This window comes from Acromyrmex echinatior, chromosome 12 (assembly GCF_024713525.1).
Source record: "Acromyrmex echinatior isolate Ae372 chromosome 12, ASM2471352v2, whole genome shotgun sequence".
Taxonomy (NCBI): Eukaryota; Metazoa; Arthropoda; class Insecta; order Hymenoptera; family Formicidae; genus Acromyrmex; species Acromyrmex echinatior.
In genome coordinates, this window is record NC_141863.1 from 10,132,891 (window position 1) to 10,277,069 (window position 144,179).

General features: G+C 37.8%; 2 protein-coding genes, 1 long non-coding RNA gene and 3 pseudogenes across 5 annotated transcripts; all 6 read right to left on the minus strand.

The window, feature by feature from the left end:
* Positions 1–31,485: 31,485 nt before the first annotated feature.
* On the minus strand, positions 31,486–32,985 carry LOC147907859 (uncharacterized; annotated as a pseudogene).
* LOC147907860 (uncharacterized) lies at positions 32,719–118,545 on the minus strand. 2 transcript variants are annotated; one of them, XR_015546989.1, is made up of 3 exons: positions 118,462–118,544; positions 66,966–67,005; positions 66,320–66,885 (listed from the first exon to the last, which is right to left on the minus strand). It is a non-coding gene; the product is annotated as an uncharacterized LOC147907860 (long non-coding RNA). The 2 variants fall into 2 exon arrangements; XR_015546988.1 differs by lacking the exons at positions 66,320–66,885; positions 66,966–67,005 and adding an exon at positions 32,719–33,223 and having other exon boundaries at positions 118,462–118,545.
* Positions 33,230–36,450, minus strand: LOC147907861 (uncharacterized; annotated as a pseudogene).
* LOC147907862 (uncharacterized) lies at positions 67,024–74,862 on the minus strand (annotated as a pseudogene).
* Positions 105,701–106,931, minus strand: LOC147907863 (histone-lysine N-methyltransferase SETMAR-like). Its single transcript, XM_087412042.1, has one exon. The coding sequence runs from the start codon at positions 106,780–106,782 to the stop codon at positions 105,727–105,729; it is 1,056 nt and encodes a 351-aa protein (XP_087268168.1). The 5' UTR covers positions 106,783–106,931; the 3' UTR covers positions 105,701–105,726.
* LOC147907864 (uncharacterized) lies at positions 110,651–119,253 on the minus strand. Of its 2 annotated transcripts, none has more exons than XM_087412045.1 (3): positions 119,145–119,253; positions 118,902–119,064; positions 110,651–118,699 (listed from the first exon to the last, which is right to left on the minus strand). In XM_087412045.1, the coding sequence occupies exons 1-3, from the start codon at positions 119,176–119,178 to the stop codon at positions 118,612–118,614; spliced, it is 285 nt and encodes a 94-aa protein (XP_087268171.1). In that variant the 5' UTR covers positions 119,179–119,253; the 3' UTR covers positions 110,651–118,611. The 2 variants fall into 2 exon arrangements, with proteins under 2 accessions (XP_087268171.1, XP_087268169.1); XM_087412043.1 differs by having other exon boundaries at positions 118,869–119,064.
* Positions 119,254–144,179: the final 24,926 nt, after the last annotated feature.

The window sequence follows — 144,179 nt, forward strand, 5'->3', positions numbered from 1 at the left end:
AGACGAGGCTACAGCCGGAAAAAAGGAACTCCATCGTAGGTGACGTTCCACAGGAGCGGATCAAGAACTAATTCCCTGTGAAATCCCACAGGTGAGTGGCTTGCTTTCTGCCTGCCCAAGTCGGTCATTGTATATGACCGTCCTGTCCCGAAAGAGACAGGATAATCCCTTCTGCAGATAGTCGGGAAGACCGTGGGATTCTCCTGATCATATCCCGGGATGAAGTTGAATGCGTTGGTGTCCAAGAATATCGCCATAGCCATACTATCCCTTTCAATTATCTGCTTCGTGAGGGACCTAACGCGAACCCTGATGTAAATGCAAAGTTTGTCGAAGCGTCAAAGAAGTGTGAACAAAGAATTTTAACGCTTCTTAAACACTTCATTGATTTTCCATTGACTCTTAGTGGTTTTGAATATTCATACACGCTCCACGAACTCTCCATTCTCAAACTTTCCGTAAAGTATGCCCAAAACACATCTGTCACATTTCCCACAAGTTTAAAATTTATTTTTCATTAACGTTTCTCATACGCTCCTCAACACTCCGCAAAGAATACATGGAGTGTACTGATACACTTTCTATACACTTCATTCATTAGTATTGGGTCATCTAAAAAGTATCCGCGTATTTTTGTCACTAGATGTGTGTTGATGGTCATATATCTAGTGACAAAGTACCGCAGATACTTTTTAGATGACACAATACTTCGTCTACGCTTCCTAAATGTTCGACAAAAAGTACACGGAGCATTCAAATTTACTTTATGTACGCTTTCAGGATATAAAGATAAAAAAATTTATTTTAAAACGGAGCGTGTGTCATTGAGCTGTACAAGGAACGTAAACGAAACGTCATTGAGTAGTACGCGGTACCATCATCAGAGGGACTTAGCGAGAACTAACTTGTGGCGTTGCAAACGTTAGTTGCGGCGCTCGAGTTAGTTCTTTTTTTCGGCTTTCCTTTCTCTCTCTCTCTCTCTCTCTCTCTCTCTCTCTCTCTCTCTCTCTCTCTCTCTCTCTCTCTCTCTCTCTCTCTCTCTCTCTCTCTCTCTGGTGTTATGGCGTTCTGCGTGCTTTTGTAAGCCTCAGCGATAGATTATAAGTTAATGCTAGGTAAGATTAATGATCATCCTATGTTCACTGCGAGATCGACATCGGTTGCTCATGTCATTACGTAATTGCTAGCGTCGTCAGATAAATGCTTATATTGTAGATTTTCTTAATTTTTCGTATTCTAATCTAGCAATGCGATACCGATATCCGAGTCGTCATACGCACGTAATCATGTCTCTACTTATGTAATCTCTACGTTCTAAACAATCATTTAAGTTTGTATTAAATCGCCTTATGACATATGAGTCAGAATCAATAAGTAACATTTATTTACAAACTTAACGATTTCCCGCCAATTGTCCTTCGTCGTCAGTTAGTCATCGCTGGCACCCAGACACGCTCGGTGCCACATTAGGCACAGCAGCCACAACGTAGCAACAAACTTTTCGAATTTAAAAAACCGCACATACTAGGATAAAAGACGTAGCATTGAAAGATTTTTCAGTGTGTTCTAATGAAATAATTTTTTGAAGTGAGTCCTTAAGGCTCCAAGAAGAAAGCATAGCTTTTTTTTAGATATTTGCCAAATAAATGAAATATATTTTAAAATATCATTTGTTTACCAAGGACCTCGATTACATTTCATTCATGTTCGTTTAAGAATTCGATGATGCTCCGTTTACATTCAATGAACATTCTACTAATGAAGAACTTACTGAAGAACTTATTTATACTTTTATTTATGTTTCTTTAATTTTAGTTGACGCTTCCTTTATGTTCCATGTTCCAATTTTCGCTTCTTACGGGTTTCATTTCTGTTTCTCCTTCCTTACACTTCCTTTACACTCCACTTAACGTTTTATTGACACTCGCTTTACGTTTTATTTTCATCAGGGAAATATCGCGTCTATCGTCGATCGTCCCCACGGAAGTCAAACTGGTCCTTCTGGAGATCAGGCCCTATCTGGGATAGGTGCCGATTCGGGAAGTGATAATCCTCTCAAAGAGCTTCCTCACTTCATCCAGTAAACAAATCGATCGGTAAGTCGACGGGGAATCCACCGGTTTCTCTCTCTGTGCAAGAGGACCAATGATGCCTTCTTCCATTTCAAGGAGAAACAGCCCTCCCTGAAGAAGTACATAAAGAGGGTCTGGAGTAGCAAACCAATCTCCTCTATGGCCAATCTCCAGACTCATCCTGAGATTTTCCATCAGGCCCGGGGACTTTGGCAATGCCCCCGAGCCTTCTCGACTTTCAATGGCCGTTACCCTGTACTTCTCACTCTAGCCAGTGAGAGCCGCCTGCATATTCCGGGACTCGAAATGGAACGCGCCTATATTCAGTTGAGAAATGAGATAGCGGTAGAATTAATACTAGCATAGAGCTGTTTAAATAAATTTCGTTTAAAATTTTTATTGGTCAAAATGGGCGACGGTACCCATATAAAGTTTATATGAGTTACGTTAATTGCAGATGATAGATATTTTCTCGTTATTATAAATATTTCTTTGTTTAGCACTAATATAAATAGCGTACTAGTATAAAGCGTAATAATGGCATATAATGGCAAGCGGTATCCTAATCTTGCTAATTGCGCGAGAATTAGCATTAACATCCAAATATATGTGCATTGGCGGGGGTACCAGGAGCATAGCGAGGATTACGGGGACCATCGTAATAATAAGAATAAGCGCACCGGTAATCGAAATTGTAGGCGAACGGAGGATCCGATCGGGGATTCGCCACCGTAAATCTCCATGGAGAGTCGCGGGAAACTATGGAGCCAAATTTTGGGGTTTCCATGCCAACTACCGAGAACACTGTTTCGGGCAAAAGGGAGCGTGATTTTTCAGAAATTCTACCGTACCTCTAGACAAGGAGAACTTTGGAAAATAACTGATTCCGAAAACTCCGCCATACTCCGAAAACATTGTTTCGCATATAAGGGAGCGCAATATTTCGAATGTGCCATCATAATACAGGGCAACCAATACCCGAAGCAACAACGGAGGCCAATTCCGGATATCCTTCAGCAGGACCAGAAACGCGTTTCCACATGGAAGAAATAGAGTAGGCACGAAATCTCCGACGCTGGTCTTAATAAAGGGAGTTGCCTAAAGGAATATTGGAAAGTTTTTTCTTTTTCATAAAATTTTTCTCTCTAACATCGGATGCATCTAAGGGTCACCATAGCACACATCCGATAAGTCGAATTATGATCGATAAACTTATCTAAATCTACTGGAGGAGTAGATCCATAGAGAGACCACAGCGACTCCGAGAATATATGGCGGGACCTGATAAAGAAAGGATGCACTAGTTAGTAAATTAACTATAGGGACGAATGTTGGTTGCAAGTATATGCGGCGAAGTAAGCGCATCGAGCGCTAAAGGCGAAACGAGCGCTCAGAGCACGGATTCTGAGTGGGGAGCGTGACGAGAGTGGGAAGCACGATGTGATGGTAGCGTAGCGGCGAGCGGACACAAGAGGAGTAAGAAAGTCTTGATTCGACCGTAAAAGTGAATAGACGTAAAAAGGAATTATAGGCCTCCCGATAGGCGATATATGTCGAGAGATAGAATAATATAACCACGGGCGCGAAGCGCGAGAAAGTTAGCGCGAAATGTAAAAAAGCTATCGTAACTTGATAATCTGAGACTGTATGCAAGACCAAGTGCGAAGGTTGATGTGAGATGAACGAGGCGTAACGAAACTCTCGTTGTAAAGAGCACCGCAAGCCGAACGTACTTTGTTAACCGACAGTGCAACTAATACATGTACTTGTTTTACGAGATACAGTTGTTGTGTTGAATATAAATCGAGTGAGATAATTATTGCGACATCTTTCCCTTAATGCTAATGCGGCGAATGAATAAGCAGCCAACAGCGAGGACAACGGAAAGCGCTGAGTCAACATAAGATGAAAGGGGAAGCGAGTACTTTCGTCTTTGGAGGTCAAAAGACGTGGCGACCATAGATCAATGATAAGGAATCGATTTCCGGGCAAACGGAGAAAAATTCGATCACAGACATAAGAAGCCATACACGGGTTACTTTGACCGACCACGGGGAGTCGCACGCTCCTGCATGCCGTGGACACCTCGACTGAATTCTGGAAATTCAGTTTGTCACGTTAAAACTTAGGGTGTAACGGAAATTTTGGAGGAGCACGGCCATGAATCAACTATACCCCGAAATCTCTAGAATGGCGATCGTGACAGGACACCACGCTAACGAAGAGCTTCGACGAAAAGCATAAGCACCGGAGGCTAGCGAAGGAATGCAGCATAGATGTGACGGCACGAACATGGAACCAAAGTAGGAAAAGATTTACTTTTGCGCGGAAGCATTAAACGAGTCATCGAGACCGAAGGCGTATTACAAACTCGCGAAAAGTTCGCGGAGTGAACATAAGTGTAGAGACAAGCCGGATACGAGTCGCAGATGATCCGATCGGTTCGATACAGATTTTACGAAACATTAACGGTTGGAAATAGAAAATACATTTATATACGTTGTCAATTTTTTTCGAAATAATGGTAATAAGAGTGTTCGAGATGCATCTCAAAAATCAGTTTTTCTAGATTCAGCGTACGTGTGAGATTGTACAGGCGGATTAGAAACTTCTAGAAAACTTTCAAATGTTTCTAGAAGCTTCCAAAAAAAAACACATAAATTTGACAATCACCTTATCAATAAAGGCAAAAAATGTAATCAACCCGCATATCATACGTACACAAATCCCAACCGTCAAAACGGCAATCGAAGTCAGATTAGTCACAGCGCACGCGCGCTTGCGTGACGCGAAACGTGTAAAACACCGACACCCCAATCAAGATTCCTGATTTGGCGGGCGCGCATGGCAATAACGTACCGCTTGGCCGTCGCGGCGGAGAATTGCCAATCGCGACCCGAATCACCTCGAGTTTTATAATTTTCTGAAATCTCATAGGCGATTAAAAAAGAAAGTTTTTTTGTTCTACCAAAGGAATAAAAGGCCGATTCGATCTGCGATCACTTCTTCTTCGCCTTTTTTCGGACAAGTAAACGCTTCTTCGCTTTTTCCGATTAAAGTGAAAAAAGTGAAATCGCCTGTGAGACGCTCCGCCGCCAGAAACCGCCGCGTTCGATTCGTGATCAAGAATTCGCGTAAGTCGAACTGTAATTCAAACGCCTTTTCGCTCAAATTTTTCTCGCTGTCATTCTCGCTTTGACTCGCTCTCGAACTTGCTGGTCCTTCGAGCCATATTCGCCTTCGCCGATTTTATTGCTCGTTCGGGAGCCATCGCGTTCAATGCGTTCAATGCGCGTTATATCTAAAAAAATAAAGAGAAAACGTGAGTAAGTAATATCATGAGTAAATAAATACCTTGCTGATCGCTCAGAGTGACATCCACAGTCGCATAGCCAGATTAATGACCAATTTAAAGAAGATAGGGATGGCCAACATCACTCTCCACGCCGTCGAAACTCGCTTAACACTTCTCGATCAACTGTGAACGAAGTTCGAAAAACAGCATGAGCATTTCATAAGGAAGCCTACGATAGAAGTGAGTACAGTACGTCTCAATTCGCCGATTCCGCTGAAAACACGTATGTGCAGCAGCCTGTTGAACGATTATCTTACAAAGCTCAAGGCTGAGAAGTCAAATACCGCTCCTCCGGAATGAATCGGGAAACGATTTTTCCACCAAATCAGCGTTGCCGCGTCTGAAAATCCGATCATTTTCGGGCGCGTTTGAAGACTGGCCATCGTTTCGAGACATATTCTTGTCTATTGTCAGTAATAATCCGTCTATCTCAAACGTAGAGAAGTTCTATAACTTAAAGCATTGCTTAGAAGGATCCGACAAAGCATTGATACGTCCGTTAGCCGTAACCGGAGATAATTATTCTCATGCGTGGGCGCTGTTATGCAAGCATTACGAGAACAAAAAAGAGTTGTCGCGCTCCAATTTTTGCACGTTCATCGCAGTGCAGAAAATGAAAAGCGATACCGCCGAGGAATTTAGCCGCATTTATAATGCCGCGATCAGTGCCGTGAACGGTCAAGAAAGCATCGGAAGATTAATTCGCATGGCTTCGACTTTTTCAATCATTTCATCATCGAGCTTTTCGACCCGAAGACTCGCCTTGAGTGGGAATCTCACACGAGCTATTCCAAGGATTTGTCAGATCACGATACCTTGATGGATTTTATTACCAAGCGAACTCTGACTCTCAGGCCGCAAAAGCAAAGATCACCAAGGTCTTCCAAGGAGATCCACCACGAATCGCGAAATCGTCGCTAAACGTGTAGCCGACATAGCGCGTTGACTGCTGTACGCCAAGACGAAGAATGCAAGGCCATTCTATTCGCTACCGCAAGAATTACTGTCGATGATCGCCATGGGGATTCACACCAGGTTAGAGTCTTAATCGATCAAGGATCAGAAGTGTCCTTCTCCGAGGAGCTAGTCCAGTGCGCCTGCCGCGATCCAGCGCGGCAATCTCAATTTTCGAAATCGGTGGCCCTCAAGTTCCTGTCGCAGAAAAGTGTCTCTCAGTCTCACCTCCAAGATTAATGGAACTCGAGTTATCGCTGTTGCTTTCATTCTGCCACGTCTTTCGTTGTATCAAGTAGCAGCTACGACGTGCAAGACTACATGGCCTCACATTGAAGGTTTCCAGCTGGCTGATACCCAATTCTCGGTCGCCGATCGAGCTGTTACGCGGTGCGGAAGTGTACTCTATCATTTTACAAGAAGGTCTTTGAAAGGGCGATCCGCACACTCCCGTCGCTCAGTGCACTCTGCTTAGATGGATTCTCTCGGGAGACTGCGGCGAGAATCTCTCAGTGGCTCCACACCGCTCCTTCCAGTGCACCGTCGACTTCGAGCTGATCTCGCAATGTTTTTGGGAGCAAGAAAAGAAATCTTCTGCCTCAGTGTCTATCATGCCAGATGAGCAACGATGCAAGGAAATCTTTGTTCGAACTCACAGTCGCACAGCTACAGGAAGGTACGTTGCGACTGCCATTTGCCGCGCCGCCAGCAGCACTCAGTGACACCCGCCAATCAGCCGAGCGATTGCTGCCGCCATGGAGCGACGGTGCGAACGTGACGTTCGATTCGGACACCTATACCACGCCTTTCTAAAAAAATAGAACTGAATCACATGGAGTTAATGCCAAAGTCATCGGAGTCACAAACAAAATGCTACCTATCTCACGGAGTGCTCCGAGAATCGAGCGCGTTGACCAAACTCAGAGTGGTATTCAACAGATCTCAGAGTACAAGGTCCGGTAAGTCACTAAACTCCCAGCTGTTGGTCGGCGCTAACTTGTTGACATCGCTCGCCGATGTGCTAACCCGATGGCGATGGCACCGATACGCGATCGTGACAGACATTGAGAAAATATATCGCTAAATTCTTGTAACGCCCGAGGACAGAGAGTTATCAACCGCATTCTCCGGTTCGCGAGTATAGATTGAACACAGTACGGTCTGTCGTGCGCGCCATTTCTCGCTATCCGCACACTTCGTCAGTTCGCCGACGAGAACGCAAGATTTCCACGAGGCCCGCCGTATTGAGACACGACTGTTACGTCAACGACATCGTGACCAGAGCACACACTAAAGACGAGGCAATCGCGATACAATCCGAGCTCCGTCTGCGCTGTGCATGGCGGGCGGGTTCCCGCTGAAAAAATGGGCCGCCAACCATCCTGAAATTCTCGTCGGCATTCCTGCGGATCACTGTCTCGCGGATTCACAGTCGTGGGAACACGAGAGTCACGCAACGTTGGGCTTGCAGTGGCACTTGGTCGACGACACATTCACCTTTTCAATTCGAAGCCGTATCGTTAAAAATTTCAGAGGAAAGTTCTTTCAGAGACCGTGAGTTTATTTGTCAGCCATCCGCTCGGTGATCCACGCAAAAATCCTGCTTCAATCAGCGTGATTACAGAAGCTGAACTGGGACGCCCCGCTCCCTCAAGCAGACATTGGAGTCGTTTCCTAGAGGCTAGAGTCCCAAGGCTTGAACAGCTTCAAATCAACCGCTGGTTGAACACGGGCGCCAAGGACGCGAGAGTAGAGCTGTATGGATTCGCCGACGCGTCCGAACGAGGGTGGTGTATCTTCGCGTCATCAGTGCTTTAATAGTGTTAACGTTATCTTGCTAGCGGCAAAGAGCAAGGTCGCTCCAATCAAGCCGGTGTCCTTGCCTCGATTGGAATTGTGCGCCGCCGCCTTGCTTTCAAAATTAGTCGCACACACACACGTACTGTTTTAAGCCTGTCCTCAGCTCCAGTCACTCTCTGGGCCGACTCCAAGGTCACTCTGTACTAGATTTAGGATTATGTGGCCAACCGCGTGTCCATGATTCAGGAGGCATTTCCAGAAGGACAATGGCGTCACGTTCCCGGAAAGGACAACCCAACTAACTGCGCCTCTCGGGGGATAACACTAGCTCATTGACCATCCACTCTGGTAATCAGACCTCTCTTGGCTTAGCGGACAATCTGAAGCTCCGGAGAAATTGCTCGAACAACGCGTTCACTCTCGCACCATAATGTCAAAGGTTGTCACGAAACCGGAGCTCATCCTCCGATTCTCCTCATTTCACCAGCTCCTGAAGGTCACGTGGTGCCTACGTTGGCTGCATCCAGGAAAATGCCAACGACGGAAGGAAGTCCGGAGTCGACCTTGACAGCCGACGAATTCGACGCCGCACTTGGGCGATGGATCCGAACAGTTCAGGCACTGCACTATGCGTACGAGGTCACTGCCGCAAAGGCCGTCAGCGCCCGATGCCACTTCGCAGTCAGTTACAGATCTTGAACCCCTTCATCGATGAACAAGGAGTGCTGAGAGTCGGAGGTCGTCTGAAGCATGCAGTTCTCTCTCCAGACGAGTGACATCCGATGATCATTTCGCCGCACTCACACCTCACACGCCTCTTGTTATCATCGTATCACCGCCGAACGCTCCATGGAGGAGTGCAGTTGACTCTGGATCTGTTGCGACTAAGATACTGGATTCCTCGAGGACGAGCTATAACGAAATATTAGCTGCATCGGTGCGTTACGTGCACCAGATGGAGAGAAGTCACGCCACAACCGCTAATGAGCAACCTTCCTCAAGGACGCGTAATTCCTGCACGTCCATTCCTCAAAACCGGCATCGACTATGCCAGGCCGATACTCATTCGCACGAATCGAGGACGTGGGCACCAGTCCCACAAGGCATTCATTGCAATTTTTGTGTGTCTCTGCTCTAAAGCGATACATCTTGAAATCATTTCCGATTATACAACGGACGCATTCCTTGCCGAACTTCGTCGATTCACATCAGAGGACTATGCTCGGACATCTACTCCGACTGTGGCACGAATTTCATTGGCGCCGACCGACAGCTACGAGAGCATCTTCCATCAACGGTAGCTGCATCACGCATACTGCTGTCACAGAAGGAATCCGTTGGCACTTTAACCCACTTTCCGCACCTCGGAGGCCTTTAGGAAGCAGCAGTAAAATCGATAAAGTACCATTTTTGAAGAGTAATCGGCGACACTCTCACTTACGAGGAGATGAGCAGGTAGAGGCTTGCCTGAATTCTCGGCCCTTACTGGCGTTATCTGACGATCCCGATGACCTCTCCGCGCTCACTCCGGGACATCGGAGCTCCGCTGCTAGCCAATCCAGAACCATCGCTCACAGAGAAGGCAACGAGCTCTCTCTCTCTCGTTGGCAGCATCTCCAAAGAATACGTGATCATTTTTGGGAAAAGTGGTCACGCGAGTACCTGCATTCTTTGACCTCACACTCGAAGTGATGCAAGGTAAGTACTGCTCCTCAGCTTGGCTTATTGTGCCTCATACTTTCAAAGACATCACCACCAAGTAAATGACCTCTAGCTCACATCACAAAACTGCATCCAGGAGAGGACGGTGTGACCCGAGTAGTAACAGTCTCATCCGACTTCTAGTCAAATTGGTGATGCTGCCTGGACTCACTGCCTCGACCACTCTACACACGGACTCGCAAGAGCAGTAAAACCGCACATTATAAAAGACCGCGCAATCTTATTCAATGTACTCGCCTCAGTCAAAGTCGCATGTAATCGCGGTAATTTTATTTATTTTTCGCAATTTTCAATGATACTAATTTTACAATTTCTTGATAATAATATATTTTCCGCTTAATGCAATGTACTATATTATATTTCGAGCTTTCATTTTGAAATTATTCTAATTATGTTCTCAAATATTGCGCAATCATGACTTTGTAATCACGATTGTCCGCTAATGCTTTCAATTTATATCATAGCTAGATTACATGACCGTGTCTGCGTCATTATATTTCTTAAATACTTTCTTATTAGTTTAAACTTAAACATCTCCGATCATGTGTAAGCACAGGCTTCCGCGATATCGTGCGCCGCACGCGCAAGCATCAGTCTGCGTCACCTGAAGCGCCGCAATCTTCCGAATAATCAACCGAACGCGCGACATCTGTACGCTTACCGAGCATGAACATTACTTTCATCACTGCGTGACAAGGCGGGCGGGATATTCAAGATGCATCTCAAAAATCAATTTTTGTAGATTCGGTACGTACAACAGGCGGATTGAAAGCTTCTAGAAAACTTTCAAACGTTTCCAAAAAAAAAAAACAAACTTGACAATCACCTCGTCAATAAAGGCAAAAAATGTAATCAACCCGCATATCGTACGTACACAAATCCCAACCGCCAAAACGGCAATCGAAGTCAGATTAGTCACAGCGCACGCGCGATCGCGTGACGCGTAACACACCGACACCCCAATCAGGATTCCCGATTTGGCGGGCGCACATGGCAATAACGTATCACTTAACCGTCGCGACCCGAATCATGGGGGGGGGGGGTCATCTCGAGTTTTATAATTTTTTAGAATCTCATAGGCAATTAAAATAGAAAGGCTTTGTTCTATCAAAGGAATAAAAGGCCGAATCGATTTGCAACCACCTCTTCTTCGTCTTTTTTCAGTCAAGTAAACGCTTCTTCGTTTTTTCCGATTAAAGTGAATACTCTGAAAAAAGTACAATCGCCTGTGAGACGCTCCGCCCCAGAAATCGCCGCGTTCGATTCGTGATCAAGAATTCGCGTAAGTCGAACTGTAATTCAAATGTCTTTTTGTTCAAATTTTTTCGTTGTCGATCTCGCTTTGACTCGCTCTTGAACAAAGAGCAAGGATCGATAAAAAAGTAATCCTAGGAAAGACCGCTCTATACAATAAATTTATGGTTCGCAAAACGAGATTAGAGATATTTAAGAAGCATTAACGCTCATAAAAGTACGGTAATCGAGGACAGTAATTTGAAGTTTAGCCGTTGACGGATCATTGCAACGGAAATCGAAGCAATAGTACTGAATAATAAAATTACGGAAAGGTTGCGTGATCGGAGTTTGGCACGGCAAAACAAGCCCGATAACGGAGCAAGGTCCGCGAAACAAGGTTGCGAACCAACCGATCGACGCATGATCGAGTCGTGAAATAATAACGGACTTTTCTATTCAAAACCGGGAGCGAAATTGAACATTAAATGAAGTAAAAGACAATTAACCGGTAAATTAGCCGATTTAACGGAGCAAGATCGATAGTGCAATCAATCCTTCGAAAGATAGCGGTAAATTAAGATTAACGGAGTGAAATCGACAGTGCAATCGATTAACAGTCAAACAACGGCGAGTTAGTCAAATTGACGGAGCGAAATCACGATTGCGATAGTTTAACGGGTAGTGAACGGCGAATTAGCCGAAATTTACGGTTCAGAAAATCGCAAGTGCGCGAGTGATATTGGAATAGATACGGAGTGGTGCAAAAATAATGGGTCTGCACAATTCTCCCAAAAGGAAGGGAGAGATGTGGAGCGGTAAAGTCAGAGAAGTGGCTTCCGACCTGAACATTTCGAGACCGGTGACGACTATTAGTGCGGGAGTGTCGGAATCGTAGACGACGCGAATGAGTGTGTCGGATACATCGCTGGAGCGGATCGACGCGGAACAATCGACCTATCCGGGAGAAATAACGATGGTTGGAGACAGTACAATGAGCATGGATAAAGCATTAATCACGGTTATAAGCAGAATGGAGCAATTCGAGCGGATGATAGATAAATGCAAGAGGCGAGCCGAAAATGAGAGGTCACGATAAGAGGCACCACATGTTAGCAAGTGCGAGAATAATCTCTCGACAAAAGCCGTTGACGCGATTATGGAATGTTTGTCCGCTATGGAAGCGAGATTACGCCGTCAAGAGGCGTGTAACGAAATGACGAATCTACGATGGAAAATCCACGAATTTAATCAGAGAGAGGGAAGGAGACACTTGTCAATGTAGACAGCGATGAGAAAGAGAATCGCGAAATTGAAAGGCATCAGGAGTGAGTCCAGGAGGACAAGAAGTCGAGCGACGAAGATAGATTGTTGAAGATCAAACTTCCGAGAGGAGGATGGTTAAAAAACCCGTTTAAAGATTTGAGCTTTGTTGGACGACGGAATAATCAAAACTTAATGAGATTCGTCAACCGATTCGAAAGGATAGCCGATTACGAGGGAGTGGAGGAGCGAGACAGACTCCACTATTTCGAACGAGCGTTGAGGGATAACGTAGCAGTATAGTTTGAACTGAACGAGCCAGAAACATATGAAGAAGCATGTTCCTAGAGTATTTCTAGAACGAAGAAGAGCAAGCAAGGTTTAGACAGAAGATATATATGAGGAGATACAGACTCGAAAGAGGAGTTAGTATGGCTGACTATGTGCTGGAGTACGCGCGACAGGCTAAGTTATTCCCGCCGATGAGTGAACACGAGATCAGGGCGATAAAGGGACATTATCAAGTAGAGGTTTCACGCGAGATAAGGGCGACGGTGAGCAACCTCAAGGATTTAGTAAAGGATTTAGAAGCTTCTGAATAGCATCGAGAGTGGAAGAAGTCAGGCGCGTAAGATACAAAGAGGCTAAACGAAGCGATAATGAGATGAAAAAAGGAAGCACGAGTTTAAGTCGAGCGGAGTTAAGGATCCAAACAAGCGTTATGACTATTCCAGATATGAAGATAACATATGACAGACAAGTGGAGAGATATGGAATCCACGAAGTTACGAAGCGAATTACGGTGCCAGATGGAGGCAGGTGGAACGCGGGATGAGACTCTATCTGACGATAGATACAGGAGAAGAAGCGAATCGAGCGAAAAGAAGCAAGAGGCGCAGGCAAGGACACGTCTCAGAATCGATATTACAAGGCGACAAACAAACCACAAGAAGTAAATAGCGAGATGCAGCAAAGGAGATTTCAGGATCAAAATGCGCCTGATAGGATGGTGCGTAATGAAAATCGTCATATCAAAGAGAATAAAACACGAATTTTAATGATCTATAAGATGGAGAATAAGGAAAATGATGGTAATATAGTAAACATGGACGCAAAGGAACAAAATGGCGGAAGCAGATTGCCGAAATTCGCAAAAATGGCGAACAAAATGGCGAACACAGAATCAAATTGTAGGCAGCTGGAAACTATAGCAAAAGAGAAGAAGAATGACGTTGGAACTGACTTGATATCTCTAAAGATGGCGGAGATATCGCAAATTGAAAAAAGTAAACAAATGACCAAAATAGCGGAAACACATCTCAGAGGCAGATTAAAGCGAATGGCCGAAGCGGAATTTCTTGGAATTATATCTCAAGCGGTTCAGGAGATACGAGCAATTTCGAAAATCCAATATGGTGGACCAAACTTGGGGTGAGGAACCGGATTGAATGCTCAAGACCAAATTGTGATAGCACAACCGTTCAGGAAATATAGGAAAAGGCGCAAACCACTGTAATGGAAACGTCTAAAGGAGGAAAAATTAACCTCCAATCGAAAGCTGAGGAAAGCCCGGAGATGGAGTGACCAATGAGAAAAGTTAATCAAAACTCGAAAATTACTAAGACGACGAAGGATCGCGAAGCGTAATTACGTAATCGATAGCAATACTGACAGCAATGAAAATGGAGGCGAATCCAAAATGGAGGTTGATAATGAAACGACCTGTAGCGGCGAGAATAATATTCCCACAGGCACAACAGGAAGATTGTTCTGGAACGAATTCATTCGAGACATACAAGAGGAAAAGTGAAACGGATCCAAGAGAAGAGAACCCAAGTTCGATTCGGAAGAAACTATCAATCAAAAGTAGAGGCGAAATGTCCAGTTGAAAGTATGGAACGATGGAGATGGCTGGATTTTGTAAACTCCATGAATTCAAATGACGCGCGACTTCGCAGTAATTTAACTGCATGTTGCCGTGGTGAGACCATAATGAGAGCGAGGGGGCGCAGCGAAGGGAGAAAGAGCTCGCGAAACAATGCCACCAAGTTTAGTGAGGGGAAAACTCACCTGCGATGAGCAGCGACGGCAAGAGAGAAGATTAGTATCGACCAGATATCATTACGGAGCAGAGTACTAGTGTGAAGCGAGTACAACAAATACTGTACGATACAAATAGCAGCAATTGGCGGCGTGATAGAGCAATAGAGCGAGGAAAAGGAAACGGGATACATAGTGCGCGAGAAGAGAGCAGTGAAAAACAAACCATCCGTTACGGACGAAATCAATGCGAAACGAACGCGGAGTATCGCGATCAAGAACAATAACCGGTGACATGGAGTCAATCGCGGACCGAGAGGCGCAGATTGCGGCCGAAATTGAGAGAGGTGAAAGAAAGCCAGCAATATTGGACGCGAGTGCGGTGTTTGCAGCAGGCCGAGGCGATTTTGGAGAATCTCCAAAGGAGGAAGGCGAACAGGAGCCGAAGAAGGTCGATGGAGGAGTCGACGATCTCGACGGAACGGTTGCGGAGAGCAGTCGCGAGCGTACAGGAGTACACTCAGGAGAGGCCGGCGGGATTGACCACGGATTGTACCAATAATTGTGGAAGATACCGATCAAATACTGGAACAAGTAATTGGGAGCGTATAATGAGGAAGTGCGCGAGCACAGAGGACTGCAAATTGAATTACAGTACACCGGCGGGCGCGTAGTGCAAAGCCGAACGCGTGTAATAGAGGAGAGTGTGCAATGCCGAGACGTGGGTCAGTGATGAGTGCCACGAGATCGCAAACAGATCTGTGATGCGGGAATCGGCGGATCCAATGATCTCAGGGGAGTCACGCCAGGGCGCCCCTGAGTGACACGCCAATAACACTCCGCGATAGCTCGCAAGACCAATTAGGGGAGGCGGCGTCGGAATTGTGTGACGAAGAGCTATCCAATAGAAACGAGCTTGTTCCCACGGAGATATTGATCCTAATGGACGAGATGGATGAGGAGGAGACAACTCAGGCGAGCAGCTCAATGGAGGCAGTCGCAGGTCCGGGCTCGGAGGCGAGATACGAGGACAGGATCCTCTAGACATGATTCAAGAGGGCATAGAGTTCGAGATAGATTCCGATAACTCGCTGAGTAGGGCGATTGTTCGAAAGTCCAATAGGAGGCGAACATATAAAGAAGCAAAATTAATGGATCCGAAACAGATCCAAGCCAGGTTTGAATGGGAAAGATCACTTGAGGGCACAGCTAGGGAGAATCCATGGGATAGCCCACTATCGATGTCGGAGGCAGTTGTTAAGAGACGCACTAATTTTGTTAGCGTGTCATCCGAGAAGGAGAACGGCACCGGAGAGAGAGAGAGAGAGAGAGAGAGAGAGAGAGAGAGAGAGAGAGAGAGAGAGAGAGAGAGAGAGAGAGAGAGAGAGAGAGAGACGGCCCCTGACCGTTTATACTATGGTGTTGGAGGACATGTAGAAGGCCAGAAAACGAGGAGCAGAAAAAGCGCCAGAAGCAGGCTCAGAGGCGAAAACGCGATGGGCCCAGGAGCCGTAAGAAGCAATTACGAAGCAAGAAAGGACGCTTCGCAACCAGGGAATAGCGGGAACTCCCTGCAGGGACTATGAAGCCGGAGCAAAGGGAGTAGTCCCACAGCATCTTTCAGATTCTGTAGGACTTAGGGAGGCGAATGCTAAGAGTCGGAAGCTAAGAGCCGCCTGCATGCTCTGGGATTTGAAGTGGAACGCCTGTATCCAGCTGAGGAACGAGGCGATAGAATTAATACTAGCATAGAGTTTTAAAGAAATTTCGTTTAAAGTTTCTATTGGTCGAAATGGCCAACGGTACTCATATAAAGTTTATATGAGTTGCGTTAATTACGTTAGATGGTAGATATTTCTTTATTTTCTCGTTATTGTAAATATTTCTTTATTTGGCACTAGTATAGATAGCGTAATTGCGTATAATGGCAAACGGTATCCTAACCTTACTAATCGCGCGAGAATTAGTATTAACATACAAATGAATGTATGTGCATTGGCACAAACGGGGGCACTAGGAGCGTAGCGAGAAATACGGGGATCACCGTAATAATAATAAGAGTAAGTGCACCGGTAACTAAAAAACCGATATTGTAGGCGAACGAAGGATCTGATCGGAGATCCGCCATCGTAAATCTCCATGATATGGAGAGTCGCAGGAAACTATGGAGCCGAATTTTGGGATTTCCCATGCCAACTATCGAAAATACTATTTCGGGCAGAAGGGGGCGCGGTTTTTCGGGAATTCCACCGTAATGTCTCTAGACCAGAGGAACTTTGGAAAATAATGGAGCCGGATTCCGAAAACTCCCGCGCCATACCCCGAAAAAATTGTTTCGTGTATAAGGGAGTATTTCGAATGTGCCACGATAATACGTCAAGCAACCAATACCCGAAGCAACAACGGAGGCCAATTCTGAATATCCTTCAGCGGGACCAGAAACGCGTTTCCACATGGAAAGAATAGCGTAGGCACGAAATATCCGACGCAGGGCTTAATAAGAGGAGTTGCTTAAAGGAATATCGGAGAGTTTTTTCTTTTTCATAAAGTTTTTCTCTCTAACATCGGGGTGCACTTAAGGGTCACCATAGCTGTCAAAGCACACATCCGATAGATCGAATTACGATCAATATACTTACCTAAATCCATTGGAGGAGTAAAACCACAGCGACTCCGAGAATATGTGGCGGGACGTACCTGATAAAGAAAGGATGCACTAGTTAGTATAAATATATAAATTAATTATAGGGACGAATGTTAGTTGCAAGTATGTGCGGCGAAGTAAGCGCATCGAGCGCTGAAGGCGAAACGAGCGCTCAGAGCACGGACTCTGAGTGAGGAGCGTGACGAGAGTGGGGAGCGCGCTGATGGTAGCATAGCGGCGAGCGAGCACAAAAAGAGTCTCCGTCGAAACATAGAAGAGTAAGGAAGTCTTGATTCGACCGTAGAAGCGAATAGACGTAAAGAGGAATCACCTTCTGATAGGCGATATATGTCGAGAGATAGGATAATATAGTCACGGGCGCGAAGCGCGAGAAAGTTAATGCGAAACGTGAAGAAGCTATCGTAATTCAATAATCTGAGACCGTATGCGAGACCAAGCGAGACGAAGCTTGATGTGAGATGAACTGTAGAAATAAGCGAGGCGTAACGAAACTCTCATTGTAAAGAGCATCGCAAGCCGAACGTACTTCGTTAACCGACTGATAGTGCGAGACTAATACATGTACTTGTTTTACGAGATACAGTTGTTGTGTTGAATATAAATCGAGTGACTTAATTATTGCGGCACCTTTCCCTTAATGCTAATGCGGTGAGTGAACAAGTAGCCAACGGCGAGGACAACGAAAGACGCTGCGTCAGCACGAGACGAAAGGGGAAGCGAGCACCTTCGTCTTTGGAGGTCAAAAGACGTGGCGACCGTAGACATCAATGATAAGGGACCGATTTTCGGACAAAGAACTGAGAAAGATTCGGTCACATCAGAAGATGGGCCTATATAGGGAGGGACACATTCCTCCTTAGTTGAGAACAGGTTATCCACCACCTCCTGCAGGAATATTGGATCGAAGGATTCAATAATAGGGTACCCCCGCTTGCCGAAGTTTCCTTAGCATCCTGGGTATCGATTGTCTAATTTAGGTGAGATGGTTCACTTCTCACATTTTCATCTCACGTGAAAATATTCACCCAATTGTGTAACTATCAAGTGAAAATGCGACATCACTAAATAAAAAATGTGGGGAAAATAGTTTTGTCCGAGACTGTACCCTAATTAATCTATCCTTTCGACGAATTATACATGACGGATTGTGTTAGATTATTTGCTTTGGTGCTTGTAAGAAAAAATATAAATAAAAATTATGAACGTATCAGACAAACAAAAAAAAAATTATTTTAGAATTCATGAGATCAAATCCAGATTTAGGCTGAGAACGAATACAATCGAAGGGAGAAAGTAGAAATCATGTAATAAGTAAGGATGCACCGAGTATCCGGAAAGTATCCGATATTATCCAGCACTTTTTTACTATCCGACCGGATATTAGTATTCGGGAATACATCCGGTTGAATTTGATATCATTAAATTATTTTTTCTTATATAAATGTTCTAGAAATAAATATCCATATTTATGATGTTGTAATGTTATAAATTGTTGCAAAATTACTAACTTTTTCTTTATAAGTTTTTTTTAGAGAACACTTTCTCCGAATCCGGTCGAAAATCTGACTCGAAAAAATCTTGTCAGATATCCGAGCGGGTACCGGATATCCGATGTTACATTCTATCCGGATATCCGGTAATTTTATGATCCGGTGTATCCCTAGTAGTAAGTTCTATAAAATTTATTTAATCAATTTATGTTCCTTTAAATAATACAATAGAAGAAAATAATTTGCTATAACTTGATTTATCAATAATATTCTTGAGATTTTCACGAATGCCATTTATATAAAAATTATGCGTTTCGCGAGTTTTCTCCGTGTTCAGATCTATTTTTGGAATACTAATGTTTCGTAAACCTTGCAGTATCAGACTGCTTCTCGGCCTAATGAAGTGGATTGCAAAGTTTACGAAACGTTGGCATTCCAAGAATGGATCTGGACACATAGAAAATCCGCGAAACGCATAATCTTTATATTGATTTATCAATATTAGTTTATTGCTTTTAAGGAACAATTATGGACACAGTTAACTGAAAAAGTGAATTCTGCAGGTTGTAGACCATAAAGGAATGATGAAAGTAAATATTCCACAGAGTTGACTATCTCAGGATATTTTTTCAACACAGTGTAACACAATAAATCATTTCATCCTTGTTGTTTGTTAATGTTAAACAAGGATGAAACAATTTACTGTGTTACATTGTATTTTTCTATGTCTCTTGCTGGAAAACACAGTTTTTATTATGTTTATTAAATATAGAATTGTTTAGATTAAATTTCTTATATTAAAGTTGTATACTTGTTCAAGACTTGGAGGGATTGAAAAAGTAATGTCTTTAAAAAAATAGTAGGCAAAAGTTACGTAAGTAGCACAGAATTTCAAAAAAAGTTGCAAACTATTCGTCTAGAAGACGATTTGTTAGAATTCATGTCTCCAGATGCCACTGGATTGGGAAGACCCGAGGAAGGTTTCGGAGATAACTTTGAACCACTGGAAAAAAGTAATCATAATAACACGAGTAACCATAATCGCTAACGAAAAGTTAAAATAATATTGTTAAAGGGAAAATTGTTTCAAATCAGTAATAAAAAGGAGGAAATCTTTATAATAAAATTGTTAAAAGTAATGAAGTGTGTTTTACTCGTCGTCTTTCATGTGCTTTCCTCAGCGCTTCTTGTGGGTTCTAATCCTTAAGGCAAATCGAATAAATTCTCATTGTTGCGCCAAAAAGCATAACAAAATTGGTTTTTTATTGTACTGTATAAATATTCAGTCGTTTACAAATTCGAGACATGAAGTGTCGAGGAAATTGATTGTATAAGTAATTTGCTGTCCCAAACGCACATTACTAAAAATCTGATTAATTATTATTTATACATTGACTAATTACTCAATATTTTAATGCAAGAAATCCGAAAATATTGCTGAAGGATTAATGATAAGTTCTTATTACAATGCTTCAATTGATGGATTAGAAGTAGGCGTAAGTGAAGATATTTTATGTATATCTTCTAATTATGAATCGCAATAGTTGGACCTTCGCGTGCACTTTTAGCAAACTATTTAATTTTTAAACTATTTGTATTTAATTGTAAATTTAAACTTTTGCTCGTTCAGGAATGTTCTACACCAAAGAAGAGAATTACTGTGTCTAATCGTATACAGAAGTAGATTCAACAAAGCGCCACATTAGTACAATCATAAGTACGTAATTTTCGTTTATTACATCATGTTGAATAAGTAGCTGCGATCCGTACATATAGCTTTATATAATATTTTAGGAAAGCCTTCTAAAGGAAAAACCCATTCTGGAAAAAATAGCAACTAATCAGGCAATGATTTCACTATTAGAAAAGAAAACTTGTACTTCCGAAGATTTCAAAATAAGAGCTCTGGCACTAAAAGAAGAGAAATTATTAGGTGTACAAATAAGTTTTCGCCGTTTGACGGCGCCACTAGCAACTATGGTTAAAATTGTCTGATGTAAAACATTATATCGTAAGGTTGGACATCTGTCAACAACATAACCTTGAAATACTAGCGATTTTGTATCAGCATCATATATTTTTTTTGTGCAAAAATGCCGAGTTTTGAGCCGAATAAGCGTCATTTGCGGAAACTTTTGATTTTCTTTAATTTGAAGAAATCTGCAGCTGAGGCTCATCGATTGTTTGTAGAAGCATATGGTAAGGCTGCCTTAAGTGAGAGAAGTTGTGAATGGTTTCAAAAATTTAAGAACAGTGAATTTGATGTCGAAGACAAAGAACGTAGCGGAAGGCCGAAAGTATACGAAGACACGGAATTGGAAGCATTATTGAATGAAGATTCGTGCCAAACGCAAAAAGAACTTGCACTTACATTAGGAGCGATTCAACAAGCAATTTCACATCGTTTGAAATCATTGGGAATGATTCAAAAGCAAGGGAATTGGGTTCCATATGAACTGAAATCGAGAAACGTTGAACGCCGATTTTCCATATGTAAAATGCTGCTTGTCAGGCATAAACGAAAAGGTTTTTTACATCGTATAGTCACTGGTGAAAAATGGATCCACTACAATAATCCAAAGAAGAGGAAATCATGGGGATCACCTGGCCATGCTTCAACATCGACAGCCAAGCCGAATATTCATGGAAAAAAACTCATGTTTTGTATTTGGTGAGATCAGCTTGGTGTCGTGTATTATGAGTTGCTCAAACCGAACGAAACCATTACTGGGGCTCTCTACCGAACACAATTGATGAGATTGAGTCGAGCACTCAAGGAAAAATGCGCTCACTACTACTCCAGGCATAACAAAATTATTCTCCTGCATGATAATGCTCGATCACATGTTGCGGCGCCGATCAAAATCTACATGGAAACATTCAATTGGGAAGTTCTACCCCATCCGCCGTATTCATCAGACATTGTCCCTACCATCTATTTCGATCGATGGCGCATGGCCTGTCTGAGCAGCACTTCACATCATATGAAGATATTAAAAATTGGATCGATAATTGGATAGCCTCAAAAGATGAAGCGTTCTTCCGATGCAGTATCCGTATGCTATCAGAAAGGTGGGAAAAAGTAGTGGCTAGCGATGGACAATACTTTCAATAAAACAATATGTATCGTTCTTTCACAATAAATGCTTAATTTTTGATAAAAAACGGCGGAAACTTATTTGTACACCTAATAGAATTATACAAAGAGGAAATAGCTGCAAGAAATCAACATCACTAGGAAGTTATAAAACTCTTGGGCGAATTAAAATCCATTGATAAATTTCTAAATAAGATGAACATCTTCGATATTCAATACCTGGAATCCGAGTAATTTCACATAATTTCACTGTTTGAGATCGTTAATTCGGGAAAGGCAGGAATTCTTTCGGTTGACCGACAGTGATTGTCGTTGAACGCATAAAGTGAGCTCGTGATTTCATCTCGAGCATGATCTTAATCCTCGTTAAAATCAGCGATTTGGCGTTCTTTGTTCTTTTTAAAACAATTCGGTACACGCAAACAGGCACCGGTAACGGACACTCGAAAGTTCTAGAACAATTCAATTCGCGCACGCGAGCGCCGCGCTCCGACGAATACGTCACGCGCTGTCACCAATCCCACGTACGGATTTTCTGTCGCGCATGACTGTTACGTTGAACGTCGTTAGAAAAGAATCCAAAGCGCCAATCAATTTTGTACACCTAATGCCACGTAATACGATTGTGGCAAAATTTTATTGGATTTTTCCCAAGAAGAAAGCCCAGGCCGAAAGCAATAAATGCTTCGATCTCGCCGTCCTCCTTCTCAGTGTTCTTAGAGTCAGAAAAGTTCTCAGTGTTCTTAGAGTCATAGTCTCGCTACTATATCGCTTCGTAAAACCGCCGTGCTAACCGCTTAGTGAAACCGCTACAACGAATCTTTTCGAGAAGAGCCGAGAAATCGCCGAGATTTTCCATCACCGCGATTCCAAATTGTATTTGGAAAAGGTGACCGCATTTAATTTCTGTTAATCTAATATTTAATTATTTATATTTTATGAATTTGTAACTGTGCATATTAAAGAAAATTCTTTGTTAAAATTACAAAGAAACGGAGTTCTCTTGACTGTCGTGTATCATATGAACCGTGTGCCGTTCTCTCACTCGAATCTTTCCGCGCGGTGCATTCCCGCACAATTACTCTTCTTTTATTACATAGCTTAAGTTTCGACGGCTAAAGATTTAAGACTGTAATGTACAATTATTTATGAACATAAAAGAAAAATATACAATAATAAAAAAAGTTGCGTTACACAAATTCTTTACCTTTATTTTTCCAGTTTTATTAGATTTTACATGTCTTTTTTTTATATTTGCAAATATAATACAAGGTAAATATATAATTTTTGGTAATGAATGAATTAAATATAAATAACATTCCAATGAATTATTCATTTTTATGAATTTATTACGTAAGATGGTAGGAAAAATGCTTTTTAATTTTAAAAATACCATTGAATAATTTGATTCTTTTGTCGTTCACTTTCAATCCATTGTATTCCAATGGTACAATATCTTCGTCGTCAAGATATATGTCATCTACAAGTAATCTCCATTTAATTGCCACGTTATGCAATACGCATTGACGATGAAAGCTGTAAAAGAATTAAATCGACAGTTATTTAACTATACGTAGGGAAAGCCCGAACAAAATGGACACCTTGGGTAAAGCGAATATCTATTATTTTCGCTCATCTATCTGAGATAGCTATGAATCTCTAGTTGAAGGAATAACCGACCAGTAACGCTATGAAAGTACGAAATGACATATGATTGCATTCGTTGCAGACTTATCTCTTATTTTTGTATAACAAAATCTTTGGTGAGGGTATATATTCCTGGAATTTTAACTAGTAGTCTTCATCCCAAAACCGAGAGGAAGGAGATATCAACCTATCTCACTCATTTCTTGTTTCCTGAAGATATGGTAGCTTTGCGGTAAATAAAACTATGCGCTTTCTTTGACATTACAGGTACCTTCGATAATATTATCCTGTTTATATTGCTTGATGATTTAAAAAGGCTTGGCGTTTTAGCCCAAACAAGGAGATTCGTCAATAATCTGATTTCAGAAAGATATATTTTTGTTGTAAAAGAAAGGATTCTGACCGGCCCCTTCTGTTATTCAAAGGCACTCCCTAAGGCTCTATTTTAAGTCCGCTACTGTTTAGCATCTACACCCGTGACATCCATTTATTTAAGAGAAAGCTCATATTTTACAATACGAAGACGATCTTCTTGTTTTCTCTATTAACAAGGATTCAGATAAAATTAGACTTGCAGTCCAAGCGTTAAATAAGTTATAACTCTTCCTGTGCAATAGAGGTTTGGACCTGTCACCGGACAAATCCAAATTCATAGTCTTTAATAAGAAACTATCTATAGTCAAACCACTACATGTCAATCGCTAGGATTTACAAATGGTAAACTCTATTAGATTTTTATATATTATCCTAGACGCAAAACTTAAAGGTAAAGAGCACCTTGCATCTCATCAAAAAGTACTTGAATTTTCAGCTACATATTATCTCTAGCAGGTATTTGGTGGAGATCTCATCCAAAGCAACTTATTATGCTCTACCTATTATGTATTATCTTCCGCAGCTTTATTAAATACGAATGTCAACTTAGAAGTAATCAAGGCATCTTTTTAAAGCTACAAAGGCTGCAGTACAAGTGCATTCGAGCAGCAGGAGGCTACAAGATGTCCACCCCCATCAACGTTATGCTCGCCGAAATAAAGGAAACGCCGCTTAAAATTCGCTTTAATTTCCCAACAACAAAATTCTTATACAAAAACTTAGCTATCACTAATAATCCTGTCCTAAGTTAGTCTTCATCTTCTTCCAAACATATAACATCAGTATGACATTGGCGGACAAATCTAACCCGCCTGACGCAATCCAATTCGAATTCTAGCTTAGAGTGTCAAACTATATTGCTAATTTTGCCATCTTCTACACGGACGGATATCCAATTGGATAAGAATTCTGCCGCTGGCGATGGCATCTTTTCTCCGTTCCTCGATCTTCGTCTAATGCAACGGCTATTACCCGAAACATCTATATTCTCTGCTGAAACCTGAACCATTCTACAAGCTACATACATTGTTAAGAAAAATAACTGTTCAAAAGTGATTACCTTTTACCTTTTTACTGACTCAAAAAGTGTCTTGGAGGCTGTTGGCCATCCAAAATTTAATCATAACAACTACTTGATCAGTCTGTTGAACATAGCCTGTGGTCGAACAGTCAGGACTCTTTTGAGTGCCATCACATAAAGGCATCCCCGGAAATGAAATAACCGACCAATTGGATAAAGAAGCCTGCAACTTCTGTATTCGCCTGGCACTATAAAATACCTTACTCCGACTATCAAATTAAATCCCGAACTGACAATCACCGACAATCGCTTCTCAACCTGTTCAACACATCAAGCACTCATTAAAAGTTAGTTTACAACGAATATTACTCGAGTTCTTTCACCAAATCATGGTTCCATCGGAGCCTCTCAGTCGAGAGAAAATCATGATAAACTGGATCCAATCAAATCATTATAATCTTAACTGTAGCTTTTATCATAAAAACAGCGAACTCAGCGACCTGTCCATGCAGGGACCCATGCCAAGACATTAATTACCTTATATTTCATTGTCAAATAACGCGCTCCAAAGCCAACAAACTTGTTAGTTAACGTAACCGCTTTCCTGACTTTCTAAACAATAATATTTTCCTTGTCTTAAAAATCCTACTCCGAAAATGTATCGGCTCTTAATAGCATTCATTCGCTCCATAAATACTCTGATTTGATTCGCTGCCTCTCCCTCTGGCGCCATGTGAAGGTGTGTGCAGATCACTCACACAAGAACTCGCTTCCCCCACCTTTAATTACGTCATTATATGGGATATCGCCATATCGCAGGCGGTCCAGCTTGTAAGAGTCATAAAAAGGAAGAAAAAGAAGAAGATTGCGTTCGTTTGTATTTAATAAAGACACATAGAAAATTTAGTGTTTTCTTGCGATTTTCACTAAGGTACGTAGCTTAATTATTATCTATAATTGTTTCTTAACCAATGTGAATGATTTTTTATAAGAATTCTGTGTCTTTAACGTGCATTCGAGGTTAAAATTTTTCACTTGATGCTTCAACTTATTCAAATCTTTCCAAATTCGTACCAGGTAGAGTCTTTGGGCAAAGCGGATGAGGGCAAAGCGGATGATCCATCCACCTCAGTATATGATTACAATGAAAATACTGGGAATACGGAGGGACAGACGACCTTTCAGATGTACGCGTCACGTGTTTGTTCTCATTTTTGTTTATTTTTTGCCACAATGCAATATAATGATCTGTTTATGACTGATTCAGTGCAGTCAGTGCACCAAATGGGTCCATAAAGGCTGCATTGCATATAGAGAATTTGATAACTACTTTTGTAATGATTGCTAAAATTCTAATTCTTTTTAAATTTCATTTGTATTGCTCAAGTGATCTATTCGCTTTGCCCAGGGGGATCGGGATGCAAAGCGGATGGTTTCTCTTTTTTTATGTTTTAACTAAAATGACATATATATATAATGTTCAAGTTTTTATATTTTTAAAATTTTATTTTAAAGTTAAGTCTTTTAATAGATTTATGAGAATAAAAATGGTTTCTGATGTTAATTTTAATTATGTAATTTTTTCCTTTCAACCTTAATACGTCCGCATGCCTCGGGCGTCTCCTAAGTGTCTCAAAATTATTTTTTGAAAATTTTGCAATTAATCCAAAACATTGTTACATCAGAGTGAAAAAAATAAGATTTACCAGCAAATTCCAGCATAATGCATTGCTCGTTCTTTTCATAGGTAACATCAACAGCCTTTTAGAATGCCAAAGCATCACTCTATAGCTACTCTCGAGCTGGAATATGATACTCGCATTTGAAGTTTCTTCTGGTTGATTTAATAATGGTGTCAACAAGAAAAGTGTCACGAAATGTTAAGAGTTAAAAGTTAAAAAAATTCTCTATTTGTTATTTATTTCATTAATAATATAATTGGACACATCTAAAAGCCAACAGTTCCTCCTACCCTCTTTATATTTTTCTATTAAATGAGAAAAAACTGAAAGATCGGAATACGCGCGAATCATGTGTTCTTTCACCACATGCGCTATTTACAGCTAGAATTTCATTGTTATCACAAATCTGAAATCATTTAATAATGATGATATGAATTTATGATATTTTGTAGTTTCTATAAATAAATCTATACTCTCAATCAAAACATTTAATGAATGATAATTTTTTTTATTTATAAATAAATGTTTTCTTTCCATTTTTGGTGGGAAAATAGCAACGTGTGTGCAATCGATAGCACCCATTACTCCAGGGAAACGAGATTTCTCGAAAAATCTTTAAACATTAATTTAAAACATTATTATTAAATATATGAAAAAATAATAAATAAGAGAGTTTTTATGCTTGTTTTATTATAAAATTGTTTTGTCACTTGTTTATGTAAAAAAAACCATTGCTATAGGTAATAAACTTACTCGTTTTTTATTCTTTCAATTCTTTCAGGAGAGTTTGGGAAATGAATCTAATTCTTCATATGATTTAAGACATTTACAGTGACATGAAGATCACTTATCTGCTTATCGCTGTTTGTGACATACACATCATAAAATCTTGGCCAATTCTCCTTTAATATGATCCTGATGCAATATAAAACTGAGCGAAGCGAATACCTAAGAACAAAACAATAAAAAAGTTTATCGATCATATAATGCAGTGTATATAATTGTTGACAATTACATTATATTAGTAGAGTATATTAATAAATTTGTTTTAAAAAAGGGTTTATCTCGTTATCTGTGTTTTCACGATTAAATTTCATGGTATGTTTTATTTAAAATGGAATGGTGTAAAATATAAAAAAATATTTACCTGCAATTCACGAGTTATACTTTCTTTTCCTTTCAGGCATAAAGGGAGTTAATTCTGCAATTACCTCTCATCACGCTTCTCTGAATAATCTGCAACATATTAATTGGTTAATGAAGTTACAGTTGCTGCATAACTTTTTCTATTAATGTATAATCTCATCTATATTACGAAATTGATTTTCAGTACTACAAACTGATCAGATACACCCTCAATCTTCTTCTTATAATTCTCATGCAGATTCTTCCCGCTCTTCATTTTTTTCGAGGAATAATAAAACTATCACCGCGATGTTCGCCATTGTTTGTTTGACGCTTCGTGAGTGTGAAGCGTTCGTCTCTCTCATGTGTTCATGTATAGCATTATCTTTCTCTTTTCAAATTTATCATTTACCAAAAATAATTTTGTCGAGCAAACTCATGTGAAATAGTTCTGTTACGTCCTACAGATGCCACGATTCTTTTCTTCAGCTCCACGTCGCGACTATGGTTGGTGTCTGCGAGACTCGAGCGGAGCCTTCTGATAACGGTCTGAAACAGAATTGAAAAGAGATACCGGACAGGCTCCGCGAAAACTCGTATACGCCAATCAACCCGGAAGGAATAACAACCTTAATGCAGGCCCGAAAAGAGACAAGATTATAAAAAACATTATAAATGCACTGAAGTCACGCAATAGTAAAAATCTAGGCTTTGTCGTCCGAGACTGACCAACAATTTCACCTTAGGAAAACAGGTCGCACTTAAAGAATGATAAAAATGGATGGGATAACTTCCCACGATAGCGTTATCTAAGATTAGACTCGCGACTGACAATGGTTGCCCTGGACGCAAAACTAGTTGTGCACGATGACCATTTGTTTACGTAGCCATATTTTCCGCGAGAATAACAGAATTCGTCATCCGTCTGAAGCAATCTCTTTAAAGAAAAACGTAAATCATTTCTTTTCTTCACGAAACTCCTTTAATGATGTACTTTAGATTAACAATGATAGGACGCTATAAAAATCGTAAATTTTGCGTGACATTGTAACTAACTTTTGCACCCTAGACAAAAGGCACAACGCCTTTTCTTCAGGGTATAAATAGAGGTCTCGCGGAAGCGTAAAGCGTCAGTACGGAATTCTAAACCACCCGATTTACGTCAATGCAGTGCACGAATTAAACTATTGTCGCAGGCAGTGCGGAAATTACTTGAACTCGCGATAATCACCCTAGTTCGCGGTTTCATACGAGTGCAAAATTGTGGGTAACTGGAATCAGGCATACTCCACTGCGACTGCCCTTCTGACGCTCTCTGTGGTCGACAGACCTCCTCGATCACCTACCGGAACCTACCTGGGACCGAAAAGGTGCGTACGACTCACAGATGTTCGCTTCTGCGCGTATACCTGTGAGATTGAGTCTAACCGTCCTTCTATATCTTCTCCATTCTCTCTCATTGTCTCCTTGACCAAATTTCCAAGGGTTTGGACGTAACAGTTCGCATTTTCATCATGGTGAAAGTTACACAATCGCGTGAACTGTTCGTTTTTCACATTTTCACCATATTCATATCAGTTACACAATCGATATCCTATATGGACGCCTCCAGGGGATCCCAGATTAGGTCCTGGATAAGTTCTTCCCAGCATCTGAACTTTAACCTCTCGATGACGGCGTGCAGTTGTCGGCACAGAGCGCCTGTCGCGCTTCCTTCATCTCCAGGGCGTCCCCTCTTCTGCGGGAACGCTAAAGGCACCGCTTGACTTAAACGGAGGATTGCCTAAGTTCTGCGATCTCTTTCGTCTATCAGTAAGCGGCCCTCGGAGGGTCGTCCCTTGGTTTTGGGCATGGAGATATTGTATGCTTTCTTTATAGTGTTGCCCAGGCGCTCTGCCTCCTCGCCACCGAGACTTGATATTTTACCCAGATCTTGGCGAATAATGTCCATTAAGAAGTCTAACTTCCTCAGAGCCCATCTCGGGCCGCTTTCGGGCCTCTCCCAAGAGGGTCGTCCAGAGACTAGATATGATAGTGTTATGATCGGAAGTAGTTTCTGTATCGACGATCCTCCAGTCCCGCACAAGTCTGGGGGAAACCCACATTAGATTCACGATGGACTTCTCCGTTGAGCGAAGATACAGATGCTTGTACTCCTCCTATTAAAGAGAGGGAGCCCGAGTCCGGCGGTTTATCTTTTGATTTAGGGACCGCGATGGTTGGCGGATTTGGAGCTCCCCATTGGGACTAGGCATTAAAATCCCTCGCTAAGATGACAAGACGGGGAAGAAACTCTCTAACAAGAGTCCGTCCATCGTAGCCTCAAAATCCGTGCAGGACAGGCTTGGAAGGAGATATATCCCCACCGTGATTACTCGACCGATTTTAACAACCGCCTATCTCTCATCACTTCTGAAAGGAACACTGCAGGATCTTCTCCACATAATCGCCCGTCATATTCCTCACCCAGTGCAGTGATGCGCTGTGTGGGAATAAAGTGACGCATGCGCACTATGCAAACGCTATAGTTGCTCAGTAATGTATATATCTTGGTAAGATCTGAGGTATCGTTAGACCCCTAGCAAGGAAGGAAATATGAAAGGAGTTACAAAGAGAAGAAAGTTAATAAAATTTAACTTAACCTTTAAATAAATAGAATAAATAGTTAATACAAATAATAATAAAGAAATGTATTTGTTTGTTATTTTTTACGTCTGCAGCCGATTTATTACAAGAATACTAACATTCGTTGCAAGGGTAAGGAAAAAAACTACAGAAAACCTTACCAGTATTCCAACAAAAACATCGTACATAAAATATATAAAACATGTGAACATATAATACTTAAATATTAGGACAATATACTTATATACGTAAATATTAATATAATATGCTTACAATTTACTTAAATAGTTACAAGAAATACACTTATAAATAACATTTTTTTCTTAATATAAAACATACAATTACAAAATATTATATATTAATACATTTAAAAAAATATAACGTATATAAATATAAAATATAAAAAAAATAAAATTATTATATATGTATATATATAACGGAGAGAAATTTGTTTACATTGCCGCAATCTGATGAAATGGAGGCATTTCCAGGAAGTTACTAAAACAAAATAATTTACTGGTCAATAATAGACACATATGACAAGTTTGCCTCCACAAATAAAAAATAAAAATTCTGATGCAATTAGCAATAAATAAAAATATTTTTAAAAACATGAAAATAAACATTCAAATATGAAAATAAACATAAAATATAAAAATTGCACTCGGATGCATGTACATGTGTCATATCACAAAAAAAAATAAAGAAAAGAAAGAAATATGTCTAAGCGAAAGAAAGGATTATTGCACTGCATTAATGCATTAATATTGTCGCATTAAAATAAAATCAATAATGTAAAAGTATCATTAGTTAATATTGGAATAAAAAGAGGAAGTGCATGTCAAATAATATCATATGGTAAAATACATGTATTACGGAAACAAAGAAAAGATTTTCAGAAATGTTGTTAAATTAATATATGTGAATATTAATAAAATATTAAAAAATGAAGTTAAATTGTTAGTCTTTAACAATTTAAACTAACAATACAAACGAAAGTTATAATAAAAACATAAATTTTTAAATATTCTATTGTTCTTTATGTTGACTGGTGTCAGAATTAAGAGAAAATAAATTCTTATAATTGTGCAGTTCTAAATGTGTAGAATCTATTATACTTGGAAAGTCCGACAATCAACGTTATGAGCTTGAAAACTCGATCGTACTTTGCATATTGCGTCTAAACTGATTACATCTATTCCTTTTTTTATTCTTCACATCTGTAACAATAGAAAATATTCTCTTTGCTTCGACATTAGAATGTGGAAGTGACAAAACTGCATTTACTAAATTCTCTAAATTTGGAAAAAATGATTCTTTATTGAGTTTCTTTTTTTGAAAAATAGTCCAATTTCCATATTTCATCAATTTCTAAATTAAAAGAGTTTTATACGCGTCATCAAATACAATAGGCAACATTCTCCATTCATAAGCTAAAGCCGTAATATCAGAAATTTGAAAATGTCTTGCTGTATTTTTCAAGTCTGGAAAGGTGAGTCTACTTTCTTGTTGTAAAGCTACAGTAGGATCTAAAAATTTGAATTCTCGAAAAATGTGGTCATTATAAGGCAATCGTTGTATCATTCCTTCTAATGCAGTTATATAAAAAGATAAGCAGGTGATTTTTACAAATTCTAAAGATTTTGATTGCAACAAAGATTCACATTCTGGACCAACATAAATTGAATGTAAAAGTAAAAAATTTTGAGGATTAATAATGTCCACAGAAATGTTTTGTAATGCTGTAGACAGCAAGAAATTGTATCCCATCTGCTTTATCAAATGCTCACTAGTTTCAGCTAATTTAGGAATTAAAATTTGTCTTCCTTGAAACAAAGCATTAAATTCATTAAAAGATTTCAAGGTATATTTTAAAAATAACATATAAGCTCTAATTTTATTATCATTTAAAGTATTAAAGATAGTTATTGTCGAGTTATTTTTATTTTCAATTGTTTCCAGGTAGAAATAATGTTGAAAACATCCCAGTTATCGAGAAGTCTAGTAACATATTTCTGCAAACATTGTTGTATGTATAATTTCAAGATTTTACGTGATTTGACTCCAAAAAAGTTCTGGAATTCAGGATAGCCGGGGTCTTTTTGCACTTATCGAAAAATAAATGTTACAACTGCGTGTAAAATGTTTTCACATGCAATTTCGAACAAGCTTTGCTCGCAATAAGAGCTGAGGAATGGCAAATACAATTTAATACAACGAGGGCCGGTATCGGCCCTTTTTTTAATCTAGTTACTTTGTTTTTTAATCTAGTAGTTAAGAATCTTGAACACCCATCATTACTGAAGCATTATCACATGCCATTCCTATAATGTTTGATAGAGGTATTCCTTTACTTTTTACAATTTTCAAATATAGAATATAATTTATCTGCAGTACAATCTTTTGCATCTAAGGGAACTAATTCTAATAATTGTGTTATACATTTTTTAGTCTCTAATGATACATACTTTATTAAAATACAAAGTAACTTATCATTACAGATAGTTGTGCTTTCATCAATTAAAATGGAAAATTTCTGACTTTTTAAATTTATAATTAGTTTCTCTGTTTCACTAAAACATTTTTTTTTCCTAAAACATTTTTTATTATTTGTGTGCATTTTTTTCTTGATAATTTGAGATCGTTACCTGTGGATCAGAACAAGTTTTTTTTAATAAAGGGACCATGTGATCTACAATCTGGAAAGCTATATTATGTTCCGCGTAAAAAGCTGCTATTTGTATCTCGGCTGTTTTAACTTTTTTAACATGGTCCTTATGTGATGAAGCAGATGGTGTGATATTACGGTTTGTATTCATATTCTTTATATGTCATTTAGTTTTGAATGTTTTATTAGATCTAATTTGCCACATAAAAGAGCTTTATTGCAAACCGAGCAGAGAACTTTTTTATTAGTTTCATGTGGCATTAACCAATCCTTAAAAATATCTATTCGTAACCAAGAGTCCTGGAAAACTTTCAGTCTTGATCTTCTTTTCCTTTCTTCGATGCCACTTGTTGATGGCTGATCTGGTAGATCCATCTCTCTCTCCATTGCTAAATATTAATTATACAAATATCTAAAATAATAAAATAATTGTAACTTTATTTGTAAATATAACGCATTGATTAAAAATTCCAAATTGTAATATTCTCAACAATTAAAAATAAAAAGCAAAAATGGGAAAGCTAATGGGAATCAATGCGATAAACAATGCACAATAGAAATTCAGACAGCATACAATATTTATAAAATATTTATAAAATATTTATAAATATTTATAACATTTATTTTAAATATTTATTTTAAATATTTTGTATTTTAAATACTTTTGTGGTTTGTCTTAGGTTGTTTGTCACAGATCATAAACATTTATTTTAAATATTATGAAATATTTATTGTAAATGTCATAGTAAATGCTATGAAGATACTTAATGAGACATTATAATCCAAGTAAAAAATACTTATTAGAAATGTTTATTTATATTTATCATAAATATTACCATTATCATAAATAAAATATTTAGTCTATATTTTAATAATATTTTGAATAAAACTGTATATAAAATATGTATATTTTATTGTATATAAAATATCTATATTTTATTTATTTTTTTTATTAATTTTTTAATCTTTGCCTTAACATGGCTTCCAGTATACATTTATTTTATATTCGTTCTTAATTTAATAATATCTGACCCCTATCCCCCTTCTGTATACATTCTTCATATCTTCCTCATACACAGCTCTATTCTCGCTTTATATAATATATATACATATAAATACTTATAAAAGCTTGAAATACTTGAAATACATATAAAGCTATTCATTCAAAACAAAAAAGTGTATATAGCACATTTCAAACTTTCCTACATATATAGCGTACTTACATATAATTACTTGTGACTTTGGTACTTTATAATTGTCTATACATATTGCTTGGAACTGCCCTTAGAATATTATACTTATATAAAACTTTGCTTTCTAATCTACTTGATGTAGGAATCTGGGATAAGTTCTCACTTTTGTTTCTTTTCCCTCCCTTCTGCTTCTTTTCTTGTCTTATCTATCCTCTTCATTATCTCTATCCCCTTTACCTTCTACTTCTATGAATTCTTCCATCTCACTCTTTGTCTCCTTGCACTTCTTGAGTATATGGCTATTCTCTTCTGCAGCATGACAAATTCTACATCTCTTTTCTTCGTCCTCTCTCCAGTACTGGCCTCCTTTTGTCTCATTCCCACATCTGAATCTTGCTATTGAATTTCTATCTTTCATCCTTTTTTTGCCTTCCAAGTATTTTGGTAACTTTTCTGGCCATATATTTTTATAATTTCTATTATATCTTGACTTATTTATCTTTACTTGTCTTTCTTTTTTCCTTTTCCTTTCTAGTCTCTTCATGAGATCTTCTGTCTTGATCTCCTACCTCTCTTATTCTTCTTATTTATTCCTTACTCTTACTTTATTCCTTACTATTCCTGCTCTTTCCAGCACTTCTCGTCTCTTCTTTCCCCAGTCATCTTCTTTTCCTCTATTGTCTCCTTTTCCTCTACTCCTTTTCCAACTCTTTTATACATTCTTTTATTAACTTTTTCCTCGAATTCCCTATTCTTTCCTCATACTTTACTGCTCTTCTGATTGCTTTAATTTTGATTTCATTTATCTTTTTTTTATTTTGATTTCATTTTTCTTCTACCAGTATATAATTAGGTGTTTTCCGGTCCAGTTTTAGAATCTATTTACTTCCTTTTTATCCCGTCTAGTCTATTGTCATCTTGCCAGCCCCACACCTCCGCTCCATATAAGGCTATACTCTCCATCAAAGAATTGAATATCTTCATTCTCTTTTCGAAGTTGTCTTTAAATATTTTTTCTCCAATATTCCATGTTCTCTTTATTGCCTCTGTTGACTTCTTTATCCTTTCTTTTATATGTTTCTCCGTTTTTTTGTGTATCCTAGATACTTGATTTTTTTGACTTCTTCTATTTCCTCTTCTCTCCATTTCCACTCTCTCTTTTTTGTCCTACCTCTTTCTTTCTCAAATACCATTATTTTCAACTTCTCAGTTTCAGTCCTTTTTTTTATATAAATCTCTCTCTTCAGCATCTCTCTCATATCAGCTTCTCTATCTGCCAGTAGAATCACATCATCCGCATACATTATTGTCCAGCATTTCTCTTTTTCTATTACTACTCCTATCTGACTTTGCCATCTCTTCCTCCAAGCTGACACACACACACACACACACACACATATATATATATATATATATATATATACGAGGGGTATCCAGAAAATAAGTTCCGTTTGTATTATACGTTTAGTAAGGTCGATGTATGAGCGAGCTGGCAACACAGCATTGAAGAGGGGAAGCTACCGAATAGAATGAGCGGTGTTCGGCGTCAGTAGCTCGTGAAACACGGTCAGGAGAGGTTATCAAAATGGAGTCCTCCACTTCGCGTCCCGCCACCTCCATTCCGATTCCTTCTCGAGTTGTTTTGCGCGGCATCATTCAGTTTCTTTTTGCTCAAGATTTTAAATCGGTTGATATTCACAAACAGCTTGTTTCTGTATATGGAGAGAGTGTGATGAGTGAATCTATGGTGCGGAGATGGGTCCGAGAATTTAAGGCAGGAAGACATTCGCTTGAAGACGAAAGTGGGAGAGGCAGACCCTCCCTTATCACGGATGAGTTGACGACAAAAATTGAAAATGCGATTCGCAATGATCGTCGTTTAACTTTAGATGAACTCCACAACCTTTTTCCAGAGATATCCCGAAGTCTTATCCATGAGATCGTTTCAGAAAAACTCGAATTTCGCAAGGTTTGCGCCCCTGGGATGTTTTGACCCACCCACCGTATAGCCCGGATCTAGCACCATCGGACTACCATCTTTTTACGAAACTGAAGGAGTCCTTGGCCGGAAAACGCTTCCAAAGCGACGAGGAAGTTCAGACAGCTGTAACTAACTGGACTAAAGAACTGGCGGGAAGTTTCTATGCAGAAGGGATTTCGAAGCTTGTTTCCAGATATACAAAATGTATTGAGATTGACGGGAATTATGTAGAAAAAGACTAGAAGTTGTCAAGTATTATCCATGTAAATTTTAGATTTTTTCAATAAAAACTTTATTTGTAAAAAAAAAGCGGAACTTATTTTCTGGATACCCCTCGTAGAATGGACTCCTGAGCTCAAACAATTCTTTTAACGAGTTAAGGAACATCTCGTTCAAGCCACCTCGCTCGCATTTCCAGCAGGGCAACACTCTCGTTGCAAATAGACAAAATCGGTGCGGCATTGCAACAGTACAGCAACGGATTTTTACAGCCACTCAGTTTCTTTTCAAGGAAGCTCATGCAAACAAAGTATAGCGCATATGATAGAGAATTATTAGCTATCAAACATTTTCGATATATGCTAGAGGGATGAAATTTTCACGTTATCACGAATCATAAACACCTCGTGTACGCATTTAAGAGGAAATCAGATCAAATGTCGCTAAGACAAATCCGTCAACTACTCTTCATTTTGGAGTTCACAACTGATGTACGTCACGTTTCAGGCGCCGAAAACATTGCAGCAGATGCATTATCTCGCGTCGACACTATCGTGATGCCAACTAGTCTTGATATGCAAGAGATTGCAGAAGCTTAAACCTCGGATGATGAATTGCAACAACTGAAGCAATCTACGTCAACGTCTTTGAAGCTCAACAAGTTCACCTTATCGGAAACAGCATCTAACATTTACTGTGACACTTCAGAAGAAGAGATCAGACCTTACATTCCTGGACCATTACGAAGACGAGTTTTTGACATGATGACATGAGACATCAAATGTCTCATCCAAGCGGCAGAGCAACTCATCGGCAAATTGTGCAAAAATTTGTGTGGCCCTCCATGGCTAAAGACATTAAAGAGTGAGCCTGCACTTGTCTAGCATGCCAACAATCTAAAATTCATCGACATAATCATACCTCGCCTACCAAAATACCAGTACCAGATATTCGTTTCAAGCACGTATATATCGATATCGTCGGTCCTTTATTTCCATCCAAAAGTTTCAGATATTTATTAATAATGATTAACCGATTTATTCATTGGCCGGAAACTATTCCATTACAGGATCATACAGCAAACACAGTGGCGAAAATGTTTTTCACTCACTGGGTAGCCAGATTCGAAGCTCCACGCTTAATCAGGGCTCGCAATTTAGCGCAAAGCGCAGCTGTTCGACACATTAACCAAACTCGTCGGTTCTAAACGTTGTCGGACAACTGCATACCATCTAATGGTGGTCATCGAATGATGGCATCGCTCTTTAAAAACTATATTAATGTGCCACGGTGAAACTCAATGGCCAGTAGTATTACTCGGACTGAGAATTTATTTCAAAGAGGATCTAAGCACTTCTGTAGCGGAATTAGTTTACGACACTATGCTCAAAGAACCGGGTGAGTTTTTCTCCTCCGAAGAAATGCCGAGCGATCCATGAATTTTCGTCGAAGATTTCCGCGTCATTATGCAAAAGTTACGGCCTAGACCAACCTTTCATCACATTAGACCTAAGTTATTTTTCCATAAAGATTTGTATAGCTCTCATGTCATCTTCAAAATAGACGTCTCCTGGACCAACCATACACCGGACCGCATAAAGTATTAGAGCGCATTTCGGACAAAATCTTTGCTATAGAAGTCAACGGCAAATGTATCAACGCCAATGTCGATAGACTTAAGCCCGCTTATTTAATAATTCAAGATTCAAAAACTACTCCGTCCCCGCGTTCAACTAATATTTCAGTGCAATGTGAACCAAAGACATATCTTGATCCAGCAACCAAGCGAAAGATTGTTAGAATTTAAGAATTAATTCGCGCAATATTACATTAAGCCATCAACAAACATAAATTTCTGTTTGTTTCATTTAATTTTATTTTCTGTTATTTTCATTCTAGCGATAATGTAATCAGTATTTCTTTCCTTAACATTTACACTAGGAGGGGAGTACTGTGGCATTGCGAGCGTTAGTTGCGGCGCTGCAAACGTTAGTCGCGGCACTCGAGTTGGTTCTTCTTTCCGGTTGCTTCCTTTATTTTCTCTCTCTCTCTCTCTGCTGTCATGGCGTTCTGCGGACCTCGTGTAAGTCTCTGCGATAAATAATAGGTTAAGATTCGGTAAGATTAAGAATCGCCTTGTGTTCACTGCAAGATCGACATCGATTACTCATGTCTTTCGGTAATTGTTAGCGTCGTCAGATAAATACTCATAGTGTATTTTCTTAGTTTCCCGTATTCTAACCTAGCAACGCTATACCGATATCCGAGCCGGACTTCCTAAATATTCCACAACGTAGCCACAGTATTGTGGCTATTGGGGCGGCTGCTGTGCCCAATATGGCGCCGAGAGTGTCTAGGCGCTGGCGATTATCAACTAACGGCGAAGGACAATTGGCGGGAAATCGTTAGGTTGAGAATGAGTGCTACTCGCTGATTCTGACTTTTATGCCATAAGGCGATTTAATACAAACTTGACTAATTATTTAACACAAATATAGATAACAAAATAGAGACGTGATTGCGTGCATAAGACGGCTCGGATACCGACATTGCGTCGCGGGGTTACAATACAAGAAATTAAGAAAATATACTCTGAGTAATTATCCGACGACGCTAACAATTATCACAAGACATGAACGGTGTCGGTATCGATCTCGCAGTATACACAAAGTAATTCGGAACCTTAACTTCCGAGTTTTAACTTACTGACTATCGCAGAGACTTACACGAGGTCCGCACGCGGCACCCCATGACACCAGAGAGAGCGAAAGGAAGAAGAAACGGAAAGAAGGACCAACTTCAGCGTCGCGACGGACGTACGCAGCGCCGCAACCAACGCTTGCAGCGCCGCAACCAACGCTCGCAACGCCACAGTATCCTAGCATTAGTTGCCATCTATAAGAATGCCATGAACTTCTTAATTAAAATTTAACATAGTGTCAAACATGGCGTCAAATTTAACATGGCGATAAACATGATTGTGCTGTGTAATCCAATGTAATCGTAAATGATCGTAAACAATTGTAAACAAGAAAAATCTCTCCGTTGAGGGAAGATTTTGTACCTGGTTCAACCATCATATACGCATATCTCAGCAAACGAGAATGAATTGAAATAGATTAAAATGGATTCAGATTTTCAGAAATATGGATTCATGTGATGAATATTAAAATGAATCTTTTTCAATCCTGAATGCATTTTTATTCATTTATAGAAATTGCATAGAGCATATCTCTATGCCTTTCAATCTAAAAATAATATTAGTATTTTCTGCATCATGAATACTACTCGATTCAGAATTGTGAATAGAAAGTACAGTTTTTTAAATTCAGTTAAATTCAAAAATAATATCAGCAATTTCTGTGCAACGTGAACTACTCAATTCAATATTCTGAATATGAAATGCAGTTTTTCAATCCAATTGCATTCAATTGAATCTAATTGAATTCAATTGAATCCAATTAAATCCAAAAAAGTATTCGCTATTTAAAATACGCATTCGAATAGAAAACAATTTTAATCCATTTTAATCCGTTCTCGTTTGCTAGGTATTAATTTTAGAACTTGCAATTGCGTTTTTCAATTCTTCTCCTATATTTGTATGAATTATATATATAATGTTTGTATCATCAAATCATTTACATATATGTTTACGTTGCATCTGTTCTTTATATGCTTTTTGTATCTTCCTATTTCCATTTAAATAAAAAATTTTTGATAAATATATCATTTATAATTAATGTTTGGTTTTATTGTAATAATTATTTAATAATGTTATTTTCTGCTCAGAGAATTAAGTAAAATTTGTGATTTTATTTATATTATGGTTGAATCTATTCAGTACCATCAGTTTAGCAATCACTTTTTGTAAGTTTTTTTTTAATTCCTTAGACTTTTGTGTTATTGTACAATATAATATCTTCCCTGTACCTTTCCGTGCCTTTTTTGACTTGTTTACATTCATGTTTAGTACATGTGTGTGTGTGTGTGTGTGCGCGCGCGTGTGTGTGTGTGTATTTACATATATATTGGATTGAAGAATAAGTTTGTGCCGTTTTGTATTTTATTATCTCGCAGATATCTCATTTATCCATAAGATAATATCTCATAAATTAAATAATCTAGATAAAATTATCTAGAGATGAAGAAATTAGCCATTAGGCTTTAAATGACGCTTTAATGAAATGTTAATTTTACTTATATGACATATATGACATACTAACTTCTATTTTAATCTCATTTTATACACATAATTAATTAAAAAACAATATTTTAAAGAAGATAAAAAGACGAGACGAGCTTATTGTGTTTCTGGTTGCACTTTTATAGTTAAACAATCATTGCATAAATTTTCTAAAAATCCATACAGATGTGCTGAATGGACAAAAAGTTTGAATTTAAATCACTTAAGAAATTATAATAGCAACAAATTGCAAAACCTAAAAGTTTGTCGTAAACATTTCCGCAAGACAGATTATTTCTGTCCTAAATTTCATCGTGTTTTGAAAGATACAGCAATTCCATTTATAGAAGAATATGAAATTCTTCAGAACATAGAAGTGGAAGAAATACAGGAAACAAATCAATTGCAAAAATCGAGCAAAATGTTAAACATATTGATCATAATCTATTGGTTGAACAAACGTATAGTGAAGAACAATACGATACTCATGACATACAAATCGAAGAAATACACGAATAAAACCAATTACAACAGATCGTGCAAATTGTTGATAAATATACAGATCAATTAGAAAATCACGTAAATCGACTACAACTATTAGAAAATCGAGCACATCGACTACAACTGTTAAAAAAAAAAGTTTGCTTTTTTTTGCAAAGTATATCAAAAGTATGATCAGACTTACAATAAATAATACATAAAGCTAATCTTTTTCCTACAGCCCAAAGATTGTATAAGATAAAATTAAAACACGAAAAAAAACATTTAAAGCGTCTTCTGCATTCAACAAATAGAAAAATTAAAGAACGGACGAAAACATCTCTGAAAAAAGCAGCAACAAAAATTTAAATAATTCGATAAAGGTCCGAAAACGGTTTATCAATATTATTTTCAGAAATAACGTTCTTTTTTTTTTATAACGGAGGGAAAATGCCTAACGCATACCCCGGGCCTCGGGGGAGAGCCCGCGGTTATGTGGGGCTTGCACCCACTAAAATCCCTCCGGGTGTCCGGGTGGGCCATAGCTGAGGGACTCCCAGGAACGCGTGCAGCATACTTCTGGGAGCCCCTCTGGCCAGTCGGCTTGTGTGCCGATATCCTTTCTCGCCCGGGGATTTTAAGACGTCGAAAAGACGATCCCGGGCGGTGCAGGGCACCGACTGCCCACGTTCGGGCGCTGGAGTGGACACCACCCCCGCGCCCGCCCCCCCCGGCTGGTGTTGGGGGGCGGGAGTTGGGGATACCGGCCTCCGCCGGGATCCCCAGCCCTCCAAGGGACGCCAATCGAAAGTTTGGCATCCCTCATCATCGGCGTGTTTTAAACGTCCTCGTTCCCTACACGCGCGCGGTGGTACAGGGCCCCCGGCCCGGGCACGCATTCGTCGCGGCCGGGGGATGATGAGCCACTACACCACGCGTGGGGGGTCAGCCTTTGTCCGGCGGCAGAGACCCTAGGGTCGGCAATCCGTCGTCGCTTCACAGCGCCCCGCGTCCAAGACGCCGTCGTTGATGACGGAGGAGGAGGAGGGACCACCGGTCCCGCCCCCCTCATATACACCCCCGTCGTCCTCCTCTTCGGTTACTTCCTGTATAAGGGGAGAAGGTCGCCGCCGTTCTCGCCCCGTCTCGGCGGCGCGGATGCGCGAGCGGTGGCCCGGGGCGCGAGCGACCCGGCTGGAGCCGGTGCCCGCGTTGTCCCCCAACGTCACCATCCCGCGCATCTCCTCCCGCTTCTTCGCCTCCACTGCCCGGCGGCGGCGGGAGAGGGCCATGACCTCCTACTCCCTCTGCCTTTTAGCCTCCTCCTTCTGCGACATCACACGATCGCAGAAGGAGGAGAAGGCCTTCCAAGCTCTCTCCCCGCCGATTATTGCCCTCACAACAGCCGGCAGGGAGAGATCATCCCCAATCTCCCGGACCAGGACATCGCGCTCGCCCGCCCAGGCCGGGCAGGCCTCCTGCGCGGTGTCCCGGTCCTCGTCGCAGTGGCGACAACGCGCGGTCGGTTCCTTACCTATGCGACACAGGTACTCCCCGAAACATCCGTGTCCGGTGAGCACCTGCGTCGTGTGGAACGACAATCCGCCCCATCCCCTGCCTACCCATTCCTCGAGGCAGGGGAGGATGGCCTCCACGGTCCGGGCGCCCGTTGTCGGCGGGTTGTTTTCGAAAGTGGCGCGTCACTCACTGAAGATCCGCCGACGGGCGTTCCCCCTTAGTCGGTCAACGCTGGTCAACGTCGGTCCCCGGGGTTACGACCCCCCTCCCCCGAAGCCGAAGGCCTTCACCCCGGCGAATGTCTCCGCCAGGGCGTCGGCCGTACTCGGCAGGGGGGATCCCCGCGAGAACCATGACGGCCGCATACGACATCGTCCTGTAGGCCCTACAGATACGAAGGGCCAGCCGCCGTTGCACGCTGTGCAACCGTTCTTGCATACAGCGACTGGCCAGGGCCTTCCCACACCATACCGGGGCCCCGGACAGGACGACGTGCATATACGCCCGCCTGACCGACTCGTTAGGACCGCGAAGGTTGGGCATGAGGCCGAGCAGAGCGTCTGCTCGGCGGCCCAATCGCGGGGCTAGCTCGTCGAAGTGTTCGACGAAGCCCCAGCGACCATCCACGGTGAAGCCCAGGTACTTGATAGTGGGCCTCACCGGGACACGGACATCGTCCACCACGATATGTGCCTGAGGGGGCACCCCGCTCTTCCCGTCGTGGAAGAACAGAGCTTCCATTTTAGCGGGGGCCACCCTCAGGCCCAACTCCCTTACGGAGCCGACCACACACGCCACTGCGACGTTCGCCGTTCCCACGGCTTTCTTCCAAGTCGTGCCCCCGGCCACCACCAGCATGTCGTCTGCGTAGCAGACGACGTGGCAGTCGGGGGGTAGGGTCGCGCGGAACATAGTCGTATGCGACGTTCCAAAGTAGGGGGCCCAACACCCCTGTGGAACGCCGCACGACATATCCCTCCGCTGCTGGAGTCTCCGTTTATCGTGGAACTTCAGCTGCCTGTCCCGGAAATAGTCCTCAACTGCGGCGACCAGGTAGGGGGGCAAGAGATGGTGTTCTCTCATAGCCCCACTACCCGGCCCCACGGGACGCTGTTGAAGACGTTGGCGATGTGCAGGGACACCGCCAACGCCACCTCCCCACCCGCGGTCATCTGCTCCGAGAGGGCTCTGACCTGCCTGACGGCAGCGATCGTCGACAGGTCCTCTCGGAAGCCGTACTGACCGCGGGATAGATTGGGACCATCCCGGAACAGGTGCCGAACGATGCGGGCAGCGATGACTCGCTCCAGCAGTTTTCCCGCATCGTCCAGGCAAATTGGCCTATAAGCGGAGGGACTCTCCGCCGGCTTACCCTCTTTACGTAGGAGGACAAGCCTGGCCCTCTTCCACGACCTGGGAAAGATACCTTCTCTGAGGCAGCTCGTGAAGAGTTACCTCAGTCGATCGCCCACGATGGGGGCCGCGGCAAGCCAGACTCTGCCGTGAATGCCGGAGGGTCCGGGCGCCCGCGGCCTCCCCTTCAGGGGGGCGAAGGCCTTCGTCATCTTCTCTCCGGTGACGCTCAGTTCCTGCGTCCATCCGGAAGGGGGCCGGCCCTCTCGGGAATGTCTCTTTTCCTTGCGGGAAAGAGGACAGCCACCACGTTCTCCAGCAACCGAGCGTCCAGGGTTTCCGTTATCGGGGGAGACCCACGGACGAAGTTTCTTCGTCACTATTCGATAGGGCCTCCCCCACGGATCCCTGTCCAGGGAGGAGATCAACTCACGCCAGGCGTCGCCTTCGCCTTCCTAATGGCGCTCCTTGCGTCACGGAGCGCCCCGGCGGCCACCTCCGCGTCGGTGCCCCGCCGTCTGCGGCGAGTGTACTTCCTCATGGCATGGTGGCCCGTCGTAGCTCAGCTAGCTCCTCGGACCACTAGTAGGCTGCGCTTCTCGCCAGGACGGCAGCGGGGTATCGACGCGCGACATGGCGTCCCCGAGCCAGTCGACCTCCTCCTCCACCGAGCGGGCCGGGTTACGTTCCGGCCAGGTGGAGGAGAGGAGGCTCACCTCAAGGGCGTCGGGGTCCAGCTTGCGCAGGGCCCATTGACGTTCCATCTCTCGTCGGCGGCATCTTAGTGACACCTCCGCGGGGGTGGACACCAGCTCCATCCGGATCAGACGATGATCCGTCATCTTGCCCAAGGAGATGGCGTCCACGTGCCATCCTCGAATCTTGATGGCCACCGCGGGGGTCGCCCACGTCAGGTCGACGATGGACTCCCCCCGGGCCCCCACGAAGGTGCTGGCACGGCCCCTATTCAGTAGAACTAGGCCATGCCTCGCCGCCCACAGCAGAGTGCCCCTGGAATCGATGGATGGGGAACCCCACTCCAACGCGTTGAAGTCCCCACCCACCAGTATCGGTCTGAGGGAGCGTCGTCGAATGTGCTCCCCCAGAGATTCTAGGGCGTCCTCATATTCCCTCCTGCTTACGTGAGGAGGGAAATAGCACCCTGCTACGTCGATGGGCCCCGACTCTACCAGAGTGAACCCCTCCCCCGCCGATATGGGAATCATCGGCGGGGTGTCGCGCGCGTGCCGGCTGACCACCGCCACCCGTCCCAGAGAGTCCCCCGCCCAGTTGGGCTGACTCTCCGGGATTCGGTATAGGTCTGTGGCGATGGCCAGCCCCCCCCCCACTCGAGGAGGCACTGCATGAGCATGCTTTGTGCCCCTGCCGAGTGGCTGAGGTTCAACTGGGCGAGGGCGAAGGACATTATTTGGTCTCTCGCTCCTCGCCCTCACCGACGTTGCCTTTGTCGGCCACTTCGTCGGCCGCCGCGGTGGATGTCTCCGCCACGACGGCCATTTCAACGTCGGCCACGTCTGTGGCCGACGGTGCTTCCGCGGTAGTCACCGTCGCCGCGGGTCTGCCCCGTGACGGCGGTGAGGGGGCCACTGGGCTTTTGACCCCCCCCCCCTCTTTCCCTTCGCTTTGGCGGCGGCACATTCACCGCCGCCGATGCCCCGAGGGACGGCCGAGCCCACGGCACGCGGGGCAATCGATCTTGGCGCGGCATTCGCGCGCCGCGTGTCCGATGCTCCCGCACCGATAACACGACCCGGAGCGATCCACGGTGCTTGTACATTTCGCCTGGACATGGCCAGCTTCCAAGCACCGGAAGCATTGGAGGCTCCGGGCCGGCAGCAGAGCTACTCTGCAGCTCGACCACCCCACTTTTACGGCCACGAGCTGTTTGGCCGCCTCTACAGGGCATCTCACCCAACAGATGGCGAGCCCATTGGGGCCCTGCTAATCCCCCCCATCTTAAATTATGGTGGGAGGCACCCGCCAGCTCCTCGGCCATCTCTGTGGGGGTCGAGTCGTCCAGTCCGGAGACCCGGATCTTGGCCGTCTTCGACGGACGGGACACCTTCACATCGTTCCTGTCCGCAAAGACGGCCGATAGCCTCTCGGTCAACGAATCGGCCTTCGATCGGCTCTCCGAGCCCCGGACTTCCCAAATGAGGGCCCTCATGATGGCCCTCCTCGATCCTAACGTCTTTGAGGGAGATCGAGGATCGCGTCTTGGACATCACTTCCTGGTAGGTGCCAGGGTCGGTACAAGTAAGCGTTATTCCAGCGCTATTGGGCGACCTCAGTTTAGAAAGGGGAGCCTTCATGTCGGAGGCTTGAGGGCCTGCGGAAGTACTCCCCTTCCTCGCCACCCCACCTTTTTTTCCACCGCTCCCCTTTTTTAGTGGGAGCGGGGGCCGCGGGCGCTTTGGCGCTCTTGGGCGGCGGCCGGGGCGGCTCCATCTCCGCCTTCTTAGCCTTGACGGCCGCTCTTTTGGCCGCCCTCGAGACAACCTGCGCCCAGGTTGCCTCGTTGGCGTCCACAGCACGACCCTCGTCCCCAGTTGTTGATGGGGATGGCGGGGGGCAACGGGTCCCTCCTCGTGGCGGGAGGAGTCACGTCAGGTGCCTTCCCTCCAGCCTTGGGAGCGATCTTAGTTCCCTTCTTGGCGGGGGGCTGGCCGCCCTGCTTAGCGGGGGACTGGCCGCCCTGCTTAGCGGGTGGTCCCTTTTGGGGCGGCGCCGTCGCCGGGACTACCCCCTCAGGAGGCAGGGGAGGAGCCTCTCGAAGACTTGTTCGATACGGCCATCCTCACCGTCCCGTCCGTCGGTCTTCCCCTTCCTTTTTGGAGGGGATTTCTTACCGGCAGACGCGACCCTGTCCGCGGCGGTCGCCAGAGGGTTCATTTGTTTTGAAATCCCCTGCAGAGGAGTATGAAGTCTTCAGGTCCTCCTTCGTGTCAGTCACACGAGACCGCGGCTCCTCCCCCTCCGCGGGAGCGGTTCGTCCTCCCCGTGTTCGAACGGGACTGCTGCCGCCGGTCGAGCTGTCGAGACCCGACCACTCCATTGCCGAGTCCCATTCGAGTCCCCCGGTGCCCTGTCCCTCCCCGACGTACAGCGGGAAGTAGACCTCCTCCTGTCTCTGTCGTGCTCCAGGACCGCGACCTTAGAGCGGAGGAGCACCAGCTCTTGGTTGAGCCGCCGTTTCTTCTCCGCCCTGGAGCTCTCATCAAGCCGGCCGCCTTCGGCCGCCAGGTCACCATCGCCCGACCTCGCCATCACCGAGCTCAGGACTGCGGACAGCTTTGAGTAAGCTGCGCACAGATCCTTGATGATATCTGCTTTGATATTTTTATTCTTCTCAACAGCCTTTGCGATGATTGCTAATTCGCGAGTTGCTACCGCGGCAATCGAGCGCAAAGGCTGCCGATCGAACTCGATGGCGAGGTCGATGGAATCCGTGGAGGAGACCACAAATTCGACCGTCCGTTTCCGGTTCTCTCCTCCGAGGGACCCCAGCGAGGCCGTGGATCCAGCCCTCGACAGGGTACCCTCAGAGGCGGCAGCCTCGGCGCGCGCCCCGACCTTGTTGCAGGCAGGGCCGCGATTTTCGAGGATTGCTTCCCTCAGTTTCGCCCTTAGTTGGGCGAGCCTCCTGCTCGACGCTCTTTGCAGAGCGTGTCTCGTCCGCGTTTTGTATTGATATTAAGCTTGACATTTCTATTTATGCCCACGGCTCGCAGCGGCTCCGCCAACTAGGGTGTACCCTCACCCCTCCCTCGAAACCAGGAGAGGGGGGCCCCGAGTTCCCCCGGGGAGCTGGCATATGGCACGGGTCCCCAGAATGTCTCATCGAGGACGCTGGCCTCCAGCCCCTTACTCCCCGTGAGTGGATGTGGTGCAAGTCCACTCACGAGTTTCGGGGGTCCCTCGCCTCCGACCTCGAGGGTACCGCTGCGGGTGGCGCCACCCAGGGCGGCCCCACGGACGGTTCAGGTCACGGAAGCGGCGCCCCTTCCGGACCCTAGCCGCCGTGGCGAGCAGCGTGATGTGTGCCGCCCGGTGTCCCGCTTCGGAAGGGACGCTGTCGCGGAAACACCGGGCACAATTACTCGACGCCCCCCTCCGGCCCCGACCGTTTTTTAGTAAAAAAAAATCCATTATTTTTCTAATAGATGGCTTTAGAAATCTGTATCTCGTCTACGGGTGATACAGATTACTAAAGCCATCTATTAGAAAAATCTATACCTAATATCTCTACTATATCTAATATACATTGTAAAAGAATTTAAAAATAAAAATAAAAATAATTAAGCTTAAACAAGTATTAGCAAAACTAAGCAAGCATTATTAATTTTCTGAATTGTAATTAATTAAAATATTTGATTTAAATGGATCATGTTATATACATATTATACAATATATATCTATAATACATATACATAATATTACATATATATATAAAATATATAAAATATAAGTGGAGCCGTATATTCATGACACCCTGTGTATATATATATATATATATATATATATATATATATATTAGGTGTTGGAATTAATTCGTAGCGTTTTTTAATGAAAGAATGTTATTTATTTCACATGAGCATTAAAAAATACATTAATGAAAGTACTTCCCATCACTTGTAAAACGCTACGAATTAATTCCAACACCTAATATATATATATGTATATACAATATATATATTGTTTTATATATATATTAGGTGTTGGAATTAATTCGTAGCGTTTTACAAGTGATGGGAAGTACTTTCATTAATGTATTTTTTAATGCTCATGTGAAATAAATAACATTCTTTCATTAAAAAACGCTACGAATTAATTCCAACACCTAATATATATATTGTATAAATAAATATATTGCATATAACAATGGCATCTCTTTATATCATGTTATACATTGTATTTTATTATCTTACTATACCATATATTTTTTCAAATAATATTTTTTATTTAGTATGTTTTTAATTATTGATTTCTTTGTATTACTTTATAGGGTAAACGCTATAGTATTAAAGATATGACATTTTGCCTTTGTTTGTATAAAAAATCTCCTACGTATTATAAATTTTTATATACCCATTCTGTCTATCCATAACAATATTAAATTCTCTACTTTCCAATATCCCAATACAAACTGGATGCACTGGATTAATAAAACAATATTTGCAACATATAACAAAAGATTTTAGTGATGAAAGAAACAAATATGTTGCGTTAGTCTGGGATAAAATGTCTATGAATCCTTTTTATCATATAATAATAAGTACGATAAGGTAATTAGTTTCGCAGACTAGAATACAAAGAAGAGAAAAATCGCGAATTATATCGTAGTATTTTTTTAAAGAAATTTGACAACAGGCGGTCCCAGCAAACGAGAATGGATTAAAGTGGATTGAAATTTTTTCATGCGTATTTTATATAAATAGCGAATACTTTTTTTGGATTTAATTGGATGCAATTGGATTAAAAAACTGCATTTCCTATTCAAAATTTTGAATTGAACAGTATTGCAACACAATGTGTTGTGCGTGCACAGAAAAAGCTAATATTATTTTTAGATTGAATGGCATAGAGATATGCTCCATGTAATTCCTATAAATGAATGAAAATGCATTCAGGATTGAAAAGCATTCATTTTAACATTTGTGAATCAATATTTCTGAAAATCTGAATCCATTTCAATTCATTTCAATCCATTCTCGTTTGTTAGGAAGATGCCATTAAGATACGGTTATTGCAGAAATACACCTACTCATCAACTAGTACAATGCGTAAAAAAGTCAAAAAATGACTAAATATTATTAGAACTGGTTTAATACCTGTTGCTACAATATGCGACCAAGGTAGGATTAATATTGCTGCTAAAATATTTAATAAATGAAAGCAATCAGATGCGCATAACAAAGTTTACGTCCAAGTAGCACTAAATATATATAGCTAAATATATATAAAATTTTTTTCATTATAAATGTACGTGTTGTACTTGTTATATCATAAAAATTTATTTTTTAATTTTATAAAAAATAAATACAATTTTTTCAGTGTTAGATTCTCATTAGTTTTGTCTGAATTCTTATTTATTGTATAAAATTTTTTGTGTTACAGAAAATAGTTTTTTAATAGAAAGTAGAGAAATTATACCGATTTACGATTAATCTGTTCATCTGTTAAAAGAAGTTTGAAATAACTTTTGTTTTTGTTAACCAAAGATTTGGATACAGACATTACCAACAAAAGTATAAATGAAATTAAATATGCCTTGTAGGATCACGTTATCTTAACATATGAAATTGACAAACTATGCTTGATGAAACAACGTCAACTTCCTAAGATAATAAAAAAACATGTTGATTCTTAACTCATATTTAAGATGAAAGATAAATGCGCAGCCAAGGTTTTCAGCAATACTGTTGCAAATTTTATGGATGTTGTCTTAAAATTATGTGGAGGCAAAGCAAGAAAAATTTGAAATTATTTACAAAGTGCGTCACCAAAATCCGGACAAATTTCAATTTAAATTTTTCGCTATATTGTGCTTTCACCAGAGGTTGTTGTTGGCATCCGAGAAAGCCTGATGTTTCTAAAGTATCAGATACTATGATCAGACTGTGTATTGAAGATTAAGATTGAGATTAAGATTGAATTGCTCAATCACACTATAAATTATATCCAAAAGCAGTTAACATTAAGTCAAACAATGCCGCAGTTAATAAATAATGTGCTTTTAAATATGAAGGAAAAGAAAATAATTGTTTCTTTTACTCCTTTTAATAATTACTGAAGCTGAACAAAAGAAGTATGTTCGTTCTCACTGGGAAAATCCATATTAGTTAAAACGAAAAGAAAGAGGCATCATAACTTTTTTTTAGAATTAGCTTTCGAAGATCCACTAAGGTTCCGCCGGTAAGAATTTATCAATATAATTTTTTTATTTATATACTCTGCTTTAATTTATTTTATTATTTCTTATTAAATAATTGTTGAATACTTATTTTAGATGTCTTCGTATGAATTCCGAAATGTTTGAAAATCTTTTAATGAAAGTAACTCCTTTCATATAAAAGAAAGATATTATATTAAGAGATAGTATTCCTCCAACTAAAAAGCTCCAACTGTGAGCTTTCGCTCACATTACGACATTTTGCAACAGATATCATTTATAATTTTATAATAATTATATTAAAGTTGATAATCAAGATTAAAAACGACTAAAATTGCGTCGTTTATTTTCTTTTTATTTTTTTTTCTTTCTTCATTTCCATCTATTCTCGCTTCCTTGCTTCCTTCTCCCCTCCCCCCTCCTCTCCTGAAAAAGGTATCACGAAACCTAGCACTCCGCGTCCTTAGGATCGTGACAATTGTTTTAATACTGTCTTATATTGTTTTTTATATTTCAGGAGAATCTCAAGAGTCATTATGTTTAGATTACAGAATTGGTCAAAGTATCATTTCTGATATTATTAAAGAAGTGACAGATGGTATTATAAAAGTACTAAAAGACGAATATCTTCGAATGCCACCATCTGAAGATGAATGGAGAATTGTGGCAAAAGAATTTGGCGATCGTTGAAATTTTGCTAATTATATTGGAACTGCAGACAGCAAGCATTTTTAAATTGAGCTACCGATACGATCAAGATCTTTATATCATAATTACAAAGACAACTTTTCTGTAGTGCTACTAGCTGTTGTAGATGCAAATCGAATTATATATGCTGATGTTGAAACAAATGGAAGAATTAGCGATGCTAGAATGTGGAAAAAATCTGTTGTTAAAGCTTGTCTTCAAAATAATAGTTTAAAAATTCCTACTTCAGCATCTTTGCTCGACACAGAAAAAGAATTTTCTTTTGTTTTTATTGGGGATGAAGGCTTTCCTTTAAGCACAAACTTTTTATACCATATCCACGAGATCTTTGTACTGGTAGAAAAGAAAAAAAATATTTAACTATAGGTACTATCATACAATTTAAAAGACATCTATTATGTAATATATTATAGATTAGAAGACATGTACTATATTATAAATACATATATGTGTGTATATATATATATATATATATATTGCAACCGCACTCACGAGCGTGGCGCAACTTCGTCGCACATTCACAGCTAAGATTCTTGCAGGCGATCGGATGCCAGGGGGCGTTAAACGAAACGCGACAAAATGCGTCTTCCCGCGACCACTCTTAAGGGCGGCACATAATTACAAAATGATAGTTGGGCGCCAGGCACGAGTGAGCCTGCCACTCTTTCCAGAAATTACGCGATATTTTCTTTATGCTTTATTATGTTATAATGAGCTGCGAATGTCGACGGGCCCTCAACCGGCAGCTCAGCCTCGGAAATGGCAGAGGGGGTTCGTGGTCGAGAATAGCAGATCTCTTGGAGGAGCGAATAGGAGCGAGAATAAAGTACACATGAATTTAACAGTAACAAGAGTAACAAATATATTAAATGAGTCTTCGACTCACATTTACAGTTGGCGATACAACCGAGACGATAAATTCTGTGTGAGCGCAACAACTGATTTACATAAGCCCGAGATTTTACACTAGGAGTATCAATTTCGTTACATTCTCGCGACACGAGCTCACGCCACACGGAAATACTCTCGCGAATTATACTTCATCATCGCGCAAATGCTAAGGAATTCGGCAGCCTGTAGCGTGGACATGGCGTGACCTCGTGCTGCTCAGACGCGACGCAGGGGGAGGCTCGAATACGTGCAAGCTCGGCAATGTTCAATCTCGATACTACGACAAAATACGCACACTCATTAATTGTGATTATCAATCGACCTTAAAGGCTATGATATAGAAAACCGAATAAACAGGTAAATCTTGCGCTACAGACGATAGAGACGGTACGCGACAATACTACGGCACGGGACTTCGACGCAACATGCGATCCGCGATAAAAGAAAACCGATAATAATTGACGAGATTGTGGCTTTGGCGGACGCCCTGGAATTATTCCGACGAGAGCCGTTCCGGGAGGCGACACGCGTACTCTAATCCTGCGAAACTCTGATACACGATCAAGCCACGTGCACTCACTCTTATATCCGATAAAAATCCGATAGCTACGCCTCCCGGACGCGGAATCCGGCGACTGTACAGAGGTGACGTCTCACCGGTTCCCTCGCAGGTGCTCCTAGCTGACCTCGGAAAGCTCTCAATCGGTTGGCGTCCTGCGTCCTCTCTTCAAGCGGGCCACAGCTCAAGTGCCGGCCGCTAATCCTCCCGGACGCACGCAGGGCTCGTTATCTCCGCGAGGGGGCCTTATCGCCTGCTTGGCGCGTGGCCTCGCGGCTTTCCGCTACTCGCGGAAACCGCGTCATATCTATCGCATGTGTCCTGGCGCGCGAAATTCGAGAGATCACGGTAGTCTTTCTCAGGCCGCCTCGTGGCCTCGAGGCGCCTATCCGGGGCTCTCGCCGTCCTTGTAGCGCAGAGTGGCCTTCCCTGTCATGTCGTGCCGACTCTCTATCCGCTTTGCGCCTGGAAGAGGGTGCGATAAAAGGTGCTTTGCGACAATAAAAAAACGTAACGAATGCGGGAAAGATATCACCTGCGTGCGACCCGGGGCCAGGCATCGTGCCTCCCGGCGGGTCTGTCCTCAGCGGTCGCCTCTGGACTTTCAATCCTTGTCGTGCTTCCTTCTCTTCTCCCCGGTGAGATTGCATTACTCCGCCAAGGTCGCGGGAGTCGCCGGCCTCTGTAACTCTCGGTACGGGAATACACCGAAACGGAAATAAAAAAAACGGCAGCGCGGAACGCGTAAGATACGCGAACGATGACGCGGGAGAAGCGCAGGTGCGTCCGCCCCCCCCCAAAATGTGAGAGGACCCAGGACGCTATACTGCACTATTCAGTCAGGCCATGCGGCCTTTGTGACGGATGGAAGACGTCACGTCACAATATATATATAATTATGTGCTTTTATGTGTTCATAGTTACACTATTCTATTTTAAGTTATTCAGAGCACGACTTCTGAAAATACTTTGGGACATTAGGAATAAAATTTCAAATTTTTCGAGCAGCAATGCGTTACGACAATGCAAAATTATATTGGCTTGTTGCTGTTTACACAATATGCTTAGGACAGAAGTGATAGGAAATATGTATACTCCTTCTGCTTTTCTCGATAATGAAGATGAATTTATGGATAAATTTGTACTAGGAGAATAGCGACAAGAGCCTACATCTGCAATAACTAATTGGCAAAACCAAAGAGGAAATCATCATTCTAATGCCGCTCTTTAACTTAGGCCCGATTTCACAATACATGGTTAACCAAAAGGTTAGGTTAACTATAACTCGATAATTAACTATCTAAACTGTTTCATAACTTTATGGTTAAATAAACAAAAAGGTTATGTGTATTTCTATTGGGGTAGTAATACTGATCGTATGTTTGTCGTAACTTATCGAGGTTAAAGCGATCTGCAGGATCTGCTATATCGTAAACATTTAAAATATATTTTTTATTTATTATATAAATCTGTTAAAATTTGTGAAATATATAATATATGCTATGGTAAGTATTTTTTAGCAAAGTAACGTTTTGTCACTTCAATATTTTGATATTTTTGTAAAAATGATGATAAGTATAATGTCAGCTTGCTACCTTAGCTAGTGAGAAGTGTAATATATTAAACTTTTTAGGTATAATAAGCAACATTATTTATAACATTATTTATTGTCTTTTAATAATAAATTAACTAGATTTGAATATAATTTGATATTTATTCGCTTAATACAAAATCTCAATTCATAGCAACCTCAGTCTCAAAAAAAAAGATATGAAAGAAGAGAAACGAGCACCAAATTTCTCTAAATGCGAAGAGCAGCTTCTAATTAGTCTCGTTGAAAAATATAAAAATATTATAGAATGTAAGAAAAGTAACGTCGTTACATGGAAAGACAAAGAGAAAGTATGATTGAAAATTGAAAGTAAATTTAATAGCAAAAATAGTGACAATGCTTTTGGAAGTGTGAAACATTTAAAAGAAAAATATAATAATTAAAAAAAAGATACAAAAAAGAAATTTACCTTAGAAAAAATTAATGCTAGTAAAATAGGTGGAGATCCTTTCACGTAAATGTGACCGATGTAAATTTGGCGATTAAAGATATATTAGGGGAACAAGTTTCTGACTTACAAAACTCATATGACTGTGAAAGCCTATTTTACTTCAGCAACGTCATAGCGTTACCTTCAGGCATTTTTATATAAGTTGGGCGTAAAGCAGCTATAGCTTTAGAAACTCTTCTCACCGTCCGACTTGTAGATGTACTAATTCCGCCAAAATCTCTTGCTACTCTCAAAAAAGATTTGTCCAAAGTTTAATGCAACTAATAACTGCTGACTTGCAGTAAGACAATTATTTCTAAAAAATAAAATTATCAAAATAATTATCTTAAAATAAAGTTTACAAATATAAAAAAGCAACTAAACCTTTTTGTGGGATGGGAAATAACATGTCCAATTTCTTCCAAAATGCTTTCCACAGTTCTCTTAATCTGAATCTAGCGTGAAATTCACATTGATCATATTCTTCAAAGTAATCCTCGGTCTGAATTGTCTTTGTCTCGATTCTTCAAAACCTTCATCACTGCTGTACGCATTATATTAGGTGTTGGAATTAATTCGTAGCGTTTTTAATGAAAGAATGTTATTTATTTCACATGAGCATTAAAAAATACATTAATGAAAGTACTTCCCATCACTTGTAAAACGCTACGAATTAATTCCAACACCTAATATATCCATTTTTAATTAGCACATCCATTTATGTTCGCTACTACTGCAAATACAGAAATCTGTATGTTCTTATAAAAATATGTTATAATGCTTCAAAATCTCGGTTAACCCAAGCATCATCCACCAATAAAATATGCCCAAATATGCCCATTAACTTGATGGTTAACCAATCCTAACCAATTGTCATGAAACGCTAAACTTCTTAGGCTCGATTTCATAATATATGGTTATCTAAACGTTGAAGGTTAACTAACGCTAAGAAGTTTAGCGTTTTAGAAATTTAGAATTTATATTAAAATTTATTGTACGTAGTTTATGCAGGATAAAATAATATAAGTATCATTTATAGTAAAATATACAAATATATTCGCACACATTTTTTGCTATCTATAATAAAATACAATAAAACTTACTTGCACTGTATCATCGAAAGTTACAATGTCTCTCTCAACTTCTCTGCATGTCACTTCTTTGTGAAGAATCAATAATCTCGATAATATTACAATCAGACTACGATTTCATTAATTTTATTGTATTAGAAAATGAAGAATTTTCTGTACTTTGCAAGTTAGATATGCTAGCAGCTTGAAAGCATATTTTCTTAAGAAACATCAATCTATCATATAAATTCCATTTTGGTTTATATATTTCTTCTGGGCTTTTTCCACTACATCTTTTGTTTTAGATTCACGCTCCTTCCAATTATTTACTATAAAAATATATTTCATACTAGTAAAACGATGTTGTATCATTTCAACTGTAAAAATATATGAAATATACGAGGGCAAGTCAATAATTCTTAGAAAATCTGTCAGAAGGCATTCGCAATGTCATGTCATATTATTTTTTGACAAGTAGCATCTTTCAGCTGATTACTGTCAAATTTTGAGCGGAATTCATCGCATGATTTCATTTCTGTAGACGAATAACCTTTTTTTTTTGCAAAATGAAAAAAAACGAGTTTCGTGCAGTGATCAAACATTTACATATGAAAGGTTTAACGCCGAAAGAAATCAAAGCCAAGTTGGATAATGTTCACAGCACCAGCGTTTGCGACTATATACAATTGGGTGAATGAATTTAAACGTGGTCGTACATTCACATGATGTACTTCGTTCGGGACGTCCAATTGAGGCTGCTACGCCAGAAATCATCGATAAATCCACGATATTGTTTTGACTGATCGACGAGTGAAAGTGTACGAGCTTGTTGAGGCCACAGGCATATCACATGGTAGTGATTTCAATTTTGCACGTACAATTGGGTATGAAAAAGCTATCGACAAGATGGATGCCGCGTTTGCTTACTGTGGATCATAAGCGCGACCGTGTGACGATTTCAAAACAGTTTGGAGATGTTTCAATATAATCCGCGTCGATTCATTACTGGATGAAACATGAATTACTTCACATTCAGACGAAGAAACAGTCAAAACAATGGACTTCACCGAGTGAACCGAAGAAGGCGAAGACCATAAAGTCGGCCAGAAAGGTGATGGCCACAGTTTTTTGGGATGCACGCGGTATAATTCATATCGATTACCTTCCGTCGAAGCAAACAATTAATGGCGATTACTACGCAGTCTTATTGGACAACAACATTTTAAAGAAAGAACGTCCCCATTTGGCGAAGAAGAAAGTGCTCTTCCATCAAGACAATGCACGAGTTCACACGTGCCCGGCACCGATGGCCAAATTCAACGAATTCCGTTACGAATTGCTTTTCCATCCAGCATATTTGCCAGATTTAGCCCCCTGCGACTATTTTCTGTTTCCAAACCTGAAGAAATAGTTCGGAGGAAAGAGATTCGCCACCAGAGAGCAACTCATCGCCGAAACAGAGACTTATTTTGAAGGATTGGACAAATCATATTATTCGAACGGTTTGAAAAAGTTGGAGAATGATTGGATCAAGTGTATCGCTGAAAGGAGACTATGTTAAGAAATAAAAATGAATCGATAAAAAAAAATATGTTTTACTATGCTTTTCTAAAAACTTATTGACTTGCCCTCATATATTAATGAAGCAGTAATTAGAGAATAAAGTTAATGACACACAATTGGATTTCTCATATTAACTTGAAATCTATGTAGTAAATTTCTGGAAATCATACACATTGTGTGTTGTTGCCCTCCCTTTTACTTATTAAAATTATTAAGATTAGAGTAGTTAATATTTTGGAAAAAAGATTGAATTTACAAAATATTTTATCTCTCTACATACAATTATAATATATGAATATATATTAATTTAACATATACATACTAACATATATATATATATATATATATACATATTATTATGTATTTCCATGTTTTTATTGCAATACATGTTATAGAGAATAAATAAATACATGAATTCCAAGAAATAATTAAGTAATGCAATAATACTGTAAAATATGCTACTATATTTTACCATTCAAAAGAGAGTCTAATATATTGGCTATTTAAAACCACTGATAATTTTTCAAGTCGGTTTTTTTATACTCTTCGTAGGTCACATCCCATAATATTGGGCACTTTTCCACTTCATGTATCAAAGCAAATTCTTTCTCTTTAGTCCATATTTTTATTTTCGGAGGCATATTTCATATATTTTTATTAATTAATTGAATTGTCAATGTACTTTTAACTCTTTTAACGTATTTGTACATACACAATAATTGGTAAGATTAGACACGTGAGATTAGTCACGTGACTGAAATACTGAAAGTTTATTGGTTGAGATTGAGATTGAAGATTGGAAAAATAGACGGAGCCCTATATTTCAATCTGCAATCTCAATCTTGGCCTGCTCTGTTCTCATTGATCGAACGTCAATCTTAATCTCAATCTTAATCTCAATCTCAATCTCCAATACATAGTCTGATCACGGGTTAATAAACAGTCATATTCTCAGAATGGCTCGGATGTTGAAACCAAGTGCGGAGTATAATCGAAGAGCCGCGATCATCGAAGGCCTTCGTACTGGGTGCTTAGCAACGGAAATAATTCTTTGGATACTCGAGATCAACCATTTATGACGTTGTGGTAAAATATAGCTTTAGAACAATCCAACGAAGGTTTCAGTATGCCAGCGAGGAAGAATCACTCGAAAGAACGCACCGCGAGGTCCCCCGCAATCGAAAGGGCTCAAGTGTTGATTTCGGATGACCCAGGGCAATCGTTACAAAAATTAGCATCGATTATTGATGTAAGCGAGCCAACAGTGCGTCGAATTGTCGAGGATGACCTTCGATACAAATCGTACACGTTAAAAATGACAAATGCTCTCTGAGGCTGCCAGGACAAGCCGAGTTGCTCGCCTCGATTCCCATTCTGGCCTCCCAACAGCCCAGATTTAAATGCTTTGGACTACTACGTATGGAGCGTAGTTGAAAGGGTCACAAACAATCGACATCCCAATGTGACATCATTAAGGACTATCATCACTATTGAGGCAGCATTCGTCGGCATGAACAGCGCTACATTACAATGTGCGTGCGAACGCTTTAGACCGAGAATAGAGGCCGTCATTCAAATTAATGAGGGATATATCGGGATATATAATTGTGCTCTACAGGAATCCCCCAAGTGCTATGTAAAAGGATTTTTTGTAATATTTAATTTTTTATTAAAAATATTTTGTTCAAAACATTGTTCGATTTGTCCAGATTTTGGTGACGCATCGTGTACACACACACACACACACACACACACACACACACACACACACACACACACACACATACACACACACACACATACACACACGCATGCACCCACAAAACGTAACAATATTCAATAAGACATAAAATATTTTTCTCTTGATTTTATCATTTGTTAAGCTTTCAATTACAATATTTATTTTAAATTGTATTGCAATTATATGTATATTCACTTTTAATTATTAAACATAACTATTTTTATAATTATCATTTATTGCTTGAGGAATTGTCAAGCACGAGACAAAGTAATACAGTTATCAAATAATGCTAAAGCAACGTTCGAAATATTATCATTTTTCAATTATTTATTTGACTCTTTCTCTTCGGCAAAAGACATCAAAGTAGCATATTATTTTCTTCCAGTAGACATTTTGAATTTTGGATAGAAGCTTGCGAGAAATTAAAAAAGATGCAGTATATCAACAAAAAATCTTATCACATTCCGAGAAAAAATCCTCCTAAATGTCTTATTAATTAGATATGAACGATTATAGCTGCAAAGCTATATGGTTTATATTGAAAAATGCTGTGTTGAATCTTTCAATTTAAAATACCTTAACCAAGATGTTATAGAGAATTATTTTAATCAAATTAGAAGTAATTCATACGCAAACACTAATCCAACTCCCGAACAATTCCAAGGAATTTAAAACTAAATTAATTTCTAATTTAACCTCTAAATATTCTATTAGATCGAATTGTATAGACAATGATGAAGGAGTAATTGTTCAAGACACAGCCGAAACAGACAGTTTTTTGTAGATTCGGTGTACGTGTGACATGCGGATCGGAAGCTTCTAGAAGAATTCCAATTTTTGTTTTTTAGAAGTTTCCAAAACACAAACTTGGCCATCACCTCGTCAATAAAGTCGAAAAACATAAGCTAAGCCGCATGTCGTACGTACACAAATTTCAACCGCTAAAACGCAAGCTAACTCAGATCAGTCGCGCGCTCGCGTGACGCGAAACGCGTAATATACATACACCCCAATCAAGATTTCTGATTTAGCGGGCTTCTTTTTTAAAGAAGAACAAAGGCAAAATCGAGCGGCAATGCGCTCTCTTCGCTGTTTTCGGTCAGAGTCAACACTTTGCTACAAGTGCAATCGCCCGTGAGACGCTTCTCCGCCAGAAAACCGCCGCGTTCGATTCGTGATCAAAAAGTCACGTAAGTCGAACTGTAATTCAAACATCTTTTCGTTTTCCCTCAAAGTTTTCTCGCCGTCGCTTTAACTCGCTCTCGAACAGTAACATTAGCATTTACGGAATTAAATTTAAAGGAATTTATTAAAACATCACAAAATATTGAAGCAATAAACGAAATTAACACTAAGGACGACATACCTCTTTCTATACAAAATGAAATATTCATAAATTCAAACAAAATTATAGATGTTATGAATAATATAATGCAATGTGAAATATTCCGCCATTATTGTAACAGTTCATATATATTACAATGTATTAAACATTTAGAAAATCGTAAAAATCGAATTTCAAAATATCTGCCATAAATTTCAAATTTCTAAAAAATTAATGACAGAATTAGAGAATAAATGTTTTTCAACATGTACATTTCATTGCATATTTTCAAAAACAATATTATTAACTGTTCGAGATCGGTAATTCGAAAGAAAAGCAAGAATTCTTTCAGTCGACCGACATTAATTGTCATTGAACGCATGCGTAAATTGAGCTCGTGATTTCATCTCAAGTATGATCTTAATCCTCGTTAAAATCATCGATTCGTCGTTCTTTGTTCTTTTTAAAAACAATTCCTTACACGCAAACAAGTTGTCGTTACCGGCAACGGACAATCGAAGGTTCTAGAACGATTCAATTCGCGCACGCGAGCGCCGCGCTCCAACGAATACGTCATGCGCTGTCACCAATCCCACGCACAGATTTTTTTTTTTTTTTTGTAATATTCTGTTAATCTAATATTTAATTAATTATATTTTTTGACTCTGTAACTGATTATATTAAAGAAATTCTTTTGTTAAATTACAAAGAAACTGAATTCTCTTTACTGTCGTGTATCATACCAGCCGTGTGCCGTTCTCTCACTCGAACCTTTCCGCGCGGTGCGCTCTCACACATTTTCTGGTCCTTCGAGCCGGATTCTCTCCGGCATCCGCAATGTCGAGTGCATCGCGTCCAGTGCGCGCATTATCAAGAAAAGCAGAGAGAGAAGAATTCGCGAGTAAAAGCATGAGTGACGAAATAGTCGCCTTGCTGACCGCCCAAAGTGACATTCATGATCGCATGGCCAGGTCAGTGACCAATTTAAAGAAAATGGGGACAGCCAACATCACTCTCCGCGCTGTCGAAGTCCGCTCGACGCTTCTCGACCAGCTGTGGACGAAATTTGAAAGGCACCATGAGCTTATTCGAGCACATTACAAGGAAGTCTTCAAACAGAGTGAGTACTATACGTCTCGACTTGCCGATTCCGCCGAAAACACGTACGTGCAGCAACACAGTCTGCTGGACGATTACCGGATACAGCTCAAAGCTGAGAAATCAAGTACCGCTCCTTCAAGTGAATCGGGAACCGATTGTTTTACCAAGTCGGCGCTGCCGCGCTCAAAAATCCGATCGTTTTCGGGCGTGATTGAAGACTGGCCATCATTTCAGGATATATTCTTGTCTGTCGTTGGCAACAATCCGTCTATCTCAAACGTAGAGAGACTTCACTATTTAAAGCATTGCTTGGAAAGACCCGCGGAGGCGTTGATACGCCCGCTGGCCGTAACCGGAGACAACTATTCGCGCGCGTGGGCGCTGCTCTGCAAGCATTATGAGAATAAACGGGAGTTGTCGCGCTCCAATTTTTGCACGTTCATCTCAGTGCCGAAAATGAAAAGCGATATCGCCGAGGAACTTAGCCGCGTCTACAACGCCGCGATCAGTGTCGTGAACGGCCAAGAAAGTCTTGAGAGACCAACGCTAACTCTCAAAGCCGCCAAAGCAAAATCGCTCAAGGTCTCCGACAACCCGTCGCGATCTGCCAATTCGCATCACGTCAAGAAATACACCGAATCTTCACAATGCGTCCTATGCAAGGGTAAACACCACGTGATGGTGTATGCAGAATTCACGAAAAAATCCGCGGCCGACCGCAAGGCCGCCGCCGAAACTCACAAGCTGTGCTTCAACTGTCTCGGCTCTCATACATTCGCGAAGTGGCAGTCGACGAGGATGTGTTCCACGTGCAAGTCTCGTCACCACTCAATGTTACACGACGCGTACGTTTCACCGAAATCTCAAGAGGTCAGCTCACTGTCGGCAGTGCGCCGCGACAACAACCACCAGGCCATTTTGCTCGCAACGGCGCGAGTTTCCATCGCTGATCGTCTCGGCGATCGGCATACCACACGCGGGCTCATCGACCAAGGTTTGGAAACTTCTCTGATCTCCGAGGCTCTGGTCCAGCGCCTACGCTTGCCACGCTCTCGATCCGCAATCGAAGCCATCGGCATCAACGGCAAAAGCTCCGGGCCCAGCAGGGGAAAGGTGACTCTCAAGGTGACCTCGTTAACCACAGGGACCGACTTCAAAGTCGGAGCCTTTATTCTGCCATGTCTTTCGCTTTACCAAGGCTCTCACGCAAGGATCAGAATGGAGTGGCCACATCTAAAGGGGCTCCAATTGGCTGATCCGGACTACGCAGCGAACGACTCGATTGAGCTACCTTTTGGAGCGGAGGTATGCTCAATCATTCTCCAGGATGGTCTCCGCAAGGGAGGCCCCCAAGCGCCTATCGCTCAAAAGACACTGCTCGGCTGGATCTTATCAGGAGGTTGCGACCAAGTAACCAACTCAGCACAGCGCCACTCGCTTCAGTGCACCGCAGATCATGAGCCAGCCGACCTTGTGCACCGCTCAACTCGCCGATGACGACGGACCGCGTTTCCCTCGAGGCGCAGATCCGTCACGACACGACTGCTAAGTCGACGATGTCGTAACCGGAGCGCATGAAAAGGACGACGCTATCGCTCTCCAAGTAGAGCTCCGCAACCTCTGCATGGTGGGCGGGTTCTCTCTCCGAAAGTGGGCCGCCAACTGCCAGGAACTTCTTCGCGACATTCCGTCTGAGTACAGTCTCACCAGAGACTCGAGGTCGTAGGAACTAGAGAACCACTCAACGCTGGGATTGCGCTGGTATCCAACCAGGGACGAATTCGCCTTCTCTGTTCCTCCTCGCACCGTCGTCGCGTTCACCAGGAGAAGTCTGCTGTCGGAGACCGCTCGATTCTTCGACCCGCTCAGATGGCTGGCTCCAGTGACCATTCAAGCAAAAATTCTCATGCAGTCGGCCTGGCTGCAGCAGCTAGAGTGGGACACACCATTGCCGTCAACCATCGCTGGAAAGTGGAAGCGGCTCTGGGAAGAACTTCCACTGCTTGAGAAGCTCCGAGTCGGCCGCTGGCTCGGCACCGGCGACACGAGCTCTCAACTCGAATTGCACGACTTCGCAGACGCATCCGAAAGAGGTTACGCCGCTGTGAAGTATCTCCGCATCACCGCAAACAACCAAACGAAGACTCTATTGTTGTCAGCCAAAAGCAAGGTCGCGCCGATCAAACCTGTTTCTCTCCCGCGACTTGAACTCTGCGCCGCCGCCGTACTGTCAAGTGTACTCGTGCACACGCGCTCTGTGCTAAAACTAGTTGCAACGCCAGTGATCTTGTGGTCCGATTCCAAGGTCACGCTCCACTGGATTCGAGGTCACGTCTCCCGCTGGATTCCACAAGTCCAAGCAGTGGTCAAGCGATGGCTGCATCAGTGCGTGACATGCACACGGTGGAGGGCTGCCACTCCGCAACCAAAGATGGGAAACCTTCCTCCAGGAAGAGTGACTCCCGCACGACCATTTCTTCACGTGGGCATCGACTACGTCGAGCCTATCTTCATCAGGACGAGCAAAGGGCGTGGGCACAGCGCTCACAAAGCGTTCATCGCTGTCTTTATCTGTTTTAGCTCCAAGGCCTTTCATCTCGAGGCTGTTTCAGCTTACACCACCAACGCCTTTTTGGCTGCTCTCCGTCGATTCACATCTCGTCGAGGACTGTGCACGGACATCTACTCCGATTGCGGCACCAATTTTTCGGGCGCCGACCGGCAACTTCGTGAGATGCTCCGAGCCTCCTCGTCACGCGAGTACTTACATACTCTGTCTACCAGACCGAAATGGACCAAGGATGGCTTTGCCACCACGCCTTGGATCGCTATGCATTATTCGCTCCGAGCTCCCACCGCCGAATAAGTAGCCACTGGCACAGATCACGCAGCTACATCCTGGGGACGACGGCGTAGTGCGAGTGGTCACAGTCACAACCGTCTCATCCGAATTAATTCGTCCTCTAGTAAAATTAGTTCTATTGCCGGAAGATGCTACCGTGTTTATCTCGCACGCAAATGCATCAAATGTAAAGGAGTGCTTGAATTGATCGCGTGTACTTTCGTGAATCATTTCTTTAATGTTATTCATCAGATAGCTCTCGTTTACGGCTCAAGTTCTTCCACGAATTCATTGTATTGTATCGCTTGTTTTATTTACGCGTTTACTGTTTTTATTGTAATGCCTATGCGTAACCTTATACATATATCGTCACGGAGATGACGAGGCGAGCGGGATGTTCGAGATCGGTAATTCGAAAGAAAAGCAAGAATTCTTTCAGTCGACCGACATTAATTGTCATTGAACGCATGCATAAATTGAGCTCGTGATTTCATCTCAAGTATGATCTTAATCCTCGTTAAAATCATCGATTCGTCGTTCTTTGTTCTTTTTAAAAACAATTCGTTACACGCAAACAAGTTGTCGTTACCGGCAACGGACAATCGAAGGTTCTAGAACGATTCAATTCGCGCACGCGAGCGCCGCGCTCCGACGAATACGTCACGCGCTGTCACCAATCCCACGCACGGATTTTTTTTTTTTTTTTTTTGTAATATTCTGTTAATCTAATATTTAATTAATTATATTTTTTGACTCTGTAATTGATTATATTAAAGAAATTCTTTTGTTAAATTACAAAGAAACTGAGTTCTCTTTACTGTCGTGTATCATACCAGCCGTGTGCCGTTCTCTCACTCGAACCTTTCCGCGCGGTGCGCTCTCGCACATTAACGATAATTACAGAAAAATTTATTAAAATATGGTGCATGTTTATGAATAATATTTTATTCGGAAATAATGATAGCAATTTTGACAATTATATGTATAAAGCAGTTTAAAATTTATCAGTAAAATATAAAAAAAATAATGGTCTTATTTCATCGATTTTTCGCAAAAAAAGCTATATTTGTTTTAATATTTCTTCGTTTCGACAGTTTCTACTTACTTTTGTAAACAAAAAAATTATTGAACCCATATCCATAATGTTCTCAAATATAATAATAAATCGGAAAACAGTCAATAATATAAATAGACAAACAAGGCGAGTTCTAATTTGGGAGCTCCGAGAGAGGGTGAGAGGCAAGGGGGTATCCGCGGTGCGCAGGGGGGGGGGGACGAGAATGTCTCGGGTGCGGGAAATTATATAGCCGGAAATTACGTAGCGGAAAATTATGTAGCGGATGTGTGCAGAAACTTGCGTTGCGGTGAAAACGTGGCACAGAGTCCATGGTCGCCGAGTGCGATCCGCCGCTGTCGCCGGTCTCCGCCGTCGTTTCCGGGCGCGGTCCGTCTCCGGGCGTGGTTCGCCGCCGCCTCCGGGCTCGGTCCGCCGCCGACCCCCGCCGCCGCCTCCGGGCACAATTTGCAGGTCCCCTCCACCATCACCGAACGCGATCTTCACCGCGCACTATACTTACCATCCTTACCATCTCTCAAGTGCTGCCAACTTTTTACGTAATCTTTCCTTCAGCGTTTATTACATACGATTATTCATGCAGAAATATTTTTTATTCTGTCGAATTATATTATTATTTTAGAGAGCGTGATGATACGGTCGCACACGATGGTATCGCACGTGATGACTCGCGAGTAATATACCGCGAAGAAGGAACGATTGATTGCAGACACAGATATTTTTATTTTAGACATTTATTTTTTATGTAATGCATTACATACAATATTATCCACAGCATATACTATCAATTCGCATTTATTATATGAATTTTTCGTAAATCCTACGCAAAGTATCTATCATCGCTATTGTTATTTATACAGTTTTTGACGTAAATGGGTCACAAAATATTTAAATATTAAAATATTTATCGCTTATAATATTAACACAAATCGAAATATATATGCTCGACACATTGTTTGAATTCAAGCATAAAAAGTATAGTCGACAGTTTCATATACAAACACTTTTCACTTAAAGATAATTTCACATTGTCAACATCACGTATTTTAATAAGTTCAATGACAAGGTCCAGTATCATTACTTTCGATGGCGTAGATGACTGCACCAATCGCTGGATATCTATCTGTTTTTCGATGAACGCCATCTACGTAGCATGCGGCAGGATGATGCGATTGCCTCGGGTATCGCTAATCACAATTTCTATATAAAGGGTTGGCTCCACGATGATTCTAATCTTCAAAAATTTGTAAACGTCGATGTCATCGCTAATAGTCAAAATGGTATGAAAAGACGCGCTGTAATGAAAAAGAACAAAAGAGTAAGCAATATATAGAGAACAAAAATTTTCATAAACAAATATAATTGAAATACTTGCTCGACTGATTGAACGTATAAATCCATAGCGCTGGAGATCACTGCAAAACGAATCTATCTGAGCGACTGATGTAGTATTATCACTCCAATCTCTATTTAAATCTTATCCCCTCCAACAATTTTTTGTAACAAAAGATTTTTAGGGATATCTGAGGGTGACATTAGTGTAATATGACACCGCAAATTGCAATGTCAGCAAATTTGCAAGTTTCGATATGACCTGGTCAGCGTAATATAAAAAATTTTTTTCAAGGACAATTAACATGTTTCGCAATGACAATGTTTAATGTAATATGATACAAATGCGATGTTGCCAAATAATGCAATTTCAGCTAATATACAACTGCTTTATCAGAGTAATATAAGAAATTTTTTCAAGGATATTAACATGTTTTGGCGATGATATCAATTGTAATTTGATACAATACCTGCAAAAATACAACATTTGCAATTTCATCAAAGTATAGCTGCTTTGTTAGCATAATTTAAGATTTATTCAGAGCATGAGATGTCTGATATCATTAATAAAAATAGCGCACATAATAAAAATGACAATATATAGTCCAATAACATCATTACTCAATTCGACAGCGTAAGTGACAACATGGAGCACAATTTGATTGAGCAAGCTATTAGGTGTATGACTTTGCTCATTTCTTTTCGTATAGATGGCTTTAGCGGTAAGTGGTGATCGAAATAAATAGATCATAGACGTCACACAATAAACTTGGGAATCTGTCAACATAATCTAAAAAGAAACATTAGTCGATTTGTGTCTGCATCAATTGGCACGATCATTAGGAGTGACTCAATCAGTCATTTCAAAACGTCTCAAAGCCATGGGAATGATTCAGAAGCAAGAAAATTGGGTGCCGTACGAGTTGAAGCCGAGAGATGTTGAACGACGTTTGTTTGCTTGTGAACAGCTGCTTGAAAGGCAAAGACGGAAGGGCTTTCTGCATCGCATTGTGACTGGGGACGAAAATGGGTTCATTACGATAATCCCAAGCGCAGAAAATCATGGGGAGTTCCCGGCCATGCTTCCACGTCGACGGCCAAACCGAATATTCACGGCTCCAAGATCATGCTCTGTATTTGGTGGGACCAGTTCGGCGTAGTATATTATGAGCTGTTAAAACCGACTGAAACAATCACAGGCGATCAGTATCGAACGCAATTGATGCGTTTGAGCCGAGCATTGAAAGACAAACGACCGCAATACAACGAGAGACACGATAAAGTGATTTTGCAGCATGACAATGCTCGATCCCATGTTGCGAAAGTGCTCAAGACATACTTCGTTGAAATGGGAAGTCCTACCCCACCTGCCGTATTCTCCAGACGTTGCTCCCTCTGACTATCACTTGTTTCGATCAATGGCATAAGACCTGGCTGACCAGCACTTCCAGTCTTATGAAGAAGTCAAAAATTGAATCGATTCGTGGATCGCCTCAAAAGATGACCAGTTTTTTCGACGCAGGATTCGTATGCTGCCTGAAAGATGGGAAAAAGTAGTGGCCAGCGATGGACAATACTTTGAATCATAAATGAATAACCAGTTTTTTACAATAAAGCCTCGAATTTCGGAAAAAAACCGCATGAGCAAAGTCATACACCTTATACTTTGCTACAAGAGAAGAGTACAGCGCGTGGGAACAGCGATGCGACGAATTTATAGAATCATTGGAGGAGCAGAGCCATATCAAACGTCCACGATTATCAATCGATAATAGATAATCACTGATCGCATGTATCGCGCGGCTCGAGAATCTGAAGGAATCTGTGCGTGGAAGATTCGTCCATGTGGGCGCCGTGTACAGACTCCGTTGACGCGTCATCGAAACGGCGTTCGAAAACCGTATTCTGACAGGTGCGGTGATAAACTCTAAACATATCGAACCTCGTCGATTTTTCGAAGACGCGAGTGAAATTGTGCTCGACCATGTGCATAGTATAATGCAACGATATGACTCTATAAAAATAAACACTGTTTTTAATGGAGAGTTCGTGGCGGGTGATAAACGCGCAAACAAAAGTATCGCCATCTGGAACTATGAACTATATCGATACACTGATTTGCAGTGATGCGCGTCGTCGAGCCTATCCTAACATCGCTAGAAGAGTTTCAAGAACGCGATGGGCATTGTCGCGTATACTAAATTTAACGGTGAACGCGAACAAGCACAATCCTTTGCGCGTGGGATATCATAGTATTAAACTCCCGCGAGAAATTATATTAAAGAGAGCGGTACGTACAAACCGCGGACAATGCGTGTTTCGCATAGTCTGTTGTTGCCGCTTTACATCCGGCTCAAAAACATGTGGAACGGGAATCTTCGTATCTGCATTATACGTCGGTTCTAAATCTCGTGGGCATCGAATTTCCAATTCGACGTTGAATCAAATTAAGAAATTTGAAACTTTGAACGACATTTCCATCAACGTCTACACCAATGAGAAGGTGATTGTGCCGATACGACTCGCCGACCGAAAAAGGAGCGAATACGTAAACCTCTTGTATGTAAAGGATGATAACGCGGGACATTTTGCGCTCATCAAGAATCTATCACGACTTGTCAGTTCAACTTACCAAAAAAGTAATACATAAGAAATATTTCTGCGATAGGTACGTAATTATAACAACAACAACAACAACAATAATCATAATGATAACAATAATAACAACAACAACAATAACAATAACTATAAAATAATAATAATAATAACGGCGACGGCGACGGCGACATTAGTATTAATGGGCGGGTTTTTCATATGCCTCTCCACTACTTCAACTCGAGCGCTAAATTGAAGATCCACAGCGAGGACTGTGGAAAATTGAATGACTGTACGATCAGACTACCGAGCGAGGACAATAAATGGCTAAGTTTCGACAACCATTGCAGGAAGGAACGCATCCCGTTCGTCATTTACGCCGACATGGAGTGTGCATTGGAGAAAACAGATGAGGACCCACATCAGTTACGTACACATATCATACCATACGTGTTTAGTATCGGATATTACATGCACTGCTCGTACGACAGCTCACTGTCGGACTGGTTTTTACCGTGATAAGGACTGTATAACGTGGTTTGCGGAAGAACTCAAAACTTTGACGCATAGTGTATAGTCTATAATTTCGGCTAATGTACCCGGATTTCATGCGAGACGACTGGCGAAAATTTAACAGCGCCACGCATTGCCACGTGTGTGAGAAACCGTTTGCACCAGACAATACGCGGGTACACGATCATTGTCATTTAACCGGGCAATACAGAGGTCCCGCATACTTAAATTGCAATTTAAATTATAAGGATTCGCGTTCCATATCCATAGTTTTCCAGAACTTATCAGGCTATGACACGCATTTTGTCATCAAGGAAATTGCCACCGCATATGAAGGACGCGTTGATCTTTACCGATAACTAAAGGAAAAATAATAATAATAATACTAAATATGTCGATAGTACCAAAATTGATAAAAAAAATTATATAAAATTGCGGTTTATAGATTCATTCAGATTTCTCGCTTCTAGTTTGGACAAATTGGCATCTTTTCTCAGTAAAGATAAGCTACGGATACTGCTTGAATTCGCTCATGCGTACCGAATTACCCACTTTGTATCGCGCGGGTGCGGCAATCTTTACGCGATTGTAAACCATGGTTGAGAGCCGGCATGGTTAAGTATCAGCGATCGCGGAGGTAACGTCGACGCATACCAATAATAGTTCGATGTTTGCACGCGTTGTAATTTGATACGAGACGCGACAGGATGTCGATCCATTTGTAATTTCCATTGTGCGTAAATTGTTTCCACATGTCATTCTTCAACGTACGATTGAACCGTTTGACAACCGAGGCCATCATTATGGAATATGTAAAATAATGGTTGATGCTTCTTTAAGAGTTTCTGCACATCCGAGTTGTAAAATTCCTTTCCTCTGTCAGTATGTAAATTTTTCGGACATTTTCCATCGTCTCGAATTATTTTTGCGATCTCCTTCATCACCTCGTTCCCGTTCTTGGCTTTGAGCGGCCCATGCGTGCTTACTCAGCACTTACTCATAACGGTGAGAATGTAGTGGTAACCTCTGTTGAATCGCGTATAAGGACGCATTTCGACCACATCCGTCTGCCATAAGTCATCGTATCCGTGTACTGTGTCTTTGCGGAAAATTTCTTTTCGTCGGAGCATGCAATTCATCAACCAGTAAACATTTCTCAGACATTGCGGATAATTATTCAGCACTTTTCGAATCATGTTTTCAAGTTCGTTTAGCATAACTTGCACATTATTTTGTAAAGCTACAATCTTCCTCTCGATTTTATTCAGACAAAAAGCGTTATCGCATAATTTCTGAACAATCTACGCCACTGATAGTGCGATTCGCTTCCTCCTCCAATCGATAGTTCAAACTTGTTGATCGGCATTGCGATGTCAACTGAACGACGTGTGTAGAACGAGATTAATTTATAATCAGACTGGCTTCACAAAGTTCTTCGATAATCGACAGAATCTCGTTGTTATGACCATTGTGACCCGCCTGGCGCGAGGCCTCGTGTAATCGCAGACGATCCACAATTTCGTTGAGATCATCCCAATGGATGTAGTCGATCTTGTTATCGTTTGGTGTCATTGTACGCGGTAAATCCGCCCTTTTGTTTATTCCTATTCCAATTTTTTTATCTAACACCAACAGCACTATTATGTTCTTATACTTGTATCCCTTACTGCGCATTACTTGATTATTCGGACTATGACCGCGTCGGTGAGCATTTGTCATAGCAGAATGCTCCTATAAATCTGTACGTCATCATCCGTACAGATATTTTCGTTGGGAAATATCATGGAAATTAACTCGTACAAGCTCGGTGTTCCATCGTATCTTTTCCCATCTATAATTACACCATTTTTGTGCAAGGTGATACCTTTGTCACCAAGCATCGTTCTCTTGTCGCTGAAATAAACACCATACACAACGTCTATGTTGATAGCTTTCTTACCGCTTAGGACCGTTTTCAGATATTTCTGTCCCAATGGACCATAGTTTGCATACAGCTTTTCTTGCCCTTCAGATGTTTGAAGCAAGTGTCGAATAGATGTTACGAGCGGTTCGACAGTGGAAGTGTAATCATACGATAAATCGCGCGGTTGTATTATTTCAGACACTTCATTCAAAATAAATATTACGGTTTTCGATTGATTTCATAGGCGTGGAAGTCTGTATAGGATTGTCGTACAAAGCACTCGGTCGTTTTCTTTTGAGTTTTAGTTCTTCGTTTTCTCTCGAAAAGAATATTTCAGTTATAATAGGATCCTTGGAGGATTCAACAGTACTTTTAACAATCTGTTTCAGTGGATCGATAATAGGTTTAAAGTGTCTTTCCAATGCGATATCATCCTCCATTTTATCAGTCTTCAAAGCGCGGTACTTTTTGCGAATCGAATCATTCTCATTTTGCGACCTTTTTACGATCTCTATTGTCTATGTCAACGTATTGAAGTCAACTGATCGCATTATGGTATTGCAAAGTTATTAAATTTCCTTCTCTGTATCGCTCATCGATAAGCGCACTGTCCTTGTCAATTACTAGAAATCCATACTTTTGCTGCCAACATTTACGACATAAATCGCAGAAATCCTCATAAGACATATCGGTATTCATGTGATCGTTGTACACGAGTTTCAAATTGGTACCATCCTGTTTGAACAGGATCAACAGATTTTGTATAAGATGCTTCGATATCTTCGATCGCGTATAAGGTGCTTCGGTATCTTTGCGTACGTCTGACAGAGAAGCAGTCGACGTGCGTGTCGTCCCATTGCAAAGTACTCTCTTATCACATCCTGCTTGTCACATGCCACGTCATCAAAAATAAAGATGTAATTCGGAAGCGCCTTGCTCAGTGGAATGACGTCGCTATTATTGGAGAATGTAAACCAATTTCCTCAATCGGTGTTAACAAATTCGCCAGGTATCGCTATTTCGGTTGTTGTAGCGATTTTGAGTACATATTCTCGAATCGTACGCTGTGCGAACTTTCCAACAGGCTTATCAGCATGTTCGTCTTGCCGCAATTTGACGGTCCGCAGCACGTATAGATGTATAGCTGGTAGCATGTCGCCATGCTTGTGTGTCTATTTATCGGTTTACACTTTGCCGTCAAAATTCATCAATTTGATCGCCCGCGACTGGCGCACGAACCGCATATTTTCTTTTTTCACGAAATACTGAAAACGATTTCGCGAACGGGCCTATTTACAGAGCTGTGTAGAACGAAATTAATCAGTAATCAAAATGTTTTTCGTCGTGTCGAATGATGTGCACAGTTTAATCTCAAAAGAACTGGAATACATATCGAAAATTGTACTGCTGCGAAAGTTTGAAAATTGCATAGATCTGTTGTGGGACAGATTACCAAAACATATACGAACAGATTCGGATGTACGATGATACCATCGATGCCTGAAACATTTCAATTTACCGAGTCATCAAACGCATATCGACAGTTTGGCGCCTTTGATAAAGAATTGCAGCGAATGTTGTCGAGAGGCTTAAATCGTGCGATAAACGCGCTTCCTTTCGAACATATTCTCGGATATCAGTTTTGTTCGAGAACACGATTGGAGAAGCAATTGGCTAGAGAAGATCAAGGAATTAATTCATTGGATGCTGCGTGTCGCGAGCATGATATAGCGTATTCGCATAAACGACACGCGACAATATACTCATGGAGAAGGAAACATTACCGCGAGTGATTCGTCTCTCAGAGAGAGAGAGAGAGAGAGAGAGAGAGAGAGAACCGCAGTCACAGTAATTTGAGCAGTTATGAAGATCAAAACGAAGATTGGTATGGATTTGAAAAAGAAGAACAAGCGGATAATTCTGACAGCAAAACGCGGCAGCGTCCTATCTGTTCTATCGCTGCTCGGCATTCTCGGGTTATTGGTCGGTGGCACGGCGGGAGTCGTCCTGATAGTAAACGATAACAAAACAGCGCAGCATCAGTTGGAAGAATTGCAACGTCAAAATCGTGTCATGGAAGGCCGCGTTTTACGTTCTGCGATGCAAAGAGCAAAGAGGATGAAGAGTTCCTGCCGGAATTCGCGCCAACAATAATATGATGAGAAGATCAAATGTGCCTATCGAATAAATTTTCTAAAACCTCACAACATTGGCTCGCTGCTGGGATTTTCGTTGAATCGCGTGTCGTAACAGTGGCACGAGTCGAACGTGCCGATAAATATCATCAACGTGAATATCATATATATCGAGTACAACGTGACCGCGGGTGCGTACAGCAATAACAGATGCGTGCACACGATACACGAATTTTCACCGAGTGTGCCCCCGAGATATAAGGCCGTCGGAAAGGCCAACGCAGATAATTTACTCCTTCCAATCGTTGTACCGAGCATTATGAGTCTGACGATTCGCGTGGTGGACCAAGACGGTCGATTGCTCGATTTTCGCGGAGAGATCACAGTTAGGTTGCATGTACGGCGATGCTAATGTGAGATGCTTGTGTTGAACAGACAAGAGATACACCTTTTACTGGAAAGAAACTCACTGCGTCCAATGTTGCATTCTTAAAATCGATGGGTTTGATCGTACAAAATGGTTAATATCCTGAATATTACTGGTGAGCCGATCTTTGACGACTACATCGTTAAGATTGAGACTCACACATACAATCCGTAAATGGCTTGAAAAAATGGTTCGGTGGAAAGAAATTCACATCGAATGAAGAGGTCATCGCCGAAACAGAGGCCTATTTTGTAGAATTCGACAAATCATATTTTTCTGAGGGGTTAAAAAAATAGCAGAAGCGTTGGGAAAAGTGTATTCTCCTAAAAGGGGACGTTGAAAAACAAAAAAAAATTTTTGTGAAAAGCTTGCGTCTTCATTACTAATACGGGTACTTATTGATTTGCTCTCGTATCTCCATATAAAAAAATGAAAATAATTAATATGCATCATATCAAATAGTCGTGTGAAGCATTCGAATCTGACATTTTTTTACGAATTTAAAAAAAAAAGATTACCCTCCGATTATTAGGAACCGAGATAACAATTTTTTTTCAAAAAATCACTGTGACTCTAGTTTTTAAGATTAAGAATTCCGTTTGGCACCAATTTGTCAAGGAAGAATTTGCTGTTAAAAAAATCTCAAATTGTAACTATGAAATTTTTAGTTTAGAAAATTTTTTTTTTAATTTTTATTTTTTCGGTTTACTATTAAAAAATCACGTTTGAGTATGGAACGCATGTCTGATTAATAAATTTAAGTCACATTAGTTATGTTTGTTTATTTAATATGCTGTAAAAAGTTCAATTGGAGAATTAAATGTACGGAATTATCAGTACAAAATTGTTTTTGTGAATTTAATTGTAGATGCAAATATGACATATGTAAACAAATAATAAATAATTTTCTAAATGTTAACGCAACTATTAAAGATATAACATTAATTTTTGCAAATTTCGTACATGTCCAATTAAACACTTTTAATGGCATATTAAATAAAGAAACATAGCTAATGTGACTTTATTAATCAGACATGCACTCCATACTTAAACGTAATTTTTTAGTAATAAACCGAAAAAATAAAAATTGAAGGAACAAAAAATTAAAAATTTTATGATTACAATTATTTTGCGAAACATTTGGTTAAGTTATTTATTTATATTTCGTCGAGCTACTGCAGATTTTAAAAAATCAGGTTTTCACATCAATTTATTGCTAAGAAAATATTTAGCAAATTTTAACACAAATCAAATATTGCGAATCGCCGAGCGGACCAATCTTCTCCACTCAACTGCACGCCAGCTTCGCAGAGTTCTTTTGTTTAAAACTTTTTTTTTAAACAAATGTTCAAAACATATTTTAAACATCAGATTAAATTAAACATGCTTTTTTTAAACAATTTAAAACAAATGTTTAAAATGTTTTTTAAAAACGTGTTTTGAATACTATTTAAAGGAGAAAGTGATACTCCAGTTACATTTTACAGATAACTTGGTTTACTTGGTTAACAATGAATATTTAAATTTAAAACTTGACAATTACATTCATTAAAATGTTGTTGAATCGATTCTGGACTCAAAATTACGAAATATTTATTACTTAGAACACTATTAATAAAACTGTGACAACATTGCATAGTGGCGAATCGAAAAGAAATATGGATGATAATGTGGCTTTCCATAAAAATAGTCTTAAAAAATTAGTTTTGTTTAGAAAACAGTAGTTTGGTTATAAAATTAACAAAAAAGTAGAGTATATTGCAGAATATAAGTATGTATACAAATATATATATACATACACATACGTATATATATATATATATATATATATATATATATATATATATATATATACATATATATATATATTATATATATATATATATATAAGTATAACTTTAAGTATACAGGGTATTTGGAAAAAGAACAAATAATAATTCTTTCGCATAGGAGCAGAATGGACTAAACTGAGAAGAAAAGTCTTCTATTATTGTATTTAGCAATTTTCGCAATAGTTAACAAGATATTAATTGATAAAAATTGCCGAAAATTGGTCTTTAATACTTTACAGAAAAACTTCCTGCAAGGAACAATTGTTAATTTTCTTTTCATAGTTTTAAAAATTTTTTAAAAATTTTTTCAGACTTTTTTAATATCATATTTTCTTATATTGATAAAAATGAGAAAATGTAGTATTAAAAAGTTGATAAAAAATTCTGAAAAAATTCGTAGAGTTCTATGAGGAGAAAATAAACAATTTTTGTCTTTTGCAGTTTTTTTGTAAAGTTGAGTATTTGAGTAAAAATTATTGAAGGCCAATTTTCGTTAATTTTCAGCAATTAATATCTTGTTAACTATTACGAAAATTACAAAATGCTAGAGTACTTTTCTTTTCAGTTTAGTCTATTCTGCCCCTATGTGAAAAATTTATCTTAAAACTCTTAATTTTAAAAACTAGAACCATAGTGATTTTTTGAAAAAAAATTGTTATCTCGACTTCTAATAATCGGAGGGTAGTCTTTTTTTTTTAAATTCGTAGAAAAATGTCAGATTTCGAATGCTTCATACGGCTATTTGATATGATGCACATTAATGAAATTATTTTTATTTTTTTATATGGAAATAGATACCCACTTTTTAAAATCGTTTTATTAAGCGTAGGGGAGACCGGGGTCAGTTGACTATAGGTAGTAAGTAGAATAATCAAGACTACATTAAAAACAAAACACGCGAGACATGCGTAAACGTGTCTGAGCACGCAGCAGATTGTTGCTAAGTCTGCTGTAACATCTTGTTGCGAACACATCTATGATAGAAGTTATGCCACAATTTTAAAAAATTATATACTTAAGTAAATATTTTTATTCTCAAAGTTTTTGTTTTATAATCGTATGATTATCTGAAATATTTGATTTCTACTTAGTAAGTGTAGTTCTTACTTAATAAAGTCCAACAGATTTTTTTTGTTTATGTGTCTTTGTTATCATATATTGTTAATGTTTTTAAAAAATGAACGGATTGGAATAGTAGACTAACCACAGCATGGAACTGTATGACTCACATAGTGACGACTCTTATAATACTTACTCAAAATTTTATTCCTTTAAAGAGATTTTCCTCAGTGGTAAATATTATAAGTTTAGTTTTCTCATGTCTAATCTCGAAAATTAGGCTATTCGACGTGTTTTGCACGAAATGAACAAATTTTGCAAAAAGAAGAATTATTTTGTCCTGCGAAGCGAATTTTGTGTTTAAAATATTTTTATAAAAGTTTTATTAATATATAGTCAAAAATGTAGCTTAAAATACATTAATCTTTATTTTAATAATCTTAGTCGAATTACCCCAGTCCCGGGGATAGTTGAATCAGATGGAATGCATTATAAAAATGCATTTTTTTTTCATATTAGTTATTAGTTTCCTCTTATTATTAAAATATTATTAGCCAAATGTATGTAGTAACTGGTGTAGAATTCATTTTTTCGATAAGCCTCTTATTTTCGTCTGTAAAAATTCGAAACTGAAAAATGAGTATTAGCTCCGGTCTCCCCTACGTGATAGTGCAACTCTTGAAGAAGCAAAATCCTTGTACATTGCTGTACAACTCAAAGATGAAGAAATTAAGTTTTCCGCAGACAGGTTTTTAGTGAACAAATGGCTTTTTGCAAAAATTAATGAACATTTTCAAGCTTGTTCAGGGTTAGATTTGTTCGTCATTATGAGGGCTACATTTTATGAGAATTTCAAAGCTTTGCATTTAAATCTTAATGAACACAGAGCGAGTGAAAAAAAGACTTTTTTCAGTTTCAAGGCTTTTTTATGTTTTTTCTACTGAACTAATAGAGCGATTTTAATATTCCATGTCTTATTTGTAGGTATTTCGAATACCTACATTTTTATATCGAATTTTTTTCTATACAATCAATATCTTTCGTTTTATAAGCGAAAAATGTGCTTTTTGCAACTATTCGATTTTTTTTCGCATACTTTTTTTTACAAGTCTCGAGTCTCGAACATACGCATTTATATACCACGAACCGCCCCCTCTGCCATTTCCGAGGCTGAGCTACCGGTTGAGAGCCCGTCGACATTCGCAGCTCATTAGAATTGGCATAAAGAAAATATCGCGTAATTTCTGAAAAGAGTGGCACGCTCACTCGTGCCTGGCGCCCAACTATTGTTTTGTAATTACGTGCCGCCCTTAAGAGTGGTCGCGGGAAGACACATTTTTGTCACGTTTCGTTTAACGCCACCCGGCATCCGATCGCCTACGAGAACCTTAGCTATGAATGTGCGACGAAGTTGCGCCACGCTCGTGAGTGCGGTTGCAAATTTGGCTTTCCAGAATTTCTTTTCTGATGGCCTTTCGAGACTTTCGTGAAGAGAAATGCTGGTTATAATTGTTCTCTGGTAAACTTCTACTTCTATTGAACTATTCTTGCTACTCGAGTTTATGAAGAAGAGATATACTATTATATATAACGCGCATGAAAAATCGTAAACAATTAAATATCTCGTAAATTGTTGCGTTTTAACATGATTTATACCATTCTGGATTAATGGGAGAAGTACACTGTTACTACAATTTATTAAAACTTATATGTTATTTAGAATGCCCTCCGCCCCTTATTGATGCCTCGGCGACCGCCGAGCGGCCGAGATTGCCGAGAAAGCATTTTCGCTTGAAACAAGCTACTAGTGGAGAAGGAGCTCGCTGTTTCGTTCACTCTCGGCGCGCCGCAGGCGAGCACACGGACATGGGCTCATGCTTATTTGTTTTTATTGTGTGTTACAACACCGCACCACGATAAATGGCCGAACTTATAGGCGTGGAAGAGTGACATTTTGACGACGAAATTTATGTTGTGCCGTTTCGTTATTATTTGCCTAATTGTGAAAATGTGACGTCTCGTATTTCAAAGTCGTAATTATCGAAAAGTTATCTTGGAATTTTATTGTATCTAAAAGTGTATATTTTACTCGTTTCACTGTCGGACCGTGTTTCTGCCAGAATATAGGCTCACTTTATGTGTCTTTTACGATCATTTATTGACTGTTAAGGGAGGAAAGGACAGTTTTTATCGATTTTTACAAGTGTTTTAAAATGATCTCGTCGTTTCGTTTCATCTAAATTGTCTTTATTTAAAAGTGGCACGCAACATAAATTAATATGTCATTCCTCGCTTCTGATGTCATTCCAACATGGTCGCCGCGACTAGTCAGGAGCCTTAATGCGAATCAGTTCATTGCGGAAACCGAGTTCCCGATTGCTAATTAAATGCGGGAGTGACTACGGTTAATCATTTTATACAAACTGACTTTCCGCAAAAATCGCGAATATTTATAGAATCAGTTCCGGTCAATGACATCAAAAATGCAAACGTCAGATTTCATAACAAAAGATTTTTTGAGACATCCGGTGATGACATTAATGTAATCTAACATCGCAAATTGCAGTTTCAGCAAATTTGCATGTTTCAATGCGACTTTGTTAGCGTAATTTAAGATTTCTCAAGAATGATAATCATTAATATAATTTGATACAAATGCAACATTATCAAATAGTGCAATATCAGCTAATATACAACTACTTCGTCAGCGTAATATAAAAAATTTGTCAAGGACATTAACATGTTTTGGCGATGACATCATCAATGTAATTTAATACAACATTTGCAAAAATGCAAGATTTGCAATTTCATCAAACTATAGTTGCTTTGTTAGCGTAATTTAATATTTTTTCAGGGCATGAGATGTCTAGGCGATGATATCATTAATAAAAACGGCGCACATAATGATATAAAAATAACAAGATTTAGTCAAATAATGTTATTAGTCAATTCGACAGCGCAAGTGACAACATGAAGCGTGATTTGGTTAAACAAGTTTATCCTGCTTAGTACTACAGACGAGTACAGCGCGTGGGAACAGCGATGCAACGAATTTATAGAATCGATGGTCGATGAGTTACATAAACATAATATGCATGATGTCGTTTCGCTATGCTTTCCGTAATTTTTCACCGTCATACAGTGATCTGGCGCGTGACTTTACGCGGACTAAATTAATATAAGCTATGTTTTTGTGATATTATTACTTAATTTCGACCTCGAGATCTCTATTTCTTGTAGAGATCTCGGAGTCGAAATTGATATCGGTTTGAGCAATAATATCACAAAAACATAGCTCATATTAATTTATTAAACTCATATTAATTTATTCCACCTAAAATCACGTTCTGTAGGTTATCACCGCTTTCAGCTAAACCCAGAGTCACGAATCGAAGACGTAAAGGTTGTCGATTACATTTTTTGTTTTTTTTTAAATTTTTTTTAAGTTTTTATATTTTTTAATTTTTTAATTTTTAATTTTTTATAAGTTTTTTATTTTTTATTGTTTTTTGTTGTTTAATTTTTTACTGCTATTATTATGAATATTTTAATAAATTTTTTATGTAAATAACAAATACAAATAAAGAGGTTTAAATATGGAAAGCAAAGATTTTTATTTTAATAATTTTATACAATCTTTCGAAAGCACGTAAATTTTTTTTTAGGAATATTTTGAAACGAAGAAAGAAATGGATTAGATGTTACAAGGAGAATATGTAATAAATCTTCATTACAATCTAGAATCTTTTCTTGTGTGATGTTCCCTATATATAAGTTTTATAGTTTTTATTACGATATTCTTGAGCTTCTTCCGTCAATTCTCTTATTGGATGAAATGTATGTTTAATAATTTTTGTTCCATGGATTAATATCTTATGAACACTTGCAGATAGATAATATCATGGAAATAACGATACAAATAATTTTGCTGTCTCACCATAATCTTTTTAAATGCATCTATATTTATTTTGTATCTACTTGCTAGTACTGATAAAATATTACCAAATCGTTGAATTAAATCTAAATCGATTTCAGTGATTTCTGCAGATTTTATGGGATTGCTAAAAAATTCTCGGGCAGTATTCCTATCGTTCGCCTATCGTTTGATCTTGTAATACTATATCAACCAGTAAACCCATTTCAGATCGAAATTTATCTTGAATCTGTTCTTTTCCGAGTATTAAAAATCATTTTATCCTTATCTGATCTTACTTGCCATGACAAACGGCAAACGGTAAGAAACGTGTAATAAACACTCGAACAATCTTATCCAGAGAGTTGATAATTTAAAATGCTCAGGATTCGTTATTTTCAAAATTTTATCAATATCATTACTATTTTTGGGCGTACACTTACAAATGTAACAAGTTTGACTTGATGTTCCAGTTATCGAGTTACATATCTTTCCATCAATCATGAAAAATATTAATTTATAACTAATCTGTGCTTCGCGGGTTTTCTCCATGTCTTGGTCCATTCTTGATGTGCCAACGTTTCGTGGGCCTTGCAGTCCACTTCATCAGGGCGAGGAGCAGCCTGATACTAGTATCAGGCTGCTCCTCGCCCTGATGAAGTGGACTGCAAGGCCCACGAAACGTTGGCACATCAAGAATGGACCAAGACATGGAGAAAACCCGCGAAGCACAGATTAGTTATATAGAAAGCACCCATGGAAGCATCAAGAAGAGAATATTAATTTATGTTTTATTTTAATGCTTGCATCACAACAGTTTACCTTTGTAGCATTTAAACCTTCTATTTGTGTTTCAATATCTTTTACTTCTTTTCGTGTACTCTCTATTGTTTTCTTTGCGAACATAAATTTGATCGGCAATATAATGTTGAACATGATCTCTCTCTCTTTTTCCAAATAATGACATTTTCTTGTTTAATTGTGCAACGAAACTGAAGAGGTACTAATGAAAATAGAAAAAGCTATCAGATATTGAAGAAGGTGTGGAAGACTGAAATTTTTGTTTATATTGGAAGTACCCATTACTTCCATCGCATTCTCACTTATAAAGGATTTCAAATGTTACATCCTATAGACGCCACGATTCTTTTCTTTCGAAAGAATCGACTCCACGTCGCGACGGTTGATCTATAAGACTCGAGTGGAGTCTTCTGATAACGGTCTGACAAAACTGAAAAGAGGGACTGAACAAGCTCCGCGAAAACTCGTAAACAAGTTCAATTCAGAAGGAATAACAATCTTAATGCAGGCCCGAAAAGTGACAAGGTTGCAAAAGATACATTATAAATGCACCGAAATCACGCAATACTAAAAATCCAAGCTTTGTTGTTTCAGACTTATCAACAATTTCACCTTAAGAAAACAGGCGCCACGTCGCGCTTAAAAAAAATCGTAAAATGCATGAGATAACTTCTCACGGTAGCGTTACCTAAGATCGGACTCGTGACTGACAACTGGCGGCGTGCCGCCACAACTGACCGACGACTACCTCGAGATTTCGTACTCGTCAGTTTTAGACCAAACACAACCGCTAGATCTCATCTCTCCCCCTGTCATCGATTCCGCTATCCAGGAAATCCTGGACTATTCCCCTCCTCCTCTCGAAGAACGATTCCCTCCCCCGTCTCTTCTCGAAAAACGATTCTCTTTTCCTCCTCTCTTAAATCAGCTCTCAATCCCTCCGTATCAACCAAATCCCGTGCCGATTGACTGGGATCGATTTTTTAGACTGTATTCTTCTCTCTCCAATGAAGGGGGTAGAATAGTTATACGAGGGCAAGTCAATAAATTCTTAGAAAATCTGTCAGAGGGCACTCGCAGTGTCACATTACTTTTTGACAAGTCGCATGATTCATTTCAGCTGATTGTCAAATTTTGAGCGGAATTCATCACATGGTTTCATTTCTGTAGGCGATTAAAGCGAACAACCTTTGTATTTTTTGCAAAATGGAAAAAAACGAGTTTCGTGCAATCAAACATCTACATATGAAAGGCCACTGAGTGGCGATCGTAATTAGAAACTACTGTTGTCACTCTGTTTTACCTGTATCTACGGAGAAGATTTTGCTCAATCAACGAACAGCCGGAATTAGGAAATCAGCTCACCGCTACTTCCTTTCATCAAATGGGAAATGCCTAGTATTATCTATCGCTGTTGGTAATGTTGTAATAATTTAAGACATTCGATTGTATAGCGCTTCAGGAAGATGTATGTGTTGCACAATAAATCACACTGATATATGAATATATAACACTAATGTATTTGTTTTATGTATAATATTTACAGAAAAATCACTTAATCGCATTCTCACACTCTCCCGCGCATTTTCTCTATCGCTCTCTCATTCTCTCATATCACTTTTTTATTATGGCACCTTTTCTAATATGGCGTCAAGTCTGACGCTGCAGCTAGAAGCGGGATCCCGACCGCGAACTCGGAACTCATCTTGCGTAGCATTGAAACGAACCGGAGTAGAGTACGATTGAGCGTTGTAAATAAATAAACTAGAACAAGGATTAAATATAAGTTAGCATGAGTTCTAATATCAAGGATAAACGTGGAATAAATAAATAGAGTTTCTGTACGAGTTACAAATATATACGGTGTATGGGGATATTATTTCATTAGGATATAAAACATTAAACTTACAAGGAGCGTCCCAAAATTTTCCGAACTTTTGAAATAAAACAACAACGGTTTACTTTTTTTTTCAAATTCAAATTGTTTATTCAAAGTAGTCCCCGTCGGACTCAATACAACGTTTGGCACGATCTAAAAGCATTTCAAATGAGTGTTTTATGTCGTTCAAAGGCACGTCCTTCAGAATAGTGGTACAAGCCCTTTGGATGTCTTCTACGTCCACATACCGCTTTCCTTTCATGGACAAATGCATTTTGCCGAATAGGTAGAAGTCACAAGGTGCCATATCAGGCGAATACGGGGAATGGTTGATTGTTAAAATGTGATTTTTAGTCAAAAAATCAGTGACAAGTGTCGAACGGTGAGATGGCGCATTATCGTGTAACAAGCGCCAACTTCCTCCTTCGCGATATTCTGGCCGAATACGACGAATGCGGTGCACCAAACGCTTCAAAACGCTTACATAGAATACAGCATTAACTGTTTGGCCTGCTGGAACGAATTCTTTGTGCACAATACCCTTGGAATCATAAAAACTTCGATGGAATTTTCGTTAATTGTCGATTTTGGGCGACCTGTATGTGCGTCGTCATTTATGTCCTCACGACCGTTCTTGAATCGCGTATACCACTCATAAACACTGGCACGGGCTACACAATTATCACCATAAACTTGTTTCATCAAATTATGGGTTTCGGTAAATGTTTTACCAAGTTTAAAACAAAACTTAATATTGGCTCTTTGTTCGAAGTTCATTCTCGTACCGATGTATACAACATACTGACACTTGAGACGCCATAACTTCGTTTCCACTGAACCAAATGTCATGAAATTTTTACTGGAAGTCAGCTAGGGATGTACCTTTCAAACGCGCAATCGAACACACGGATGGCGCCACCCGACCTATCCCTATTGAAAAAGTTCGGAAAATTTTGGGACGCACCTTGTAGAATATTATTATAATAGAGTTTAGTCAAGGCGTAAGACGCCAATTCCAAAACAATGGGCTAGGTAGCCCACCATTTTGAAAAGAGCGTCAAGCGCGGAAGATCAAAAATTGGTATGGGAAAACGTATTCATGGTAGGGTGAAGAAGCGTCGGAAGAAACCACTAAAAAGGGAGGGTTTCCCCTAAGAGGGGAAACGGTGGGGATGGTGAACGCAAGAAGATGGCGGAAAACGAAAACCGTCAGTTTTCTCGGCGCGCGAAACTAGGAAAAATAACGGTTTCAAAATTGGGCTTAACCCAAGTCGTTAAGGGTTTGAAAAGAGGTGACCCTAAAACTTAATAGAGCCCGGGGATCGCCACCGGAAATATCTAAAACAATATTTCGCACTCATAGGATGCGAATAATGGGAAACATCGCCGTTAAAGTTTTGAGAAGGGGTGTCTCTAAAACTTAATAGAGACTGATTCCGAAAATCATCATAGGAACATGTTTCTCTCCAAAACAATGTTTCGGGGAGAAAGGTTAATATGGGGGCGGAAACTCTGGATCAAGGGGGTAGCGAGGGATTCCCCTAAAACGTTAATGGTGTAAAAACGAGCGATTAAGTGATGAGTATCTGGAACATAAAGAAGTACATATATGAAAAGTAGCTATAGGGAAACGCGAACCTGTGAGCATGATGAGCGCTATTCGTAATCCGAGCGCCATTAACACCGACAGCGAGTGTTAGGGAGGAGGCAAGCGAGCGGAGTGGGGCACGCGAACGATAAAATCGTGCGCGCGAGAGCCATCGAGGAATTGCCTCCCGACCGTTAAGCCGAGAAGATAAAATTCGAATAGTGTAGCTATGGCCGAAAACCAGTGAACAGTCTGAACGAAGGATTTGTCTCCTGGCTGTATAAACCGAGAATAAAATAAGATAGAGTCGTAATCGAGATATAATAAAATCGCGTAATCTTGCCGTATGATTAAATGGACCATCGGAATTAATGTAGATATATATGTAAATTTAAGATATGTATTGATATTATAAGAATATACTGAGAGATATTATATGATATTATAAGAATATACTGTTGTGTTTAATTGAACTGTGTAATGATCTTTTAATACTGCCTCCCCTAATACGCTACACTGGTTAAGCAAAGTACGGATTGAAATTATTGTCGTGGAGCGGTTGATGAAATCATTACAGAAAGGAGCGATATCTTCGTCCTAGGAGGTGGTCAAAAGACATGGCGACTGTGTAACAGAGAAGAAGGGGACCGAAACGTGTGAAATTTTGCGGGAATTCGGTCACAGAAGAAAGGAGTGTCCCACACTGATTTCACAGCCATCTTGCAGTCCGGGAATCTGCGCAACAGAACCTTCAGACAATCCTGATGATGGAAAAAAGGCGTGAGTCAATCGATGAAAGGAGTAAAAATTGATGATCGTGACAGGACTGTGAGAGTTGTAACAGTGTGAGAAACGTGTAACGCCAGTTGAGTAAAACGAGTCAAGGCCGAAGACGAGAAAAACCTCATGTTGAAGAAACAGCATGGTAAATTGTAGAGACGAGACATAAGTAATAGTGACGAAGATATTACGTAAGGTCCATGAAGTAAGTAGAGGCGAGAATGTATTAAAATGAACTCGGTTTATGGATTCGATACGGCCGATAGTGAAAAAGATACGTTAGTGGATCACGGATAGCGTGAGGACGTACGAATGAATAAGATAGTGAATTTACAGCATACTCCGAAGAAACATGGAGAAATGCGAAGTGATAGAGTGCGTGAAGTGACATCTGATCCGAATAATTCGCGGCCGACAGCATTAGTAGGTGTCCATGATATCGAATCGCCGGGAGTGCGCAATAGTGCATCGGAGGCGTCGTTGGAAAGAATTGAAAGGAGTCAAACGGGGAATCCGGGAATCAGTGAATAACGCATTGGCCGCGGTGGTCTCGAGAATGGACCAATTTGAAAAATTGATTGGTGAATGCGAGAGTCGCGTCGGTGAAGAGAGGAGTCAAATGGAGAATCAATCGAAGTTGAATGACGATAAGGAAAGTACGTTAAGGCGATGGAGACAATTTTGGAGCGTTTAGTCGCTATAGAAGCGCGATTACGCCGACAGGAGGCGAAGAATCAAAAGAGGAAGCATGAAGAGGTAGAAGTACCACGGAGTCGACTCGAATCCAGAAATGAAGGGAAAATAATTAAGGTATGGAGCGACGACGAGGATCGCGAAGGTACTCGGAGCTATGACGGCCACAGGAGAGACGAACGAATCGTACAAGATACACCAACCCGAAATAAGATTGCCGAGAGAAGAATGGTTGAAAAATCCTTTCGAGGAATTATAACGTTCACCGGCAGGAAAGAATCCTATAAGATTTATACAAAGATTTGAAAAAATTGCCGAGTATGAGGAGGCAGATGCAAAAGACAGGTTTATTTTGACGGGAAATTGAAGGATAACGCCACATGGTACGAATTAAACGAGCCTGACACATATGAGGAGGCAAAGAAAATTTCTTGGAACATTTTTGGAGAGACAAGGAGCAAGCTCTTTTCAGACAGAGAATATATACGGAGCGATTTAAGGGGCATATCCCGATTGGACACATAATTATTGGACATCGCACGATTGGACATGCAAGATTGGACATCGCACAGTTGGACATTGCATTATTAGACACGAACATTGCACGATTGGACACCGCACAGTTGGACATAGCATTATTGGACACCGCGTTATTGGACACCGCAATATTGGACACTGCATTATTGAACACTACGATATTGGACACCACATGATTTTATACTATACGTCTTTAAAAAATTTTTCATTTGATGTATAAATTATCCACATTTAAGGTAAGGCCGTCCTAATACGTACGTACACATAAAGGCTCACCGAGTGGCTTATAGCTTTTTTGCCAGGTCAATGATTTCTATCTATACATAATTCATATGTTTATTTTACACATTGACGCATTTATGAAGATTTAAAAAGTTTTAGATTCATTATGCATATTTAACAACGTTTACTTAGGCTGCGTCCTCATGGAAAAAAAACAGCAAAATGGAATATTGACAGAAAAGATATAGGATGAGGTTTCTTTGGATGATGCTCCATGGGGATGCAGCCTTATGTGTCACATCGTACATATATAGGAGCATTGCTTTCTTTTACCATTTCGATGTTTTTTATCGGTATGTGCCTGATTTGTATTAAAATACATACGTTATATATATTTGTTATATATATTTTATTATATAAAGTGAAGGGAACTTACATCGAGAAAATAAAATTATTATAGAGCATTAAGACTGAATTTCCACTGAGTGCGTCACGTGTCGTGTCGTGAAAGAGAGAAAGAGAGAAGTTTATATATTAGGTGTACAAATAAGTTTCTGCCATTTTTTATCAAAAATTAAGCATTTATTGTGAAAGAACGATACATAATGTTTTATTGATGTAAGTCAAAATGTAAGTGCAAGTTCTTTTTGCATTTGGCACGAATCTTCATTTAATAATGAAGATTCGTGCCAAATTCTTCCAATTCCGCGTCTTCGTACACTTTCGGCCTTCCGCTCTTTGTCTTCGACGTCAAATTCACCGTTCTTAAATTTTTGAAACCATTCACGACAACTTCTCTCACTTAAGGCAGCCTCACCATATGCTTCTACAAGTAATCAATGAGCCTCAGCTGCAGATTTCTTCAAATTAAAGAAGTAAATCAAAAATTCCCGCAAATGACGCTTATTCGGCTCAAACTCGGCATTTTCACACAAAAAAAATATATGATGCTAATACAAAATCGCTAGTATTTCAAGGTTATGTTGTTGACAGATGTCCAACCTTATGATATAATGTTTTACATCAGACAATTTTAACCATAGCTTGCTAGTGGCGCCGTTTTTTGTCAAACGGCGGAAACTTATTTGTATACCTAATATATTGGGCGTGGAAAAAAGTTCGTGGCGATTATTTAGTAAAATTCAAATTGTTTTTCTTAGAGTATTAAAATCAATTTATTTAAACCAAATATGCTCCATTATTTTCAATAATATTTTGCTATTTTTTGGGCATAATCCCATCGCGATAGAACTTCTGTGGTTTCTGATCGAAAAACTGCTTCAAGTGATTTTCACAGACCTCTTTTGAAGCCAGCTTTACATCATTAAGAGAGTTCTGCAGAGATCTAAACAAATGATAGTTTGAGGGTGCTATGTCAGGACTATACGGTGGATGCACTAAGACTTCTCAGCCAAGCTCTCGCAATTTTTGCCGAGTTATCAAAGATGTGTGTGGTCGAGCGTTGTCGTAATGGAAGACGATACCCTTCCTATTGATTAATTCTGGCCGCTTCCTCTCAATGTTGTAATCTTTCCAGTTGTTCACAGTAAAGTTCGAAATTAATTGTTTGATCGAGCGATAACAGCTCATAGTGAACGATTCCAATCCCACCACACACACAACATCACCTTCTTTATCAATCCAGGTTTTGCGATCGCTTGTGCCTTCTCTTCTTCCTTTATCTACGATCTTTTGCAATTCGATTGTCATACGTGATCCATTTTTCATCACTAGTTATCATTCTCTTCAGAAATGGCTCAATTTCATTCTATTTCAGTAGCGTATCGCAAATGTTAATTCGGTCCATCATATTCTTAACACTCAACTCGTGAAGAACCCAAACATCGAACTTCTTTTTGTATCCAGCTTTGTGTAAATGAAACTGTTTTTTGATCGATGCCTAATTCCCTAGCAATCTCCATAGTGCTCACATGCTTATCACGCTCGACTTTTTCCATGATTTCATCGGACTTTTCAGTGATTGGTCGACCGGAGTGAGGTTCATTTTTCACATCGAAATTTTCAATACGAAAACGAACGAACTATTTCCATGCTGCTGATTTTAATAGAGTATCTTCATCGTAAAAGCACAAATTTTTTCACAAGCCAGTGCTTGCCAGCGTTCTTGTCCTTATCGTAGTAATACTGCAAAATATAGCGAATTTTTTCCTTATTTATTTCCATTTTCAAAATAAAATAACTTTTTATCCACTTCACCGATTTCAATCTTTTTCGGCTCAAAACAAAGGTTGAAATGTCATTTTTTAAACGCACGTCTAGTGTTATCGATGCGAGTAGTAGTTACCGATTGCTGAACATTTAATGTCATCTAGTGAGAAAAACGCTACGAACTTTTTTTCACACCTAATATATACATAACCTATCCCTTTCTCTCCTTCGACGATGCGACGCGTGACACGCTCAGTGGAAACATATCATAAGACATTACCTGTGATATTTTGAAGGTTAGATAATCTGTCATGCAATAGCCTAGTTTACACCGAGCACTTGATATGGGTATTAAGACTATGTTCCAAAATTTCCGAGAAAAGTTTTACTCAAAATATTAGATGTATGACTTTGCTCATACCTTTTTCGTATAGATGGCTTTAGCGGTAAGTGGTGATCGAAATAAATAGATCATAGACGTCAGACAATAAACTTGGGCATCTGTCAACATAACCCCATAGAAACATTAGTTGATTTGTGTCTGCATCATAAAGTTATTCTCGATTGAAAATGTCAGTTTACGAGCCAAATTCTCGTCATTTGCAGGAGATTTTAATTTTCTGCTTCAATATAAAGAAATCTGCGGCTGAGGCTGATTGAATGCTTTCAAATACTTATAGTGAGACCACTATTAGTGAAAGAACGTGTCGTGAGTGGTTTCAATGCTTCAAAGGTGATTTTGACGTCGAAGACCGGCATAGCGGTGGAAGAGAGAAGGTTTTCGAAGATGCAGAATTGGAGGCATTACTTGATCAAGACTCGTGTCAAAATCAAAAAGAATTGGCACGATCATTGGGAGTGACTCAACCAGCCATTTCAAAACGCCTCAAAGCCATGGGAATGATTCAGAAGCAAGGAAATTGAGTGCCGTACGAGTTGAAGCCGAGAGATGTTGAACGGCGTTTGTTTGCTTGTGAACAGCTGCTTGAAAGGCAAAGACGGAAGGGATTTCTGCATCGCATTGTGACTGGGGACGAAAAATGGGTTCATTACGATAACCCCAAGCGCAGAAAATCATGGGGAAAATCATTCCCGGCCATGCTTCCACGTCGACGGCCAAACCGAATATTCACAGTTCCAAGGTCATGCTCTATTTGGTGGGACCAGCTCGGCGTAATGTATTATGAATTGTTAAAACCGACTGAAACAATCACAGGCGATCGGTATCGAACGCAATTGATGCATTTGAGCCGAGCATTGAAAGACAAACGACCGCAATACAACGAGAGACACGATAAAGTGATTTTGCAGCATGACAATGCTCGACCCCATGTTGCGAAAGTGGTCAAGACATACTTGGAAACATTGAAATGGGAAGTCCTACCCCACCCACCGTATTCTCCAGACGTTGCTCCCTCTGACTATCACTTGTTTCGATCAATGGCACACGACCTGGCTGACCAGCACTTCCGGTCTTATGAAGAAGTAAAAAATTGGATCGATTCGTGGATCGCCTCAAAAGATGACCAGTTTTTTCGACACGGGATTCGTATGCTGCCCGAAAGATGGGAGAAAGTAGTGGCCAGCGATGGACAATACTTTGAATCATAAATGTGTAATCAGTTTTTTACAATAAAGCCTCGAATTTCGGAAAAAAACGGTATAAGCAAAGTCGTACGCCTTATATATAGTATATGTAACATATACTATAGTAAAATCTTCCTCGAAGGACGTTTTGGAATGTAGTATAAGTACCATATCCACCAAATCACTTGATATGATTAATATAAACGCTGGCGAATTATTTTGATCTGATATTTTTGAATCACGAGTATCAGACCAAGCTGATACGCGTATCAAATAGTATCAAAAAATTTCAGCGTGCTGTAAACGATGATTCGTTTTGGATATATATATTAAAATTCGCCACTGCTTTTAAATTCAAATCATTTAAGTTCAAAGAATTAGAAATTTTATATCTTGGAAAACAATGAAGACATCATGTCACTTAACCTGACCTATTCTGAGGCAGATCGGTGTAAATAAAGATGTATCAAATATTTAATCCGCATCAATTTGATACGCGCATATACTAATCAATTTAACGATAGATAGTAAAAAGAATCAATCGACAGAATACGATTCATTAATGATTAATATGTTATGTATTCCCAGCAAATGAGAATAGATTGAAATGGATTAAAATGGATTCAGATTTTCAGAAATGTGGATTCATGAATGTTAAAATAAATCCTTTTCAATCCTGAATGCATTTTTATTCATTTATACGAATTGCATAAAGCATCTATGCCTTTCAATCCAAAAATAATATTAACATTTTCTATGCATCGTGAATACTACTCAATTCAGAATTGTGAATAAGAAGTGCAGTTTTTTTAATTCAGTTGAATTCGAAAATAATATCAGCAATTTCTGGGCAATGAATGCTGCTTAATTCAATATTCTGAATATGAATGCAGTTTTTCAATCTAATTGAATAAAAAAAGTTTTTATTTAAAAATGGACTATAAATGTTACTTAAATTATTTAAAATTATAAGCAGGAAATTTTTCGTTTTAATCCAACTAAATTAAAAAAAATTATAACATAAAAATAATTGAGCTATGTTCATTTGTTTATTTCTTTGATTAAAAGTAAAATGAATGATCGATGTGAACACTCGCAAACCAAGTCAAACACAGCCCGAATATTAGATTAATCACGGCGCGAGATATCGATCAAGTAAGATTAGATTATCCGACACTTACCCAATGTTGTTTCATAGTTATGTAAATTGTTTATACTTTATTATATCTGTTAAATGATGGTATTTTTATTATAATTATATGATTTTGTTATTAGTTTAGCTAGTTGTAATTGAAGTAGAGAATGAATAACACATTTATCAATTGAAGAAATAGTGTAGCGAGTAACGTAGAAGATTCATAATCCAGAAGTCCCAGGTTCGAATCCCACTAGAATCCCATTGCGTTTTTTAATATCAATTTGAAGTAATTAATTTTAAATATAATTATTATACAATAAATGTCTGAGGAATAAAATTTGTAATCCTTTTTCTTTTGAATATTAAACTTGAATATTAATAGTATCAGCTCGAATCCAATTTATTTCAATCCATTTTCACGGATTTAAGATAACACCTTTGCGGCTTCAAAAAATAAAAAAAATTTTTTATTGGCTTAAATGATACTTTAAGATGTCTAGAATATGATCCCATTAAGCGATCTTGAATTTATTTCACGTCGAAAACAGCTATGCTTGTGTGTTACCTCTAGCGCGGGGAGAGGGCCTCGGATGCTCACCGAGCTCGCTGCCTTTCTCTTGTGTTTGTCAAGTATTTCAGGTTTCCTAATAGTTTGGGATAGTATGTTAGATGTCGCTTATGACTATTTCCACAGAAATACCTATTATTTCAGCCTTTTTTAAAAAGAATCACTAGATTTTTTTGGCAATCGATTTTATGTCAGATTTTTAGGCGAAAATTCGATTTTTTTTTCAAAGTCGCGCCATTTTCTCAAAAATTGATATTTTTTAAAATCCACCGGTACTACCTTAGCCAAACTATCACAGATTAAGAACCAATTTGTATTTTTGCTTTAGGTCACTCCAGTCAGCCACAATCGTGTACACTAGCAAGACATACGCGACGCTAGCGGCCTCTTTTGACGGCGTTTATTTTATAAACCATGATGATTTTTCAAAAACAAAAAATATGTTCAGTGTCTTTAATATGTAAATAAAAAAGCCCAAAGACCCGATTTTGAATTGCGCACTTCTTTGTATGTAAAAAAAAATCTTGAAAATGAGGTCGATTTTGGCCGTAAAAGGTGTTATACCCCCTTAAGGAGATGCTGGAGCGAAGGCTGAAGTTAATCAAGGTCGATATTACAGATTTTTATTTCCAATGTATAAGATGCTTACGCCCTCTGAGTTAATATGATCATGCAGGAAATTCGATCGATTAATTATCGATATTTTTATTCCGTTTCCTACATTACCATCTTAGCAGGGACATATTAGGGTCGGTTCCACAAATGTAAAATTTATTTTGGAAAATTTTCCAATTTTAAAATTGAGAAAAAAATAAACCGTAATTGAAGTTAATCTTATATTTGTAGAATCGGATCTTAGAAATACAGTTGTATTATGTACACATGCAGTGTAGGCCGTGTTCTAATATATATCCCACCAGTATTAAAAATCTGTAATATACATAAAGTACAGATTTTTAACTTTAATAGTTATATCGATACGAAGCCGTAGTAGCACTTTTTCCTTACGTCCAATGCCATTTTAGGTATAATAATAATATAGTATCAATAAATGAATACGACATTGCACATACATAATGTAATTCTTTTTCATGAATATCCATATATATATATATATATATATATATATATATATATATATATATATTAGGGGTTTGCATTAAAAGCCGCTGTTTTTTCTTTATATTTGAGCACTTATTTCAATAACAAAATATATGAATACCTCAATCAAAGTATTTTCCCTCGGAAGCTATGACTTTTTGGGCAGAAGTTGAATTCCACAACGAAAGAATAGTCTGTCTTTTGAGTCAATCCATTCAGCAACCCAATTTTCGACTTCGCTATAATTATGGAAGTGTGTATCTTCTAGAGCATGTTACATCGATGATAATCGCTTGGTGCTAAGTCCGGAGAATACGCTGGGTGCGGGAGAACCTCCCATTCGAGATCTATCAGTGTTTGTTTCACGGCTATAGCAACATGCGGCCGAGCGTTATCATGGAGTAAAATCATCTTTCGATTTGATGCAATTGATGGTCGTTTTTGCATCAAATTATCATTCAAACGTTCCAATTTTTGTTGATAACGCTCGGTGGTGATTGTTTCGTTCGGTTTAAGCAGCTCATAATACACGACACCTTTCATATCCCACCAAATACAGAGCATTGCTTTGTGACTGTGGATATTTCGCTTTGGAGTCGATATTGATGGTTGGCCAGGATCAACCCATGATTCTTTGCGTTTTGGGTTGTTGAAAAAATCCATTTTTCATCGCCGGTCACGATACGCCACAAGAAACTCTTCTTGTTATGCTTTGCAAGCAAAGAAATTGAGATGTTTAAACAGTTGGCAATGGCATTTTCGGTCAATTCATGTGGCTGCCATTTTCCTTCTTTCTGAATCTTTCCCATAGCTTGTAAACGTCGAAAAATAGTTGATTTATCGACTTTCAGTTGTTGAGATAATTCTTTGAGTGTTTGAGCTGGATTTTCTTCCAATAGAGCTTGCAGTTGTTCATCTTCGAATTTTTTCGGTTGACCTGTTCGTTGTTTGTCGTGAACGTCACAATCACCACTTTTGAATCGTCGAAACCAGTCTCTACATACTGTTTCCGATGGAGCAGATTAACCATAAATTTCCGCACGCAATCGATGAGTTTCAGCTGCACTTTTTTTCAAATCAAAATAGTGTAAAAGTACACATCGGAAAAACAACTTATCACGTTCCATTTTAATTCAGTTATAGAAAAGCACATATGTAAACAAGGATGACGACTGTTGACTGAATTTTAGTAGGAAATGTTCACATTTAAAAATGATATAAGTAGCAGATGTCTCTGACCATAGCATACGCAGTTACTGCCATCTAAACGTGAACAGTGGCTTTTAAAGCAAACCCCTAATATATCTATATATATATATATATACAATATATATATATATATATATATACAATATATATATATATATATATATATATATATATATAATGAGTATATCTGTACACATAAAATGAGGATTTATCAGAGAATTCGTAATTTGATTATCTTTTTAAGATATTACGTCTGATCATCTGCGTTTGATTTTCGTTAGCTTTGATTTATGTTAGTTGTATGTATATCCTGATATTGAAAATATAAAAACATATATCACTAATATCTGTATATTTGACCATAAAAAAACATATCTCTTTTTATTTTTTCAATGTAGAAAAAAAAATCAGTACACCTTTTTGTTACACGTAATAAAAAGAGATGAAGTAGCTACACACATACGTGAATATGTATTAGAAATATATTTTATGTTTTGTAATGTGAGTACATCATAATGCACGTAAAATATAATTCTATTCACTAATGTGTCTATATTATATCTGCATGAAAAGCTAAACATGAGCTAAGTATGATATAACTTCTATCTCTCTTTTATGGGCCTTCTACAATAAGTCATTAGTTACAAATCAGAAGCTAAAAATTGATCAATCACAGTCAATTTTTCTGACTTCTTATTTATGGCTGATTTATGGCTTATAATTGTAAAAGGCCCATTAAACATAATAAAAAGAGATGGAATAGTTACATATGTATGTGCAATGTATTTACGTACTGACAATACATGTTACATCCTAAGTTAAAATGACATTGGGAATAAAGGAAAAAGTGCTATTACATTACACGTGTATACATGTATTTCAAATACATGGTTGCATCTGAAAATATATCTAAGTCACAGTCAGAGTGTTCATTTAGTAAAAATATACTTATTGTAACTTGCTGTTAGTCAACGTACATTGACCTGTAAGTGTATATATTTGCTAAAATACTTTGAATATGATATACTTACATACATTTCATAAACGTACAGCATCGTACAAAATTTATGCATGTGACTATTGACTGTGTAATGTATGTTGTATATATATATATATATATATATATATATACACACACACACACACACACACACACACACACATATGTATAACATATATATTATATAGGGTGTCCAAAAAGACCCCGGATTTAGGAGCTGAACATAAAGGTGACTATAACTATAATCATAAAGGAATGTGAATTATACTTGTATCGGCATGCATAGTACGCCAAAATATAATATGTTGACCTATGATTCACGTTCTCTTCTATAATTGAATTACGGTCATTCTTGTGCTATAAGGCTATTACCTAACGTTTTTAGAAAAAATGTTTCAGACAGAAGTTATAAGATTTCAAACAAGCTGTTTACTGATATTCAGTCTTTTTTTTCTTCATTAGTTTCTTTGTTTCCATCATGTCAAGCAATCAGCTTTTGATTCCATCATAACAATGCTATTCACATTTCTTTAATTGCAGACGCAAAATTCTACAAGTTGATTCCGTAATTGTATTTTACCAAATTTGATAATCGAATGCCTCTGCCAGTAAATTAAAAATAGTCAGTCCATGATGAAGGCCTCTGACATTTATCTATAACTAGCCAAAGCACGATTTACAGCTGTGGCATTTTGTTATAGCTAGCCAGCTCATGATTAACGCCTCTGACAGTAAATTAAAAATAGTCAGCCCACGATGAACGCCTCTGACATTTGTCTATAACTAGCCAAAGCACGATTAACGCCTCTGACAGTAAATTAAAAATAGTCAGCCCACGATGAACGCTCTGACATTGGATCTAATTAAACAAAGCGCAAATTATTGTTATAACTATATCACTTGTATGATAAATAAAAGTGATATTTCCACGAATGACATAAAGATGCTAACCTTTTCCATGCTGGCTTTATAGGATGCCTTCCAACAAGAAACACACATCACAATAAGCAATTTTGACCTTCTAGAGTGCCTTCCAACAAGAGACACGGTGCATTATTACAATCTTGTTCGCCAAAACAAGAATGAGATACTGTATTGTACTGAGTCGCTTGATAGAAAGCACCCATAACCTTCTCTCAAAGGCAGACAATATTCTGCTACTACATTTTTTTCTATTTTGTGGACACAAAACACTATATAAATATACACACACACACACACACACACACACACACACACACACACACACACACACATATACATATATATGGTTGTGTGTAAAACACTACTAATACTACACTGAATTGACAGTTCTGTTGCGCGGCAACGATATTATGAACGCGGATCATACTAATTACAGCTGATTGACTCGTATAACGCCGTTGTTTTCTGACACATACAGCGTCACGCAAAACGATATATGTATGCATATATATATATAATATATATACAAACATACATACAAAAAATTTTTATTTTTCACTCTAAGAAAAAAGATACGTAATCGATATCATGGTCACATTATCTTCTCCTTAGCGACTAATTAAGAAAAAGCGTTCACCGTATCTAAATCTACGTTATTGTAAAAACTCTTTATTATCTTTGAAGTTCTATTACTGATACATCATTAAATGAATTCTCCAGGTTTATTTCACTAAAAAAAAAAATACAAATAGATGACCAGATATATGACGCGGTAAACTAAAATTCTATATTACATTCTGTGGCACAAAAATGTGATCAATAGCCCTTTGAAACTGAATGTATCATAAAAATAATAAAATAATATTTTAAAAATACATTACATTCAGTAAAATGCATTAAGTTATTATGATGTTCAATCATCATTATTAAGAAAATACAATATTATGTAGAAAGGAAAATATTTTATTTTATTTTATTTTATTTTCAAGACAATTTGCTGGAAGGTATGGTCGCAGCATACTGTTCCTTATACTGTGACGTTCTTGAGATGCACGTCCGCGCGTGAGCGGTTCGGCCGTCAAGCGTCAAGCGGTTGTAAAGGAAAAGTAGACAGCATTTCAGAAATCGGCCCGAAATGCGCAATTAATTTCGAGCACATTGAAGTACACGTATATAATTTCTGTAATTTTATAAAAAGTATATTTGGAGTAATATAATATAATAATAGGTTTATTAATAACGTGATTTATTAAAAAAAAAATTATGAAAAAAGGAAAAAGCAAGATCGAACATAAGATCTTCAATATTCTGATCTTGCACATAACGCCCAAGACCACGCTGAGTTCTTGCGGATCACCTCGACGAACACGGTACATATAGTACACGGAAAGTCTTAAACTATTGTATATCTCATCAATATTTATGTTTTGAAATCATTTTTGCATTTGCATTTTTGCGTTAATGAGAAAAATATATGATTAATATAATTTAATAAAAAGAAAATGAAAGAATTTTAATTCACAAACACAGTTGCTTGGACTAATATTTAATACTCCAGCAGACGACAAAAATTGGAGATTTTCACATCTGCTGGAGTATTGAATATTAGTCCAAGAAACCGAAGTCTGTCAAAAAAAAAACGGAGAACTGGCAACCGTGTTCGTGATTTAAAATTCTTTCAATTTCTGTTATTTCGATAGAGCGAGACAAAGAAAAAACAAAAACGGATAGAAGGTCCTATTGTAATCGGTGAGTCTCCGCGCGGACACGCCGAACTGGGCTCGTCTAGCAAAACAATGAGTCTGTCTCTGTCCTTCTCTCTGTGGTCGCTTGTTTCTAGCGACCGAAAATATTTTCTCGACGATCTCGGCCGCTTGGAGTGTATCATAAGGAGGAAAGAGACATTCTAGACAATACATAATTTTTATTAAATTATATTAATCCTTTGCCTTACGATTTAAGTTACGATGGCCATAATTAACAGCCTGGAACATATTGTTTATGTTTGGCCCGATAGACATACCACGGCTCTCATCAATGCTACTTATGTTTGGCCTGATTTCTTTACCACGAGTCTCACACGATATTAGTGAAAGAGTTAATCATATACCTTTCTCATTAATATATAATAGCAAAAAATGATTTCGAAACGTGATAGTTAACGAGATATAGTTTACGATTTTCTGTGTATTTTATGTACCACGTTCATAGAGGCGGTCTGCAAAAACTCAGCGTGGTCTCGGGCGTTAGGTGCGAGATCAGAATGTTGAGGATCCTATGTTCAATCCTGCTTTTTTCTTAATTTTTTTTTTTAACAAATAAAAAAGTTATTAATGATCATATTACTCCAAATATATTTTTATAAAATTATAGAAATTATATGTGTACTTCAGTGTGTTCAGAAATAGTTACACATTTCGAGCCAATTTCTGAAGTGCTGCCTATTTTTCCTTTACAACCTCTCAACAGTCGACGGTTGAACCGCTGGATCGCGCGCGGACGTGCATCTCAAGAGCGTCACAGTATAAGAAACATGCTGCTATCATACCTTCCAACAAGAAAATTATCATGACAACATTTTAGCCTGAAAATTATCATAAAAATATTTTCCTTCTTACATAATTGTTATTTTCTTAATAACAGTGATTGAACATCATATTAATAAGTATATACATTTTACTAAATATTATGTACTTTTAAAATATTTACTTTATTATTTTTAAAACATATAAAAAATAAGAGCATAAAAATCCACAGCACAAGTTATAGTTTGTGATATTTAATTATTATTACATAAATTAAAACATTAAACGTTTCGGCCACAATCTGGCCATCTTCAGTAATTCAATAATATTCTTAACACGCAGAGTTACATCTAGTTGACATTAAATTCAACAGTCGAGAGTTGTAATTAAATAAACATATTCTTTTATATGTGAAGATGCTTCATACAGTAATGTTACAACGCCAGTTGTCATATCAAGAAAAGTGTAGAACAAGAATTTCCAAATTCTGTTTTACAGCAAAAAAAACCAAACGATGAATCTCAAGTATTTCTTTTACACAATTAGAATTTTGTCGTGACATTATGTGTTGTTATTTAAATAACATGTAACTCTGCGTGTTAAGAATATTATTGAATTACTGAAGATGGCCAGATTGAAACGTTTAATGTTTTAATTTATGTAATTAAATATCACAAACTATAACTTGTGCTGTGGTTTTTTATGCTCTTATTTTTTATATGTTTTAATATTAGAACCACGTTAGTTTTCAAGATATATTTAATTATTTTTATACATTACATTGATACATTCGATTTTCTTTCAAAGAGCTACTGACCACGCTTATGTGCCACAAAATGTAATATCTTTTAATATAGAATACTGATAATATCAATTTAAGACTAATAAGAGTTGATACAGAACGAGATGCGTAATTTTAAATTGGAATGACTCAACTTCAATAACTCCGTGATGTCTTCTTTATTCAACATATGAATAAAGAAGGCATGTTGAATAAAGAAGACATCACAGAAGACTAAGGAAAGTAAAGGATTGATAATTTGCTAGAAGGTATGGAGCATATTTCTTAGTGCTATGCTCCTGAGATACACATCCACGCGCGATCCGGTGCAGCTCAGCCATCGAGCATTGAGCGGCGGCGGCGGAGGGAAAAAAGGCGATGCTTCAAAAGTCGACCCAAAATTTAACATGTATTCCAATAACTATAGGAAGAATATCGAATCACTTTAATAGATAAATAAAAAATTATTTATATATTGCATATAAAGGCACATATAAAGGCTTTTTGATTTGTTAATTATAAAATTATATTAATATCATCCTTATAATTATATTAATCATCCTTATAATTATATTAATCACACTTTTGCGATTTGATTGATTATCAGAATTTTCATTCGGATGAGAATTATAAAAAAAATATTTCACAGAAAGTACTGATCGACGTAACATTATTACAGAAAAACATGATTTTTTTTTGGATTTTTTCTAAAGGTAAATTAAAACGTTTAGAAATACATATAATATATAATTTCAATAATTAAATAAAAATATATTTAGCCCGTAATATATGTTTGTTAACAATGTCACTTATTTAAAAAAAAAAATTATGAAAAAAGAAAAAAGGAATTGATCATGAGATCTCTAACATTCAGATCTCGCATCTTACACGTGAGACCATGCACATGAGGTCTTGCAAATCATTTCTATGAACGTGGTATATAACACTCATGGAAAATCATAGAAATATCAATATCCCGTAAATTATCGTGTTTTGAAATTATTTTTGCTATTATACATAAATTGGAGGGATACAGGATTAGCATAATTTATTAAAACTTATATGTTATCTATAATGTTCCTTCTCCTCTTAATTATACACATTGAGCGGCCGAAATTTTCCAGAAAGCATTTTCGATCGTTAGAAACAAGCGACCAGAGAGATGGGGGGGGAGGAGAGGAGAGGAGAGGAAAGGAGAGGAGTGGAGAGGAGAGGAGAGGAGAGGAGAGGAGAGGAGAGGAGAGGAGAGGAGAGGAGAGGAGAGGAGAGGAGAGGAGAGGAGAGGAGAGGAGAGGAGAGGAGAGGAGAAGAGTGGAGAGGAGAGAGAGAGAGTAGAGGAGGGGGAGAGGGAGAGGGAGGGGAGGGAGAGAGGGAGAGAGAGAGAGAGAAAGGGAGAGAGAGAGAGATTCTGAAGGATAGACTCGCTGTTTCGTTCGACGAGCCCAGCTCGGCATGCGGAGTCTCACCGATTACAATCGGAGTTTCCATCCTTTTTTGTTTTTTCTCTGTCTCACTCTGTCGTACTTCTGTTTCAATAATTCGTTCTACAATTCAAGAATGTGATTTCTATCGATTCTGGCATCATCATCGATGGAGCAAGGACGCACGATTCCTTCTCTAAACAACGATCCTGATATATATTTTTATATATACAAAAATATATTATTATGGCGTTTCCGGCTGATAATATATTGCTGGTTTATTTACAATGGTTCAATCCATTTCTATAGTTGAATAGCGATACTACTTCGTTTGCGCGCGACCGATAGGAGGAATGGCGCTTCTTACTCGACATCCGAGTCGAGTCAAAAATGTGCTGTATACAATTTATGATTTCAGACCTTGCATAAGTAGCTGGCGATTTACAGAAAACCTCAAAGAACAATACTATGCTTGCAGAAACGAGTTACGAGCTTTAATATAAGAGCAAAGAGTATTCGAAAATTTCATTTATATGCTACGTCTATTACGAGATTGCAGTTTGTCGTTCCGACATCCGAGCAGAAAGGAAGCTCAACCGAAACACACATCGCGTTCCGAACCTTGATATATGCATGTGTAAATAATTCAGTAAATAAAGTTTAAACATGTGTTGTATATATGTACACGCACACACACGCGCGTGCGCGCGCGTACACGCATACATACGCACACGCGTGTGTATTTGTGCTATTATATATTATATAATATATATATATATATATATATATATATATATGTTATTTTATATATATGCATTAATAATTTACTAAATAAAATGTATGTAAAAGACAGAACAGTGTAATTAAAATAATTATCTTCATTTGTATTCATATGTAAATAATATGGTATGTTTCTTGTTTAGGAAGAAATTATTTCAACAAAATTGAAATAACTAATATCATATTTATTTTATTATTTTTCCTCTCAAAAGAAAAAACTTTGACCAGGGCACGTTTATTGATATGGGCCTGAGTAGGTCGATAATTCAGATCATTTCTATGGTTCAGCGACGCACTTTTCATGACAGCGCCGCTGTCGGAATATCGCGGAACTAAAATACTGCTCAGTTTCATGGCTTCACGTCAATTTCACTCGTAATATACAAACGAAATTTTTGTACACGCCTTTCTCTTATAATAAAACTCCTACCGCGTTTCTAAAAGCATAGGATTGTTCGTTTAGGTTTTCCGCAATTCGCCAGCTACTTTTTATGAACGTGCAAGATCTGAAACTCTTATATGCAACACATATTGTGATGTGTTGACTACAGAAGCCGATAACAAAACTGTAAGTCTTTAATTTTCTTTCGTTTTTTGTATTCAAATGTAGCTGGCGATTTGCGTTGTTGTCGATACTTTAATTGTGGAGCAGGATTTTTCAATCCATAAACACAGTTACGAGAAAGGCATTTTTAAAATTTAATGATAAAACAGGACATTCCAGCATCCCCTTAAAGTACGCATTAAAAAAATTTTAATCCAGTCTCGTTTGCTGGGTCAATATTACATATGTCGATTTTTTTTGTCGAATGACGAATTTTGAAGCATGTTAATTGGTTTCAAGACAGAGAGAATCTCGGACCTTTTTGTCCGATAGCTAATCAACAGGCTTGAAAAATTTATCGTATGACAAAAAACAGACGCATATAATATTGACCTAATAAATAACATCAGCCGTTAATGAATCGCATTGTCGAGATTACATCATAGATTATATAACCTTCAAAATACAACATGTACCGCTTTACTGCTCTTTTATAATTTCATTTTCTCGATCTTCTTTTACTTTATATAGTAAAATATATATATAGTAAAATATATAACAACGTACATATTTCAATAAAAGTAGGCACATACCGATAAAAAACATCGAAATGTAAAAGAAAGCAATGTCTCTCTATGTACAATGTGACACATAAGGTTGCAAGAAAGAAGTCTGTTCGAGATCGGTAATTCAAAAAAAAGGTAAGAATTCCTTCGGTCGACCGACAGTAATTGTTATTGAACGCACGCACAAGGCGAGCTCGTGATTTCATCTCGAGCCTGGCATTAAGCCTCGTCAAAGTCAGGGATTCATTGTTCTTTAGACTTTTCAAAACAATTCGATACACGCAAACAGGCATCGGCAACGGAACATCGAAAGTTCTAGAACAATTCGATTCACGCACGCGAGCGCCGCGCTCCGACGAATACATCACGCGCTGTCACCAATCCCGCGTACGGATTTTCTGTCGCGCATGACTGTTACGTTGAACGTCGCTAGAAAAGAATCGAAAGCGCCAATCAATTTTGTACAACCAATGCCATGTGATAATTACGATTGTGGCTAAATTTAATTGGATTTCTCCCAAGAAGAAAGCCCGGACCGGAAACAATAAATGCTTCGATCTCGCCGGTCCTCAGAGCAGATTGGGCAGATTGAGCAGATTGCGCAGATTGCTAAAATAGTCTACACCGCTTATACCGTCTACACCGCTTAGAATTCTTAGACTTCTCAGAGTTCTTATTTCTAAAAGTTCTTCGAGTTCTTAGAATCATAGTCTCGCTACTATACCGCTTCGTTAAATCGCCGCGCTAACCGCTTAGTGAAATCGCGATAAAACGACTCTTTCCGAGAAAATCGCCGAGATTTTCCATCACCGCGATTCCAAATACAATTTTGGAAAAGGTGACCGCATTTGATATTTTGTTAATCTAATATTTAATTAATTATATTTTTTTGACTCTGTAACTGATTATATTAAAGAAAATTCTTTTGTTAAATTAAATGAAAACGGAGTTCTCTTCACTGTCGTGCATCACATCACCTTGTGCCGTTCTCTCACTCGAATCTTTCCGCGCGGTGCATTCTCGCACATTTTCTGGTCCTTCGAGCCGGATTTAAACTAGCGAGAAAGACAGTAAGACAAACGCCGCATCACTTTAAAAATTTCACGATCAGCGCTCTCGCTCTGGTTCGTTCTCGCACAAAGTCGTATCCTATATCTTTCCTGTCAATATTCCATTCCGTTGTTTCTTTCTCCATGGGGACGCAGCCTAAGTAAACGTTGTTAAATATACATGATAAATCTAAAATTTTTTAAAATCTTCATAAATGCGTCAATGTATGAAACATATGAATTACGTATAGATAGAAATCATTGACCTGGTAAAAAAAGCTATAAGCCGCTCGGTGAGCTATAACGCATTTGGATATGTGTACATACGTATTAGGAAGGCCTTAAATGAGGATAATTTATACATCAAATGAAAAATTTTTTAAAGACGTATGATTTTAAAATCATGTCCAATAATGCAGCGTCCAATAATACGGTATCCAGTAATGCGTATCCAATAATGCGGTGTCCAACTGTATGGTGTCCAATCTTGTGTGTCTACTAGGTGGGGTGAAAAGTAACCTCCTTGGGAATGAAAAAAATTTTTTTTTAAAAATGTTTTTTTATTTTATTCAATGTAGTCCCCTTTTAGGTCGATACACTTATGCCAGCGATTTTCCAACTTCTTGATCCCGTCTGAAAAGTAATTTTCCGAAAGGTCTGCAAAATACTCCTCCGCGGCGTCGATGATTTCCTCTCGTGAGTTGAATTTTTTATTAATGAGCCATCTTTTGAGGTTTGGGAAGAGATAATAATCCGAGGGAGCCAAATCGGGCGAATACGGTGGATGCGGAAGCAATTGGAGCCGTAAATCATTGATTTTAGCCATGGTTGTGATGCTCTTGTGCGCCGGTGCATTGTCTTGCAAAAACAAAATTTTTTTTCGCTTCATGTGAGGCCGTTTTGCAGCGATTTCGGCCTTCAATCGCTCCAATAATGCACAGTAATACTCGCTGTTGATGGTTTTTCCTTTTTCGAGGTAGTCCACGAAGAGTATGCCATGACAATCCCAGAAAACCGACGCCATAACCTTTCCGACCCATCGAGCCTCCCTCAGCCGCTTCGGAGCACTCGTACCGGCTTCAGTCCATTGCCGGGCACTCATTCTGTTTTCTGGTGTGTAATAGTGGATCCAGGTTTCATCAACAGTTACCAATCGACGCCAAAAGTCCGCCCGATTCCGCATCAGCAAGTCCAAACACTCTTTCGAAGTGCTCTCGCGTTCGTGTTTTTGATCCGGAGTGAGCATGCGCGGCACCCAGCGGCAGGATAACTTTTTCATATGCAGAATCTCGCCCAAAATATGGCGTGTGCGCTCAGTACTAATCTTTGTAGCATCTGCTAGCTCGCGCACCTTCACTTTCCGGTCAGCCAACACCATTTCATGTATTTTTTTGACATTTTCCTCGGTAACCGCATCGGAGGGCCTGCCGCTGCGGACTTCATCGGTAGTGGAGTTGCGGCCACCACGAAACTCTCGAAACCAATATTTGACGGTGTAATCTGACGGAGCATTAGCCACATAATATTTATCCAACTTTTCTTTTGTTTCCTTCGCCGTTTTGCCTCTCAAAAAATAATGTTTTATGAGAGAACGAAAATCGTTTTTGTCCATACTCGACATGATGGCAAACACGTCAACAACAATCAGCTCTCAAAACAAAACTAAGGGCAGTATCGCACTGCCACTTGGCATGTCTGCCTAAATATGAACGGACTACAAGGCACCATAAACTTTTTTGCAGTAGTGGCGCATTCTGGCGGTCAAGGAGGTTACTTTTCACCCCACCTAGTAATCATGCGTGTCCAAAAGAAGGTCACCCCGTGTAAGTTTCAATCTTGACGATACAATCTTTGAAGATCGGCTCGTCTTTAATGTTTAGGATATTAGTCTCAAATGTTGCGCACCGCAAATTCCAAAGACTTTAAAAATGTAACGTTCAACGCTCTGAGCTTCTTCTTCTTCTTCCTGATGCAGCTGGATGAGCGATTGTTATCGAACTGTGACATCACCGGTCTTGCGTAAAGAATGCGTTATCTCTCTGCTCTGTTTTGTTCAGCATGAGCATCTCATGCTCACGTTATCACTGTTGTCGTATGTGCAATCTAACGGTGATCTCTTCTCCTCGAAAATCAAGCAAGAGTCCATTTTTGTCGACAATGCGTATGCGTTAGATCCATAATGTTCTGTGCGATGATCGGCAGGTACGTGATCTGCGCCAGCCTCTCCGATATCTTATATCCTGGCGGCACGCTCGGTGAAAATTCGTGTATTGTGTGCGCGCTTTTGCTGTACGTTGCTGTACGCGCCCGCGATCACATTACACTCTACGCGGATAACATTTATGTTCATTATGTTGATCGACATGTCCGATTCGTGCCATCTTCGCGTCCGCAGTATACGCTTCGATGAGAATCCCAACAGCGATCCAATGCTGTTGGGCTTGCCAAAGTTTATTCTGTATGGACATCTAATCTCGCATCTCATCGTGTTGTAGTTTACGTGGAGCATAATCGGATATTCTCCACCCTCGCTATCATCGTCATCAGTGTCATTGTTGTTATTGTCACCACGCACTAATGGTTTCAAGCGTGTCGCGGCGCGGAAGTTTTTGTAAAATCATACGTTTCAAAAATTCATTTATGTCTCGCACTTCGTACGAACCCGCGGGAATTGTAATTTCCGCGTCGTCTTTGGCGAAATAAAATTTATTATTCACGATTCGTTCACGTTCGATATCGTGTAATAAATCTCAAAAATCGCCAGACCGAGCTCGTAATCTCCGTCATTCAAATCTATGGCGGGAAGTAGTTCGTCGCGAGGACGGTACTCTTCCCGCTCAGCGTAAGCATCAACGATATGACGGAAAAAGCATTCGACTAATACTATTATAAGATTCACAGCACCTCGTCAAGCTTTTTAAATTCACGCGCGTTTACCGTTTGTAAAAACCACAGACACATCAAATTAAATTAAATCTATCCGCAGAAGCTCTGATCGTACGTTTGATAGGACGTGCGATTGTACTCTATCGTCGTAACACGTTCCCAAAATACCGCACCAGTTCCTTGGGCGACCGAAGATTACCGAAACTGTCGAAGTACATGACGTGGTTGTTCCTCTTCACGTACATTACCCAATAAGTACCAGGTCCCGTCGCATCGTCCAGATTCACGATATCGCTTTCGTTTCGGCGCGCGCCGCTCGTTGGTAATACATGAAAACGCCTCTAAAGTATAGTACGCGCATATACCTCGTAAGCTCGTTCAATTGCACATTGGTAGTTGCGTCAGACGACATTTTTATCGTCTCTTTGGCGATTTTTTTTCTTTGCAGCTACGCCCTGTCCGCGTTTGTACAGGCCGAGATACAGTCCACGTCCGTATTTATACGGAGCGAGATACAATCCACGACCCTGTTCCATCGCGCGATCGTGACGTTGCAGCTCTTCGAGTTGACGTAGCGCGGCATTGCTGTCGTTTACTGCTTTCGCCACGTTGGCCGTTCCGCCGATCAAGAATCCGAGCGTGACTAACATTGGCAAAAACAGTAACGCACCGCTTCATTTCGCCGTCGGAAGTATCCACTTTTTCGTCACCTTTTTCCTCGTCGTCTTCTTCTTCGAGTTCATGCCCATGTCAATCTTGGTCTTGGCTTTCATCGCTGCTCAGATGGCAGTAGCAGCAGCTCTCTCAGAGCCTAATCTCTTGCGACGACCCGTCCTAGCGCTTTATCGGCGAGTATCTTGTCTGCCGCGTTTCTATCGATGAGATCGTTGCTCGAGAGAATACGCAATGTCGTGTTCTTGGTACGCCGCGTCCAGCAGATTTATGCCCGCGTCATCTCTGGCTAATCGCTTCGTAAGCCGAGTGCCTGAACTGCAAAACTGGTAGCCCAGAATATGTAACTCGAAAAGAAGCGAGTTTATCACTCAATTCAGCAGCCCGCCGCGCGACGCCGATATTCGCTACTGTCATTTATTTTCGGTACGAGACCGATATGCGTCCACTGATTGTAGTGCTCATCGCAGAGACAAGTTCGAATTTCCGAATCTGCTTCATGTGTTCCGGAAGTTTGTCCCAGACAAATTCATATTCGATATAGTCGCCGTACACGCAGTGGTAAGAGTACGACCTTCGATATATATTGCAACTACTCGGCGCTCAAGTTTCGAATATCTCAAGGATGACATTTTGCTACTGCGCGATTCGCGGGTTTGTGCGCCTTTAAATAATCGAGAGTATGTAGCCTTTAGTGTGAAATTCGTGCTGTAACTGTTGACGATACGCGTCATGAACTGCGAAATCGCGAATGATGGGAGGCAGCGCAGAAAAGCGCACGAACGGCGAAATGCGAATAGTATACGCGCGATCATTTGTGGCTCCTCGAGTAAAACTAACGTTTTTGTAAGCTTGCTCAGTGGTCGAGCGGTTCAATCGCACACTCAAAAACGACATGTGGAAAATGTCGCACACTCAATTACAAGTGGGTTGATCATCTGCCGTGTTTCGTATCATCAGATTACAACGCGCGCAAGCATCGTATTATCGACATGCGACCCGCCAACGTAACTCCCGCAATCGTCGAAAGACTCTTGGACACGATGTACAACGCGATAAAAATCACTGTCCGGCAAAATTCGAAGTGGGCGATTCGGTTGCGTGAACAAGTAGAAGACAATTTTGGAGAAGAGTTACACGCCAAATTGGACCACCGAGGTGGTTATGACCGTTAAGGTGCAGCGTACCAATTGTTATCTATTCGAGGACTATTGTGGAAAATCCGTCGCTGGTGCGTTCTACGAGCACGAGTTGCATCGCGCTATTCATCCGGACATATATCTCGTGGAAAAAGTACTGCGCAGGAAGGGAGACAAGGTGTACGTCAAGTGGCTGGGATTCGATGGATCAAACAATTCGGATACATAAAAACAATGTCATTTGATTGTATTTTATTTCTACATATAAAACAAATATATATCAATATAAGTATATAAACGTATACTTTTATTACTCCCCATTTATCATCTTCATTTTGGAGTATACAAAATACATAATTACTTGTAACAACTTATATATGGAGCAGAATACGTACATAATGTAATATACATGTAATTTAGATTGTACGAGTATACATGATTGACGGCGAGTCATTTCGATCTCTTCGTTCAAATACCGCGTGTAATCATCGAACGTTATCGTTCGCGTTACGACGTTATTCTTCACACCTTTCGTCTTTTTGCTTGTCCTTTTTGCCGTTCATCCTCACCGCCGTACATCTTCATGTACATCTTCTCTAAGTCCAACGAATTCAGTCATTATCGCACCGTTGTTCTCGTCCTTCATCAGGCCGGATACTTTTTTGTTCGCGAGAGGCATACCGTACACGTTGTCGGATAATCACTCGTGTCGAATCTAGCGATATTGCGTTTCATAGTCTCGTAAGCATCATCGCATTCTATATACGAGGGGTATCCAGAAAATAAGTTCCGTTTTTTTTTACAAATAAAGTTTTTATTGAAAAAATCTAAAATTTACATGGATAATACTTGACAACTTCTAGTCTTTTTCTACATAATTCCCGTCAATCTCAATACATTTTGTATATCTGGAAACAAGCTTCGAAATCCCTTCTGCATAGAAACTTCCCGCCAGTTCTTTAGTCCAGTTAGTTACAGCTGTCTGAACTTCCTCGTCGCTTTGGAAGCGTTTTCCGGCCAAGGACTCCTTCAGTTTCGTAAAAAGATAGTAGTCCGATGGTGCTAGATCCGGGCTATACGGTGGGTGGGTCAAAACATCCCAGGGGCGCAAACCTTGCGAAATTCGAGTTTTTCTGAAACGATCTCATGGATAAGACTTCGGGATATCTCTGGAAAAAGGTTGTGGAGTTCATCTAAAGTTAAACGACGATCATTGCGAATCGCATTTTCAATTTTTGTCGTCAACTCATCCGTGATAAGGGAGGGTCTGCCTCTCCCACTTTCGTCTTCAAGCGAATGTCTTCCTGCCTTAAATTCTCGGACCCATCTCCGCACCATAGATTCACTCATCACACTCTCTCCATATACAGAAACAAGCTGTTTGTGAATATCAACCGATTTAAAATCTTGAGCAAAAAGAAACTGAATGATGCCGCGCAAAACAACTCGAGAAGGAATCGGAATGGAGGTGGCGGGACGCGAAGTGGAGGACTCCATTTTGATAACCTCTCCTGACCGTGTTTCACGAGCTACTGACGCCGAACACCGCTCATTCTATTCGGTAGCTTCCCCTCTTCAATGCTGTGTTGCCAGCTCGCTCATACATCGACCTTACTAAACGTATAATACAAACGGAACTTATTTTCTGGATACCCCTCGTAGTAAATGAAACTGTCCGTGTCGGTGTACATGATCTTATATTTGTCGCGATACATCGGTAACATATACTCGTGATGAAATTCGTACAAATAGACATTCGATATGTCGAGTATGCACATATCCAAGTAAATTGAACTTGTCGAACTTCACCTCGAGTTTGCGCATTTCGACGGCAATCAAATTTTTCGCAAAGACGCTGCGGTTGTGGAAATTTGGTTTCGCGATCATTGCCTCCCCGCCATACCATCCCATTTTGTTATTAATTTTACATCGACGTGATTGCGCACATTCTCCATGGTCTTGCCAAATACCGAGTTGTTCATTAATTTATACAAATTTTTTTCGAAATCGTTTTTCGCGCGCCTTCTAAATTGTTATTAAGTTCAATGTAATCGCGAAGCCATGGAAATTGAGCAAATTATAGTATCCGGTGGATTTTGATTACGCGAAGACCGTGACGAGGATATTGCTGCAGGTTGCGATAGTGGATGACATAACTCTGCTTATCGTACAACGTCGCTAGAAGTTTATTTTCGTGTTTGCCGGGCGACTTATCACGCATTCGGTAGAAAGGTAGGTCAATGTGTAGATGCTGCGGATACTCGAGAGCGACCTCGAAAATATAACCGGTGGGTGAATCCGAAACGATCGCGCTCATGTTAAAGTTCGCAGCGTTTTCGTTCCATCGAAATTCGGCTTAGGGCAATGGTTAACACATCGTCTATCCGTACAGATTATTCACGTCGTAGTACATAAAGTACGATGATTTCGGTGGATCGTACGAACGCATGTACTTGTTATTAGCCTGCGCGTATCTGTCGAAACAACCGCCGCGTATACCGCGCTCGATGAACATAACCATATCAATGTCGGTGAGCAACTCAAATCTTACGCGCGTATGTTTCAGCGTCTTACGTGAAACCTGGCAGTGTATAATAATGCGCGGAATCGAGACAGTAACTCGTGACGCAACTATTGCGAAAATTTTCGAAAATGTCGGCTAATAACAAGACATCGATTTTCAAGTACAGATCACTGTAGTCGCCGAGCGTTCGGATGGAGAATTGCTTCCAGATGTTCGCGGCGTGCGTAATCGCTCTCGGATACAGTATCACCTGTCAATGAACTATAAAATGATTCGCGCGGTGGTAAATGCGTGTCCTGCAATTTTTCGACGCAGTCAATGTACTTGTACGGAAAGACACCTTTTCGTATGAGAAGATCGAAATCCTCCGCGCTAAGCTTGCAAAATTCAGAACGCACAATTTTTAATTTATCTTTTGTCGAGATACGATGCCAATTTATCGAGGCTTGCATTTAAAAATTTGAAAGAATCAATGAACCTTAATTTTACACAATTTTTCTGAAAATTCTTTTCATTTTTGTCTATGCTATCGACATGTTTAGTGAATGAAATATATTTTTTTTATCGTTAGTACATGTCCATCGTACGTGGTAGCAACTTCTTTAATTATAAAATGCGTGTCATAATCCGATAAATTGTGAAATACGACCGGAATATAAAACGAATTTTTATAATTTAAATTACAATTCGAATGCACTGGACCCGCGATGTACCGGTAAAATGACAATGATCCGCGTATCATCCGGCGCAAACGGTTTCTCGCAGATATGACAACACGCTACGATACGCTTCCCATTACTGTTTAAACAACGTTTCTAACGCGCCATGGACACGTTGGCGGATATGAGATTTTTCACACGATGCATCAAATCATTGAGTTGTCGCGCGAACCACGCTATACAGTCTTCATCGCGACGGAAGTATAGTGATACGACGATAATGCATCGTCGTACATGCATCGTACGTAGTAACTTATGTTAAACGCTTTATGCTATCGATACGCGTACAACGACGCGTTTTCCCTGTTGGGCTCCGTCTTGCGTAGAACACACTCCAGGTCGGCGTAGACGATGAACAGCACTCGTTTCCGGTTGTTATAGTTGCCGAATTCGAGCCACCTATCGTCCTCGCTCGACAGTCGGATGGCGCAGTCGTTGATCTTCTACTTCGTGCAACTGCAATTTTTCGCATGAGTTGAAATAATGGAGGCACGTGTAAATAGAGAAATCATTTTTTTGTCGCTATTTCTTTTTATTGGTTTTTCTTATTATACTTACTGATCACAGAAAAACTTTTTGTTCTTTTTCCCACTAATCTGCGAGCTCACGAGATGCGACAGGTTCTTGATCCATGTAAAATGTCTAATGTTGTTGCATGAATCTTATAGGAGATTGACTTCTCCTTCTTGTCATCGATGAACCGTAGAAGAAGGATCTGCTTATTTTCAATATTGTACACGATGATTGATACGAGGGCAAGTTTTTCAATAAGTTTTTAGAAAAACATAGTAAAACATATTTTTTTTGATCGATTCATTTTTATTTCTCAACATAGTCTCCTTTCAACTCGATACACTTGATCCAACGATTCTCCAACTTTTTCAAGCCGTCCGAATAATATGATTTGTCCAACCCTTCATAAAGCCTTTCATAAAACCCTTCAAAGCCTCTGTTTCGGCAATGAGTTGCTCTCTAGTGAGTCTCTTTCTTCCGAACCATTTCTTCGGGTTTGGAAACAGGAAATAGTCGCAAGGGGCTAAATCTGGCGAATATGCTGGATGGGGAAGCGAGAATTCGTAGCGGAATTCGTTGAATTTGGTTCGATGTCGGGCACGTGTAAACCCATTGTCTTAATGAAAGAACACTTTCTTCTTTGTCAAATGGGGACGTTTTTTTTTTTAAATGTTGAAACGGTCCAATAAGGCTGCGTAGTAATCGCCATTGATCGTTTGCTTCGACAGAAGGTAATCAATATAAATTATACCGCGTGCACTCCAAAAAACTGTGGCCATCACCTTTCCGGCCGACTTCATGGTCTTCGTCTTCTTCGGAGATAGTTCACTCAGTGAAGTCCATTGTTTTGATTGTTCCTTCATCTCAGGTGTGAAGTAATGGATTCATGTTTCGTCTACAGTAATGAATCGAAGAAATTCATCTGGATTACGTTGAAACATCTCCAAACATTGTTTTGAAATCGTCACACGGTCCACAGGGAGTAAACACGGCATCCATCTTGTCGATAGTTTTTTTATATCCAATTGAAAATTCGTGCAAAATTGAAATCACTGTGCCATGTCATATGCTTGTGGTTTCAACAAGCTCGCGCACTTTTACTCGTCGATCAATCAAAACAATATCGTGGACTTTATCGATGATTTCTGGCGTAGCAGCCTCATTTGGACATCCCGAACGAGGTGCATTACACCTCGTGGTCGTACATTGTGGATTAAATTCATTCACGTTTAAATTCATTCACCCAATTGTATGCAGTCGCAAACGCTAGTGCAGATATGCTATGAACATTATCTAATTCGGCTTTGATTTCTTTCGGCGTTAAATCTTTTATATATGTATTTTATACATGTTTGATCACTGCACGAAACTCATTTTTTTCCATTTTGCAAAAAATACAAAGGTTGTTCGCTTTAATCGTCTACAGAAATGAAATCACGCGATGAATTCCGCTCAAAATTTGACAGTAATCAGCTGAAAGATGCTACTTGTCAAAAAGTAATGTGACATGACACTGCGAATGCCCTCTGACAGATTTTCTAAGAACTTATTGACTTGCCCTCGTATGTTGTTGGGATTTTCGAATTTCGGAATGTCTTTGAACATTATCGGAAATTCGAGAGATTCAACACTATGTATAATGCCGATATAATGATTTTCTATTCACATAATTTTTAGCTGGATATAAAACGACTACCACCGACTACACGAAACACGCATTGTCCATCAAACACACATTGATCACCGCTTTCTTAAGTATAATTTCTTGCGGTATCTTGAAGTAACATCCCACGCGCATTGGATTGTGTTTATTCACGTTAACAGTCAAGTTGAGGATTCGCGATAATGTCTATCTGTTGTCACATTCCTGGAACTCTTCGAGCGATGCTAGAATAGGCTCGATGACGTATCGCGCATATCGGTGCATCGATATATCTCGCTGTTTTTTATAATTATGCTTTTGTTAGCACGTTTATCCTTCGCCGCAAACTCGCCGTTGAACACGGTGTTCACTTTTACATTACCGCGTCTTTCTACAGCATCTCGCACTCGCTCTAGAACTACATTACCAGCGTTTTCTAAAAACCGCCGCGGCTCGATATGATTAGAGTTTATCACTGCACCTGTCAATATACGACTCTCGAACGCGGCCGGACAAGAGATCGTTTGTTGCCACTCGTATATTCGCCACCAATGTGCATGTGTCGCTCCAATTGCGATTTTGCACAATCATTTCCATTGTGTCACCGTTTTAAAAACAAGATATGAGACGCAACGAGAGCGACGCTCGGTTTTGTTGCAATAAACTCGGTCGATGCTTTTGGCGTCGTTGGACGATAAAGCTTCGAGCTGCTCGACGCACTCGTCGCATCGTTGCAGCCACGCAAAACACCACCAGAGTAGCAAACTGGCCGCACTGTTCTAGCAGTTCACGTTCCACTCGCTCATAATTTTTTATATCTTTTTTTTTTATTTTTTAAATCACACTCTTACATGGAGCACTGCACGTAACTTGTTCAAACATGTTGCAGCACTGCTTTACATTTAGAATGTCATAGTGCTTTATCACCTTGATATTATGTTCGTCTACTAAGGTGCACTCTTTACAGGGATAGCATAATTGATTACGCATATGCTTATCACATGAAACACTTTTTTAGCAGGATTCTCCTCGCGGTCATCATTAACTTGTCCGTTATCATCACTTCTCACTACCCGCGGGAATCGTAATATACCCCTGCAGCTATATTGAATCTTCTTTTCACTTTTCATTGAGTGATAACACTGTTCCTTTATTAAACCGAAAGCTTTATACCAAAATATTTCTTCGAAGTCAAACCACCGTTTCATCTCCTAACTGTTCGAACCAATATTTATTTTCATAATTGTTATAGTCATTGATGATGATCCTGTTTCGCATCACGTGTACCTATTTCTCAATCGCGTAGGAACTGCACCGACGATATTCGCACATCTTTGTCTCCTTCTCGGATCATAGTCTTCAGGCATACTTTTCGCGTTCATTTTCGTTCACAATACCATTTACAATACTGTTCACAATAGGGTTTTTTTTTAATGTGTGTAGAGTGGGCACATGCTGCACGAGAATACAAAGGCTCTCTGTAATTCGTGCACGACTTGCCATCTAACCTACCGAAAGAACTGGTCCTGACGAGATACATTCCTCCATCGTCAATGTCATATAAATCATGCATGATGTGCACACAGTCAAAGCTTCACCATTGTATAATAATTATAGATTACACAGTGCTTAGTACGAACGTCAACGTACGATTTCTGAAGACGACACGAATTTTTCTATGCAATCCATTTCATATTCGCTCACAACACATCCAGTAACGTAGAATAGCAGTTCTTCGTTGGATGACTCTTGGTCTATTACATCCTCAAAGTTTACTTCCATGTTATCAAACACTTCGAATATTTTGTCTCTAATATTCGCGAACTTTCTTCATTCACATTTCTAATATATTCGGCTACGTCGACTCTGTCCTCAACGTTTCCGATATTCTCGAATTCTATATTGTCCATGCTCTCAATGTTTCCGATATTCTTGAATTTTACATCGTCCATTATGTCTTCAAATTCTACTTCCATTGCTTCAAATAACTTGTCTTTATTTACACTATCATGTCCTCAACGTACGCATGGTCAGCCATACTTTTCGCTTTACACTTATTGCGATCGATTTGGTAATCTTTAAAGGCGCTTAAAGGCTAACTAAAGTGCGCGCTGATGATCTTATATATTCCATTTGCAACTTCTTTATCCCTTTATCTATCATCCCTATTAGGTCGCAGTAATGACGTGTCACCTTTTTTTAGAAAAAATATCGTTATCGGCGCCTCTCTTAATGCGTCGCGACGTGTCCGTCCGACGCGTTAAAAGAGACGTCGATAACGATATTTTTTCTATATAGAAATCCTATATAGAAATCTAATATAGAATCGACGTACCGATCTCCTAGACAAAATATCTTGTCCGCGTTGTACCGCGACACATTTTGAGGTGACCTTAAAAGAAAGAACTTGACTTCTGATTTTGAAAGAAAGAACTGTGAAAACGCACTATGATTTCATCATCTATCCCTCATTGATGACGCTTTGTTTACCAGCCAGCATATCGATGATGTATCACCAATCTCTTAAAAATATCTTGTCCGCATTATAGTATCGCGAGGCATTTTTGTGATGGGCGCGGGGGGGGGGGGGGAGGTGGCGCGGCGGCAGCGGCGGCGGCGGGTAAACATCGATAGCGCCGAGGCCTTCTCGCGCCTTCCCTCCTTTTCCCTAAACCTATAAGTACCCCCACGCCATCCCCCCCGCGCCCACGAGTACTTCCCGCGCCCCGCGTCCCTCCTCTAGCTCCATTGGCCAGATCCCGCCTAGTATATCTACTGTTCTGTACTATGTCTTCTGTAGTATATCTACTGTCCTTCATACGCGATAGTTATATCTTTGATAATAAAATGTGCATTATATCCCGATAAATTATGAAAAACTACGGGAATGCAATATGAATTTTTGTAATTCAAGTTACAATTTGAATGCGCGGAATGCTCTGTATCGCCCGGTCAAGTGACAATGATCGCGTACCCGCGTGTCCGGCGAATGGTTTTTTGCACACATGGCAGTGCGTGGCGCTGTTAAATTTTTTCCAATCATCTCGCGTAAAATCTGCCATTTGACCGAAAGCATAGACTCCACACTATGCGCTAAATTTTTAAGTTCCTCGGCGAACCATGCGACGCAATCGTTACCGCGACGAAACTGATACATACACAAGTTGTCGTATGAGCAATGAACATAGTATACTAAACTAAATACCTGATGTTTGCTGATACGTATAGCTAGATGTTTCCATGTCCATCTCCATCTTCTCTGGGATGCATTCTAGATCGGCGTAGACTATGAACGGGACACGTTCCTTCTTATAGTGGTTACTGAAACTCAATCACTTGTTGAGTATCTGAATCATCATTGGGCAGTTGAATCGCGCAATAATTTTCCACAGTCTATTGCGTGGATTTCCAATTTCGTGCTTGTATGAAAATAGTGCAGGCATCTGAAAAACAAATTTTTATTATTATTTAAAAAAAAATGTTGCTGAAAATATTTATAATTTTTTTCTTTTTTAAATGTATATGAACTTATCATAGAAATATATTCTATTCTTTGTTGCTATAATTTGCGATTTCACAAGGCGGGACAGATCTTTGATCCATACAAAATACCTTATATTATCATTACATGGATTCTGCACGTACAAGAGATTGACATGTTTGTCGCTCTTTCGATCGGTGAGCCGTAATGGAAAAATTTCTTTTTGCTTCTCGATGATGTAAACATTGATGGAGATGTCGTTGAGACTTTCAAATCTTTTAATTTTACTCAACGTCATTGGAAACTGGATGCCTGTGAGATTTAGTACTGTAGAATAATGCGGATATAATGACTTTCGTTCCGTATGCTTTTTAGCTGGGTGTAAAGCAGCTACCACCGATTGTTACCTAAAAATTGCACGTTGATTATCCCTCTCTTCATTTTAATTTCTCGTGGGAGTTCGATGTGGCATCCCACGTACAACGGATTGAACTTGTTCACGTTCACGGTCAAATTCAAAATACGCGACAACGTCCACCCGCTGTCGCGCTCCTGAAATTCCTCCAGCGATATCAGGTTAAGCTCTATGACGTGCAACTCGTACCACTCTTCTAAATTAGACCAACGGAAGAGTTCATAATTTTTCGTATTAACATTTTTATTCGCACGTTTATCATCTGATATGAATTTGCCAACGTGGTGTTTATCTTAATATTATCATGTTTCTGTATAACGTCTCGTACACGTTCCAGTCCACTATTTGTCTCGCATCTTCGAGGAATTGATGAGGCTCGATGTGTCCAGAGTTTATCACGGCACCGATTAGTAAGCTTTCAAACGCTGTATCGATTTTATGCCATCGGAGTCCCGCGCTATACTCAGCACCCACTTACATAAAACGTCCACGCATCGAATCCTTCAAACTTTCAAACCGCGTGACACGAGCGATCAATGATTATTTAATATCAATCGATAATACGAACGTTTAACATGACTCTGTTCTTTCGAAACGATTTTATGAAATTATCGCAATGCTGTTCCCACGCGACGTACTCTTCTCGTGTATTCAATCGAGCGGCTTGCGCCAGCAAATCACGCTCCGTTTGATCCATATTAATATTGTTTTTTATAATCACTAAAATATAATTTTCACACAGTCACTAAAATATAATTTTCACATAGTCACTAAAAAGTATAATTTTTGCACAGTTACGTTAAATATCTTTCACATTGTACAAATAGGCCATAAATTGCATAGTAATATTTGATATAGCGGATCTCGACATTCCTTACAATATGTATATATTGACTAATAACATGTTGTCGAATAGCGTGAAGACGTAAAAATAAATCATGCATTCTTATGATGCATGATGAGCAAAAGTTGTCACAATCTAAAGAATGGTTTGAAGTATATAAATAATAAAAGTGTATGACATACATCCTATTTATTTCGTTCAAAGTATTGATTTCAGCTCGTGTTATCGAACGACTTGTTAGCAACGTCACTGTCACTTTCATAACATGAGTCCACGATATCATCTGATTCTGATTCTTCTTCATCAATTATAAATTCATCTTCTGAATTAATTTCTAATTCTTTTTGAGCTTCATGTTCTGTTTCTACTTCTACTACATCTTCGTATTCCATCTTGAATAAAACTCGAAGAAAAAAATTTTGGAAAAAATTGAAGATTCGCATATGTATTCCCTCAAACTTGTCAGTTTCACTACTGACAGCGTATATATAGATCTCTCCATTTTTATATGCTACTGAGGATAGGAATTGCATTTTTTTGAACATTCTATTCTTTTTCCATTATCGAATTTTTTACCTTCTATGTGATTCATAGTATAATCTAATGATTCTAATAATTCTACATCGATAAGATACTAAGATATGTAAATTCCACATTTTTGACAAAAGACTAGATGGAAATGGAATATTGATAGTGCATTTTCATCGAGGAGTGGGAACAGATATATTTTATTGTTACTGGCGTTGATCTCTTGAATAAAAAAAAGATTCGATATTATTAAAGCGCATTTTTAGTACATGTGTCATTGTGCATTAGGCTTAATGATAGTTACATTAAAAATTAACTTGCTTATTTTTTAAGATAAGTAAAATTCTAGATTGGATACATTGCTTAAAACTCATATTTTGAAAAAGATAATGGGAATAGACAGACTCTATTGTCGATCCTCTTATATAAAAAGAGTTAATGGTCAAAGTGCATTGTTAGTACATGTATCATTGCATTTATTTTAACGTAGATTTTGATGGCACATTGAAAAAATTAATTCACATATTTGCAAAGTTAAGTAAAACTCTAGATTGGATATACTATTTGAAAACAAGTGGAAGAGGAAACAGGTATAAAGAGAACTCTAATATATCAGTCTCTTAGCTTCCATTGCAGTCACCACACTTTAATCGAGAATTGTGAGTTTCCGCTATTCTGTGCAAAATGAATACAAATAAACAATATTCGTTGATGGTGCATTTACTTTGTGGTAGAGAACTTGGATTTCGAAACTGCTTATTCGCAACGATACATGGTGTGCCAAACATGGGAGATGGCAGATATGTGATATCAATGCGTGTGATTTAAATTATATTGTAATAATTGGGTAAATTCAAATCTTCATATGTGTCATTGTACGATTCATGGTATTAACGACGAAAGCTATACTGAAACTCTATCATATATAGATATAGAATATGTATGAAGAATACATATTACTTCTGTGTTATAAAATATGATCTTCCTTTTGTTGATATTAACGATGTTTATATTAAAGTATTCTCAGCTCACAAATACGAATTGGAAATAACTATTGCTAAAATAATAATTTCCAATAATAAATTAAATATTCTGCTGGAAAATGTGAAATGGGGTGCACTTATTAAAAATACAATATGATGATATTATGAGGGCAAGTCAATAAGTTCTTAGAAAATCTGTCAGAGGGCACTCGCAGTGTCATGTCACATTACTTTTTGACAAGTAGCATCTTTCAGCTGATTACTGTCAAATTTTGAGCGGAATTCATCGCGTGGTTTCATTTCTGTAGACGATTAAAGCGAACAACCTTTGTATTTTTTTGCAAAATAGAAAAAATGAGTTTCGTGCAGTGATCAAACATCTACATATGAAAGATTTAACGCCGAAAGAAATCAAAGCCGAGTTGGATAATGTTCATAGCACATCTGCACCAGCGTTTGCGATTGTATACAATTGGGTGAATGAATTTAAACGTAGTCGTACATCTACATGTGATACACCTCGTTCGAGACGTCCAATTGAGGCTGCTACGTCAGAAATCATCAATAAAGTCCACGATATTGTTTTGACTGATAGATGAGTGAAAGTGTGCGAGCTTGTTGAGGCCACAAGCATATCACATGGCACAGTGATTTCAATTTTGCATGGACAATTGAGTATGAAAAAACTATCGGCAAGATGGATGCCGCGTTTGTTCACTGTGGACCATAAGCGCGACCGTGTGATGATTTCAAAACAATGTTTGGAGATGTTTCAACATAATCCAGATGAATTTCTGCGTCGATTCATTACTGTGGAAACATGGATCCATTACTTCACACTTGAAACGAAGGAACAATCAAAACAATGGACTTCACTGAGGGAACTAGCTCCGAAGAAGGCGAAGAAAGGAAGACTTCACTCCGTGAAGTCGGCCGGAAAGGTGATGGCCACAGTTTCTTGGGATGCACACGATATAATTCATATCGATTACCTTCCGTCGAAACAAATGATTAATGGCGGTTACTTTATACAACTTTATTGGATCGTTTCAACATTTGCTTTTCCATGTAGCATATTGGCCAGATTTAATCCCCTGCTACTATTTCCTGTTTCCAAACTACTATTTCCTGTTTCTTCCTGAATAAATGGTTTGGAAGAAAGAGATTCACCACCAGAGAGCAGCTCATCGCCGAAACAGAGGCTTATTTTGAAGGTTGGATAAATTATTCGGACGGCTTGAAAAAGTTGGAGAATCGTTGGATCAAGTGTATCGCTGATAGGAGACTATGTTGAGAAATAAAAAGGAATCAATCAAAGAAAATATGTTTTTTTACTAAAAACTTATTGACTTGCCCTACTAATTCAGACGTTTGTTCACTTCAAACGCTTTGATATCTGTAGAATGTGAAACTTTTGAATATTGATTGAGGGATTCAATATTTAAAAGAGAGATGGCTATATTATTATATCAGTCGCTTAGTGGACATCGGTGAAACACTCGTACAACGTAGAGCAGATTCGCATTACAGTCGTTACCGCTTTCCTCGAAAATGCAAGAAAGTGTAAACTATTACGTTCTGATTCAGCAAAAAGAATCACGTAAGTAAGTACAGGGTGGGCCATCTATTGGTACGTTTTTAAAAATGCGATCAAATGAGCATACATTGATATTTTTTATTAATTTTTTTGTTGTTGTGAAGCTAAAAGTATCCGCGTCAAGAATGAAAAACGATTTCGTTCATGTGGCTCCCTCTACAGTATGGCCTTACAGTATGCCATTCGGTCACCCCAATTATTAATGACATTTTGGACTACCTCGGCGCCAATTTCACTCAAAACAGTCGTAATATAATGTCATCCACTAACATCCCTTTCTCACGAACTTTCCTCACCAATTTGCGTATAGCTCCTTCGGTGGGTGCTCTATCACGACCCATATTTCTTTTCAAAATTCGTACAGTTTCGGCGACACAGCACTGACTTTGAAAATAAGTTTTTAAAATTTCAAAACGCTCTTCAAGAGAAAACATGTTGTTTCGTGCCGCGGACGGTATGACTAATAAACTGTCAAAATTTCGGGTCTGTAGCTCGTTCGGTGTTGCCATACGACGAAATTCAAAAACGTACCAATAGATGGCCCACCCTGTATTACAATTTTATACTCTTTTAATTTTTTATATATTTTCTCTCTACATCTCGCTTATTTGTCTTTTTTATTGCAGCATTTCCTCGCTATATGCTTTATCTCTTAAGAAAAAGATACGCATTAACATCAGCTTACAAATATCTGGATATTGGAATAGCCATCTATGTACCACATGGAAATCATGATCGACAACACTCGAAGTAATCGCATCGTTCTGCCATATGCTACATCCATATGGACGGTATTCGTCGATAAACGGGTGGATATCGAGCGATTAGTGCCTTCTTCATACCTCCATACTGAATCACTTGATAAGAAAGTATGAGGAGTATTTCTACCGTTTCGGCTGTCGCTGTCAGCCTTTACTGCTCGCGTGCTCTAGTACGACGGCTCAGGAGTTGGTACGAAGAAGAAAGAAGCCTCGCAGATTGTGTGACATGTACAAGGTGTTTACAATTATTTATAATGCCTTGTCACAGGCGACGTGTACATGTGTGGTCCTGAAAAGAGCCGTTTGGTTTGCATCAACGAGAGACGCGTTCGCGATAGCTGACGATAAGTGTGCTACGCATCCACTTCAGCAGCGGTACTAGCTGGTTGTTGTTCTCCACCAGTGGCAGTGCAAGGGAGATGTGTTTCCGCAACGCCGGCAGTGTTTGCGGCGTATGCGGGTACTACTGCCGTGGACCTATCGGCAATGGCCTATCCTCCAGTCCGCCTCGCTGGTTTGTGTCTCCGCTGTCGTCTTCTGTGGTATTGTCGGCAGGTGAGCTGCAGGTGGCATTGACGGTAGTAGCGATACCTCTGGTGGTACCTCAGTCAGCACTGATGACCACAGTTGACTGATGACCACACGCGGACTCCCAAGGGGCGTGTCCACAGCAAGCGTTTCGGTGAGATGTCCAGTGGGAGTGTCTCTAACGCTAGTAGGTGTGGTTCCGTGGTGTCCTGCTGGTGGCCGCTGGTCGAGCTGGATGGCGTTGACCTTAGCGGTTCCACTGCTGTTGGTCCCTGCGGCGCCTCCTCTGCTGCTCTCGGAGTCACCGTGGCTGCCAGGCTGCTGTCGCTACTCCTTTCCAATGCAATTTTCGCTCCTCTGCTCGCCTTGCTGGTAGGCACCTTAATTGACTTGGTCAGCCGGAGCTTGGCATGATCTGCTCATGTAGATCTCCTCTCGGATGGATCGTGAGCCATTTTTAACTTGTAAGTTTTTTCTCTTTTTAAAGTCTCTTTGGAGGACCTCGTATGGCCCGTACGGTGCCTGCAGCGTCTCTGTCGGCACGTCGTGTTTTAGAAATACTTTGGGAGTGTTCTCTAAGTCCTGGAAGACGAACGTTGATTTTTGTCCGTGTTTCCGGATAGTCCATAGTCCATAGTCTGTCCATAGTCTGTCTCTTAGCGTCTCCAAGTATTCGTGTCCCTCTTGTTTCTTCACTAGTACATTTGTCAGGAACTGCCCTGGTAATCTTATCATCTCTCCTAGGACTAGCTCTGCTGATGTTGCCTGTAGATCCTCTCTTGTTGCGGCTCGGATCTCCATTAATATCACTGAGAGGACGTCTGTCCACCTCTTGGTCTAATGGCTTCTTATAACATCTTTTAGTTGCCGGTGAAAGCATTCTACCATTCGGTTTGATTGAAAATGGTATGCTGTCGTCTTCCAATGTGTGGATCCGGTTAGCTGCGTCAGCTATTTGGGAGAGGTTTGTCTCAAATTGTTGGCCTTGGTCCATTATCCTTTGCAGTACTCCGAATCTTGTTATCCAGTTTCGCTATCGTCTCTATCATTATATCTGCTACTGGTATTGCTTCTGGCCAGCGTGTGAAGCGGTCGATTATCGTTAGGTATCGAAAGTTTTCTGTGCTTGGTAGCGGTCCGGCGAAGTCCACGTGTATGTGCTCGAATCGTTTTATTGGCCCTACTATGTTTCCGATTGGCGTAGTATTGTATCTTGTTTTTTTTTGTCTTTTCGCACTGTATGCATGCCCATTGTCTGTAGTTCTTATCTATGTTTGACCAGACAAATCTTATCACCAGTTTTGCTGTTGCTTTGGCCTCCGGGTGGGCTAGTGATTGGTAAGCTTGCCATCGGAATGCTCGCATGAGATAAGGTTTTGCTATTGGTGTGCTGGTGTCGTAGTATATGGCTGCCTCTAAACCTATGATGGACTTTTTCCAACTGAAGTCCTTGCATGCCTTCTAGTATGGTTTTTAATTCCTCTTTTTGTGCTTGTGCCAGTTCCTCGAAAGAGCTTATCCCTTTTTGGATACCTTCGATTCGGGATAAGGCGATCTGCTACGATGTTGTCGCTGCCTGCTATGTGCCGTGTCTGTTTTGAATTGGCTGATAAATTCCAGGTGGCGTGCTTGTGATGGTAAGCTGCGCAGTGGATTCTGATTAAATGTGAAGACTAATGGTTTATGATCTGTCAAGATACTGAATTGGCGTCCTTCCAGCATGTGTCGAAAGTGTTTCACTGCTACGTATATCGCCAGGAGTTCTCTGTCGTATGGGCCGTATTTTATCTGCGCGCCGCTTAATTTTTTGCTCAGGAATGCTAATGGTTGCCAGTTTTGTTTGGTCTGCTGCTGTAATACTGCTCCGATGGCTGTATTTGACGCATCTATTACTAGCCGTAACTCTGCCGTTGTGTCCGAGTGTGCCAGTAACATGCGCTATTCTCTCTTTGACTTTGACGAAGGCGTCCTCGCGCTTGGGTGTCCATTCGACTGGAATTTTCCCTTTTTTCTTTTCGCCTTTGAGTGCATTATTCAAGGTATGGATTTGCACTGTTTCTGGTATGAACCTTTTGTAAAAGTTTATCATGCCCAGAAATTACTGTAGTTGTTTGATCGTGGTTGGGAAGTTTTTTATTGCTTCCTCTTTTTGTTGAGGTGGTCTTGTGCTTTTGGTTGAGACTACGTATCCTAAAAATTTTATTTGTTCTTCCCCTAGGACACACTTGGTACTACACTTGGCTGGATTGATATTCCGTGTTTGTCCAATCGCAAACACTTCGTGTAGGTGTTGTCTATATTCCTCCAACGTGTTTGATGCTATTAAGATGTCGTCTATATACGCATAACAATAGTCTAGATCTTGTAATCCGTTGATGAATCTCTGGAACGTTTGTGAGGCATTCCAAAGTCTGAACGGCGTGTATTTAAACTCGAACATGCCAAATGGCGTTATGATCGCTGTTTTTGGTATGTCCGACGGACGTACCGGAATTTGATTGTACGCTTGGGTCAGGTCTAGCGTAGAGAAGATCTTCTTTCCGTATAGTGTTTGCGCGAAGTCTTCCAGATGCGAGATTGGGATATCGATCCGATACTGTCCTCTCATTAAGTTTCCTATAATCGCCGCATGGTCGCCACTCTTCATTTTTCTTGGGTACCATGTGTAATGGAGATGATGGGCTTTTCGATGCTTGGATGATTCCCTCTCGTAGCATTAGTTCGAATACTGTTTTGGCTTTTAACTTGTCTGGTGCCAATCTTCGGGGTCTAAGCGTTAAAAGTAATAGTTTACACTGTTAATTATTGGATTAAGAATAAAATACATTTGTTCCAACAACGGATTATCACTGCTGATATCCAAATTTAATTGAAGGCCACCATCTATCCTCGATTGTAGAAATCCCTTGTAAAATCCTTAGCTGCTCAACTAAGATCTCAGTCTTTTGTGTTAATAAGCGCAATCACATTTGCACATTGAATCAAGTTATGAATGTTAGTCATTGATTGTTCAATCAACAAACAGACTGACAGATCGATTGACAGACTGACTGATAGTTCAATCAACAAACAAACTGACAGATTGATTGACAGCCCCGCGGGGGCTGTGCGAGATTTCATATACTAAAGATATTCGTAGAACATGATACCATTACAAGAAAAGAACAATGTCTTGATCAAAATTTACACCTCAGCCGAAAAGTATATCACGCGATCGAATGATCTCATGAATAAACGTATGTTTAAAAAGTGACATTTCAATCTTTGTTTTGAGCTGAAAAAGATTGAAATCAGTGAAGTGGATCAAAAGCTATTTTATTTTGAAAATGGAAATAAATAAGGAAAAAATTCGCTACATTTTACAATATTACTACGATAAAAGCATAAACGCAAAAATTAAAGTATCCTTTCTCCGTGTCAGATCTATTCCATCCTGTGCTTAAGGCAATCAAAGGTTTGTTGTACATCATTGACACATAGTTCTTTATGGTATTGGTAATTCCAACGTTTCTGTTGTGATCAATGTCCACATCGTTGAGTTTATATCGAATTTCATCAAACATGAACGCCAATTATTTCCAATTGATATCTGATCGTTTTTCTTCTTCACCATCAATCTTCCTTCAATATAGAGAAAACTGCTGCATAACGTGTATAAATCCTGCTGCTGTAGATATTCGTATCTCGTCGCTACGCCCAAACGTAGTTTGGAAACAAGAAGAAGTCACAGGGGGCTAAATCCGGAGAGTACGGTGGATGCGGCAGCAATTCGTAGCGCAATTCGACCAATTTGGCTATGGCCAAACTGCGGAAGAGTGAGCCGGTGCATTATCCTGATCGCGGCACCCATCGGGCCGACAGCTTTTTCATTCCCAAGTTATCATGCAAAATATTGAATGCTGTTCCGTACGACACGCCTACGGCCTCTGCTACTTCATGCACTTTCGTTCGGCGATCAGCGAGAATCATGTCGTGGACTTTTTCAACGATTTCCTCAGTAATCACGTGGTGGTCTGAGCGCTCCTCATCAAAAACAGACGAACGATCACGTTTGAATTTGTTGAACCAATATCTGACGGTTGTCATAGATGGTGAAGAGTTTCCATCACAGTTGGCATCCAACTTCATTTTTATTTCTTCGCACGTTTTTTCATCCAAAAATAAGAAACGGATCGATATTGCTCTTTTTCCATTGTATCGGAAAATATCAAACACGCTCACTACGAATTGCTGTCAAATTAAGACTATTGCATGAATCACTCTGAAATTTTGTATGGCGTCGTTTGAAAGATGATAGTACACGATGGTAATGCCAACTTGCATCAGCAACGTCGTCTGTCTTGAAACACGGGTACTTATTGCCCTTGTATTATAGATACCCACTTTTTAAATTAAAATTTTATAATAGTTTAATTACAAAAAAAATCGTTTTATTAAGCGTACGTAATAGTGCAACTCTTGAAGAAGCAAAATCCCTGTAAATTGCTGTGCGACTGCTCAAAGATGTAGGTATTTCGAATACCTGTGCATTTTTTGCAACTATTCGATTTTTTTTCGCATACTTTTTTCACATGTCTCGAATCTCGAACATATGCATTTCTTTTCTGATAACCTTTCGAGACTTTCGTGAAGAAATACTGGTTATAATGTTTTCCGGTAAAATTCTATTTCTATTGAACTATTCTTGCTACTCGAGTTTATGAAGAAGAGATATACTATATAACGCACATGAAAAATCGTACACAATTAAATATCTCATAAACTATTGTGTTTTAACATGGTTTATACTATTCTGGATTAATGGAGGATTAACCTATTACTACAATTTATTAAACTTATATGTTATTTAGAATGCCCTCCGCCCTTTATTGATGCCTAGCCCGAGCGGTTTGAGATTTGATATATTTTTAATGAATTTACATTTTTGGATCACTTAGATGCTTATGTAAAATTTTATAATATTAAAAATTTTTTTATTTAATATTAGTTTTATGCAATTTTAATGCAATTAGATTAACTAAATTTTTGAATCATTAATATTTAATAAATTTTTTTAATTAATTTTTTATGCAATTTTAATGCAATTTTTAGATTACTTTAAGTGATATATGCAATGCAGTGTTACATAATATAAAATCATTTTTTAATTTAATAATAATTTTTTTAATGCAATTTTAATCAATTTTCTAGGGATTCACTAATTACTTGTCAATGCAGTTTAATTAATATAAAAATACAATTTTTTTAAATTAATTAATTTTTTTTAATGCATTTTAATGCAATTTTTAGGATTCTTAATGCATATGGCAATGCAGTTTACAATAATTAAAAAATTTTTTAATTAAAATAATTTTTTAATGAATTATAAGATTTCTAGGGATTCATAGTGCATTATGATGCAAGGCAGTGTTAAATAATTAAAAATACAATTTTTTTATTTATAATAATTTTTTTAATGCATTTTAAGCAATTTCTAGGTTCACTCTAATGCATATAGCAAGTTAAATAATTATAACAATTTTTTAAATTAAATAATTTTTTTAATGCAATTTAATGCAATTCTAGGATTTTAAGATCATTATTTTATTTTAATAATTTAAGCAATTTGTTTTTACATTAAAATATTTTTTTAATGAATTTTAATTCAAATTCTTTTTATAATATAATTTATTGCAATTAATGCAATTAGGTACTTAGTGCAATGCGTGTCATGTTACAAAATAAATTAATTTTTGAAATTAAATTAATTTTTTAATGCAATTTTAATGCATTTCTAGGGATTACTCTAGATGCATTACTGGTGCAATGCAGTGTACATTAATATTCAAAAAGACAATTTTTTTGAATAAAATAATTTTTTTAATGCAATTTAATGCAATTTTCAGGGATTCACTCTAATCATATGGCAATGCAGTGTTAATAATATTAAATATTTTTTTAATAAATAACAATTTTTTTAATGAATTAATGAATTTTAGATTTATCAATTATGCAATTATCTTGCAATAATTAAATACAATTTTTTATTTAATGAATTTTTTTTAATCAATTTAAAAGGCAATTTTTTTATTAAAATTATTTTTGTGCAATGTGTTACATTATTCAAAGGAATTTTTAAATAAATAATTTTTTTATGAATTATCAAATTTAGAATTTATGAAATTAAAATTATTGTTTATGAATTTAATGAAAATTTTTATTGATAATTTTAATGACATTAAGAATTTAAATTAATAAAATACTGGAATTTTTAATAATATTAAATTTTTAATGTTTATTTAATGCAATTTTTGGGATTCACTTTAAGCAATTTAGCGCAAGAGTCATAATATAAAATAAATTTTTTATTTAAAATAATTTTTTTAAAAAATTTTTAATGCAATTTTAATGCATTCTAGTCATTACTACTGGTGCAATGCAGTGTTACATATAAAAAACAATTTTTTTGAAATTAAATAATTTTTTTAATGCAATTTAATGCAATTTCTAGGATTCACTCTAATGCATCTGTGCAATGCAGTGTCAAGATTACAATATTTAAAATACAATTTTTTTTAATGAATTAATATTTTTTTATGAATTAATGCAATTTCAGGATTCACTCTAATGCAAATGAAGCAATGTGTAATTAATTAAAATAATTTTTTTATTTAAATAATTTTTGTAATCAATTTAATGCAATTTAGGTTCACTTACATTTCAATGACAATGCAGTTTACATTAAATTAAAAATAATTTTTTTATTAATATTAGTTTTTAATGCATTTAATGCAATTTCTTAGGTATTCACTTAAAGCATTTTGGAATGAATTTCTTAATCAAAATGCAATTTTTGATTAAATAATTTTTAATGCAATTTTAATGCAATTTCAAGGATTCATCTAAGCATTATGTCAATGCATGTTATATTAAAAAACAATTTTTAAAATTTTTTAAGATTAGCAATTTGGATATCCTCTAAATCATTCATTATGCACTGTGTTACATTAATATAAAAACATTTTTTTATTTATATTAATATTTTTTATGCATTTAATGCATTTCTGGGATTCACTATCATTACTGGTAATGCGGTCATAATATAAAAGCATTTATTATAATAAAAAATTTTTTTATGATTTTATATGCATTTTTTCATTTTAATGCATTACTGGTCAATCAGATGTTACTTAATCAAGTACATTTTAATACATTTTATTTTTTAATCAATTTTTAATGCAATTTTAGATTTCAGCATATCTTACTGTGCATGCAGTGTCATAATATTAAAAACAATTTTTTTTTTTAAATTAATTTTTTTTTAATGCAATTTTAATGATTTTCTAGGATTCACTCTAATGCATTACTGGTGCAATGAGTTTACATTATATAAAACAATTTTTTTATATTATTTTAATATTTTTAATGCAATTTTCAGGATTCTCTAGATTCACTGTAATGTTCATATTCAAAGCATTTTATATATTTAAAATACAATTTTTTAATATTATTAATTTTATTATTATGCAATTTAATGCATTTCTAGATTCAATCAATTTTTTATTAATATTTTCAATTTAATCAATTCAGATTTTCTAATAATTATTTAATGCAATTTATAATTTCAGGATTTCCTTTCTATCATTATGCAATGAGTTTTTTTAAAAAATCAATTTATTTTTAAGATTATTTTAATGCATTTTGTGCAATTTTAGGTTCACTCTAAATGCAATGCAATTCATGTTACATAATATTAAAAATAATGTTTTTAATCAATTTTTAGTTTAATCAATTTACATGCAATTTTGATATCTAAAGCATATGTTGCTGCAGTTTAATAAATTAAAAATCAATTTTTTATTTTAATATTAATTTTTTAATGCATTTTAATGCATTTTAGGATTCTCTAATTATACTGTGCATGCATGTTACATATATTTTAAAACAATTTTTTCATTTTAATATTTTTTTAATGCAATTTAATGCAATTTTCTAGGGATTCACTCTAAATGCATTATTTGCAATTAGAGTTACTTAATATTAAAAGAATTTAATCATTTTTAATATCTTTTTTTATATGCAATTTAAGCAATTTTTTGATTCACTTAATGCATTACTGGTGCAATCAGTCACTTAATATTAAAAGACAATTTTTTATATTAATAAATTTTTTTAATGAATTTTTAATGCAATTTTCAGGTTCATCACTCAATGCATTACATGTAGTGCAATGCTAGTGTACAATTTATTAAAAAATTTTTTATGTTAATTAATTTTTTTAGATCTTATGCAATCTTTCTGGGCATGCGTGTACATTAATAATGATGCAATTCTTTTTATATTAAAAATAATTTTTTTATGAATTTAATGCATTTTCTTGTTCCTTTAATGCATATTGTATGCGATTCATTAATCAAAAATTTTTTTGAATTAAATAATTTTTTTAATCAATTTAATGAAATTTTTAGGATTCACTCTAAATGCATTATTCTGTAATGATATTTAATGTCAAAATTTCAGATTTTATTTAATAATTTTTTTTGATGCAATTTTAATGCAATTTTAAATATCACCAATTCATTATTTAATAATTTTAATTAATTCAAATACATTTTTTTTGATTTAAATTATTTTTTTTATCAATTTTATGCATTTTCATAGATTCACACTAAATGCATTTACTGTGAATGATGTTACATTTATTAAAAATAATGCATTTTTTTATTAATTAATTTTTTAATGCAATTTTGCAATTTTCTAATACTCTAAATGCATTACTGTTCAATTCATGTTACAATTAATTTTAAATGCAATTTTAATTCAATTATTTGTTTTTAATGCAATTTTATCATTGTATAGGTTCACTTAATATTAAATAGCAATTCTTTACTTAATATTAAAATAATTTTTTTAATGCAATTTTAATGAATTTTTTATGAATTTTAATGCAATTTCTAGGTCACTGCTATTATATCTGTAAGAAAGTAATTTAATTATAATAAATATTATTTTTTATAATTTTAATCATTTAATTATTTAATGCAATTTAATGAATTTTTAGTTAATTAAATGACATTTGCAATTGCATGAAATAATTTTTTAAAACAATTTTTATCATTTTTATGAATTTTTTTTAATGCATTTTAATGCAATTTTTAGGGATTACTCTAAAGCAATTTTTGATGTGTTAATTATTAAACAATTTTTATTTTTATAATTATTTTTTTTAATGCATTTATGCAATTTCTAGTTCACTCAATATTCAAGTCAATTTTTTACTTAATATTTAAATTAAGCAATTTTTTTATTAAATTAATTTGTTTTTAATGCAATTTTAATGCAATTTTCAGGATTACTCTAATGCATTCTTGTGCATGCAGTGTTAATGAATATTAAAAATACAATTTTTTTTATTTTAATATTAATTTTTTTTAATGCAATTTTAATGCAATTTTCAAGGGATTCACTCTAAATGCATTACTGGTGCAATGCAGTGTTACATTAACATTAAAAAGGCAATTTTTTTGAATTAAAATTAATTTTTTTTAATGCAATTTTAATGCAATTTTCTAGGGATTCACTCTAGATGCATTACTGGTGCAATGCAGTGTTACATTAATATCAAAAAGACAATTTTTTTGAAATTAAAATTAATTTTTTTTAATGCAATTTTAATGCAATTTTCTAGGGATTCACTCTAGATGCATTACTGGTGCAATGCAGTGTTACATTAATATTAAAAATACAATTTTTTTTATTTAATAATAATTTTTTTTAATGCAATTTTAATGCAATTTTCTAGGGATTCACTCTAAATGCATTACTGGTGCAATGCAGTGTTACAATAATATTAAAAATACAATTTTTTTTATTTTAATAATAATTTTTTTTAATGCAATTTTAATGCAATTTTCTAGGGATTCACTCTAAATGCATTACTGGTGCAATGCAGTGTTACATTAATATCAAAAAGACAATTTTTTTGAAATTAAAATTAATTTTTTTTAATGCAATTTTAATGCAATTTTCTAGGGATTCACTCTAGATGCATTACTGATGCAATGCAGTGTTATATTAATATTAAAAATACAATTTTTTTTATATTAATATTAATTTTTTTAATGCAATTTTAATGCAATTTTCAAGGGATTCACTCTAGATGCATTACTGGTGCAATGCAATGTTACAATAATATTAAAAATACAATTTTTTTTATTTTAATATTAATTTTTTTTAATGCAATTTTAATGCAATTTTCAAGGGATTCACTCTAAATGCATTACTGGTGCAATGCAGTGTTACATCAATATTAAAAATGCAATTTTTTTGAATTCAAAATTAATTTTTTTAATGCAATTTTAATGCAATTTTCTAGGGATTCACTCTAGATGCATTACTGGTGCAATGCAGTGTTACATTAACATTAAAAAGGCAATTTTTTTGAATTAAAATTAATTTTTTTTAATGCAATTTTAATGCAATTTTCTAGGGATTCACTCTAGATGCATTACTGGTGCAATGCAGTGTTACATTAATATTAAAAATATTTGTTTGAATTTAAACTTAATTTTTTTTAATGCAATTTTAATGCAATTTTCTAGGGATTCACTCTAGATGCATTACTGGTGCAATGCAGTGTTACATTAATATTAAAAATACAATTTTTTTTATTTTAATAATAATTTTTTTAATGCAATTTTAATGCAATTTTCTAGGGATTCACTCTAAATGCATTACTGGTGCAATGCAGTGTTACATTAATATCAAAAAGACAATTTTTTTGAAATTAAATAATAATTTTTTTTAATGCAATTTTAATGCAATTTTCTAGTGATTCACTCTAAATGCATTACTGGTGCAATGCAGTGTTACATTAATATCAAAAAGACAATTTTTTTGAAATTAAATAATAATTTTTTTTAATGCAATTTTAATGCAATTTTCTAGGGATTCACTCTAAATGCATTACTGGTGCAATGCAGTGTTACATTAATATCAAAAAGACAATTTTTTTGAAATTAAAATTAATTTTTTTTAATGCAATTTTAATGCAATTTTCTAGGGATTCACTCTAGATGCATTACTGCTGCAATGCAGTGTTACATTAATATTAAAAATACAATTTTTTTTATTTTAATAATAATTTTTTTTAATGCAATTTTAATGCAATTTTCTAGTGATTCACTCTAAATGCATTACTGGTGCAATGCAGTGTTACATTAATATCAAAAAGACAATTTTTTTGAAATTAAAATTAATTTTTTTTAATGCAATTTTAATGCAATTTTCTAGAGATTCACTCTAGATGCATTACTGGTGCAATGCGGTGTTACAGTAATACTAAAAATACAATTTTTTTTATTTTAATATTAATTTTTTTAATGCAATTTTAATGCAATTTTCTAGGGATTCACTCTAGATGCATTACTGGTGCAATGCAGTGTTACATTAATATCAAAAAGACAATTTTTTTGAAATTAAAATTAATTTTTTTTAATGCAATTTTAATGCAATTTTCTAGGGATTCACTCTAAATGCATCATTGATGCAATGCAGTGTTACAATATTAAAAATACAATTTTTTTTATTATGATATTAATTTTTTTTAATGCAATTTTAATGCAATTTTCTAGATTGGGTGAAAAGTAACCTCCTTGATCGCCAGAATGCGCCACTAATGCAAAAAAGTTTATGGTGCCTTGTATTCTGTTCATATTTAGGCAGACATGCCAAGTGGCAGTGCGATACTGCCCTTAGTTTTGTTTTGAGATCTGATTGTTGTTGACGTGTTTGCGAAAACGATTTTCGTTCTCTCATAAAACATTATTTTTTGAGAGTCAAAACGGCGAAGGAAACAAAAGAAAAGTTGAATAAATATTGTGTGGCTACTACTCCGTCAGATTACACTGTCAAATATTGTTTTCGAGAGTTTCGTGGTGGTCGAAAATCCACTACCGATGAAGTCCGCAGCGGTAGACCTTCCGATGCGGTTATCGAGGAAAATGACAAAAAAATACATGAAATGGTGTTGGCTGTCCGGAAAGTGAAGGTGCGCGAGCTAGCAGATGCTCCAAAGGTTAATATTGAACGAACACGCCACATTTTGGGCGAGATTCTGCATAAGAAAAAAATTTTTTTCATTCCCAAGGAGGTTACTTTTCACACCACCCAGTATAATAGCATTCAATTTGCATTAAAAAAAATTAATTTTAATTTCAAAAAAATTATCTCTTTAATATTACTGTTACACTGCATTGCACCAGTAATTCATTTAGAGTGAATCCCTAGAAAATTGCTTTAAAATAGCATTAAAAAAAATTATTATTATAATTAAAAAAAATTGTTTTTTTAATATTATTGTAACACTGCATTGCACCAGTAATTCATTTAGAGTGAATCCCTAGAAAATTGTATTAAAATTGCATTAAAAAAAATTAATTTTATTTCAAAAAAATTGCCTTTTTAATGTTAATGTAACACTGCATTGGAGCAATAATGCATTTAGAGTGAATCCCTAGAAAATAGCATTAAAATTGCATTAAAAAAATTAATTTTAGTTTCAAAAAAATTGTTTTTTTAATATTAATGTAATACTGCATTGAACCAGTAATGCATTTAGAGTGAATCCCTAGAAAATTGTATTAAAATTGCATTAAAAAAAATTAATTTTATTTCAAAAAAATTGCCTTTTTAATGTTAATGTAACACTGCCTTGGAGCAATAATGCATTTAGAGTGAATCCCTAGAAAATAGCATTAAAATTGCATTAAAAAAATTAATTTTAGTTTCAAAAAAATTATCTCTTTAATATTAATGTAACACTGCATTGCACCAGTAATGCATTTAGAGTGAATCCCTAGAAAATTGCATTAAAATTGCATTAAAAAAATTAATTTTAGTTTCAAAAAAATTATCTCTTTAATATTAATGTAACACTGCATTGCACCAGTAATGCATTTAGAGTGAATCCCTAGAAAATTGCATTAAAATTGCATTAAATAAAATTAATATTAAAATAAAAAAAATTGTCTTTTTAATATTACTGTTACACTGCATTGCACCAGTAATTCATTTAGAGTGAATCCCTAGAAAATTGCTTTAAAATAGCATTAAAAAAAATTATTATAATAAAAAAAATTGTTTTTTTAATATTATTGTAACACTGCATTGCACCAGTAATTCATTTAGAGTGAATCCCTAGAAAATTGCATTAAAATTGCATTAAAAAAAATTAATTTTATCTCAAAAAAATTGCCTTTTTAATGTTAATGTAACACTGCATTGGAGCAATAATGCATTTAGAGTGAATCCCTAGAAAATAGCATTAAAATTGCATTAAAAAAATTAATTTTTGTTTCAAAAAAATTGTTTTTTTAATATTAATGTAACACTGCATTGAACCAGTAATGCATTTAGAGTGAATCCCTAGAAAATTGCATTAAAATTGCATTAAAAAAAATTAAGATTGAAATAAAAAAAATTGTTTTTTTAATATTATTGTAACACTGCATTGAACCAGTAATGCATTTAGAGTGAATCCCTAGAAAATTGCATTAAAATTGCATTAAAAAAAATGAAGATTGAAATAAAAAAAATTGTTTTTTTAATATTATTGTAACACTGCATTGCACCAGTAATGCATTTAGAGTGAATCCCTGGAAAATTGCATTAAAATTGAATGAAAAAAAATTAATTTCAACTATATAAAAATTTTCTTTTTAATATTAATGTAACACTGCATTGGAGCAATAATGCATTTAGAGTGAATCCCTAGAAAATAGCATTAAAATTGCATTAAAAAAATTAATTTTTGTTTCAAAAAAATTGTTTTTTTAATATTAATGTAACACTGCATTGAACCAGTAATGCATTTAGAGTGAATCCCTAGAAAATTGCATTAAAATTGCATTAAAAAAAATTATGATTGTAATAAAAAAAATTGTTTTTTTAATATTATTGTAACACTGCATTGAACCAGTAATGCATTTAGAGTGAATCCCTAGAAAATTGCATTAAAATTGCATTAAAAAAAATGAAGATTGAAATAAAAAAAATTGTTTTTTTAATATTATTGTAACACTGCATTGCAGCAATAATGCATTTAGAGTGAATCCCAAGAAAATTGCTTTAAAATAGCATTAGAAAAAACTATTATTATAATAAAAAAAATTGTATTCTTAATATTATTGTAACTCTGCATTGCACCAGCAATGCATTTAGATTGAATCGCTAGAAAATTGCATTAAAATTGCAAAAAAAAATTAATATTAAAATAAAAAAAATTGTATTTTTAATATTATTGTAACACTGCATTGCACCAATAATGCATTTAGAGTGAATCCCTAGAAAATAGCATAAAAATTGCATTAAAAAAATTAATTTTAGTTTCAAAAAAATTATCTCTTTAATATTAATGTAACACTGCATTGCACCAGTAATGCATTTGAGTGAATCCCTGGAAAATTGCATTAAAATTGCATTAAAAAAAATTAATTTCAACTATATAAAAATTTTCTTTTTAATATTAATGTAACACTGCATTGCAGCAATAATGCATCTAGAGTAAATCCTTAGAAAATAGCATTAAAATTGCATTAAAAAAATTAATTTTAGTTTCAAAAAATTGTCTTTTTATTATTATTGTAACACTGCATTGAACCAGTAATGCATTTAGAGTGAATCCCTAGAAAATTGCATTAAAATTGCATTAAAAAAAATTATGATTGTAATAAAAAAAATTGTTTTTTTAATATTACTGTAACACTGCATTGAACCAGTAATGCATTTAGAGTGAATCCCTAGAAAATTGCATTAAAATTGCATTAAAAAAAATTATGATTGTAATAAAAAAAATTGTTTTTTTAATATTACTGTAACACTGCATTGCACCAGTAATTCATTTAGAGTGAATCCCTAGAAAATTGCATTAAAATTGCATTAAAAAAAATTATTTAACTATATAAAAAATTGTATTCTTTAATATTAATGTAACACTGCATTGCACCAATAATGCATTTAGAGTGAATCCCAAGAAAATTTCATCAAAATTGGAATAAAAAAATTAATTTTAAGTTCAAAAAAATTGCCTTTAATATTGATGTAACACTGCATTGCACCAACAATGCATTTAGAGTGAATGCCTACAAACTTGCATTAAAATTGCATTAAAAAAAATTAATATTTAAATAATTAAAATTGTCCTTTTAATATTAATGCATCACTGCATTGAACGAGTAATGCATTTAGAGTGAATCCCAAGAAAATTGCATTAAAATTGCATTAAATAAAATTAATATTAATTAAACAAAATCATCTTTTTAATATTAATGTAACACTGCATTGAACCAGTAATGCATTTAGAGTGAATCCCCAGAAAATTGCATTAAAATTGCATTAAAAAAATTATATTAAATAAAAAAATTGTATTTTTAATATTATTGTAACATTGCATTGGAGCAATAATGCATTTAGAGTGAATCCTTAGAGAATAGCATTAAAATTGCATTAAAAAAAATTAATTATAACTTCAAAAAAATTTTCTTTTTAATATTAATGTAACACTGCATTGCACCTGTAATGCATTTAGAGTGAATCCCCTGAAAATGCATTAAAATTGCATTAAAAAAATTAATTTAATTATAAAAAATTGTCTTTTTAATATTATTGTAACGCTGCATTGCACCAGTAATTCATTTAGAGTGAATCCCTAGAAAAGTGCATTAAAATTGCATAAAAAAAAATTAAGATTGAAATAAAAAAATGGTTTTTTTAATATTATTGTAACACTGCCTTGCACCAGTAATTCATTTAGAGTGAATCACTAGAAAATTGCATTAAAATTGTATTAAAAAAAATGAAGATTGAAATAATAAAAATTTTCTTTTTAATATTAATGTAACACTGCATTGCAGCAATAATGCATTTAGAGTGAATCCCAAGAAAATTGCTTTAAAATAGCATTAGAAAAAACTATTATTATAATAAAAAAAATTGTATTCTTAATATTATTGTAACTCTGCATTGCACCAGCAATGCATTTAGATTGAATCGCTAGAAAATTGCATTAAAATTGCAAAAAAAAATTAATATTAAAATAAAAAAAATTGTATTTTTAATATTATTGTAACACTGCATTGCACCAATAATGCATTTAGAGTGAATCCCTAGAAAATAGCATAAAAATTGCATTAAAAAAATTAATTTTTGTTTCAAAAAAATTATCTCTTTAATATTAATGTAACACTGCATTGCACCAGTAATGCATTTGAGTGAATCCCTGGAAAATTGCATTAAAATTGCATTAAAAAAAATTAATTTCAACTATATAAAAATTTTCTTTTTAATATTAATGTAACACTGCATTGCAGCAATAATGCATCTAGAGTAAATCCTTAGAAAATAGCATTAAAATTGCATTAAAAAAATTAATTTTAGTTTCAAAAAATTGTCTTTTTATTATTATTGTAACACTGCATTGAACCAGTAATGCATTTAGAGTGAATCCCTAGAAAATTGCATTAAAATTGCATTAAAAAAAATGAAGATTGAAATAAAAAAAATTGTTTTTTTAATATTATTGTAACACTGCATTGCACCAGTAATGCATTTAGAGTGAATCCCTGGAAAGTTGCATTAAAATTGAATGAAAAAAAATTAATTTCAACTATATAAAAATTTTCTTTTTAATATTAATGTAACACTGCATTGCAGCAATAATGCATTTAGAGTGAATCCCAAGAAAATTGCTTTAAAATAGCATTAGAAAAAACTATTATTATAATAAAAAAAATTGTATTCTTAATATTATTGTAACTCTGCATTGCACCAGCAATGCATTTAGATTGAATAGCTAGAAAATTGTATTAAAATTGCAAAAAAAATTAATATATTCATTTACAATAATATTAAAGTCAAATTTTTTATTAAAATATTTTTTTAATCAATTTTTAATGCAATTTTCTAGGGATTCACTCTAAATGCATTATTGGTGCAATGCAGTGTTACAATAATATTAAAAATACAATTTATTTTAATTTAATATTAATTTTTTTTTGCAATTTTAATGCAATTTTCTAACGATTCAATCTAAATGCATTGCTGGTGCAATGCAGTGTTACAATAATATTAAGAATACAATTTTTTTTTTATTAATAAATTTTTTATGCAAATTTAATGCATTTTCTGGATTCACTCTAATGCATTAAATGTGCAATGCTGTTACATTAATATTAAAAAATAATTTTTTATATTGAATTAATTATTTTTATCAATTTAATGCAATTTTCTAGGGATTCACTCTAAATGATTACTGGTGCAATGCAGTGTTACATAATATTAAAAAACATTTTTTATATTCACTTCTAATTTTGTTAATGCAATTTTAATGCATTTTTTTAGGATTCACTCTAAATGCATTACTGGTTCAATGCAGTTTACATTATATAAAAACATTTTTTTGAATAAATTAATTTTTTTAATGCAATTTTATGCATTTTTAGGATTCACTCTAATGCATTATGTGCAATCATGTGTTACATAATTTAAAAAACATTTTTTTATTAAATATAATTTTTTTTATGCAATTTTAATGCAATTTTCTAGGGATTCACTCAATGCATTACTGGTGCAATGCAGTGTTTACAATATATTAAAAAACAATTTTTTTATTAATATAATTTTTTTTAATGCATTTTAATGCATTTTCTAGGGATTCACTCTAAATGCATTACTGTGCATGCAGTGTTACATAATATTAAAAACATTTTTTTAATATTAATTAATTTTTTTAATCAATTTTATGCATTTTCTAGGGATTCATCTAATGCATATGGTGCATGCAGTGTTACAATATATTAAAAATCAATTTTTTTATTATAATTTAATTTTTTTATGCAATTTTAATGCATTTTCTAGGATTCATCTAAATGCATTACTGGTTCAATGCAGATTACAATATAATAAATACAATTTTTTTATAAATATTATTTTTTTAATGCATTTTAAAAGCAATTTTCTTGGGATTCACTCTAAATCATTATGTGCAATGCATGTTACATTAATATTACAAAGAAAATTTTTATATAGTTAAATTAATTTTTTTTATTCAATTTTAATGCAATTTTCAGGGATTCACTCTAATCATATCTGGTGCAATGCAGTGTTACATAATATTAAGAATACATTTTTTTATTAAATTATTTTTTTAATGCATTTTAATGCATTTTCTAGGGATTCACTCAAATGCATATGTGTCAATGCAGTGTTACAATATATTAAATACAATTTTTTTATAATTTAATTTTTTAATGCAATTTTAATGCATTTCTAGGATTCATCAAATGCATTATGTCAATGCAGTGTTACAATTAATTTAAGATCACAATTTTTTTTAATATAATAATTTTTTTAATGCAATTTAAGCATTTTCGGATTCATCAAGCTTTGGCAATGCATACATAATAAAAATTTTTGAAACTTAATTTTTTTAATGCAATTTTAATGCATTTTCTAGGGATTCACTCTAATGCATTATGTGTCAATGCAGTGTTACAATAATATTAAAAAACAATTTTTTTTATTTCAATTAATTTTTTTTTAATGTAATTTTAATGCAATTTTCTAAGAATTCACTCTAAAATGTATTACTGGTGCAATGCAGTGTTACATTAATATTAAAAAGAATTTTTTTGAAACAAATTATTTTTTTAATGCAATTTTAATGCATTTTCTAGGGATTCACTCTAATGCATTATTGTGCAATGCAGTGTTACAATAATATTAAAAAAACAATTTTTTTATTTAAATTAATTTTATTTAATACAATTTTAATGCAATTTTCTAGGGATTCACTCTAAATGCATTACTGGTCAATGCAGTGTTACAATAATATTAAAAAACAATTTTTTTTATTACATCATATTTTTTTAATGCAATTTTAATGCAATTTTCTAAGGATTCGCTCTAAATGCATTATTGGTGCAATGCAGTGTTACATTAATATTAAAAAGTCAATTTTTTAAAATTTAAAATTAAATATTTTTAATGCAATTTTCTAGGGATTCACTCTAAATGCATTATTGATGCAATGCAGTGCCGCATTAATATTAAGCAGACAATTTTTTTTATTTAATATTAATTTTTTTTTGCAATTTTAATGCAATTTTCTAGATTCATCTAAATGCATTGCTGGTGCAATGCAGTGTTACAATAAAATATAAAATTAAAAATACAATTTTTTTATTTAATATTAATTTTTTTTTAGCAATTTTAATGCATTTTCTAGCGATTCACTCTAATGCATTGCTGGTGCAATGCAGGTTACATAATATTAAGAATACAATTTTTTTATTAATAATTATTTTTTTAATGCAATTTTAATGCAATTTTCTTGGGATTCACTCTAAATGCATTATTGGTGCAATGCAGTGTTACATTAATATTAAAAAGAAAATTTTTTTTAATTCAAATTAATTTTTTTTAATTATATTTTAATGCAAATTTATAGGGATTCAATCTAAATGCATTACTGGTGCAATGCAGTGTTACATTAATATTAAAAATGCAATTTTTTCTTTCAATCTCTTTTTTTTACTCGCATTTTAAATGCAATTTTCTAGGGATTCCTCGAACTGCTTACTGTTCATGCAGTGTTAACATAATATAAAAAACAATTTTGTTTATTTCAATCTAATTTTTTTTAAATGCAATTTATGCATTTTCTAGGGATTCACTCTAAATGCAATTTACTGGTTCATGCAGGTGTTCATTAATAATTACAAAAAATTTTTTTTGAAACAAAAATTATTTT

Bases quoted from the DNA above. Each gene is read 5' to 3' on its own strand.
- LOC147907863 (XM_087412042.1), bottom strand. From the start codon at position 106,782: ATGTCGAGTATGGACAAAAACGATTTTCGTTCTCTCATAAAACATTAT.
- LOC147907864 (XM_087412043.1), bottom strand. From the start codon at position 119,178: ATGAAGAGAGGGATAATCAACGTGCAATTTTTAG. The intron at 119,065-119,144 runs GTAACAATCGGT...ATTATTCTACAG, and splicing joins AATCAACGTGCAATTTTTAG to TACTAAATCTCACAGGCATC. The intron at 118,700-118,868 runs GTATTTTGTATG...TTTGTTTTTCAG, and splicing joins CCATGTAATGATAATATAAG to ATGCCTGCACTATTTTCATA.